Here is a 144,179-nt window from a genome sequence, read left to right as displayed (position 1 = left end):
CGGCGAAATTTTTTTTGTTTAATATAGAATATTGCACCAATATTTCAAAACAAATGTATCTCTAAGCTGAAAAAATGATCAAAATACATACAAAAAGCTGTTTTTATTGTATATTTAGCGATTTAAATTCCAGAGAACAGACACTACTACTTTAATAGACACAGATCTTCAGTGGTTAATATAATTGTTCACCCCCTACAGCACAAAAACCTTCCAAACCCAATTAGAACCAGTTAAAAGAGCCCCGACACGAAAGAAAAATGCAATTTAGCGAATTAAGAGGAAAAAGTCCAAGGAAATCCATTCGGGTCCATAAAAATTAGTCTCCGCTCGAGTGGGGTTGAATATTTAAGGTTTCCTCCCGTTAATCCCGGTATAATAACGACCTGGAACCTTCAAAATATGTTTTAGATTTTATCTCTTTTATATTTAAACGGCATTTTAAATTAGTAAATGTAAATTAATCGAACAAGTCTATGGAGAAACAAGAAAAATATACGCTGAACCGTGATGAAGATTTTTTTCCTGGCGAAACTAATTTAAGCGAGCGACAAATTGAATTTGCGCTTAAAATCATTTCAGGGCTTGTAGTAAATGATTATGGAAATTCTGCTGTTACCGCTGCTCTTGAAACCATTTAGGGCGACGATTACAACTGAAAGCAACTGCTCTTTATAAATACATGCACGCCTAGAAGTTCCCTTTTAGAATTCATTAAAAACATCAAAAGAGCAAAGAGCACTTTACATTTATCTGACATAAAATTTATTAAAAATTATAAATAGATAAACAGATAACCACAGATCGTACCAATTAATCAGTAATGTCATAGATATACTATTTAGTATATAGTATAGTCTCTAGTATCTAGTATTAAGTATTTATTGACTTTTTCTTCAAATACCGCCGATTTTGAGCGATTTCGTCTTTCAAAAGGTCTTAAAAAGGGTGTATGCTATGAAGTAGTCGCCGTTGATGGTCCTTCCTTTTTCAAGGTAGTCAATGAAAATTATTCCATGCACATCCCAAAATACAGACGTCAAAACACTGCCAGCCGACTGTTGCGTTTTCCCACGCTTTGGAGCGGGTTCATCGTGTGCAGTCCACTCGAATGACTGTCTATTGGATTTCGAAATCAAATGATGGAGCCATGTTTCATCCATTGTCACATATCGACGCAAAAACTCGGGTTTATTACTCTTGATCATCTTCAAACACTTCTCCAAATCATCAACTCGTCGTCGAGGCACCCACTTTGTACAGAGCTTTCTCATACCCAAATATTCATGAATGATATGATGTTCACGTTCAGTTGATTAAAGTGTCTGATATTTCATTCAATTTCAATTTACGCTCATTGAAAATCATTTTGTGGATTTTTTTAATGTTTTTGTCGGTAACAACCCCTTTTGGGCATCCACTGCGTTCACCATCTTCGGTGCTCATTTCACCACGTCTAAACTTAGCATACCATCCCTTGAATGGTTAATTTTCCTGGAGCAGTGTCCGGAAACTCGGCATCAAGCCAAGTTTTTGCTTCAACTGTATATTTTCCCTTCAAAAAGCAATATTTTATCAACACGCGAAATTCCCTTTTATACATCTTTTTCACAATAACAAAAGTTGCTTCACTGAAAATGCCATAATTTACAAAGTAATGCTCTAACAGCTGTCAATTTACACACGCATCTTTTGAGGGTTAGAACTAACTAATAAACATACGGATTTAATTATAGTAGCGCTATCTATGTGTCAGGCCGGGGACTTTTCAATTAAAACCTGTTAATATAAACAGAATAAATTATCCTCATAAATTATCCTAATATTTCTATTGGGACTCAAGTTAAAATGCTTTGATATATATTTTCGCCTATTATACAAAAAATTTTATATGAAAACCCTTTTATTCATTCATTCTTTCATTTTAAAATACTTTTAAAAAATTTAAAAAAATAGGAAAAAATCAAACAATATGTACTTAATTAACAATATATAAACACTACATTAATAAACCCTAATTATAGTTCTTGTATCTTATTCGTATATTTGAAGAGTATAATATATACCTTGAAATTCGCAAATTAACACAAAATCTCACTTGAAACTCAAAGTGAAATTTAACATTCATGCCTATATTCTTTTAATATTTCATATAGTGTATAAAATATTCTTTTTTAACGTAGGGTAGGTACTCAAGTTTTAAGAATATGCCTTACAGAACACACATCCTGTATTTTTTACCCCATTTACCTATGCTTCAAGACTTGTAGTATCACTTCTTTGTTTTGTACTGGGGAATTCAACTGGTGTACTTGTTGAATATTATGTAAATCTTTACGATTCAATAAATCTAGTCTTTTTAAATCGCCCGTGCTTAAGTTGCTCGAGTTTCAACCAATATAGCATCCAGTGGAATTTCAGCAGCTAATTTGGCAGCAATCATACTTCTATCTGATTCACCCTCACCTTTGATGCACTCTTATAAATTCCTGATCGACTACTCTAAAATCTAGAAGTCTCCAACCTTAAAAATCTTCAATCGGGCCAAACTTCAATGTTTCTTGTCCAATTTTAATGCTAAATGATCAACCTCAAGATATCAATAGAGGACCTCAAGTCATATCTATCCATACTTTTACTTTCGCAGAGTCAACTATGCCTAAAATATAATGAGTTTACTATAGATCTGAATCCAATTTGCAAAATAGAAATTGAATGGATACGCATCTGGATGGAATATTCTCAGAATGTCTGTTCAGATTAAAAAGTGTTATAATAGTTTTTTTTAATATTCACAAATCGATTATGTATTCGTTACTGCCTATCAATTATATTCAAAATATGAACAGTACAAGAACAAATAAACTAAAAACAACAAAATTATCAGCCTTACCAAACAGAGCTCCTACAAGTATCAGGCTCAGATCGAAAGCGGCTGTTGAAGTTCGTTGGTTTCTACCTCCTGATTTCTTGTAAATAGCAACATCGCAAAATCACGCAGAAACTACCGAAGTTTACCGAAAACCTGTTAGGATTCTCCAGAAATAGAAATTCTCCAACTACTGTTTCAACATATCTGTTGTAAAAGAATAACTAGTGTTAGGAACCATCAACTGAAAAAAGCGATTTAAGAACTGCGTTCTCTCCTAGACACAACCTCCTTCCTTACACAGAATATACGTTAAACAGTAAATTTAAGAAGACAAACAAAGACCCTCAAAATTCCTCAAGATTTAATGATTCAATTCATTGAACAATTAATAATATAAAAATATAAAATTGATTTCGAAAAAATTATTGCAATTAATATAAATGGCCTATTTCTGTCACTTTGAAAATGGTTACTTGGTCAGCAAAATGTATATACAAGATACCCTTGCTTCATGAAATAATTAAACTATTTGTTTTAAAGCCATGTATAGTATAATAAATGATCCATAATCCACTACATATCAAGTTAGCTTTGATGAAACATCTTGTCAAAGCATTACACAGAAAGAAAATTATTTTAAATACATTTGTAAGACATTTCCAAAACTGATTTAAAAAGAATTCTGGAAGTGAAGCTTGAAGTTTCAAGTTTTCTATTGGTTGTAGAACACTTTCCAGATTACCATAAAGTACCAGATCATAATTTTTTTTTAACAATCTTGAAAATCTTGAAAACTTTAAGATCAAATATAGATGAGACAGATTTCCTGAGACTCTGGGATATTATAGTGAGGAAAAATAAGAAACGCTTACAAAGCATGTTTTTCTAAAGTATAACATGAGTTTTACTACTTCCATGCACATTAATAAAACACTAAGACAAAATTATCAGCTTAGTATTAATATCTAATAGTTAAATTTTTGTTTTTTGTTTTCAGGGATGTAGCAGAAACGTTTTGTGGAATATTATGAGTGAACTGCAGTCAACTATTGAGTTTTCTGTAGAACTATACAAATTCTATAATGTTGACCTGTTCCAAAGAGGGTTAGTATCATTCGCTATTGACCCTTCGTTTTATTACAGCGTTTTGGCGTTTCAGCATGTATCAAATCCGATGCTCACTTAGAGTGGCCGCCAAACTGGGGGCGGAAGTGGAAGTGGCGACGCCAGAAGTGACTACCGGCCTGGGATCCGCCATCGTTTTGGGCAACTATGGCGCCTGCAGGCCCTTTCAGATTCTCTATCGGAACGAGGAAGTAGCCTTGAAGGATGTGGTGCTGTTTAGGTAATTTATATCTGATAAAGTATTACGTCATACGTCAATATTATTTCTTCTTTTCTATTGCCTTCTGTCTGTATCAACAGTGAGGCACAAGTTATAACATAATTTTCAATAATATCTATGTTACTAAATATATACTAAATATTAGATTGCTTTGTAGACAAATATAATATAATCTTAAATAATAATATTTTTTTATTATTTAATTATTACATTATTACTAGTCATTTCCGATTAACCTACTTAAATCTAGGTATATAACTAGGAGGACCCATCGGCCCTATCTTAGTCTCTGGCGAAATTATGTTTATACATGTTACTGCTGAATTTTATATTATATGCACCTCACTACACAATACTATACAAGATCAGATAGTTTGATTCTTTTGAGTATGTGTCCTGTTCTGGTGATATCCAAAAGTTGCAATACTTCAATATTCTCATGAGAATGGAGACTTCCTTCATGCCCCTTTACAATTTTCTTGACTGACTATGGATATTTGAATGTCTCAATATATGGTAATCAGTCCTATAGGATTTGGGTGGGCCCACAATACCCCTCAGGGCTTTGATACAAAAAATTTGTATTTTATTTATGTTACTCTTTGCAGAACATCTCCATAATTGAACTCCATATGAACATTTCAATATTTGCTTATATAATATCAATTTATTATGTACTGATAATTGTGATTTTCTTCCAATTAGCCAATACATTTTCCTATATTTCAATTCCAGTTCTTTTCTTCTCTTCTTTATATGTTCCTTCAAACGAAGTTTTGCATCAAGATTCATTCCGAGATATTTAGCGTTGTTGCTATATGTTATTGGTGCTTGTGGAGTCTGTTTATAGGTGAACTGCACATGTACAGATTTACTTTCATTAATTCTTATTTTCCAAGCTTGTGTCCAATTATTTATATTGTCACTTGCCTATTGTAATTATTGTGAGGCTTCTTCACTATTGTCTCCGACAGCTATAATCTCAGTATCATCAGCAAATATAGCCATCGTAATATTCTCCATTTGTGGTATATTACAAGTATAGAGTAGATAATGTATTGGCCCCAGTACATTTCCTTGTGGTCCTTAAGGTAACATTTTCTGTAGTTTATGAAAAAGCCCTTTATGCTAAACCTTATCGAAGGCTTGTACTATATCTAAGAATATAGCTGAGCAAACTTTTTTACTTTCGTAGGTTTTTCCAATAACATCTGTTAGTCTGTGAACCTGGTCAATTGTTGAATGCTTGTTAATAAACCCAAACCGGTGTCTTGGTATTAGGTTTTTTCTCTCTATAATCGGTTTTCTTCTTTTCAACAAGAGTTTTTCAAAAACCTTAGATATTATTGGCAGCAGTGATTCTGGTATAATTATAATTTCGGCCATCTTCCAAATGCCTGGGACATGTTTTAATCTAAATGATGTATTGATCATGTTGGTGAGCCTTATAATTCCCTTTCTTGGTAGTTTTTGCAGTAATTCTCCTATTAGTAAATCGTAGCCTGGTGATTTATTTGGTCGATTGGACTTCGGAGTGAAATGATGGAGCCATATTTCATTCTTTGTCACATATCGGTGGAAAAACTTGGGTTTATTACGCTTAATCATCTTCAAACACTGCTCCGAATCACCAGTTTGTCATTGTTTTTTGTCAAAACTGAGCTCGCTCGGCATCCAGTTTGCACAGAGCTTTTTCATACCCAAATATTAGTTAACGATACGATGTACACGTTCGTGATATCTTTAGAGTGTCTGCTATTTCATTCAATTTCAATTTACGGTCATTAAAAACTATTTTGTGGATTTTTTAAATGTTTTCGTCGGTAACAACTTGTTTAGGGCGTCCACTGCGTTCACCGTCTTCGGTGCTCCTTTCGCATGTCTAAACTTAGCATACCAATCCTTGATGGTTGATTTTCCTGGGGCAGTATCCGGAAACTCGGCATCAAGCCAAGATTTTGCTCAAACTGTATTTTTTTTCTTCAAAAAGCAATATTTCATCAACACGCGAAATTCCTTTTTATCCATTATTTCAGAATAACAAAAGTTGCTTTACTCAAAATGCTATAATTCACAAACTAATGCTCCGACCGCTGTCAAATTTATACACGCATCTTTCAAGTGTTAGGGCTAAATAAAAATCATATGGATTTAATTCTAGTAGCGCCATCTATGTGCCAGGCCGATAACTTTTCAATTGACCTGTTACACTCCGGATTATTTACGCGAAAGCAGTATAGCCAACATGCAACAAGATGTACTATATTGCATGGTGTTCAAATTATTTTGTCCATACTTTGTATATACTGACTTTGTTTTTTAAACTTTGACTTTGTTAAATTTTAAATAACTTATTTAAATGATTATCTAAGTGTCCCTTAGATAATAGTTATCATAAGTGTTAATTACTGAGTACTGGTAAATTATTAAACCTTTATGGGTAGTAAAAAAAATGTTTTTCATGCTTTCCTAACCGTATTTAACGGAGTGATGTCCTAAATTTCTAAAAATGAGCAATACACCTTCTCAATATTTTTCTTGCAATAAAAGTATACAACTAACTCCTAAATAATATATTGTAAATACTTCTTCAATATAATACTTCTTCAATTCGTAATGTTTAAACAGAACATGACGACTTCATTTAAATTTAGCCACACCAGCTGAAAGAGAGCCGCAACAAAACACAGGACAGGGAGATTTTTTAAAGAGCAAATGCGAGCGTTATAAATCAGACCTGACGCGGTAATAGACCGGCTGTTTAATGAAAGAGAGATGGCCGCCAGATTCCGGAAAGGTTTTCGGAAATTCCGAGCGGTATTAGCGTGGCGGTCGCGCCATATTTGCAATAAGGCGGGATTAATTGAGATATCAGGAGTCGCAGGAAGCGTGTTTGTTCGTCGGCAATATTGCGACGGATGAAAAATACGTCCGGAAGGTGTCTATGACGACCGTGAGGGTGTTGATTTAACATGCGATTGATTCGATATTTTAAGCTGCAGATATTACACATTCTTGCATTCCATTAAATGTTATTTAAACGATTTTTTCTCTTTAAAGTTTAAACATATATATATGTTGAAAATTTCCATTAATTTAATGTAATTAGACCTTTTTAGATTTAGACATCTTATCTTTCAGATGCCATATGCTGGTGGATGCAAATAATCTGCGCGAGTCTCTGGACAGGGCAGAATTCTCCATCATCCTGGATTTATGGTTCAGTGATTCGTCACCGGCTACTATGACGTTAGTGTCCTCCAGGACATTGCAGCTGAATTTCTCTCCAGTGGAGGGTCTCCACTATCATCTGCCGGTGGTCTTTGACTATTTCCATCTCTCTGCCGTGTCCGTAACAATCCATGCTGCACTTACCGCCCTACATCAGCCATCGATGAAGTAAGTTATTGTAAATGAAGACATACCAGTGATGTTCATCACATCTTATTTCCCTCTATTCTTAGTTATTCTAATCAATACCACATAGCTTAAAATTAATCATATAAATGACCTACAAAAGGAGAACAAAAAACCAGCTGAAAGAATTTTGTTTATTTATTGGACATTTTATTAGATAAAGAAAGCAAAAGATTATCAATTTTAATAACTTTAGTTTAATATACTCTGACAAATCTGTGGCTATAAATATTGCCAGAATACTATTCAAGCATCCTATGCTTTATCTGCTTCTGTTTTTAGACAATACTGATTAACACGATATTTTTTCCATTTTTAGAAAAGGCATTTTACGATATATGCAAAGTTGGTATGTATAAACAACATTAGACTACCGAAACAAACCATAGGGTGTAATTATACATATAGTATATCCAATAAAACAGCCAATGCACGTTATCAAATTAAATGACGTCAGCACGTCGCAATATTGCCTCATCAACTTTAAATTTTGATTTTATAATATATAGAATGCTTTAAAGAATTTTGAAGACAACAGGGTCTACCAGTACCAACACAAATCGAATTTTATAGAATGGTCACTTTTTAACTAAAAGACTTTAGCCAAAAGAACAAGCAGAAGAAATGCGCTCGAAGCGAACGAATTTACATTTTTACAAACTGCATATGGCATAAATTCGACGTCATCTATGACGTGTATCGGCCGTTTTATTGGAAGGACTATATTGCATGTGCGTCTGTATATATTTTAGTGCACCAAAATCATCAAAATCGTGGAGCAAAATCCGCACGAGTCACTGTTCCACATTAAACAATCCCGTCCTTCAAGTGAGCAGTCAAAAGTCTTATAATAAGATAAACGAATCTTCCCAAATATATTTAGAAGCGTACAACGTTCTTTTAGATGCCAGCAATAATCTGAAAACGACCATCAAAGAATACAAATATCTCTTGCTGCAACGCGAAGAGATCGTCTCGGATAACTACGATACTCTTATCGTTAAGTACAACGACTACGATAGCACGAAGGTAAGCGAGTTATAAATCATCCACTATCGGTCCTATCCGGCGACAATTTCGTTTCAGTTATTGAAAAGAAATCCCTATAAGCCCACTTCCAATCTACAGGAGCTGTGCGCGGATAACATCAAGTCGTGGAATTATTTTCTGTTAACGTTCAGTTGCAAAATCGCGATTCAGCAATTCCTGAGCAAGAAACACCATCATCTCAGGGTGCGTAGGTTTGCGGAACTATTTTTTCTGGTGTATAATCCGAGAAAATCCGCCGTCGATTGTTACGAGACTAAATATCATAAATATTTGGTTATATCTGAGCTACTCAAAAGGTTAGTATAATGTAAATTGTGTTCTAATTGGCGTGATTGAAGTTGCGAAAATGGAACAAGTTTTAACTAATAAGAAAATCAGCTTTAACTAAAACAAATGCAATAATTTCATTGCGACTTCTTCATTTCGGATATACATTCTCTTGAGCTATTTGATATGTCAAAAGAAGACTTATATTTGAAAAATTCGAAACATATTGAAAAAAAGCCGTCTACATATCATCACGTGTTATATTATCATCATCATCATCTATCCATACTCTATATCGCAACCAATACACTGTTATTGGTGTCGCAGGACTTCGAAATATTCTTGATTAAATCTTTCCACAGTTGGCGAATGACCCTAACTGTTCTGGCCTCGGACAATATTAGTCTTCTTTACTTTGGATCACTTTTTATGATCTTGATTTATTTTTATTAAAAAGGGTGATTTCACCACATTTTATTCGTCATATCAAATTCATTGTAATCTACGTCTCTAAATTTGTTCTTCAGCTGTGCACTGATTGTCGCTTTTCAAACGAATGAAATCATTCCTAAAATGCTTTCGAAGACAAACATGTAAAATTTGCCTTAATTGTCGCAACTCAAGAACTTCAAGCTTACAGATGTCGTAATGTAACAGGATAAACATCCGAAAGAAGCGGATTTCAGACTTAATTGTAAGGTTTCGTCTTTTTCAGGCATACCATTTTAGAGAAGCAAAACCTCCTAAAACTTCTTTCTTCTCTATTACTGATGTACTTACTCTAACTAGATCCTGTTGAGATGTATAGTAGAAGGTGATTTTCAGTCAGTTTTCAATACTCATACATTTTTTAAATGTAAACTTGATTTATCAACTTCAACTTCCAATAATAGTCAATAATTCTTCCAGTCGATATTGCAGTCCGTACGGTAATTTTAGGAAAATGAAATCCTGCTTTTCGCTGAACTCCTGATGCTCGCGTTTCGGATTTATCCACTTTAATAGCTTCAATAAGCTTCATCGGAAAACAACATATCGGCATACCTTAAAAACGCTCAATTGCTTGCTAGTTAAACCTCTGACTGGCTTAAGGGACTTCAGTTCTTATACTAATTTAATTGAAAATTTTATCCCCAATGTTATAATAACTTTTGAAAGAATTCGACAACGACAACGTAAAGACTATGTTTCTATCAAACATAATTTAAATCTACAGTTACAGTCTCGTCTAAGAGAGATAGATCACTTTTCAGTCAATAAGTTGTTAAATTGTTTTTTATGTTTATTGATTTCCTCTTAGCCAAATATTGTTCTCTTTTAGATCAAAATATATGCAACTGTTGCCGCCCTTACCTGTCCATTGCAGTTTTCTGGACGGTGATAGTACCTCTATGCCCATTATTTTCGAAGATCAATATCAGTATCCTTTTGGTTATGATAAAAGAACGTATGAACAATGTTCAGCACCAAAACTAGCAGGTAACGACAAGTAATATCATTTAAATCAAATTCATTTGAATCCAAACAATATCTTCTATCAAAAAGTTTATATTAACGAGTATCTGGGAATTGAAATCAGTATATAAATCATTTATCTGAATCTGGAAAATTTCTATAAAATTATCCATATAGTAAATTTAGCAAATATACTTGTTTTCATTCTTTGTTAACTATGAATGTAAAATTTAGGTGGCCTTTAAAATTGGTCCATAAGATTTCTGTGTAAATTTCATTAGTATATTTTATTAATAAACAGTATAGCTTCCATAAAGCAGCTAACCCTATTGAAAATAAATATTTAGAATTTCGGATTGTATTTAAAATTCAATACAATAAATAAAGTTTTATTTGGTCCTGAAGAAAAAATTAAAAATTAAATATTTAAAAAATATTAATAAATATGAAAGCTATAAAATAAAGGGACATATTATGAATATAACTGATCTCGCGAAAAAAACATTCTGTCCATATTCTCTCCAATAAAATCCTTTCTATATTCTGTCAAACTGTAGTTAGATTTAATTGATATTGAACCAGGACATTCGTTGAAGAGATAGTTCACAAAAGTTGGCAAATCCAAACAAAATTCGTTATTAGATGGACATCCTACTGCATGAACTAACTATGATTATTAGTAAACATATCTGGTTTAATCTGAAAGAGACCTATTGTCCGCAAGCAGTATTGAAGGGCATTGTTGTGTATGTAAATAGAACATTCTAATGATGAGAATGAGATCTGTGTTGAGATCTGAGAGTGGTTTATGTAAGGAGGGCAGGATAGATGCTCCCTATTTGACCAGAGCATCAGCATTCATGTTACCTGATGTGGAAAAGAATCCATACTGGAGAATCTTTGAATATCAAGGAAAAGACAGAATGTTTAGAAATTGAGACAGTTAAGGCTGGATGTTTTGAGGAAACACTGTAATGAGTGTCTATCATTGGAAAGAGTTACATATTAAAGTACTATTAAAATAGCGTATAAACCTGTAAACAGTATCAAATCATGGTCAGGCAGTTTAGAAAGAAATGCTACTCTGGTTACTGAAACACTAGAGCCAATGCCGTTTGCAGATTCGAAGCCATTTGTAAACATAAGGTTGTAGTCTATAATAGAATAGAACTCTTGGATTAGATAGGCAATGATGTGTCGATTGGTAACTCGAAAAATGTACATGGTGGAAAATTTAAAACTGACAAGACACAGGAAACTGTCTATGATAAACGAAGTTCCAGTTATAGAATAGAGTTTAGCATTTGGTTGATACTCGTTATGAGAGCTCCAATAAAAGGAAAAATGAAAGAGTGGATGGTAATTTCACCTAACAGACTTATAGTGGAGATACTACACATTATTTTATTAAAGATAGATTTAATGTATTTATTATAACAACAGAAGTAATCAGTTAGATACACTACAAACTATCACTAAACTGATATTAAAACATATCTGTGGTACTATAGGTAATATAGGTAATAATGTATGTTAAAAGAACACTACAAAGCTATATTACTTCATTTATTTTTGTAATTTCTTTTGCATAGACCTCACATAATGCTGACTTTCAACAACAATATTTAAAATGGGATTAGAATCTTAAAAATTAATTATTTTTATAGAAAGTCCTATAGAAAACAACTCTAGATAGTTGCTTAGGTAATATAACTAAATTCAGATTTTATGAAATAACGTAAGAACAATAGCGATTAAATATACTTTAACTTCTTGCATCTGAAATCAATATTATACTTCTAAAACAACATCAAAAATTCTTCAAAGGGCCTTGAACTACAAGCAGTTAACTACTTCATTTAATATCATATTATCTACCTCCAAATTACTATTACTCTTTTATTTTTAGGCCCTACAAACGTTAAAAGATCAAAAACCAGCGAGAACACAAGCTGTTCTTGCGGAATCAATATTTGGGAGCCGCAGAAGCAATACCAAAGAACAAGCGACTTCTACAAGTGGGACGACTGCTTCAGCAACACCGTGCCGACGCGCCACAGTAAATCGCTGGATCACCTTCAGGTCGTGTCCGCTAACAGTTTCCACATATCGATGTCCAACATCCAGAATGCCAACTCGGTGTCCAAACCTCACCATTCCGATTTGGAATCGGGCCGATTCTACAAGACGCAGATGCTGAAGAACGTCGCCAGCGAATACAGCTTGAAGCAACATCGGAAGAACGCGCTGGAGGGCGAGTTCGACGGGCAGAGGGTGTGCGAGTGTCCGATTAATAATTTCCGTTCTCTCAACATCAGACACAGTAAAAAGTACAAGAAAAGTGGCGATAAAATGCCGAAAAAGGACGATTCGGTCGAAATTAACGGTAAACAGGGTATCATGGTGAAATCGGCGAGTCAGACTGACGGCGAGACTGGATCGAACATTCTCCGTTCGACTTCGATGCAGATCTTCTCGCCCAAGAGGAAAACCAGCGACGATAAGCGGTTCAATTCTCTGATAAATCAAAAAACTCGTAATCAAACTAGGAAAAATGAAAATCTCGTAGAACTAGTGAACGGCACTAAAGTGACAAACAATCAAAGTCGAAAATCAAAAATGTTCGATATAGGTTCGACCAGTAGTTCAACCGAAAGCTTATCGCACGATTTGTTTCGTAAAGCGGACTCGTCGGACGACAGTCAAGCTTTGAACGGTACCATCCGGAAAGTGCGCAGTACCTCGTGTTTGACGGAAGAATTGTTTCCTCTGTTGGTTTCTTCTGGAACGGAATCCTTGCCCAATATAAGCCCGAAGTTGGAGGAGAAATTTGATTATACAAGGACCAAGTATTACAGCAGTGGTTCATCGTCAACAAGTGAACAAAGCGGCTGGATTACCTCCAGGTAAAAAATAATGTTAATCACTGTAAACAAATTAGAGAGCATTATAGAGCCTATTTAATAATACGGTCGTTATTCAAGAAAAAATATAGATTAGTTTAAATTTCCATCATAGGTACCTGTAGAGAAGAGATGTGATGTGTGAAGAGATTTAATGTGAAAGCATTTGTTTGGTTATCTTATGGCAAATATATATTGGCCTATAAATTGATTTTTTTTATTGGTGCATTATTGTGAAAAACTGGTACAATGCATTTATGTACGAGGGTGGTACAAATGTGATCGAGACAAATACTCACATAAAAAATTTACAAACGTTTACAATTTTTCTAAGTACTGTATTTTTCCCGTCACTAATTACGCAGTTTGTCCATCTTTCCGAAATTTTTTTGATGTTGTTGTTTCTTGAATCTTTGACCTCCGAGGACTTCTTTCAGTGGTCCAAACACGTAGCAATCGCAGGATGATACATACGGACTGTAAGGGGGAGGGCGTTCCAGTACCTCCTAACCTAATTCCGATATTATAGGGAGCGTGAGACGCGCGGTATGAGGGCGCGCGTTATCCTGGAGAGGAATCGCACTTAGTCTGAGAAAGCTCCTCCGTTTCGAGAAATAAGTGGGTTTCACGTGTGTTTTTAGAAGGTTAGAGTAGTATGCAACATTAATAGTACGTTGGGTGCGCAGGAAATCGACGTACAGCACGCCCACACCGTACACAGAACCTTACCCGCGGACCTGGTTGTCTTCGCTTTGACTGGCGCCCCTTCCTCCTTCTTTAGACAACATCTTGCTTTCGGAGTGTAATAATGTACCCATGTCTCGTCTGTAGTTAAGACTCGCGTTAAGAAACCGTCCCCTCCGCCTCGTATCATGTCAGCAAGCGGCAACGAACTTTCAACCACGTAAATTTTTGCTCGAAGTTCAATAGTTTAGTTTTTAGTATTGCCCATCGATAGGCGCTATTTTTTCCTTTCTTCAGTCAATTTACGGATTCCAAAAGATCTTCATAATAAGTGCTCAGATAGATCATGACTCATATATTAGAAGAAATAATAATCAGAGGGCAAAGTCTAATAATAATCAGTCTGGGGAATAGGATGTATAAAGTAGTACCTCCCATTTTAATGTTACCAAGTATATTTTCACCGGTTTCTCAGCATGTAGTCGAGCGCTATCATGCTGAAGAATAGCATTTTTATGTCTTTGTTCATATTCTAGCCCCTTTTCACTTAATGCTTTGAAATTCTGGTTATCGAAATTATTTACACACATTATTCACATGTGAAAATCGATGGTGTATAATACCTTACACGTCACTCGATTACATTTAACCACCTTTTCCTTCAAATTGAATTAACAAAGTAGTACTTCCCGCAAATGCTATATCCTCGCTACAAATTCAGACCTTCTCAATGCAATGCAATATATTTTTGTTCACACTTCGACGAAAGTAATAGGTGCAATATGAAGGCTGTCAGTGAGCTTACCACTTCCACAGCGCTACTGTACTTCCTTTACCTAACCTCATATCCTGTCCATTTTCCCGTCGACCACAAGTATCAGTTTAAGTCAAAATAAACCAGTTTTTCTTCAACCAGTGTTTTTAGTTCACGTGCAAAGTCCTTCCAAAAATAGTAGTGAGTGTTCGGACAAACAATCGCACAGGCAACTACACATTCCGACCGACCAGACGAACATTCATACAATACCAATCCTGTATAGTTCTTGAATTACTGTTTAAATTTTCATTTAAAAAAACGCACAGTCTGTTTGTTCTTATATTATTACTGGTCGTTGCCGATTAACACAAAAATTATTTTTACAATATCGTATATCTAGGGCCTATCGGTCTTACCTTAGTCTCTAATAATGTTTATGTATTGATATACAAGGGTTGGTCAAATTATTTATATTGTCACTTTCCTGTTGTAATTTTCGTGTGGCATCTTCACTATCATCTCCGACAGCAAGAATTCCCTTTGTGGTATATAACCTGTGTACACTTCCTTGTGGTACATATGCTGTAACTTCCTTTATAAATAAAACATAAAACTCCAAACTTAAAAGAACACATTATACTGAACTGAACATAAAACAATACATAATGGTATAATTGTTAATGAGAAATATAGAAATATAAAGACAAATTTAAAAGAAATATTGTAAAACAAACTGTAATATCAATTATATGTCGTTATAATTTTTTGTTAGTATATTTTATATATCCTTCTAATGTATTTACTTATTATTTCAGAAGCAGTTCGATTGCTTCGAGTACTGATATAACAAATCCTGCCACAAGTGCTCTAGAATCAAAACTAGATAAATTACAAAAAGAACTAATCAACCTGTCCGCTGAAACTCGAAGATTAAACAAAAGCAATGGTGGAAATAAGAGGGAGGACAACAGAATTAAGTTGAGATCGAAAATATATTTAGAGAACTCATCTAAAATAGAAACGGGTAAAGATAAGGAACAAAAAATCGATATATCATTATATAAAGGTAAGTTATTAGTCACATCTTACCTTAAAAGGTTTAATAGAATCGAAATTATATCATTTTGTTTTAAACCAATTAGTCAAAAAGTAAAATAGTAGCGAATCTGAAATTTTACAATAAAGTTTTATATACTAAATCAAGATTTTACTGAACTAATCGATACTTTATATAATTTTGTTTTAAACAAATCAATCAGTGTCGAATTTAAAAATTTTTATTATAATGTTTGGTATATTAAATTTAGGTTTTTACAGCATTTGATCAAGGATGTAATTAGTAACCTAAATTGTATTAAGATAATTCGAACGATAATATTTATTTGAAAAGTAAAAATGTTTGTGAATACTTTTATGTGTTAATTAGAATAATAAATTACTAGATTGCCTTTTGAAATATTAGAAATTGTTTGTTATTTTCAATATTCTCATAAATCGTTTATCAAAATAATTAAAACAATAATATTTATTTGAAAAGTACTAGATTGCCTATTTAAATCTTCCATTTTTATCGCATCTTCAGACCGAGGTATGATATTTTCTGGAACCAGGGGTGACCGTCAAGTATCTGTGTCGGAGTTTTATAGGTCCAGCTCCATTGTTGAGTCCTTGATTGAGGGTTTGGTATTTTCTCTTTTGATGTTGAGAATTCCATAATTCTGTAAAAACCTTTTGTTTTCTGGGGAATACCATACTATTTACAAAGGCGAATTCACATTGTTGTTATCGCTATAAATCTCCTGATCTCATTCGCTTGGTCCAGTAATTATCCGTAATATAGGTTTGTTAAATATCTTAATTTAACCCCATATTTTCAACTCAATGCTCCAAAGTATAGCTTTTTGATTTTAAGTATAATCTGCTCAGGCACTTTCTAACGCTTTACTCTCTTCAATTTTCTGACCAAGATCTAGAAGCTGGAGCATCTCAGCATTGATATGCTGATGGGGACTCTATTCATGTATTTGGGATAGTCCTGGATAACGTTATCGACAGTTTCTACCTTCACATCGTTATGAAGATTGTCATTACGAATGTACCACGGAGTATCAAAAATGCCTTATAGTACCTTATTTTGAAATTTTTGTATGATATTTCTATTGCTTTGATTGAACCAACCCCAGAATTGAACACCATACTGATTTCAAGACTTGTTGGTAAAGTTAAAGCTTATTATATACTGACAGGGCAGAATACTATTTTGAACATATTCAGTACATTTTCTGTACTACAGCTTGAGTTCTTCATATTTTTTTCTTAGCATGTGGCTTCCACCTGAGCCATGCCAAGATATTTGCTGATTTATACATACTAGCCGATGCTTGATTATTTTGTTGTTGAAATCAATATGGACTAATTTATTTTTATTCATTTTTATGCACTATTTTGCAGCGTTGTAGTCCAGCAATACCTGTTTGTAACTTTTCAGTTCATTCAGTATTGTTATAGGATGGCTAGAATTGCAGTGTCATTTGAAAATGTAGCAGCAACATTTTCATTGAATATAGTCAAATCCCGAGTATACAGCAGATAAAGGATTTGACCCAATACACTTCTCTGTTGTTACTTGTATTTTCCCCAATCAAAAGTTCCCCAAGTCTCTGATACTCTGAGCTATCGGTCAGCTATATATGCCAAATCCTCATGTCAAACCATTATTGGAAGTTTGAGCAACATCTAAAAATATTGCAGAACAAATTTTATTTTCTTCTAATGACTTTAATATGATATTGGTGATTATATGGACTTGATCAATCGTGGAATGTTGTTTCCTAAAACCAAATTGATGATCCGGAATCAGATAATATTCCTCAGTGATTGCTTTTATCTATTTCAATAGAAATTTTTGGAGTAACTTGGACATAATTTATTTAACGTCATGGGATTGAAACAAGGTGGTCTGCAAATCTTGTAGACTGTTCCTGATTTTATCTTGGCCAGCTCCCATCCACATTTTTTATCGGAGTCGTTTGTATGGTAGGTCCTTCTAAGTTTCTGGTAGCTTTCTAAGTACACCCAGAAATTCACTCATGTGTCATGTTTTAGTTGTTTTATTTCGTATATCAGTTGAGATGTACAGTTTAGTTTTATTCTGATAAGTCCTGGAATAATGCAATTTCCTCCTCGCTTCGTTTTTATTTCTGGGGTATTTTGCCACTCTGAGTGCTGAATATCCTCGATCAACTTCTCCGCCTCAAAATTCAGTTCATCCTCAGTGTGCATCCAGCCTCCCAAGTTGATTTTTTCTTCTAATGCCACTCCAAAGCCTATCCAATCCGTTCTTCTATTAACGGTTCTTCGTTGGTTACATAGCGATAAGCATTGGTAATTAATTGAAGAATTTTGTTTCGAGATTGTTTATGCTTTGATTGCTTTGATGTTTTGTCCCATATTTAAACCACGTATGTAAAGAGGCTTTTAATAACAGAGCTTTTAATAAACGAATTAACTAACCAGTTTTTGATTTTGAGTCCAATCTGCTCTGCTTTTATTTAACGTGATGTAATTTTTCATATATAGAACATATTCATACATTATTGCAGGCTGTGAATTTAATCAAACCCCCGTGAGCGTTTATGATGACGACATCGCGTTACCCCCTCCGAAACAATTCCGAGATTTGGCCTCTCCTTCCAGTTCGATTACGACTAATGGTAAGCCAGTCGTAATTTCAATAAACGCAGTACAAACCCAACCTTTTCAGATAATGACGAAGTCGACGATGCTGCGGAGGTACCGGAAGAAGAAATCAACGCCGTAGATAATCTACTTTATCACGTGATTGATACACAAACGACACTGGAGCCACAATCGAGTCAATTCAGGTTGAAGAATAACGGCGAGACTGAACATGAAGGTATTTTCTTCAGTTTCATCAAACAGTTTGAGGATATATTATTTCGGCTTTATGGTTTATCAACAACGCTTCGAAAGAAAGGTTTTAACTGTCTGTAGTTAGTGGTAATGGTTTAATTTTTCGCTGTATTTGTTTTTAATCCAAATAGGATCATTAACATTTCGCAAATCGTTTGCTTTTTCATTCTGAGTTGGAATAATTAAGGATCGATTTTATTTATGTATTCGTCTTCTAGACTATTATCTGTATATCTTCCTTCTGATTTTATTATTCTCAATATTCAATTTTTTATTTTTCTCGCTGATCTTGTCCGGCCTTTCATTATTTCGTTTTTATTCCCCCCTTATCTCTTGTTATAATTCCTTTTGAAATATTTCTCCTCTATCTAGTCTAGTCTAGTCCTCTATAAAGCCTATCTCCGACCTGTGGGCTTGTTTTAGATTTTGCTCTCTTCCTAAATGCGCTCTGTCGTTCTGTGGTTGATTTTCTCAATTAAGCTTCATCTATGATTCTTTACTATTCATTTCTCGAACGATTATACCACCACGGTATTATGCGTCAATCTGGCAACGCGTTTCTCAAGACGTGCCGCAGCACTTAAAATTTTCTAGCGATCCTTGCATATAGCTTATTTAACTCGATACTACTGTTACCTATATCTACAATTAACAGGTCATTTGAAAAGTCCCCGGCGTGACACATAGATGACGCTATTAGAATTAAATCCATATGTTTTTTAGTTAGCTCTAATCCTCAAAAGATGAGTGTATAAATTTGACAGCTGTCGGATCATTAGTTTGTGAAACAACTTTTGTTATTGTGAAAAAAAAATGGACAAAAAGGAATTTCGCGTGTTGATCAAATATTGGTTTTTGAAGGGAAAATATAGTTGTAGCAAGAACTTGGCTTGATGCCGAGTTTCCGGACACTGTCCCAGGAAAATCAAACATCAAGGATTAGTATCACCAAATGAACACCGAAGATGGTGAACGCAGTGGACGCCCAAAAGTGGTTGTTACCGACGAAAACATTAAAAAAATTCACAAAAGGATTTTGAATGACCGTAAAATGAAATTGAATAAAATAGCAGACACTCTAAAGATCAGCTGAACGTGTACGTCATATAATTCACGAATATTTAGGTATGAGAAAGCTCTGTGCAAAAACGTGGGCGCCCGCGAGCTCACGTTTGACCAAAAACAACGACGAGTTGATGATTCAGAGCAGTTTTTAAAGATGATTAAGCGAAATATACCATATATAAGTTTTTGCGTCGGTATCACTCAGAAGTCCAATCGACAGTCATCCCCCTTTCCAAAGCGTGGGAAAACGCAACAGTCGGCTGGTAAGGTTATGGCGTCTGTATTTTGGGATGCGCATGGAATAATTTTCATTGACTACCTTGAAAAAGGAAGGACCAACAACAGCGACTATTACATAGCGTTACTGGACCGTTTGAAGGACGAAATCGAAGAAAAACGGCCGCATTTGAAGAAAAAGAATGTGCTGCTTCTCTAAGACAATGCACCATGTAACAAGTCAGTGAAAACTATAGCAAAAATCCATGAATTCACCTCATCCACAGTATTCTCCAGAGATCTGGCTCTCAGCGACTATTTCCTGTTCTCAAATCTCAAAAGAATGCTCGCTGGGAAGAAATGTTCGTCGAATGAAAAGGTGATCGCCAAAACTAAGGCCTATTTTGAAGCAAATGACAAATCGTACTACAAAAATGGTATCGAAAAGGAGGGTCGCTATAATGAGTGTATTACCCTTAAAGGGAATAATATTGAATAAAAAAAACTAATTTTGCCAAAAAAATGTGTTTTACTATGGTAGGCGGGGGACCCTTCAATTGACCTGATCAATGGCCAACCTATAAGTTTAAATATATATTTTAGTATTTTTAACTTGTTTTAATACTTAGTACCACATTGTACCACATTATGGTGTTTAGTGTCTATTTTTTCTTATTCTATATATACATTTCGTCCACTTTTCCTCTAATTTCTGCTTAGATTTTGCTCGACTGGAGTCTGCCTTCTTCTTGAATTGAAGTTGAATCATGTTTGAAATCTTTTCTTATTTCTTTACTTCTCATCCTGTCTATCTTCTCTCATCCTGTCGTCTGATACACCCCTTACTCTTGTGAAATGTTTCATTTCTACAGCGTGTATCTCACTTTCATCTTTCTTTGACAGTGCCCACGTCTCACAACCGAATAATAGGTTTGGTCTGTAAATTATTTTGTACCCTTCCATTTTAGTTTACTTGATATTAATGAATTTGCTATTTATATCGAAGTACAAATTCATGGGTTTTTCGAATTATGGCATTCAATTCTGTTCTAGACATTTTTTCAAATATTTATGTCTACAAAACCATCTATATATTAATATATTGATTTAAACAAGCTTCATATAATAAAAACATCGCTTCAGATTTCAACTTTTACAAAGGCAACAACGAGTCCTTAAAGACGTTCCTAAAAGCAAAGAAAGAATTCAAAAGTCAATTAAATTTCCAAGGACTCCTTTATTCTGATCTCAATACATACGCCTCCACAGTGCCCTACTTCCATATCGCTGACGAGTTTCGGATATTTTCACCAGGTTTGTCGTAATTTAGCGAACTAGCCTAGATATTTTGTAAGTTGTGTTATGTTTACAGAGGGAATGCATTTGGTCATCTGCGTCCATGGCCTCGATGGTAATTCCGCCGATCTAAGGTTGGTGAAGACTTATCTGGAAATGGGTCTTCCTGGAGCCTATCTCGATTTTTTAATGTCTGAGAGAAATCAGGGTGACACCTTTAGTGACTTTGATACTATGACTGATCGGTAAGAAATCATTGTGTAAAGTAGACGTGTTTTAATCGCCTCTAACAGTTTAGTTAGTGAAATTCTACACTATTTGGACTCCAGCAGTATTCGGCCGACTCGTGTTAGTTTCGTCGGTCACTCGTTGGGCAACATAATCATACGGTCTGCTTTAACCAGACCTCAAATGAAGTTTCTTCTTCCAAGACTGCATACTTTTTTATCACTTTCTGGACCACATTTAGGAACTTTATACAACAGTAGCGGATTAGTTAATATGGGTAAGTAGATAACGGAGGGTGTTTCGATAAGGGCGGATCGATGTTGGCGTACCATTCTTACGCTTTTACCATCGTTTTCATAGACTTGTGGCATCATTCATTTTCAAGATGACAATGTGAAAGAACATTACAAGCGCTATAATATTAAAAATAACCCTCAGATCATCGTTATGATTTTGACATATGTCGCAATTAAAAGGAAAAAATAATTACTGAATACTATTATACAACAAGAACAGCGATTGAAACAGTCGATAGTAAACAGTAGTTAGTTACTAAACAGTCGATAGTCAATTTCAGTCGAAAGTTTCCAACTCTAGAATATATATAGTCTATTCAAAGTTGTTTTGTACATACGTCGTCAAGATGTTTAATGTGTTGCCTGTAGCAATTTATAAATTCGTTTCAGAATCAGGCATTATTTTCCTTCTCATTTTATTGTAATTAAAAAGAGACACAATGCTGCCTGATTAGTTCCAACACGTAAACGAATGAGCCTGTCAAAGTCATAATCGGATAAGAGGTTATAATTAACTGTAGTTTTTAGTTGTACTATAATGTTAAAATAAATTATATTTGACAACATTTTTGGTCAATCATTACAATTTATTTAGATTGGAATTCTGTTGTATGTCAAAGCCAAACTGAACTGAAACTCAGAGTTGGTGCGGCAACTTTGCGACGTTCCGACGTCACAAATTTAGATGACGTATGTACAAAATAACTTTGAATAGACTATAGGTTTAGTTTAGAGAGATTAGAGAGAGACAGAAATTACCAAATCAGGATCTCTCGGTAGCAATTTTTGGACTAATTGAATTTTGTACGGGAACATTTTCAAAATTCGCCTTAAACGGTGTGCAGAAATGTGTCACTAGGAACCACGTCTCCGAATTGATGTTTCTGGCGACTCTGCAACACCATCACGCCCCAAAGCCATATTTTCGGCGTTACGAGACATCCGTTGTCTCCTAGAACGAGGCCTATCTGCTGTCGTACCGTATTATCGAATATTCACATGTAAACGATGAAATGTAGTTTTACGAGGTACTGGACGATTAGAATATTTTTAACGCAATTTCCACTGAGTGCATAATAAATATAGTCACTATTTCTGCTCATTCTTGTGGCGTATATTTATCCATAATAAAATTTAGATGTCTACAAAAGACAATAGCGAAACTAAGCTAAACGTCATATAATCAAGATGGCACATAATCAAGACATTCGTAATGATAATCTGCATAAAGACCTGAATGTAGAAACTATTTCAATATAAAAACAAACACTACCTTCAACAAGTCATCATCAAAAACATACCTCCTGTTATCGACCCGCCCTCTTTGGAACGCTCTACGTACAAGGGGTAGAATAGAAGTATACATAGATATATTGTATAAAATCGTTGCATTTTTTTATACAGGTATGTGGTTTATGCAAAAATGGAAAAAATCTGGGTCTTTACTACAATTATGTCTGAAAGACTCTCATGATCCACAACAATCATTTCTATATCGCCTTAGTCAAAGAAGTACTTTACATCATTTCAAAAATATTCTACTTTGTGGATCCGGACAAGATAGGTACCACCAAGGTGTTTAATCCAGCCTTCAACCGCTCATTCCCGTTCCTCTTGTTGCAGATACGTTCCATTGCATTCAGCTAGGATAGAGCTTTGTAAAGAGTCGTTGAAAGACACATCAGAGCAGGGTACCATTTATCGGAAAATGGTCCACAACATTATGCAACCGATAATAGCACAGAAGGATCTGAAGTTGGTACGATACGACATTCACCATGCCTTACCAAATACTGCGAATGCTCTGATAGGACGAGCTGCTCACATCGCAGTTCTAGACTCAGAGATTTTTATCGAAAAGTTCATGGTCGTAGTCGGCATTAAGTACTTCCGTTAGTCTCGTGTTTTCTTTTGTAAGCGTTTTTTCTATATTTTAAATAAAACATCTTTGAAAACTCCATTAGTTTTATTAAGTACATCTTTATTAATTATATCCTTAAATATATTCATACCTCCTAGTGCTATTTTACGAGGCCTACCCTAAACGTTAGTAATTCGGTAATTGTAGTTTTCTATAATAAAAGCCCAGAAAAAAAATTGTATATCCTGTATAATACTTTAAACAATAACAATTGTTTTGCTGTGTGATAACAGACTATTAGCGTAAGATAGTTACAGAAATCTATATTGTACTGTAAATCAAAGCATAAAATTTACGTGCCGCCCTCTCCGTTCGTTTGAACACCTACTACAACATATTGTAGAAATATGTAACGCTGTACAGAAACCTGTCATAGCAACCTTGATAGACCCTTGATATAGAAATCTATAACGAAATATGATAGACAATTGTATAAATAAATAGCTAAATAAATTACAGACATCTGTATTAAAATATATTATAAAAGTACATCAGTATAGTTATCTGTAATATGGCGCGCAATATAGTTTTTAAAATTACCAAACATTTTCAAATCTTAAAATTTAGAAAATTCTGTTCTGTATATTTGATTTAAATAAGAAACATTATTACATTTTTTTCATATTTTGAAAGTTATTTTCTAATTTATAAGGAGAATATCTTCGAAATTTGGTGTTCTATTAAGTGTGAAGTCATAAGATATGTAATAATTAAGTGATTAGATTAAGAACAATAAATATAAAATTACTCCTTATTCTATGAACAATCGACTGAACTAGTCAACCAAAAGTAGTCACCTGACAGTAGCGAAATTGAATTACCAAATATTCAGTGGTTTCCAATGCTCATTAAAAGTATTACCCAGTCCCAAATGAAATATTTGAAGAGATATTTTATGCACTAGGCACCTAAGTTTAATGCGTATATTATAAGAATATATGAGACATATATTTTCAGTCCAGCAAAGTTAACTAAAACTTTACAAAGCAAGATATTTAAATTTTTATTAGTTTTCTGTTGAATTTTTCTTTTCTTTTTTTTTTCGTTATTATTATTATTTTCTGAGAGGCAATGTAATTAAAATTATTTATTTAATGTGTTCTGTTTTATTTATATATATTAGTAGAAATCCATAGCTCCTATATAATTAATATATTCTCATATAGTCATATAATGTTTAATGGTAGTCATTGATCACTATAGTGACCCAAAAGTGACTCTAAGCCCTATACAGTGTTACTTTACATTATTCAAAATGATGAATTGAGAATTAAATTTACAAAAATAAAAACCATTTTAAATTCATATGTTTATTATTGCCACTAAAACAATAAATATATGGTGATATTTCATATATGGGTACATATGAACTAGTATTAAAATTAGAAAATAAAAAATAAAAACAAAAATATCTATAACACATGGAAGGTAACATGTCCTGCACAAAGGGCTACATGGAATATCAAAATTGAACAACACTTAGAAGAGTTTTCTTGGATTTATCATCAAATCGAATAGACTCCTTTAGTCATCTGTTATTAGTGAACCTGTTAAAACACCTCTGATTTTTCAACAATCCATTTTCCAATGATCCTTCTGTTATGTTTGTTGGGATGCTAGGCCCTGGATCCTATAACTAAATAATTTAAAATACTGATTTGGTTGGTGCATTACTGTTGTATTACATCAGAATTTTCATCAGATGGGTCATCACTAGAGTTCGTTATAAGTAGAAGTTTATTTTCTTCTGCTTCAATATCTATAATACCACCTTTACTTTTCTGATAACTAAACAACTTTTGCATATTTTCTTGTAACAATTTTAATTCATGGGTCAATTCAAACTTTTGAGCATTTTCTAATTCCTTTGGTGGCAGAGATGATCTTAATTCATGTACATCACAAGAAATAGGTTCTCTGCAAACAGGGCATGTAGCCTAAAATAAAATATTATGAATTAATAGCTGAAATAATCAATTTAGTAACTAACCTGAAATCCCTCAGTACTTCTTTTCCAAGCTGGTAGTTTTTCCTGTTCCTCATGGTAATGCTTTTCAGTTACTATCAAATGTTTAGCCAAGCAATAATTGTGAAAATAATGAAAACATTGTGTTTTGGTAAAACAATCACCTTCAGAAAACCCATATAAACATACAGCACACTGGCAAGTGGGTAAATTACTTTCAGTTAAATTCTCTCTTATTAACTACAAAGTTAACAAATAATCAAATTATTTTAATACATAAAACATTTATTACCTCTATCAATTCATATATTACAGCTTGTCCTATATATTCTTCACACTTCTTGTCAATTTCTCTATATAAATGATCCACTGTTGAATCATCTAATCCCCGTGGACTTTTTAATTTAATCAAGGGTTTACAATCTGGATAGTTTTCTGGAAGCTGCACTTCCAAAGTTACACACACATACTGTTTTTCCACTTCATTGGCTGTGGAAGGAAATATTGTGGACTTGACTAGTTCGGCACAACCTCTGCACAAAAAGTTTATTTTTCAATTTATTTGTATAAACAAAACCGTTTTATTTTACTTACTGATCATTGTATATAATTGAAATATCATCCATTAGTATTGCTTCAAGAGCTTCTAACTCTTCTTGAACCCTATAATTTATTTCAAATTGGTTAGATTTTAACTAGAAACGGAACAAAATAAACATTTTACCGTTCGTTTTGAGACATGGCACCTACAGACTAGGATCGATCAATAAAATAATTTATTTTATAAAAATAAAACCATTTTTGCAGTAAGAAACTGCTATTATTTCTGTCAAATTCCTCTTCGTCAAATGACCTATTCTAGACATTATTTTAACCAAAGTCGCGTAGTTTTTTCAGTTGGTAGCTTGAATAATACCTGACCTATCTATGTCCTTAAATTATGTGACAGTTTAGAAGCAGAAACTGCCGGATATTTAGGTAGCTTAAAGTTGATGTTTTACCGTTAAATAAGGTTTTGCTAAGTTGTTTACAAGTAATAAGTAACATGACTGAAGGCGATAAATCAATTGATTTAAATCATTTGATTCCAATTCCTTTAATCACTAAAAGGACTAGAACCAATTCAACGTAAGTTACTGTAGAGAAGATAAATTCAAATTCAATATTTTTCAATTTAAGATGTGAGCGTATATTAAAAACGAAGAATCTATATGGAGAAGTGAAGCTGTTTTGCAGAGAAAAAGGTCATGGGTTTATATCCCCTGAAGATGGGAGTGACGATCTGTTTGTCCACATCTCTGAGTAAGTTAATGCTATGTGTTTATTAATATGAGTTTCATAACCTTGAACTAATATTTTCATATAATGCGGTATTTTTTTATCTGGCACACATGTGATGCTATGCACAATTAGATCTATATTTTTGGAAGTATTTTAAGTTTTATTTTTAAATCTATATATATATATATATATATATATATATATATTAGTTGACTTACTCTTAGACTTTTGTTACTTTGCAGCATAGAAGATGAATTCATACCAGTGCCTGGGGATAGAGTAATGTACCAACTATGCCCAATTCCACCAAAATATGAAAAATTTCAAGCTGTACATGTACACATAGTGGATCTCAAACCAGGAATACACAAAAGATGGGAGCAGAACTAATTTAAACAATCAGTATCATATTTTCAAGTTTTTATGTACCAGTTATTTCCTATTAATTTATCCTATAGATATATTAATGGTAGATTAATATTGGTAGTTAAATGTGAAAATATCAGCTTCCCTCCATCTGAAAAAGTATAAATCAAGGCTTAATTTTTTTAAAGGGTCTTGTATCTAGTATTTTTAATGTATTAGATAACTTTATTTGCATTTATGTTATTGGCATTTTTTAAATTTAGAAATATAAAATTGCTTGCAGTAGTTTTTTTTTACTGATTGATTAAATATTTTGAGTGTTTACTTCAGTTTAATTTGGAAACAGTGTTGTGAAAGCATCTGTTATAATTTATTTCCAGAAAAATGATGTGATGATATAAATGTTTTAAATAAATTGCATTTACTATCATAAAATATAGTTGCAATTTTAACATATATATGGATAACTTTATATTGAATAAAGTATATTATCTGTAAATTCTTAAATATATATGGGATGTGTATAAAACAAATAAATATTGTCTGTTAAAATGAGTTTTATTTAAAAAATGTCAAATATAAAATTTTCAAGCTTACATATCTACAATAAAAATATAGAAAATCTATAAATTGTGGACGGATACATTTCAGATCAGTAATTGCTTTTAATATACTTAAGCATGTGGAATATTTAAATTATAACATTGAATATATATTATACTTCTTGTTCATAAGCCTTATGATGCCAAACTTCCCTCTCAGGCAAGGCCGTATGCCTTACCTTGCAGAATTTTGGGCCCCATTTCAATAGTGTCATAATGGCTCCTAATACTAATATTAGAGTGACAAAAGCAGTTACCGGCCAGTATACATGAAACATTTTGTATTGTTATTAGATTTCACTTTCTCTTTGAGTTCTAAGCTCTAAAAATTCACTTCTCTCACTGTGCTCAATTTCTTGGGGATGGTCATACACCACTTGGTTAACAGAAGAAATTTCTTGCAGTTCAACAGAGTAATCCAATGGTGTCTGGTTATGAGGTGTGGCTGTCCAAAGAGACACAATCCAGCGATTGCCTGAAAAATTAAATAAAAAAAAATTAAGTAATGTAGGTATATAAACATAATATAGTCACTACAGTTACACACCAGTATGTTTATCCTGCCAATATGCTGAATACTTAGAACAACAGCCCAAAACAATATTTAGTATAAATAGAGAAAATCCTATGATACTGCAAATTGTTATTACTATGTAAAATGGTGTGAAATCACCAACGTGACTGTATTTATCGACTGAAGCTTCAGCTACTGGTTCATATAAAGTATTTGGCTGTATTGATTGATGTGTCGAATATGGGTCTTGATTGTAAGGGTTTGGGATGAAATTATAATCTCGATCGTAGGGTCTCCCTAAATCTGAAGACATTTCACTTCATAGAAAACGTTAAGTGTTTACTGAAAAATAATAATTTTTATATTACAGGAATATTTGACATACTATACTGGCTTCATGTTAATTAAATATAGAAGTACATAATAGTATAATTTAAATTTATATTACCTTTTCAACAAATTTGCCCTACACAGGTGTGGCGAGTACTCCTAAATTAAAACAGGTACCGTAAACAACTAAAAGTCGTTAATTGTCAATTTAAAATGATAATCGACATACCATTTAAGCTGTATCTTTTCTTACACTCTATTTTTTAAGTTTATAGAAACTTACGTTTGTCGATTCTTAAATACGCTTAGGCAGCCAACATTACGTATTGTATAAAAGGTTTTCCTATTTTTTTTGTTTACCGATTAGTTTTTACCCCAATTTTTATATAAAAATTAGGTAATTATAATATTTAAATTTACCAATACTGAACCATTTCTTATTAAAATTCCTTAACAGTTTTTAACTGTTCATTCACATATATTATTAATTTTATAAATAAAAATGAGTGATAGTAGATTTCTGGTTAGTGGTTGGGATGATGATTTAAATGATGTAGATACTAGCAGGAATCCTAAAGGTATTTAATGTATATGAATCTAACATTAAATGTATAGTGTTTAGTATATTGTAGAGAAAAACGAAAATGCTATATTGAAGGCTGCTGAAAATGGTGATCTAGACACTGTTAAAGCTGTTTTGGAGGAAGATATAACTCTTATTAATACAGTTGATAAGGATAAATACACTCCTTTACATAGAGCTTGTTATGGTAATCATTTGCATGTGGTACAATATCTTGTTGAAAAAGGAGCAGATATATCAGCGAAGACTGAAATGCAGTGGGAACCATTGCATTCTTGTTGTCAATGGAATAGTGTTGAGTGTGCTGCTTATCTTATTCAGTGTGGAGCCAATGTAAATGCACCTTCTGAAGGAGGTTGATCTTTTTACCTTAAAAGAAAAAGTTAACTTGTTTTTTAAATAACTATTTAATAGGTCAAACACCACTCCATATAGCTGCAGCACATGGAGTTTGTTATAACACTGTACAGTTACTCCTGATGCACCCATATATCAATGCTAATTTAAAAAACAACAGTGGTGAAACAGCGGCAGATATAGCACGAAGAAGCTCTCAGTACTACAATATCTTTAATATTGTTGATCCCCTGTTGGATTATAAAAATATAAGGTAAGTATAAGAATAGTATCCAATTGTGTTTTAACTTTATGGTTTTGTAGGCTTCTAGAGAAAACAAAGAAGGCATAAATTATACTTTTTTTAATAGCATATAAGTTAAATTATATTGATTTTGGTACTAAATACATTTTTGAATTATGATTTGTTTAAATATCCTTTCACTATTTAAATTTGTATGTTAATAAATGGGGATTGATTGTATGAAAAAATTAATCCATCATGAAATTTAGCACAATCAGATATTTTTTGAATGGTGTGTATTAAGTATCTATCAATTATCTTTACACTATTGCTATGCTAATAAATGTGATAAATATGAATTTAGAGAGGTTATAGTTGTGCATTTCTATTATATCATAAAATAATTTGGTAATATTGATAAAATGATAAATTTAACAATTTATAATACTAATTACTTTATAATGTACTGTTTTAATAATAAATACTCTTTTATACTAAATGAATTAAATATTAATCATTAATTTTTATCTATAATATATAAACTATTTTAGTTTTATATGTAAATATTTAATATGTTAGAATAATTCATCCTGGTAGAATATTATATTTGGCCCCCAAAAGATATATATATATATATATATATATATATATATATATATATATATATATATATATATATATATATATTTTGGAATTATTTGTTTTTATTTTTAAATCTCCATATTTAATTTTATGTATTAATAACTGTTAGTTGGGATACCTTTGATTACAATACAATATTTTGTTAAATAAACATTTTTTGCGTTTAATATGAACCATTGCATGTACAAACTTAGTATGCTTCTTTTAGACTCATTATTATATAGTCTGATGATTAACCAAGAAAACATGTTCCATCATATAATAATAACGATTATCATAGGTTATTTGCGACAAATTATAACACAAATTTTCTGTTCGAATTGGAATTTCGAACTGAAAAGCATTTAGAAATATTTTTTGTTAAAACATAATATTCTTTGGACATTTCAAGTCAATTTATTCAATACTTTTTGAATTTTGTGGACATAAACATGTAAAAGCTGATTTTTCAGATGGGACAGATATCTCTATGATTATTATTTGTATTTTAATGTGAATCACACTGTAGTTGATTTAATGTTTCCCTTAGAACGGCTGCACAGCAAGACGTGATATGTTAGTGAAGTGTAGAAATGCTGAGGTGGGACCGCATCAAGGACGGAATGGTACAAATAGCGACTGGAGTCAGATGCACCAGATCGTTCGCTTGCTATCATCATGTCCCTCTTGATACCGTGGGCGGCCTATTATAATAAATAGGATATGGGTAAAGAGCGAGAACGAAGGTTTTACGATACCGTTGATTTTATTGGAATTCGGTTAACGACCAATATTTTAACATAAATTCATGGCTTCTCCGCAAAAACAGCCGTATCGAATTCATTACATATCGGCTGCAATTTACAGTATTATTTTCATTTAGAATATCGCCACGTTTACTTAACCTTTCGGATATAAAAAATATTTCGATGTTGTAACTTTTTATATTTGATGATATCACTGCTATTGTGAACAGATCTACAAGATATTTTCGCTAATAAACATTTGTTATCTCATAACGATGACAACTATAAAGGTAGTACTGTTGTTTTTCAAATCGTAAGTTCCTATACTTGTACTTCTTGATGTTGTGGATATTTAGCACCGAATATAATAGGATGTTGATACACAAAAATAAGAAATATTGCCTTCGAGGTCAAAATATGTAAGGTGACAAACATCTTTTAGGAAGTAATTAATATTTTGCTAATATACCTGTTTGATTTATGACTTTACTGTCTCATATAATGATTAAATTTTTTATGAAAATTTATGTTGTAAAATAGAAGAATTCAGAATTTTGTTTTTCAATAGAACTATTTTTTTATATATATTTTAAAGCCTTCTTTTACCAACTATGGGTTTATCTGTACTGGGCCTAAATTTTAACGTGGGCTCCGAACCAAGGTCCTCAGCATTAAGCCTACCGACTGGCGAGTGACCAACTTTAGAAATCATCCCAGAAGACATCCGGTCTTACCCAGCCTGGTTACTAACGTGACTGGGATCATTTTCCTTGTCGGATTTTACACTTTTGCTTAGAACATTCACAAATTTTAAACAATCACAAATATAAATTTACGACCATGTCCTACTGTCGTAACAGTAGGAGGACCGTCCCATCGCCTTTACCACTGCGCCACCAAGCCGACAATAGAACTATTACGCAGCCGATTTGTCACAATACTCTGACACCTGTCAAATAATAATTGTTTGTTTTTTTTTATCCAAAAACCCTATATACCAGGGAAAATTAATGTTTTGTTATTATTATTTTTAAATTATTTAATATTTTCGGACGAAACGCCAATAATAAAAATTCATTTTCAAATTATGGGTATGTAAAGTATTGTTATATAATTTTCATTATATATTTATATAAGGATTAAGATGACAGATAAAGTAACTAGTAGCACAAGTTTTTGTAACTAGTAGTACTTTGAAGTAACTAACTAGTAGTATTATAAAAATAAATAGTATCACTACATATTTTCATATATACTGATACACAAAATTTATTGAAGGAAGCATTGTAAATTTCAATAATCATTAACTTTTTTTTTCATCATATTAGTCAACTAGATTTAATGGTGCTTCTCAAGAATAATCGATCACTTATTGGCCGAAGGGTTATGTTTGTTTAAATCGGAATTCCTAACGCATTATGACATCAAGCTCGAATTCATTACTATTCACGCGTAACACGCTGATTGTAATTTAACTGACGGAAGTGCCTTGATTAGAACAAATTTTGTAACTATATTAACCTTGTATGTATTTTTGTCGATCATTTTACATCTCCTGAATGATAACCATAGTGATTCAATCGATATTTATTGTTTAAAGTGACGCGAGCCTGTCATAGTGGATAAAATATTATTTGGAATGAATTCATCAAACACGAGTTGCATGTTTAACCGTTGAATAGATTACATTTTATGGAAACATTGTTTATGTAATAGTTTAGGTTTTTTTCCATTCCAGAAGGTCTCTTTCGTTATATTTTACTTTGTAGATGCCGAAAATGGAATAATATAGATCAGGTACATCGCAAATTGTCCGGCGTTTATATTGATGCATGTTTTTGATATAAAACTCGAATCATAAATTCAGATATCAATATAGAGAAAAAAGGGGAGACAAATTTGCAGCCAAATTAACTTTAATGTTTAATGTATTGCCTGCCGTAATTTGTAAATTCATTTCAGAATCAGACAATATTTTCCTTCTCATATTACTCTAGTTAAAAAGAGTTACAATACTGTTTGATTAGTTCGAACACGTTGGAAACGAATGAGCTTGTTAAAGTCGTCCAGATGTCAGACATATGCAATATTCTTGAAAGCAAAAGTGGTAAGAGGTTATAACTCTAACCTATAAACTGTTGTGGCTGTGTAATTAACTGTAGTTTATAGATGTACTATAATTTTACGTTAAAATAAATTATATTTGATAACATTTTTGTTCAATTATTTTATTTAGGTTAGAATTTTGTTGTATGCCAATAGCAAACTAAACTAAAACTCGGAGTTGGGGCGACAAAATTGCAACGTTTTGATGTTACAAATTTAAATGACGTGTGTCCAAAATAACTCTGAACAGACTGTAGGTGTGTTATGTTTAGTGTCTATTCTCTCATTCTTCATGCACAAATCTCGTCTATTTTTTTGTCTCTCAGTCTTTTTACTTCTGCTGAGGTTCTTCCTTTCTTCTTTCTCTTCTTCATCTTTGCTTCCTTTATTTTCTTTGCCACTCTCCTTTCTATATACTCTTCTACTGATTCAACATTGGGGTCTTTTCTTATTAATTTCCTTCTTATCCTATTTATTTTTGCTACACCTTTGCCTCTTTTAAGATATTTTAGTTCTGCTTCTTGAAACTTATTTTCATCTCTAATTAAAAGGCCAGTCTCACAACCGAATGATAGGGTTGGTCTGTAAATTGCGAAATACAGATTTATAGTATTTTCGGGACTTTTCTGGTTATTTCTTTCGATCTCTATAGTCAGATACTTAATTTGGATATTTATTACTTCAGGCTCTACCATCACCATGATTTTCGTTTTGATTCATTCATATTTTTGATATTTTTGTTATTTTTGTACACTTCTCACTCATTTTTGTACATTGTCAGACACAAAACAGACAGCAGAAGAAGACAAAAAATCTCAGGTCATTAGCAGGTGATGAATCTTTTTAAAAAGGAATTACAGTATACAGAAAATTCAACGAAGTAATGGTTTTAACGCAATGGTAAAAAGACGAAATGGAGTGGTTTTGTTTAAAATCAATTAATTCATAAATGTGACAAAGGCGGTATTAATTGAAGATTTTTCAATTTTAATAAGAAAGAAGATATTTTTATGTAGTACATAGGTTGAAATGTCCCGGGACTAACACATAGATCACGCTAGTTTTATTGCATTCACCGCTTTTTCAATTAGTACAAACCTTCAAAAGAAAGCTTTTAAAATTTTGTATTGTTCTACTTATAAGTTTGTGAGTTATTATAAAAAGAGTGACGCTACTTTTGTTATTTAAGAAAAACCCAGACATTTGGAAGATGGCGGAAATTATAATGGTCCCAAAACCTGGGAAGTCAGCAAACGAAATAAAAGCCTGTAGACCTATGTCACTGCTACCAGTAATATTTAAGGTTTTTGAAAAACTTCTGTGGAAAAGAATAAAACCGATCATAGAGAGAAAAAATCTAATACCAACACATCAGTTTGGGTTTATTAACAAGCACTCAACAATTGACCAGGTCCACAGAATAACAGATGTTATTGAAAAAGCCTACGAAAGTAAAAAAGTATGCTCAGCTATATGTTTAGATGTAGCACAAGCTTTCGATAAGATTTGGCACGAAGGCCTTATTCATAAACTACAGAAAATGCTACCAAAACAACACACAGAACTATTAAAATCATACATTACAACCAGAGTGTTTAGACTCGAACAAGAATAAGCTTACTCTACAATAAAAGAATCTAAAGCAGGTGTACCACAAGGAAGTGTACTGGGACCAATGCTTTTTCTTCTCTACACTTGTGATATACCACAAACGGAAAATATTACGATGATTACATTTGCTGATGATACTGTGATTATAGCTGTCGGAGACAATAGTGAAGAAGTCTCACGAAAATTACAACATTAATGAAAGTAAATCTGTATATGTGCAGTTCACCTATAAACAGATCGCTGGAAGGAACATATAAAGAAGAAAAGAAAAGAACTGGAACAGCAGTGATATGTATAAACATTATTTCATCAGAGACTGAGATAGGGCCGATGGGTCCCCCTAGTTATATACCTAGATTTAAGTTATCATAAAGACAAATTGTAGGTTAGACGGAAACGACTAGTAGCAATATATTAATTAAATAATACAAAAAAAATTTAAGAAAATGAAATAGATCAAAAACAATTTCGTGTTTTAATTTTACATTGCTTCTTGATGCAAAAATGCCGGTCAAGCGAAGTAATGGCTTGAAAAATGCGATAAGGTCTTCGCTTGATCAGAAAAAACAAGGAAACGTTGGTTTGTTGACTTCAAATGCGGTCGTAGAAACACATGATTGATGAAACAGATTGAAACAACAGATGATGCAGAAAGTAGGGGACGTCCAACTGAGGTGGTAATACCAGAAAACATAAAAAATCCATAAAATCATTTTGAATGATCGAAAAATGAAATTGAATGGGTTAGCTAACATGGTAAAGATATAAAAAAATCTTGTTAGTTTTATAACGCATGAGCATTTGACCATGAGAAAGCTTTGTTCAAAGTGGATTCCGCGTTTTCTTGCTGTCGACCAAAAGAAGAACGTGTTGATGATTCTGAGCAGTGTTTGGCCATGTTTGAACGTAACAAACCGGAAGTTTCGCGTCGATATTTGACAATGGATGAAACATGGATCCATCACTTCACTCCGGAATCAAAACGATCGTCCTCTGAGCGAACAGCAACTAACTGAAAGGTAAATCGTTCTACAAAAGTGGTATTGGAATGTTAGAGCGTCGCTGGAATGATTGTGTGACTCTTGTTGGAGATTACGTTGAATAAAGCCAATTTTAAACAAAAAGAACGCGTTTTCTGTGTTGCGCCCGGGTCACTTCAACCCATGCGTTAATCGAACCATTATTCGATTAAGTAAACCGATTATTTTAATTACTGAAAACTATCCAATAACATTAACATCCCATATTAGTGTAAATTTTAATTAGTTTTGAAATTATACTATGTTCGATTTATGTGAAACCACGGCTATTCAAATTTATTTTGTATATACGTCATCTAAATTTGTGACGTCAAAACGACGCAATGTTGCCGCATCATCTCTGAGTTTTAGTTCAGTTTGGCTTTTCAGTTTTACGGTCAAAAGGGGACCTTCATTATCTGGTTCCTTTTCAAGACAACTTATTAAAGCCGTAATAATTTTGTGACCCTGACGATTTATTGTTTTCAGCATTTTAAAACAAAGTGATATGATATAATAGGGAGCGATTTAAAATGTATCATAATAATCAAAACTGTAAAATAACGTTTGCCGGTTTATAATCTATAGAAATTATAACTAATATTTAAAAAAAATTTGCGTACGTTTGACAACCGGACAACTTTGGCAGGCTAGTTCAATTTCACGTTCGAACTTATCAGACAACATTATGTTTCCTTTTAACTAGAATAAAATGAGAAATAAACTTTGATTAGACTATAGTCTATTATGCATACATTTATATACGTCATGTCATCTAAATTTGTGACGTCAAAACGACGCAATGTTGCCGCATCATCTCTGAGTTTTAATTCAGTTTGGCTTTTCAGTTTTACGGCCAAAAGGGGACCTTCATTATCTGGTTCCTTTTCAAGACAACTTATTAAAGCCGTAATAATTTTGTGACCCTGACGATTTATTGTTTTCAGCATTTTAAAACAAAGTGATATGATATAATAGGGAGCGATTTAAAATTTATCATAATAATCAAAACTGTAAAATAACGTTTGCCGGTTTATAACCTATAGAAATTATAACTAATATTTAAAAAAAATTTGCGTACGTTTGACAACCGGACAACTTTGGCAGGCTAGTTCAATTTCACGTTCGAACTTATCAGACAACATTATGTTTTCTTTTAACTAGAATAAAATGAGAAATAAACTTTGATTAGACCATAGTCTATTATGCATACATTTATATACGTCATGTCATCTAAATTTGTGACATCAAAACGTCGCAATGTTGCTGCATCAACTGTGAGTTGTGAGAAAATGTTATCAAATATAATTTATTTTAACATTATAGTACATCTAAAAACTATAGTTAATTATACAGCCACAATAGTTTATAGGTTAGAGTTATAACCTCTTATCACTATTGCTTTCAAGAATTTTCCATACGTCTGGCAACCGGACTACTTTCACAGGCTCATTCGTTTACGTGTTCAAACTATCCAGACAGCATTGTGTCTCTTTTTAATTAGAATAAAATGGGAAGGAAAATATTGTCTGATTCTAAAGCGAATATACAAATTCCGACAGGCAATACATTAAACATCTTTATGACGTATGTACAAAAAAATGTTGAATAGACTATATGTTAATTGAATAACCTAACAGACAATATTATTGGTAAATTCCATCCAGTAAGAGATATGGACAAGTTATGGGACAATCGGTAATAGGTTTCGGCGATCTTATGGCATCCCGCGAATGATGTATCTCTAGACGAAATATGATAATTTCCTCGCATTCTTCGCGAAAGAGATTGTGTTTGGAACGTCACATCCTTGAGTCGTCGACCGACCCATTGTTATTACCATAAAATCCTAATTGTTTGCGATTTATCCAAGTGTTAAGTGGACGGCGTTTTGTCTTCTGCGAGATTCAATTTACGTGTTGTTTCATTTTTTTCGAGTTAGTTCGTTGTTTTTTTTTTTGTTTCGCATCTACTAATCTGACAATCTACATATTTCGTTCAGGTATTTTTTTTTATCAATGGTTAACTCTGTTTTTTTCTGCATCTATTGTTTAATTTGTTGATGTTGTCTGTTCAGTTGAGCTCGAACAACAAATTTATTTTTTAAATAAAATGACATTAATTGATGTGTATTATAGTTATTTTATAAAAAATAAATAGATTAAATTATTTTGGTTACGTGAAGAGGATTTTAACCACAAAACACAGAGTATATAGAAGGGAATCCGCAACATATTAATCATAGAAAATATTGGATTTGTTTTGCCACCAGAGGGCATGATGATCGCCAAATATTAATACCGGGAAATTTAAAATATAATAAAATTATAAACCCAATAATGTAATAAAATACATTTTATTTAAGATGTTTAACGTTTTAAGTAAATCTTTCGAAAATAAATGAAAGAATCTATACAACAAATATGAAAAATTTTAGTTTATACAGTTTATTTAGACTTTTCTATTTTTAATTACACTTTGTTTTAATAGGTGGGTTATGCTGCTGGGATCTCCTAAGCTTTTTTGTTGCTTTCCACAACGAATAGTCTGTAGCCTCAGTTAATGTCAAGTTTTCTAAGTATTCTTGAATGCCTTGGCGAACGCGCGTTCAATTTGGATAAGTTCTTTCAGAAAAAAAAATATTTTAAGATCGTTTATTTTTTAATATTTTTTTGAAATATACTTTGATAAATATATCTAGAACTAGGTTTAGATGTAGAACTGAAAAATATTCCATCATTGCCTCTTGCAATTGTATCGAGGTCTCTAATCCTCCATAATTATTATAAGCAACACTTAATTATTTCTAAATACAATATTTTATTGAGGATGTTTTACACAATTAATTTTTAATTATTTGCTTGTATAACATATTGCTAAGGTGTGATCTTATGTTAACTTTTGTACATCATCTTAGTATTAAATCACCTAAAGATATCGCTTCATTTACTAATAATTTAAAATATGTCCTAATCTTTGTTAGGTTATATCTATCATACCGACGAATTTGAACAAATTTGGTATAATTTGTCACTAGTATTGAACTGAATAATTAAACACGTTATGTTACTTCAGTTCAATTTGGAAACCCTTAAGACATTATGTTTGTACTCACTTGTTCTATTTGTAAATTCCCACCTTACTGATTTCCATCTTCTGATGATACCAAACTTATAACCATATTTTCATTTCCAGTTGGTAATGCAAAATAATATAAAATGATTGGTATCTAATTATATGATGAGTACGATACTGGAAAACAATGTATTCTATACGAGTCACTATAACTTAGAGCACAACATAGGTGTATAATCAAAATTTTAATAAATATTACTGCTCCATAGAATCCTCTTTCAACAAAATATATCTGTATACCATGGAGTATTTCTGCGTTTGAATAAACACCATTTAAAGGTTTATTAAGGAGATAAAAATCGTATTGAAAGTTTTAAATGCTATAAGAATATCAGATTCAAAAACTATCTTTATATTACTTCAAAAGTCTTCTTATTATCTTAAGAATGGTAACTACCCTGGTAGATCGATAAGGCGTAGAAGAACGAAATCATGGCTGTCTAAACTTACTATAGTGGGATAAAAACATGTTCTAAAAATAAATAAAAACTATGCAAATCAAAGCTAGCATTAATTAATGCTTATAAAAATTAGATTGTGTACTAACAGAGTAGTTAAGAACATGTACAATCTTGAATGACAATCTACTTGAAGAGGTTTGAGAAATACGTTTTAACACCAAAAAGAGATGAAAAGATGAACAAATAATGATATTATATTCTAATATAGAATCAAACAATCATTTGCAATAAAAGCTATTGGAGTATTAGAGTACTTTTTACACTAGTATCAACTTCTTAAAACATACTCGCTTATTAAAATGAAATAACCGTTTGAAACAAGTGAATTAATGTGTTCGACCACATGTAAAGTATTAAAATATGATAAATTGCATGAAAAATAAATCACAAATATAGAAATGATACTGGAAACTGAAAAGAACTGCAATACTAGTGCTTGAAATCCTTGAACGATTTACATGAATTGTTGTGAATGTATTAAGATAGCTGCAATGTAGACATTAAAATAATTTTACAGGACAGTTTGGTATTATCCGTCTTAGTAATACATATAACAGGTCAATAGAAAAGTCCTCGGCCTACCATAGTAAAACACCTTTTTTTGGCAAAATAATTTTTTTTATTCAACATAATTCACTTCAAGGGTGCTACACTGATAATAGCGACGCTGCAACATTTCGATACCATTTTTGTAATACGATTTATCCCTTGCTTCAAAATTGGCCTCAGTTTCGGCGATGATCTCTTTATTCGACGAAAATTTCTTCTCAGCGAGCTTGAGATCTGAGAAAAGAAAATAGTCGCTGGTCCACATGTGGAGAATACGGTGGATGAAGAAGCAATTCGAAGCCCAATTCACGTATTTTTGCCATCGTTTTCACTGACTTGTGAGACGGTGCATTGTCTTGGTGAAGCAGCACATTCTTTTTCTTCAATTGCGGCCGTTTTTCGGCGATTTCATCCTTCAAACGGTCCAATAATGCTATGTAATAGTTACTGTTGATGGTCCTTCCTTTTTCAAGGTAGTCCATGAAAATTATTCCATAAACATCCCAAAATACAGACGCCATAACCTTGCCAGCCGACTCTTGCGTTTTCCCACGCTTTGGAGCGGGTTCATCGTGTGCAGTCCACTCGGATGACTGTCGATTGCACTTCGGGGTGAAATGGTTGAGCCATGTTTCATCCATTGTCACATATCGACTCAAAATCTTGGGTTTATTATGCTTGATCATCTTCAAACAATGCTCCGAATCATCAACTCGTCGTTGTTTTTGGTCAAAAGTGAGCTCGCGCTGGGTACCGCGCACAGAGCTTTCCCAACAACAGTAACAACCTCTTTTGGGCGTCCACTGCGTTCACCACTAAACTTATCATACCAATACTTGATGGTTGATTTTCCTGGAGCAGTGTCCGGAAACTCGGCATCAAGCCGGACTTTTGCTTCAACTGTATTTTTTCCCTTCAAGAAGCAATATTTTATCAACACTCAAAATTCCTTTTTATCCATTTTTTTTTCACAATAACAAAAGTTGCTTCAATCAAAATGCTATAATTCACAAACTAATGATCCGACAGCTGTCAAATTTATACACGCATCATTTGAGGGTTAGGGCTAACTAAAAACATATGGATTTAATTCTAGTAACGCCATCTATGTGTCAGGCCGGGGACTTTCGATTTGACCTGTTATTATTCATAATATACGGCAATATTTGTATTAGGAAATATATAGGAACAATATAGCAATATTGGTGCAAACTTAGCAATATGAAACGTTAGGGTCACCTTTCAGTTTATTTTTTATAGATTTGCGCAGCAGAAGTATATTATTAACCAATCAGACGTTAAATGAAGACACGGGAAATTATTTCTGATAATACAAATATGGAAAGGCACAAAGCAACAAGACTACAAAGATTATTTCCTTGTAAATCACCAGAAAATAAAGTACACTCATGGGGATATTTTCTGTTTAAAGAGCCATAGGCAGAAATAGAAACCCTTGATCATTGCAACTTATTAACTAAGCTAATACGAACTAACGAAATTTGCACCATTTTATTTTCTGCTCGATTCATTGTGACCTTCCATGCTTCTTTTGTAAATATTATTTAAATTTGATAGCTTGCTATCTCGGTACAGTTTAACAATACAGTACATAATACGGTTAGTAAATTTTATTACTTTTAATTATCATTTAGGTGTATCCACTACCATAAATCTTCAGGAGTATTGTTCAATTCCGTTTGCAAAATCTCATAAACATTTTCCTCAGAGCTGAAATAAAAACACACGGTGGGCAAGCGAGAGGGACAGAGGGGTGGGGGGTAGAGAGGCCGCAGACACAGGACAGGATATTTCCTTGCATCAGTTAGTGCCGCGCACCTATTGTTTTTCACTAATTTATTCTTCTTTTATTTAAAATTGCGAACCTTGGAATGTTTTGTAATAGATGCCACGCGAATACTATTCGGCTACAATTAGTTTGTGTTTAGAATGGCGGCCGGAGCTGATGCTAAACTGATGAGATCGGGATGGTATTTACGAAAATGATCACCGAAGAAATTATAGATTACCCGCGGACTGTCTCGTCACGTGTTTTATGACTTTTTTGGGGTTTCCTGCCTCATCATCTTCTTTAATTTTATTAGCCTTTAAAATGTGTATATTTTACGGTATATACAAATAGTATTCTTGTTTTTTCCTATCGAATTTGAAATGGCACATTCACTAATTACATTATTATTATAAACGGTCTACCAAAGTAAATGAGATATTTTGTAATAATATAGTCTCTTGTTTCGGTTATTAATATTATATCTCTATATCATTTGATTGAATGCCACTTTATTTATTTTTGTGAAGTTATTTGGAGTCAAAAACCAATAAGTCCACAAATATGTTTGTTTCGAAACATATTATTGTTTTATTAATTGCCTCTTATATTAAATATTTTCTAAATTAGTATAATCTGAATTTATGAATTATTTTATTATCACTCTTCTGTTGTGGTTGCATTAATACACAAGAAGGCGAGTACGGGATTAATATATCAGTATGTATTTCCCAAATTAAAATAAAGCTAAACTAATTAAGCTAAAGTTAAAAATACACTTATACACCAAATAAGTTCGTGTGATTTGGTTTGTTTCAATCTTTTGATTTCTTACGTGTTGTCCGGTAGCAGTATTCCTTCCACGTTGCTGTGATTTAGCGATCATATTTCATGTTTGAAGGCGACATCTTGGATCACTTTTGATTTCGAGGTCGTCGTGCAGCTCTTCGTTGATTACATAGTGATAAGCATTGGTGATAATTATTCGTATAACTTTGTTTTAGGTGCATTGGATTACTAGATGGTTTATATTTGTAACCTATATGTTCAAATTGGCATTATTGTTTCATTGATATACAAATGTCTTTGATTTTAGGTCAAATTGAGAGTATCTTCGAACTAACAAGTTGAGTTTCTTGACTTTTTGTCTCATTTGTTCTGCTTTTTATCTAACATGATGTTTCCAATTTTACCTACTATAGAAATATATGTCAAGGTATATAATTGATTCTGCTTGAAGAATCGGGCATTAATCAAGTGATATAATCAGGGTTCTGTTTTTTCTATAAATGTTTTAACAGCAGTTTTTCAAATAATTTTGATATCGCAGGTAACAGCGAAATATGCATGTGAGATTCAACTTGTTATACCGGTTTCTCAGGTTTTTTAAGCATAATTATTCGAGCAACCTTACGACATTCCGGAACATGCTTCAGCCTTAGACAGACATTGATGTCAATATGATGATTGCTTTTTGTGGCAGTTGTTTTTATGATTGAGGTTGTTGTCAATGTCTGTGGCAACTTCCATTGGAGAAATCAGATTTATAGCTACATCGGGCTGATAAACAGAATTTATTTGTATTGTAGATTCTATGTCATGCAGTTGGAATGCGTTAGCTAAATGTTCTGCGAATAATTCAGCATTTTCATTGTTCAGTTCAGTTTCAAATCCATTTGGTTTCCAGGTCATCGTGCAGTTCTTCGTTGGTTACGTAGCAATAGGTATTGGTAATTAATCGAACAATTTTATTTTGACAGCGATGGATGGCTAGTTGATTTGAATTTTTAGTGCAGCCCCATATTTGCACCCCATAGGTCCAAATTGGCTTTATGATTGTGTGATAAATCAATCTCTTTGATTTTAGGTCAAGTTGAGATTATCTTCCGACTAACCAGTATAGTTGTTTTATTTTAGTTCTAATGTGCTTTGCTTTTTGTCTGATGACGATAATGATTATTTATATAGAATGGGTATGAGAAATGTTGACAAAAAATCACATGTTTGCTAGCAAAATCGTGAAGAACATGGTGTATGAAGGATTATGTTTAAATATTATTTAGTAAAGCTGGAAGAATTTATGTTTGTTAATGTATATATTGCTTTATTATTTTACACATTATAATTAGCAGTATCTGAAGTATTTTTCTATATATTATTTCTTCTCTGATTTGCAAGATCAATTTCTCAAGACTTATTCTAAGTTATTAGCAGCATTGTTGCTATATGGAATAATAGTACTATTTATTGTTATAGTTGTTTTTGCAGTATGACTATAGCATATAATGTTATTTTCCAGATTTTTTATAATAAGTCAGAGTGATTTAAATTTGATAAACGATATGGATATTGAAACAAAGCTTACTTTAATTTACTACTTTCTCAGTTGTGTGTATTAGTACTGTGTGTTTTGTTCGTGGTGAATTGTTTCAAATAATTTGTTTTAAATATGTTTATTTTTTTAATCAATTAGGAGATAATTCATGAACAATTATTATTCCAAAATGAATTATGATTCATCACACCAAAAAATCATAAATAATGGTGAACTGGTATACGATTTATTTTACGAATCATACTAGAATATTTCCAATGTTCCATTGAAAGATGAAATATCAAAATGAGTTGCATTCATTGTTCTTTTTTTGGTGGACAGATGGTGCTTCACGGGCTTATCGGAAAACAGTATATATAATTTAAAATTAGAACCCTATTTCTTATAGATATCAACAGTCACGTAGACAAATAACCTGACGACGAATAACACTTCACTCCAAGATATAACATATTTTAATACGCACAATGTCTTTCTTTTTCCTGTCCTTTCGTTGATACGGTCAAACTAGAATATTATCAGAGATTTTATGTTCATGTAACATTATGTAAAACCGATATAAACTTATACCAGTTTTATTACGATCAAACTTAAATAAACTCCTGCTTTCACGGTCCGTCGAAGTCACTTTTCGAATGGGACGTTAAAAAGTTCCGCGAAGGGAAATTTATTTAAAATTATATAAGAAGAAATCACCAAGGATGGCGTGGAATTTCAACAATTTCAGCTGTACGGTGGTATATTGTAAAAAATCTTGTTGTTTATGGTTAATCTTGATTTATCTATTGTTGAAATGAGATACTTGTTTTTCTTGTAAATGTGCTAAAATATGTGGTTAAATCGTCAAAATTTGATGTAGATAATTTTTTTTATTTAAAAGGCACATTGCATGCATATTATAGTTAGTTACTAATTACAATTATCCAGAAATTTGTACTTCATATTGATCTTAAAATCCAATAACTAATATTTCAAACCCGAATTTCAATAGTATTTAATCAAACAGCACACCACTGGTGCACTCAACATAAAAAGTTTTGTACATAACGGGTCAATTGAAAAGTCCTTGAAAAGGCATGACTTTATTCCTGGAGCTGAGTTAGTGTCTTTAGCCACTCTATAGAAATAAATTAAATATTTGTATTTTATGTAATTTAATTTTTTTAGAATCTAGCCTGAAAAAAGATGTAGAAAGAAGCATTATCTACACAAATACCTTCGGTTAGGATAAACTACCTCAGGTAGACAGAAGAAGAAATTGATAAATTGTCGATTGTGAACAAGTATTCGGTTCGAATAGAATAGAAATTAATAATTTCGTAACTGAATGAAATTGTTTTGTTGTGGGCTTATGGCCCAATGTTGACAATTACCAACACAAAGTGATAAGAGTAAAATCAACAAAGTGAGTATATGGGGTATAATATAAGATAATTGTAGAAAATCATATTGTATAGTGTAAAAGACGTATGTACATAAATTTGTCTGAAATTGTTCAGAATATATATGCATTTAGTTGAAATGTATGAGGAGAGAATGAATGGTAACTTCTTTTAAACATATGACAAATGAATTAGGGAGAATTTACGGATTAAATTTAAAGGAAAAGAAACTAAATATGGTGTATATGGGAAATACGGTGATATCAAACTGACTTAACAAGAAGACACTGCAACGAAGGAAACAATAATTCAACCTAAAAATGTAAATATGCTCTCTAGTGAATATAAATTATATTGCTTGGATATTCAATTATTAATTAGGTAGATTAGACCTCCAGGGGATACAACTATATAAAAATAGCGTCTAAAATTCTACCTCATCGGTGGTGTGAAAAAGAGTTCAATGTAAATATAATAAGATAATTCTATCCAATATGTTAAAGGACTGTGGCTTTTTAATTAACTGTAGTTTAAGTTCTTTAACAATATGTTGTCTTGATGTACTACAATGTTAAAACGAATTATGTTTTATAACGTTGTTTTTGTTTCATTATTTTATTTATATTAATATTTTTTTCATCAGAGTCCAAATGAATCAAAACTTTAACGTCGCTGTTTTATTGGAAGGACTACAGATTTTTTTTTAGAGTAGAGTGCATAAAATCACGAAGATATCTTCAAATTATAGTATTAGTTATATCACAACTATTAACATTGTAGGCTATTTAATAAAAAATAGAAACCTAGAAGAAAGAATGTTAGGAATATCCTTTAAAAAATCCATGGTCAGCTGAGAGCATATTTTATTTTCGTTAACGAGATTGATGACTGTTTAGTTTTTGGGGATTTAAGGTTTGCTATTGTCGGTAACCGTTACTGTTGCATCATAGTGATTATGCAGATTGATTGATTTTAACCTAATTGAGTCATTGTGATTTGATGCATCCCACGCGGCCATTGAGACGTGTGATGGTCAATTTGCAGATCGTATAGCATGCACGCCACTCAGCAAGAAGGTAGTCTAAAAAGTTCATGGCCTGTGGGTTACTTGCTGTTTGTTTTCAATTTTACACGAAAGCTACACGTATTATTATGTAATGGAAACATTTAAATACCGGGGATTCTTCATTGTTAACCTATTAACTGCTCAATGCATTCTTTGGTCTAATATAAAATTAATGTTTTTGTTATATTAATATTTAAGATTTTATAGATATACTTTATGGGCAATTTTGGAGAATTATTTCGCGATGTCCAATTTCCAGAATATCTAGATTTATTACTTGTTTTAATCGCTATACTGAGAGCTAGGAGGCATTTTATTGGTTCATTCCTATGGTGCGTTTGTTTTTATTTTGTGCATCATTTTCCATGTACAGAAATAAGAAATATAGATTAAATGTACTTAGAATGCGATCCCCATGTATAAACATGTGTTGAGGACGCACAAAGCGGGTTTGTTTACTACAGGGGAAAATAAAAATGGATTAAAGAATATTTTTGATATAACAGGAGAGAATAAAAAATAAAAATTTTGTAAAATATTTTATTTAAATATTAGTTTAAATTTGTATAAAATATTTACAAAATACATAAAAAAACAATATCCAATAAGACAACTAATAACTTATTTTCTAATTGTACATTGTTATTGTCTTAAATATTATAAAATAAGATAATGTAAAATAAAAAAAAAACAAGTAATTTTATTTCTCTAAAATTTACCTAAATATACAATATTTGAATTTATTGAATAAAATAAATACATGATACAACTTCGATTACGAAACCTCCTTTTCTGTTATATATATATATATATATATATATATATATGTATATATATATATATATATATATATATATATATATATATATTATTTTATAGGTACTTAATTGTATACTATCCATATTATTTGCAACCATTCAAAATATTCCTTTTTGCCCTTTGCAATCCGTTTAATTTTTTTAATCCATTAGAACACCTAATTATTAGTTTTATTTTTATATTGCCTTTGCTCAGGATGTTGTATACAATTAATCTTTTTAAAAAAGCTTTTAGAAGCATAAAGTGACAACATCTGGGTCAGAATCTCCAATAAATTTGGTTTTGTACATATTTTTGCCAATAAATGAAAAAAGAGATAGCTTTCCATACAAACTAATTAAAATAGGTTCCTGGTAACTTCCTGGTTCCTGGTTAAATAACATTTATGTAAAAATATATATAATAATGCTTATTTGCAATATTACCTGTATATGTGGTAATTCTTAGTCTTTTTGGCGTTATTCTGTCTAGTTCTTATCAACATGGAGTTGAAGGTACAGAACAAATGATCTATTTCAAAAGCATCTGCTTAAAAGCATGGGCTGTAACATCAATCATATCATTTTCGAACAGTATTCTAATGGCTAATGACTAGTTAATGGGAATAATCTGTAAATATACATATACTATATTTTTCAATTAAACTACCGATGTATATTTTAAGGAAAGAGTTACTAATAAAATTACACTTAGGAATTACATCTTGGTTAAACAACTATACCACAGACATATCATTATCACATATATATCGAAGCCAGCTTTCTCGTGTAAAATTGTATTATATTTTAAGAATACAACAAATTAAAATAAGTTATCCTACTAGGTCAATTAATGAATGTTATTTAAATATTAACAATGTTATCGTGGAAAGCCTTTAGTCTTTCCAATTTTTGCTACTTCTCAATATGTAACAGATTACTTAAGTAGTCTTTGAATTGGCAGACGTATACAAGTTACAATATTTTAGTTAAACATTTTTTTTTTATTTTCAGGACAATGGTTAATCGATATGACCCTGTTTTGAATACTGAATATTATTTTTTGTTAATGTACTCTACAGATAACAATTACTATTGACTGATATGTCTAATCTAACTGTCATATTGCCAAGATCTCTCCTGTCATTAAGGATAAACGATTAAAATATTAAATAAAAAATAGTAAAAGAACCAAATAGGTGCAAAATATAGCCTAGAAAGAGACATTGGAATGTCAAAGTATTGCATTTGAAGGAAAAATTGATGTATTGGAAGAAGATTAAGTCCTAATTACAAATTAATAAGGGATCCAGTCTCCAAATATTTTGGGTTTATTAGTAAAACTGGATATTTATTAAGTGATGTACTGATTTATGTGTTATAGTTGGCGAATTGTGGAAATTATATGATATAACGTAGTATTTTCTTCGTCATAACAGAGATCTATGCTCTGTAATGGCACGTAGTTCGATATTGTCACCTGTTGGAGTCATATATTTTTGAAGAAGCCTCGCTTGAAGGGGCTGAAGTTAATCCGGGTAGTAGTATCTTGGGGTCACTCCTGTATCTGCTTTACACTGTTGATATCCCAACAACAAAATAAACAGTACGTGAAAGCTTTGGCAACGATACAGTTGTCATGGAAAAATATATATTTCTACTTAAAACAGTAGAAACGGTACAAGCGGCAGTCAACAAGATTTACTAATGAACTAGAGACCAGAAAACACAGCACAGAAAATTCAAGCACAATCAGGCAAATACTTCGACATTTATCTCGATGGTAAGTTAAGTTGTAAACATCATGTTCGACAAAAGTAGAGCAGATCAGACTCAAAATAAAGAAATTCCAATGATTAGTCAGAAGATACTCTCAACTTGACCTGAATTCAAAGAGATTGGGTTATCAATAAATCATAAAGCCAATTTGGATCTAATATGGGGTTGCACTAAAACATTAAACCAATTAGTAGTCGAACGCTGTTAAACGAAAGTTCTATGATTAATTAACAATTCTTATCGCTACGTAACCCACGATGCACCATGACTTCGAAATAAAATAGATTGACAAAGTTATCCAAGATTTTGCCTTGAAACATGAAATAATGTTGTTAAATAGCAGAAACGTGGAAGCAATGCAGCTACTGGAGCCAAACTACACGAACTGGTATAGTGTATATGTATTAAACTCAACATTACCTTAAGTAGATTAGTATTATTTGAATTTGGGAAACACATACTGATGTATTAATCCCATAGTCGCTTCGCTTGTATATTAATGCAAGTACAACAGAACAGTAGTAACAAATTAATTTGTACATTAAGATTGCGCTAAGGGTATCTAATATAAGACGTAATTATTAAAAAAGTAGTCCGATTTCATTTTAGTTTCGTAAATACATACTGATGTATTTATTCCACATTAGTCGTGCTTGTAAAAAGATGTAACTATCACGGAATAAGAATAATATTGTTTTTGTAAATTTAGATTGTACATTAGAAGTATATCTAGGTAGCATATAATAAAATAATCACAATGTATCTCTGTCACTACCTTCGGTTGTGGTTATGAGTTGAGTGCAGCTACGAGTATTTTAGATAAAGCCCATTTTAGGTTAATAGATCCAGTTGTTAAAAATCCAAGATGTTGGCGCGACTCATATTCCATGTGACATGAAAACAATATGCGTTTTTAAGCAATGTTTTCGAATAAGTTCTAAATCATCTCATCTCCATTCCATACGAAAGCATATTTTCTTCATACCGTTACATACTAATAACCGAGGTAACAATAAAACAAGATTGATGATGGCACTTTGGTAGTCAATATGTCACAGGAGTTGTAAAAGACGCATTAATTGAAATAGAAAAAATCGATTCGGTTGCATAACCTTTAGAAAATTATAGTTCCAGTTGGGGAATTATTAAATAACAATGATCACGTTGCTCAGTACTCCGAGCGAACGTTATTCTTCGCTTTTCTGGGAATATGAGAATTGCGACTATTGTTAGAACGTCGCACAGTAAATCTTTTGAATGCAGTTAAAAAGCAGAAATATTTAATGTCATCGTAATAAATTTTGCATAATATTTTGTCATGATTGATTTTTTTCCTCATTTATTTTAAGAGGTACTACGTGTTTGTTAGTTTATCCGTGTCGATTCGTTTATAGATTTGGTAATATTGATGTTATAAGGATGTGATGGAAAATTTTCCCTGTATCCGTTATGTATGAGAAACAAAAATTCCTATTAGTTATATGGGGAATACTCAAAAATTTTTTAGTTATTAATTTTTGCCATAAAAATTATACTATAGGTTATTAGTTTTTAAAATTAATATGTTGTTTAATGAAAGTGTGGGTAAATCTGCGCTGAAATGTAATTATTGGGAATATAAGGATTTAAAAAATATATTTATCACATTATTACTAGCCGTTGCCGACTAACCCACAATTTGTCTTTAGAATATGCTAAATCTAGGTATATATTTGTCTCTTGTATATGTATCCATTGGCTTTAACTTGTGGTCTTTAGCCTGTTAAATGCATCTCACTAGATTAAACTACATAAGATCAAATTGGTGGGATTCTTTTGCGTCTGCGTCCTGCTCTAATATTATTCCAATTATAACATGATCGTCAACAATGAGTAACATCATTATGTCTCCCTATGATTCTTTTTGATTTCCCGAGTGACAGTCGGTATCTGAAGGGTACTTGTCATGCTTCTCAGGACTTTGTTCTGGATTTTTTTTATATTTTCATTGCTTTTTGCAGAACATTCTCATAATTGAATTTCGTAGGTCCAATGGGTTTTAATACTTACCTCTTTAATAGTAATTTATAGTGATGTAATTTCTTTATTATTGACCAATAGGTTTTTCTATATGTTAACTTCATTTCTTTTTTCTTCTTGTGTTAACATGTAGCGAATATTTGCATCAAGTATCAATTCGAGATACTTAGCGGTATTGCTCTATCGTGTGGTCTGATTATAGATGTAATTACAGATTACTGTATAGTAATCAAAAGGCTCTACGTTGGATTCGACAGAACTCAAAGTGTGGAAGAGTATCATGCAAGATGAAGACTGTGCGTCCTTTACCTGCCATTTCTACCAATTGACTCAGTAGGTACCTCCAGTAATAGTTTCTTATGGTTTTACCAGATTGTAATATATTACACCTTGCTGATTTCACTCTATGTACAACAAGCTTTTATGACAGTTGATATTTCGCTTTCACTTTTCTCTGTTTTTTATCGCCAGAGATAACACACTAGAGAAAATTATTCAAAATTGCATTTTCAGTCAATAATTCTTATGATAGTTACTTTCTCTAATATGGAGCTTTGTCACTGCATGTGAATATATGAAATAGTTGATTTGCTGACCACTAACTCTCTTGTTGAGCTAGATTTTCGTTCCATAAGTTTTGAAATTGGAAAAATTTTAATATATGTAGAGAAATGGGAAAATTATCGATTTTAACAGTCCAAGCAACCTAAATATATCGTTGATAAAAATATATACAAGCACAATAGTATCTCCTCTCAATTATTGGAAAATTCAACAAGTCGAATTCCAGTCGAACATGGTTTTGATACAGATGTTGAGCTTTTGAGTATTCTTCACTATATATTTCATACTGTCTAATACTGGCAAGTGTTAAAATTTGGTACAACAGTGGGCGATACCAAAAACATCAGAGTTTTGGTTGATAAAAATTGTAAATAATGGTTGTACAAACTTTTAACGTTTCAGAATTATCTGAGAAAACCTTTTAAAGTAAAAATTGATAAATACAAATAAAGTAATTGTAAACAACCTTCATGTTTTGGAATAGCATAGGTATGGTAGTGAAAACATTAATAGAAAAAAGAAAATATATACTATTCGCAGTTAATAATTTTATGACAATTTTATATTGTATTCGATTTATATCTGACATTAATATGGGTTGCGCATTAATTTTAATCGCTTTTTAATGGGTGTTGCCTCACGACATTCCTTCTAGTGGAAGTTTGATATTTAAGAAAATGATGCATCAAGGGCTAGTTAGTACAATTGCACGAAAACGTAATAATATAATATTCACTATCTCTTATTTATATTTAAATTACTATTTGATTGTACTTTTACTTGAAATTAGTTTTATAATTTTATACTTAAAAATAGATCGAATTTTGAAATATTGGGAACTTTGTTAATAAGCATAGGGTTATTCACTTTAAAGAGCACGTTCATGTACTTAATTTACAAGGATATTTAGGAAGAATAAAGAAAGATAAGGGGTATAAAGGTGAATATAAATAGAAATGATATTGAAAGAAGCTGACATTGTATAAACCAAGTTTTGTTAAATGTTAAATTTAAGGGTATTTGTCAATTTGTCAAAAAATTCCAGAAGAAAATGATCGAATCTTTCATGCAGAATATACTTTGTAGTGTTTGCTATGACCTTATTGACTGTTATTGACTGTTTTAGCCGCCTGTTATTGTATGGCGTCATTACTGTAGAGGTTTTGAAAAACTTTGTTCCTCTTGATAATGAAAAACCGATTATAGAGGGGGAAAACCTAATACCTACACATTAGTTTGGGTTTGGTTTGGTTTGGTAATAAACATTCGACAATTGACCAAGTGTAGAATAACAATCTAATTGATCTAATTGAAAAAGCCTATAAAGGCAAAAACGTATTTTCTTTTATGCTATATTCTTAGATGTAGCGCAAGCCTTTGATTGATGGCATGATAGTCTGGTTCATAAGTTAAAGAAAATGTTACAAATTGAGCTATTGGAGTCTTATATTACATCAAAAATGTTTAAAGTCAAACGAGAGGAAGCTTACTCTATACAATAAAAGAAGCTAAAACAGGTGTATCGCTAGAAAGTGTATTGCGGCTAATTTTTTATCTACTCTATACGTGTGATATACCACGAATGGATGAGTATTACGATGGCTACATTTGGTGATGATACTGCGATTCTTGCTATGAGAGAGACTCTCTTGCTTGCAGAGACAATAGTCATACGAAAATTACGACTAGTAAGTGACAAAATAAATAATTGGGTCTAAACTGGGAGAACAGAACTTACCAGAAAAAAATTTGTTCATGTGCAGTTCACACATAATCAAACCAATAACAATAAACAATACATAATTCCATATAGTAACAACGCTAAATATCTTGGAATGAATATTGATGCTAAACTTCACCGGAAGGACGATATACAAAGAAAAAAATAACTAGACAATAACATTAATTTGCTATTATACAAGCAAGTATAGGAACTTATATGTATATACGTAATTCAATTATGAGGATATTTCGCAAAAACTAATATGGATACAATACATTGCACCAAGATACTATAGGGTTGATTACTTACACCAAGACCTTCAGATACCGACTATGACCTAGGAAATCAAGAAAATTGCAAGAAGACATGCGAACAGACTCCATAACACCAGAACAGGACACAGACTCATATTAATTAAACCATTTGATCTTGTGTGGTGTAATGTTGTAAGGTACATTTAATAGAAAAACAACAATGTTAGCACATACAAATTATTACATTAGGGACTAAGATAGTCATAAGTTATTGTAAAAACAATTTCTAGGTTAGTTAGCAACGACTAGTAGCAATGTAATAGATAAATGAAAATTTGTTCTAAAATCTGGAATTCTGGATTTTTTTTGTTAGCTTAAATTAAACTTCTAACATAAATAATAAGGCAGAAACGATTGCTTGTTCCAAACACTACCAAGCGATTTGGAAAGAATCAGTTCCATTTTTTAAAATTAATCATTTTAACTTTTTCTTAGAAATATAGTCCGTTATTTTTTATTGTACCTTTCCTACCTCTGGTTGGTAGGTGATAGTAATTATATATTTCGTATGAACTGTGATCCTAATATATTTATATATATATATATATATATATATATATATATATATATATATATATATATTGTACAAGTAATAAAACTGATAGAACCACAGCAACTTAAGTGGCTCAAATGGCATATTGGACACAAACAATTATGGTGACTGTTTTGACTATCCGATTTATTACCTCACAAAGATTTGTTATCATATAAACACATTTTGAAGCCACTGTTGAAGCCCGTTAATTGAAGATACAATTGTTGATATTTGATTAGCATAGTTGCAAAAACTATGTTGTGTTTTAATGGATTACATCTATCAAACGCTAATTAAGTCAGGGTCTGAAATTTTAGATCTGGAGTATAAGGAAAATATTAAACAAAAATTACGAGATAGTGAATAACTAGTTGTATTGACATTGACATGGCGCAAAAAATTCAACAATTTAAATAACTGAGTTTTAACTGATTCGTTTGGAATTAAAGGTAAAAATGTAATCTGTATGAAATATGATCCTGAAAATATAATTAATTAATTTTTCATTCCATTGTATTTCAAAAAGCGAGTAATTCAAAATAATTAAATTTACGATGCTTATTTCGTTCTTATGATGAATTAATAACCGTAATTAGTATTTAATTATGTTTACCGACATTGAACACGGTAGGTAATGGGAATGATTTATTTTTTCTTAAGTTTATCTCCGATGGTTATTAATTATTATTTCTCAATAATCGTCCTCTGTCTCGGACTATTCGAAATCCATTTTAATTTGCAGAAATTCTCGGTAATTTTCGCCCATAAATCTTAGGAACGGAAACGAGATGGTATTTTGATAATGGTGCTATCGTTGCGATGCCATCATTAGAAGTAAATTTTCACATAATATCGTAGAAATATCAAGGGTATACGTAAAGATACATTGTAGCTGTTCACGAAGAAGCTCTTAAATAATTCAATCAAGCCGAATTATTATAATTACATTTAGATTTACTAATGGCCATGGATATACCGTTAAGTACTGTTGCGATCAAAAAATAGAAAGACTTTTGATATAGCAAATACTTAATTTTTTTTCCAAACTTATTTCTTTGTCTTCAGATTTATTCGGCTGGGCTGATTCTGTCAGTTTTGCATGCAAAGGCTATTGAACGTAAATAATTGTTCATTGTTAGAGATGTCCACAGCTGTAGTCTTGCTTTTGCTTTAAATACAATTCAATAAGCAAATAAGTTATATAGTCCGTTCACTGAGACAGACAGTCATTCAAATCATGTAAATTGATGACGTCAGAACTTCGCAAAATTGTCGCATTAACTCCGAGTTTTAGTTTATTTTCGCCCTGCCATAACAAAATTCTTATCTAAATAAAATAATGAATCAAAAATATTATCAAGTATAATTCATTTAAACGTCATAATACATCTAATTCAAAAATTATCGGAAAACTTAAAATTACAATTAATTATACAGTTATAAAACTTTGTAGGTTAAAGTTGTGTTTTATTATATATACATATTATATTTATTATATAGCTCATATACACACCTTATATGGGGTAGAGTTCTAGGCGCTAGTTCTAGTTTATTTTATTTAGTGATAACCCTTAGAGGTTTAATGCACCTAAATAACAATTTTATATCCAAGTAATATATTCTACTTTCATTACAGAGCTTGTTTACCTTTTACGTTTGATTACGCGATTTGAAATTTATCAAAACAAGCAAAACATTAAAACAACGTCTGCCGGTTTATAACCTGTAGTTATTTTAGCTGATTCGGTTACATTTTCGAACGTATCGAACCGAATTGTATCTCTTTTTAACTACAATAAAATGAGAAGGAAAATATTGTCTGATTCTAAAATGAATTTCCAATTTGCGGTTGGCAATGCATTAAACATCTTGATGACATGAGTTCCCTGAATTATTTTGAATAGACTATATATATTTTTCTTTGAGATTATATTATAGATCAACTTATTACATTAAGATGTGACAGGTTGAAGGAGAAACCCAATGTCGCAGACAACAGTTGTTTTGACATGCTTTTGAAATAGTAGGTGGATGAAGTCATCGCATTTCCATCAAGAAATCGATCATTCGGATGAAAGCTTTTAGACTACAAAAAGATATGGATTAAACTCATAGGGAGAGATCTAAAGTATAGTAGAGATCGAGGTTGATAATGATTTTCTAATATGAACAAGATGAAAAACAGTCTTAAAAGTATAGATAGATTTGATTTGGCCAGTATGTTGTAAAATGTAATTTACAAACAAATACCATTAGCTTTCAAATCCAACACGTGGATACTGTCAGAGAAAGATAAAAGTAAGATATAAGCAGTAGAAATGAAATACCTCAGAAGAATCAAGGGAATAACAAAGATAGATAGGATGAGGATGAGACTGAATCATATTGAAAGGAGACAGATCAGTTGGTGGGAAATCACAGCATATGGGGAATGCAGGATAGGTTGAATATGGGAAATACATTGAAGAAGTATAAGACAGTAGCCTAAATGAGCTTGGGAAGAATGTATCAGTCGAATACTTTAGAAGAGACTTTGAGGAATGCTTAGCAGAGGCAGAAAATATAATTTTTATTATAATTAGTCAATATCCAGAAGCTATAAAAAGTATCAGAGTAATATATTTATAGAGATAATAACTGAACATCAACATTAATTAACTGTAATTTGCTAGTCATAACGATTTCTTAATAGTAACTTAATAGATAATTTATACAAATCCTTACAGAATTTATATTAAATTTTAGATTTATAGATATATGAGAGATGACAGAGATTTATAGATAATGTTATATTTTAAAATTATTACTGCAATATATGAAAACATATTTTTTTGAAAAATGCGTATAAGTTTATCTTTAATGTCATCTGTATAAATGTTTATATTCGCTACTATCTTTCAGCGTCTTGAAATTGTCTCAAATTATTTATTATTGTCTTAACTACCGAAAATATAAAAATCTTACAGAATCATAATCGCAAACCATCAGTTAGAATTCAAAAACAAACATAATACAATAGATCAAGTTCACAGATTTGATATGCAAATCGTCAAAAATCTCAATGTTAAAAAATATTGTTATGCAATAATCCTTGTAATATTGTACAGAAACCGAATTAAATTCCATTTATTTACAAAGCTCAAATTACTAATTAAGATTTTAATTGGCTTATATTTCACCGGTAAAAGAAAGATTTTGAGGGCAAAAATCAGTCTATGTCAGTCAATATAATTTTCATTTAATACTTTCCCGTCATTCCAACAGAATCGAACAACTTCTTTTCAAGCTAATCGCTTTTTTATACATCTTTGAATTGCCATGATGCCAGATAGATCAGAAAAATACAATACATTTATGCATCCTTGTTACTGATATTTGTTATCAACGTTATTCGGTAATTGTGTTCAAAGCTTTAGAGACATATTTAAGTCATCAAGTAGTAAGAAATATATATTCCATATCAAATTTATATCAAGCTAGATTTTTAGGTAATATTAACTATTCAAAATATTTCTCATAATATCTACATAGTTTTTATTTCATGTAATATTTGTTGTGTTAAAAGAATATGTATTTACATGCTTCAAAAATAATTCTTCTAACATTAAGTAATTGTTGAATATACTGAAAATATTCAGCCCTTTTTGTAGAATTAGAATATAGGTATACTTTAATTATACATGTTATTATTGCAGAAGCAAATATATATAAAATAACCATAATATATATTTCTCATTGACATTTAAAAACATATTAAATTAATGTTCAGCTTAATCTAGTGAGGCTTTATAGCACTAACGTTTCAAATTAATTCTGGTATAAACAGAATATTTTGTATATTTATCTAAACTGTTCTTCTTCTATAATATCAACTACAAATATATATTATCAATCCTTTATAATATTTAATGTCACAAAGCTACTTACATCTATTTAATGAATTGAAAAATAATCAATTTATTGGAAAAAAATTGTTAAACATCGAACTGACTGGTTCTAATTTTGTATAAAAAGCAACAAACCAACAGTTAAGATGTTACAAAAGTCTTAAATTTAACTATAATTGGATTTTATAAGATTAACTTTTAGGAAAATATGTTATTAAGGTGTAATAGACAAATACATAACGTAATAGTATGCAAATAATGGTAAAATTCTCTAACTGAGTAAATTTGTATGTAAAAAACGTTAAATTTTTGTAACAGTTTCTCCTAGAACTATGTTTAACATCATAAAACAAAGAATGGAATAAAACACATGAATTTTTAAAAATCTATGATTCAAAATGCAGCTGCTTATACTGTTAAATATCATTAATAGTCAAAGTACGAATTCAAAGTATGAACTGTCTCAACACTATTTCTATTATCAGATTTGCAACCCTATGATTTCTGGATTTTCTAGACTCTTAGGAAAATATTTCGCGAAAAATTTGTCTAATTTGTTTAGGTAATGTCTCAAATTCATAATCACTTACCTAAAAAAATTATAGGGAGTGTTGAAGGCATTAAGATGAAAAATATATTTATTTTAAATAGATTTATCTTGGAGATATCAACAGTCACTTAGATAGAAAACTTTTTTTATATAGTAGTGTATGGTTTATCCATAATTGGAGTGAGCATACGTCATCTCAATTTATGACGTTAGAACGGTGCAATGTTGCCACATTCACTTTCAGTTTTTTTATTTTGTCTTTGACCTATAACAAAATTCTAATCCCGATAAATTAATGAGACAAAAATGTTGTCAAATATAATTTTCAAATATACAACCGTAATAATTTATAGGTTAGAGTTATAACCTCATCACTATTGTTTTAAAAAATTTTGCATACTTTTGACAACCGGACGACTTTGACAGGCTCACTCGTTTAGATGTTCGAACTTGTCAGACTGATTCTAAAACGAATTTACAAATTGCGACAGGCAATACATTAATAAACATTTTGGTGACGTATTTGCACAGCAACTGTGGATTGACTATGCATTTCAAAGTTACATTGTATTCTTTATTGCTGTTTTAATCAAATTTGTCATCAAAGAACTACCATCCACTAATATGAGTTCTGTCTACTATACCATCGCTGCTACTATACCAATTATTTAGAAATGTTATTTAATGTCAATGTTAATATTCAATATTTTTTTATTGTTAGTATTTTTTTGGTATTAAATTATAATTGAATACTTAAATTTGTACATCTATTTACAGGTATGGAGTTACACCAACGACATTAATACGAAAAAATATCAGATAATAGAGGAGATTAAAAGCCTTCGTAGAGAAAATGCAGATGTTCTTCAGCTACACTAGAGCATGTTTGATGTTTGTTCATTAACATCAGTTTTAATACATAATTAATTTAAAGTTGTATAAACATTTAGAAATATAAAAATAAAAGAGTAAATTTATATTTAAAAACATAAGTTCACACTTATTCCTAAAGCTATACCTACCAGTATATAATAAAATATTTCTTAATTGAAAGAAATAACATTAGTAGGAAGACGAACGTGATGAAAGACGAGATAATTCTCGTGTGAATATTTTAATTGATAATTTGGATCTTAAAAAAGTATGTTTATGTTCATTAGCACAGTGAGAATCAAATATTGAGTTATGAGGTGTTCCTTTGTACGCAGACGCACGGTGTCTAATTGCCGCTATTCGGCTGATTACTCGTAACCCAATTTGATCGCTATTGTTTATTTAATGCAACCCGCATTCGGGAGAGGATGTTTCGATTTGCAATTGAGAAGAGTTGTGAAATGACGAATAAAGTTATGTCGGTATTCGTTACGCAAATATGCGAACGTTTAATTTCTGTTTTTGCTGTCGTGTACCAGTTTAATGGTTTGTTATTGTTAAGATATTGTTAGCTAAGTTTTATTGAGTTGACAAGTAAATAATTTTGATATGTCTACACGCAAAGAATAAATTTTAATTGGATATATATATTTTCCTATATGTACTATGTCATACTACTGTACTATATGTACTATATGTACTATGTAGTACTATATATATTCTTCTGTCATATAACTTTCAGTTACATGATTCTATATTTATGGAACTCCTTTGTGCCATTGCTATACGTACTTAATTGGTTTGCCTGGCTGAAGAACAAACATCAATCGATCGCTGACTTTCTCGAAAAGTTGACGAACGTTATAAAGACGGTGCGTTTGTGTTAGTTCGAAGATTAAGTCTAGAGTAGTAGTAGGTGGATGAAGTCATCGTATTTCTATCAAGAAATCGATCTTTCGGATGAAAGCTTTTAGACTACAAGAAGATATGGATTAAACTCATAGAGAGCGATCTAAATTATAGTAGATTAGAGATCGAGGTTGATAATCCTTTGTGCCATTGCTATACGTACTTAATTGGTTTGCCTGGCTGAAGAACAAACATCAATCGATCGCTGACTTTCTCGAAAAGTTGACGAACGTTATAAAGACGGTGCGTTTGTGTTAGTTCGAAGATTAAGTCTAGAGTAGTAGTAGGTGGATGAAGTCATCGTATTTCTATCAAGAAATCGATCTTTCGGATGAAAGCTTTTAGACTACAAGAAGATATGGATTAAACTCATAGAGAGCGATCTAAATTATAGTAGATTAGAGATCGAGGTTGATAATCCTTTGTGCCATTGCTATACGTACTTAATTGGTTTGCCTGGCTGAAGAACAAACATCAATCGATCGCTGACTTTCTCGAAAAGTTGACGAACGTTATAAAGACGGTGCGTTTGTGTTAGTTCGAAGATTAAGTCTAGAGTAGTAGTAGGTGGATGAAGTCATCGTATTTCTATCAAGAAATCGATCTTTCGGATGAAAGCTTTTAGACTACAAGAAGATATGGATTAAACTCATAGAGAGCGATCTAAATTATAGTAGATTAGAGATCGAGGTTGATAATCCTTTGTGCCATTGCTATACGTACTTAATTGGTTTGCCTGGCTGAAGAACAAACATCAATCGATCGCTGTCTTTCTCGAAAAGTTGACGAACGTTATAAAGACGGTGCGTTTGTGTTAGTTCGAAGATTAAGTCTAGAGTAGTAGTAGGTGGATGAAGTCATCGTATTTCTATCAAGAAATCGATCTTTCGGATGAAAGCTTTTAGACTACAAGAAGATATGGATTAAACTCATGGAGAGCGATCTAAATTATAGTAGATTAGAGATCGAGGTTGATAATCCTTTGTGCCATTGCTATACGTACTTAATTGGTTTGCCTGGCTGAAGAACAAACATCAACCGATCGCTGACTTTCTCGAAAAGTTGACGAATGTTATAAAGACGGTGCGTTTGTGTTAGTTCGAAGATTAAGTCTAGAGTATCGATTTGTGCTCGCTGTTGAAAGAATTGCTATTTCTTTCTGTAAAATAAAATAGTTTTACCAGTTTTTTAAAAGTCTTACTTTGAAAAAAAAAAATTTATTCAAAGTATTGGCCATTTGATTCTATACATTTTGCCCATTATGCATCATGCCCAATTGCCTGAAAATTTACGGATACCATCCCAAAAAACCGTTTGTCCTTAGAGCGAGACCTTTTATCAAGCCATTTTATGACTTTCTGTATAGTCTTGATAGTTGGTTGGTAGTGAAATGGCGCGTTATCTTGTTGTAAACTCACTTTACGGTGTCTTTGGGTTCATTCGGGACCTTTGCGATCAATACATAGCTAAAATTGATAATTTTTTGTCGATAGTAATCACTATTAACTGTTTCGCCAGGTTTCAACAGAAACGATAAAAAGACAGAAAAGTTTTTACACAATAAATGAATCATGATGAACACACAATGTTACATATATTTTTAGGGGTATAGGGGATTTATTGCATAACATATCATAAGTATATTTCATTAAGTTTTTGTATATCTTGAAAAAAAAATGTAGAACATAATATCCAATACATCTATTGTGATAAAAATGTTATCGAAATAATGCTAAAAATTTTAGATCTATAGAGAGTACTGCAGACTTACGAAAATATATAGAGACTAGCTGGCCCAACAGACGTTATACTATTCCAGCAATCGCTTTTTGTTTGGATGGAATAATTTATATTCATAAGATAGTCACAATAACATGGAATTAGTGATTTTGTTTTTATATATTTTTATAATCGAAAATTGTTTAAAATATTTAAAAAATCTGAGGACCCGTCGTGAATTTAAACTATTCTCGAATCTATAAACACAGGAGTTCAGTGCCATACATAAGGATAGAAGAGTTGGTCAATTAGTCACTCATCTTATTTTGCAAACATTTCCAACCTGTAACATACTAGCGAGTAGCGATTCGACCAATTCTGATTAAGTTTAACATACAAATTCATATAGTAAGATTGTTGATTCACCATGAACCCATGTGCCCAGTTCATGCACATTGTTTCTTAAATTTATTTATTAAAACTGGAGTACCACTAACAATAGACTTTAATCTACTAACAAATAATTACAACTAAGCTATTTCCCACTGAACCACTTAGAGTTCAAACATTTGCAAGATCAGAAGGTTTCTTCCGCTTGAGAGGCCTAATGACATTATGCACACTTAGAAGTCGTGTTGACGTAATTTTTGATGGGAATCGTCAAATCTTCTGGAAGTGTCCGTGATTATATCTATTTCTAAGTTTATAAATTAATTATTTTCGCATACGACATATTCAGCAGACTTAGCCTCATTCGATAACATTTTTTTCCATAAATTGAAAATACTTAGTAGTTGATAAACGGTTTAGAATATTGGAGAATTTCAAATTCGATATTTCCTGAGGGATAGGGCAATATCATTCAAAACAATGTAACAATATTTCCAGGTTTAATTTCGTTTTTACGTAAAATAAATTTGCCAATACATCTGAAAAAATTACTTCATACGCTTTATAACTTTTATCATTGGTGTACAACCAAAACTGGCCTCATTAAATTAAAATTACGATAAAAAATGGCACTGAATTTGAATCCGAATACGCATATTTCGGAAACTATAAGAGATACCTTGGAATGCTTGCGAGATTCGTAATTAGCGGATCTTAACATTATTTAAATATATTTTACCATTAGTTTTTCATAAAATATTCTTTCATAAATTAAATATATTTTTCATTAAAAGTAAATCTATTTTCGACGCTTATCTATAATCATATCGCGTCGATGAAATCTTATGATGACTTCAAAAGAAACTAAATTTATGAAACTATCATTCACAATAAGCTTCAGCACCTTCAGAACCTCTGAATCATTTGGACATTGAGTCGTTTGCTCAGCCCCACAGCTGAATTCCGTAGCCCCATGCTAGTCTCAGTATCAGCTGATATACAATAAGCTTGTTGTAAGTTGATAGCTCAAAATATCGTCCAAACAACAAATACATATTCCTGAACTTGACGTTGAGTTCATTCTTCTTTCTATTCTTCTATTTGGAATCCAGCTTTATACCTTGCTATGTTGGCGTATGGAATTTCTTACTCATTATATTCAAAGTAATTGCACTAAAGGTTCATTAACAAATTTTCCATGAGTACATGTCCATGACGTACATAAAATGTAAATATAGTCAATTCAAGACAGTAATAACACTCGTATCCAGTATATGTCTGTCAAAAGTTGTAAATTCATTTTACAGTCAGACAATATTTTGCTTCTCATTTTATTCTATTTAAAAAGAGATAAAATGCTGTTAGAGAAGTTCGAACATGTAACTGAAAGAGGCTGTAAAACTCTTTAAAATATTATAATTACGGGTTATAAACCAGCAAACGTTGTTTTAACACTTTAATAAATTTGAAATAGCCGCGGATTTTATTGAAAATATTTTTTGCGCGTTGCAGCTGAACTGAATATTAGTACGGACACGGTCACTAAAATATCACAAAATATAAAAAACAATATATCCTTTAATTCACCAAATAAAACCGTGTTTATACGAAACAGGTGACGAATCAATGGCAACATTGCTACGTTTTGACAGGTGACGTGTGTCACTACTGTTTTGAATAGACTATATATGCAAAAAATTATGTATTATTTGGTGTTATCAACAGTCACGCAAGTAAACAACTTTGCTCATACGGTGGTCTCTATTTACAAATTTACATTTTATTATATTTACAACAGGTGAACTGAATAGAGAGTTTATAAATATAAAAATTTAAAAATGTTGAAACATGATAGCAATAATTATTATATTTCAGATAACAATTATAAAGACATATACGTAACGCAATCATGATATACTACGTTGCATTTTAGCGTGTTTCAGTTGAGTAATTCTGTTAAACGACAATAATAACCAGTCTTGCGCAACTACCGAAATATGTTCATCAGTCAATAATTATCCAATTAGAAGATGGTTCAATGTTACGGTAGCTAATGCGTAAAAATTACCCTTTTTCATACGCTGGAAGGGTACAAAAGAGTCGAAAAAATGTGTGCATTATCTGAAATGTCAAGGAGGCATTTAACTGGCGTGCCGTTTCTTCGGGTCTTAACCCAAAGTCGTTGCCTGTGGCGCGGTTTTTTGTATTAGCGCTTCTTAATTAGTGAAAATAAAATTTATTACATATTGTGTGCTATTAAAACATTCTTGGAATGAATTGTTGAGGATAACAGGTGATTGATTTGTTATAGTATTATAATGAACTCATCAGAGGTAAACAGAATTTTGTAAGGAATTTTCTCTTCGTGCTCTCGCTTTGGGAATAAATGTATTCAGAAAATCTTTAACATAGCGCAAGTTTATATTACTATAGTGTTGGCCATAACCCGGAAATATTGTCGACCAGTCATAATAATAATTAATAAAGATTGTTATTTCAAAGGTAACTGGCAATTATGTTTGTTAATTGCTTTAAATCAAATTTAGATATTAACATAGTGGTGAAATATGAACACAGCTAAATTACTGCGTATTTTTAAATGAACATAAAATTTTATTTAATATAAAACATTATATTTAGGAATACTTTTGCGTGATTATGTACATGTACATTTGCTTTGGTCCTTTGTTTTGAAAATAGCAAAACTTGGATGTATAATCCTTCCTACCAATGCTTTCAATGGCTGGAAATTACAAGTTTATAAGGCATCCATAGACATAGTCATGGAACAGGGCTTCAAAATTTCGTCAAAAATTTTCCCTGAGCTTTCTTCCACACTAGTATCAACAATTGTATATCTGAGTAACCTATTTAACTTTCATTAGAGAGCATATTTATGTTTTAACTTTAGTTTTTGTTTCTTTCGATGCAATGTATCTATCTATCTCTTTAGTTTGTCCTGTTAGTATCTGTATACATCCTTCTTGATAAAACTATATGTAATCACTGCATTCTGCTTAATGCATTTACCCTCTCTGCAAAAAGGTTAGTGTTACTTCTCTCCTCCTACATGTTAATCAAACGTTCTTGTATATTCTTAACAATAACACATATGCTCATAAAGCTTTCACACTCTATAATACAATTCCCTACAACTAAGGTATATTAATTGTATACTGTCCTTGGTTATCGTCAGCATTGAATCATAAACCAACATTCATATGGTTTTATTCAATCACTGTCACTCTCAGAAACACTAATCAAATGAATAACTAAAACTTGCTCAAGATTCTACCATGTGTCAATTTCTTCTTCAATGTGTCCGATCGAGCTCAGACAAACTGAAGTTGCTATTTTCAACAACGCCTCTTTCCATAAATCCACACAGTTCTGGTTTGAATATCCTTCTCAACCTGAACATCTATTGTAATAATTCTTGGATTAAAAATGCAGTGATAGGGAGAAAGACATAATACTCTGTGACCATAACAGTCAGTAATCTGATCTACTATGTATACTTTCTCAGGCTTATTTCTAAAAAAGTAAATTACATAAAATGAAATTAAATATTTCATTTATATTTATCAAGTAACAATTTGAAATAGTTCATTCTTTAACATGATTTCCTCGAAACTTATTTTATGTGCTTTAAGCCATTTCTTAATTGCAGCCTTTTTTGATGAACTTGTTGGGATTTTCTCCACCAGTGTACTGATAGTTTCTCCAAGTTCTTAAAAAGCTGATTCTCAAACTACTGCAAAGACATGTTATGGTTCATTTCTTCATGGTAGTCACCCTAGAACTTAGAGAAACACTAATTCTGCACCAGGAATTAAACCATTCCTGTTTATAGTATGAAGAGTTATGTGTCTGCAATGAATAAATGTTATGACTAACAAAACCTAATCGATAGTTATTTCAACATTTATCTATTTCGATCAACTTTTGTTGTTTTTACTCTATATTTTTTATTATCTTGCCATGAGCAACCCAATGTACCATTCTGAAATATTCATGTCTCATTTAGATACATAAATTGATATATTTCTTCCTTGATTTTGTTATATGTTTTTCAAAATTGTATTCTTTTAAAAGCAGTCTCTGAATGTCATCTCTCAAATAGCTGTATATCTTTTGGATTTTTACGGATACTTTCCAGACTAACAATTTTCTCTGAAATAATTGTATTAAATAATGTTTCTATTGAAACAACTACTTACTGTTTTATACAATTCGTATATTTGATGTCTGAAACACCAAACTGATCTTGATTCGTCACCTGTTTCGCATAAACACGGTTTCTTTTTGGCGAATTTAAGGTTATATTGTTTTTTATTTTTTGATATATTTTAGTGACTATGTCCGTACTAATAAAAAGTGCAGCTGCAAGGCGCGAAAAATATTTTCAATACAAAACTGCCGCGATTTCAAATTTATTTAAACAAAGACTTGAAACAACATTTGCCGGTTTATAACCCGTAATTATAATATTTTGAAGAATTTTCAGGCAAACGGGCAACTTTTGCAGGCTCATACCGTTATATGTTCTTAGAACTTCTCTAACAGTATTCTATCTCTTTTTAAATAGAATAAAATGACAAGGATAATATTGTCTGTAAAACGGATTTACAACTGTAGACAGACACATATTGAGACTCGTGTCACTGCTATTTTGAATTGACTATACAAATTATGTCTTTAATTGCTCTGTTCGATTATTAACACAGCACTTATTTTAATATACGAAAAAAAAATGAATCAAGATTTTAAAAAGGCATGCGAAGAGATTCTATTGAAATAATGTTCCTTGAGTTGATAAAAACCATTTTAGAAAACTAATAATCTCATATCTCCCCTATTATCATTCCTATTGTCATTTGGCAATCACATTACCAGAAATGTAAAGCTTCATCAAGGCCATCTTTTCGCATTTTTTCATATTACGTTATTGTAGTCACATCTATATCGTAAAGATTTATATCGTTCAAATGAAATTTATCAATTTAAAAACGACGTTCTGGTTATAAATCATTCTAGACCTTGTGACGTACGCTGATGTTATACTTATGTCGGAATAATGTCATCTTTCGATTTTATCTGTCACGTTTTCTGCAGCAATACTGACGTCAAAGACTCGCAAACTTTTTGAATTGTTTTTGAAATGAATAATTGTTGTAAATACAGACGTTCCTAACGTTTAGTTGACCATAATATACCACTAATTTACTTTAAATATACGTATTTAATAATTGGTTTGAAAGCTACTATACTCACCCAAACTCTTGACTCACTGGAATCTTAATTAAGGCCTACTACAGTTATTGAAACATAACTAAAAGAGAGCTTAGGCTGAAGAATAACATCGATCAATGGTCGATTTTTTCCAAAAACCGATGAATGTTATGAAGATGATGTATTAGTATCGTTTTGTTCTCGCTGTCGAAGAAATCGCTACTTTTTTCCATAAAATAAAATAGTTTCGAAATAAAAGCTTTTGCTAGCTTAAACCCTACACATTTTATAACTGGCACCCTCGGTAGAATTCTAGAGAAATTATAATTAACCTCAATCACATTGCTTATCAGGAAAATAAGAAAGGTTGATTGAAAATTGTTAATCGTTCTTCAGTCTTCAATCTAAGGAGCATTCTTCACTGTATTAAGATGAATGAAAAGGTTTCTATAGGTTGATTAAGTTGCGAAACTAATCAGAGAGATATATAGGATGATATAGTCAGAATTAAGAAGAGTTACTTTAAGGGGTCAGAACAATGGATTAATATTTTCTAGCAGCGTAATCTAGTACAGTTATTGCATCACTAAAACTAAAAGAGAGCTTTGAAAGAAGATTTCATAAGTTTTATACTGTTACAAAATGCGTTCGTTGCCAGGAATCATCATAATAGATATGAGGCAAAACATTCATTATATTTTAAATCGTATTTTAGTGCTTAATTAAAAAAAAACATAAAATAATGCTTATAACTAACAATAGTAACAGCGTTAGTAAAGAAGTTCACGATTTTATTATTCTTCTCGAAGAGGAATACTGATCCACCACAGACTTTCAGCTTTCCATGTTATAAAAGCAAAAACGTACCATCCTTGAAGGCTATCGAAATACAAAAAGTTGCCCATACAGTATGACAGTAGTTTGTGTTCATCGGGACCTGTAGAAAGAATGTTTTCTTTAGCAGGCTTCATTAATTCTCGAACAAGAGGTTGCTTGTCTGACAGTACAATTAAAATAGAGTATTTATAAAAGCAAACTGCTCTGTTAAGGATTTATAGGTTGATTAGTTCCATACTATTTGTCTAAACTAACACCCGACTGTATATTTAACCGACTTCGAAAAAGGAGAAGGTTCTATATTCGGTTGTATATTTTTTTTTGTAATTTGTATTTGGCACTTTAACCAAAAATAGCTAAAATACACGTCTTAAAAATATTTTGTATATTATTTGTATTTTCTATAGATGCGAAATGGTATTTTGAAATTTGTATTTGATTTGAAACAGATTATGTATTTTGTTCAGCTCTATTGGCCACTTTTTAACCGACTTCGAGGAAGGAAGAGGTTCGACAATTAATTTTTTAAAAGTATATTCGCCGATTTTTCCGTCAATTATCGACCGATTTGCAACAGTATTTTTCTATTCGAAAGAGTGCACTTCCGAGATGGTTCCATTGGAACCAAATCAGGATCTGCTACAGGAAGGGGGGGAAAATCGAGGGAAATCCTCAAATTGCAAAGGTACGTACAAAGTGTTCACATATTTTTTAACTAAAATAATCAAATATTTATATATAATGTTATTGCTGAGTTCATGTGACGTAAGATCGGAAGTTGTTTAGTGTAAAAGCCATTGTTTGCTTTTCAAGCCCTAAATATGTCATATGAGAAGCCGTAGAAACATTATAAGCAAATGCTTCTATGGTGTAACGGTTAGAGCATTCAGCTCATATTCGGAAGTGGCGGGTTCGATTCCCGGCGGGTACAACAACTTTTTGTTGTTCTAGTTTTGGTTAGAACATTTCACAAATCTCTCAGCCTAAGTAGAGGACCCCGGGGCCTGAAGCGTTCCTTATTTTCAAGTAGTGTTCCTTTATTCCTATTTTTCCTAATACGGGCTGTATTTTCACTTGGGCTATCCATTGTAATACTTGAAAAAATAATTGCCTAATTTATTGAGGAAATATATAACACTAAAAAATTTTTACTTTTTTTTACTTTAAAAAATAAATAAGGAAATTATTAAAAGGTAAAAAACAAACTTAAATTTTTAACACAAAATATAAAATATACACATAATTTAGCTTAATACCTAATTAAACCTATTTATCTATTTACAATATTATTTTAACTACTACCAATTGATCAGTTTGAAATCGGTGCCGAACCTAAGTAATACAAAAATAATAATATAATTTTATGACATATACACAAAATTAAATTAGGAACAAAAGAATCTATTTTGTTGCTCGTACCGACTTCAAAGTTTCATGTTGTATATATTATAAAAATTTAGACACTTTCAAGTTGAGTATTATACATTATCCGCCATACTCACCGTACATTGCTCCTTCTGATTATTGGTTATTCTTCAATTCATCAATTTACAGAAATGGTAATTGTATTCGAAAGTTGCCTGGAAGGCGGGAAAAGTAGCAATTAGCAATAGACAATGCTTTCATTAATCTGTTCCTTTATTTAGCTCCGAAAGAAATAGTATTTCTGAACACAAACGGATCGAACCAATTTGTGTTCTTAACAATGTAAAAGTTCAGACGAAACAGCTATAAGAATGTTCAGATTGTAAAAAATAGACCAAATTAAGAGTCCAACGAACTGAAACAATAAGTGATAAAATTGACAATGCACTGACATTCGATATGGAACGTATCCACTTTTTTCTTGTCAGTGTTGTCGTAATCCCCAACGCGCATTGGTAACGATCCCGGTGTAAGATTAATAGAACAAGATAGTTAACAAAATCAGGCTGAAATCAGATGGAGATAGTCATTTATATATTGATGGGTGACTCATTAAAATATCTTAATTGAAATAGTTTTTTTCGTGTGTTCTCTCCTATTATGTAACGTTGGGCTACTAATGGCCGAAATAATCAGTGAACAATACGACTGATTTCACTCACTAGGATCAGCTTTGTAAGCGTCATTGATAAAAAATAACGATCTTTCAATAGGCTTTGTTAGAGGCTTTTTAATATTGCCAAATTAACATGATATTATTAATAATATACTAGGATAAGAAAAAATATACGGATAATGAGCCCGAGAACAAAAAATTAGAAATCTAATTCGGACTTGTCTTTCTACGCGAACTTTATTTGAAATGTCGTTTAAAAAACTGACGTTCTCTACATCATAAAATTAAATTAGCCTTCTCATGCAGCAAATTAAGTGAACGGCGAGCACCAAAGGTTTAATAACTTCTGGGCTTTAATTTTACGTGGCAATTAATACAAAGTTGAGGAATGTCGAAAAAAAGTCGTTAGCTATTCATACCCGATCTTGCGTCTTCCTTTTTCAGTCTAACAAAAAGTTTTATGTTCAGTTCATAATACAAGTACCAAAATTATTAATATGACAACGCCAAATATATACTTTTTAATTAGACAGGCGTTAGGTTGGTATAAGAGAGTTAATTACATAGTCAAAAATGTAATAATTACAGCAGATGTTTTCTATCAAGTATTAAGAAGGTAATTTATGAAAATTATATGAAATAGATTATAAAAGCTAGTGAAGCGACAAGTTACAAATAATAATTGGACTCTCATCCAGCCCGCAGATGTACAATTTCTATAATCATCTATCTTGACTTAGTTTACAACTCATAATATTTGTTTAAGGAATCTTGATCAAGATTGTTTAGCAAATTTGTTTGGATCTATTAAAACTCATGGTATATTGAAGTTTCAGGAGTCTTCATCAAAATTATTAAATTACATATTGGTTTAAGGAATATTGATCAGCATTATTATTAGGAAATTTGTCTGGATCTAATACAGCTCATGGTATATTGGTTTAACGAATCTTGATCAACACTATTGTTAGGAAAGTTATCTGGATCTATTAAAGCTCATGGTATATTGGCTTAAAGAATCTTGATCAAGATTATTATTAGGAAATTTGTTTGGATCTATTAAAGCTCATGGTATATTGGCTTAAGGAATCTTGATCAAGATTATTATTAGGAAATTTGTTTGGATCTATTAAAGCTCATGGTATATTGACTTAAGGAATCTTGATCAACATTTTTATTAGGAAATTTGTCTGGATCTAATACAGCTCATGGTATATTGGTTTAAGAAATCTTGGTCAACACTATTATTAGGAAATTTGTCTGTATCAATTAAAGCTCATGGTATATTGGCTTAAAGAATCTTGATCCACACTATTATTAGGAAAATTGTCTGGATCTATTAAAGCTCATGGTATATTGGCTTAAAGAATCTTGATCAAGATTATTATTAGGAAATTTGTTTGGATTTATTAAAGCTCATGGTATATTGGCTTAAAGAATCTTGATCAAGATTATTATTAGGAAATTTGTTTGGATCAATTAAAGCTCATGGTATATTGGCTTAAAGAATCTTGATCCACACTATTATTAGGAAATTTGTCTGGATCTATTAAAGCTCATGGTATATTGGCTTAAAGAATCTTGATCAAGATTATTATTAGGAAATTTGTTTGGATCTATTAAAGCTTCTTGATCAAGATTATTATTAGGAAATTTGTTTGGATTTAAATTTGTCTAGATCTATTAAAGCTTACGCTATATTGGTTCAAGGAATCTTTGATCAAGTTTAACGAGAGCTCAAATCAACTAATCACCACTTGAGCCGATATTTTCAATTTTAGAGGACTTTGCTTTGTGCTTTGGTATTTCAGGCTATTTGGAAAAACTTTTAAAAGAAAATCAGCATGTAACCTTTGTCTACATTCTTTATTAAGTAGTTTCACAGATCAAGAACTCGAAAGTGATTTTATAGAATTAATGCAGCAGCTCAGTCCCCAGTTAAAATCTCCATCAATGTTGTTTTATTATATTGCTTGTAGATCTTTAACCTATCTATTTTAATTCCTAGATTTAGATATAGTAATAACACCTCAGTTATTTGGACAGATTGAAAATTAACAATTTTAATTGTTCAATCAATAATTTATGGTTCAAATGAGTAAATTAAATATCAAGAGGGAAATACTTAATGTTTGTTTTCAGTATAACAAAACTAAATATGTATATGTCGCAGAAAACGATCTCAGCGCCCCCAATGATTGGACCTGCCCAAGAATCTTCTATAGGGTATTCACTCCCCTGGCCTATAAATAATTTGGCTATCTATGTATAGGACAAGAATCTTATTGTGTGATAATATAACAATATATTCTTTTAAAATTGTTACACGAGTAGTACGAGTAGCATGAGTTACATATGAAGAGATTCCATCGATGTTAAAGAAACTTAGATATCCTTAGTATAAAACATCATACATTATATAATGTTATTGTTATTTTAAACTGTTTGCCAAATGAGTCCATGATATAGCAACTACTGTGGTAATATTTTTCTCAAATTAGGAAATGTTCTATTTAAAAAGTGTGAAAATCTGATATGCGCAACACTTCACATTACGAAAATTAACATTTTTAAAACAATATTTCGAATTATCTTTGTGTGCCAACGGTTTCTTTTAATATAACCTTAACAGGCTACTTAATATATAACAATTCCGTGCGGCCCGTAAGATCTCACTCCGTGTGAACGAAATAAATATTACCTTTTGTGCGATAGTAATCTTTACTCATCATACCGCAAAATGTTGGCAATACCTACTCCATCATCGTCTACATCAAACGACCGAAGAAAAAAAAACTCAACACGAAAAAGAATTTCCTTTTCGGCAGCAAGGTCCAGTTAGCCACGATAACAAAACAAACTGACTTCTTGGTCTTTTGTTGTTTTTTTTTTCGCACAACCTTCGATGAGACGCCCAAAAAATATATATATGGTAAATTCCGATGAAAATCATCGATGAAAAGTTGCGTAAAAAATTAGATCCGGTGGGTGCGAGATAGATATTATTAAGTAAGTAATAAAAACACATCTTTCGGAATGTTCGAGTAAGGAGCGCGTGGGTTTTATTGTTTAGGATGATCTTGGACGATGGTATTTAATAGACGACGGTTGTAAAGCAGGATCTGCCATTGCGGCTCGCAAATATTATGGTTAAATTATAGATCTGGACCTGTAATGGCATTTTGTCGTTGTACTTTCTCAAAGTATTCGATACAGGGTCACCAATTTAATAAATATATCATCAAAATATATTATAGATACCAACAATAATCATTAAATTTTCAACATTTCAAATCTTGAACTATTAATTAATTTTGAGGGACTCCTTATAGATGATGTAACTAATGCTATATCTCATCACATATTTCTGTAACTATATTCATTATATTCAAAGTTATATCATTAGGTTTATTTATAATAATGATCTGTGTTTTTGTTGAGCGTAGCTTTTTAGTAAGTTTGAGTGTTTATTTCTTATGATGTCGAATTATGAGTCAAGAAGTTGAATTAATTCAACTAAGTGCTGAAGATTATCTATCGGGAGGTTTCGGCATTTTAAATACATTTAATATCATATATTCATATGGAAATTATAATCAGCTTGATAATATGAATTTAGAATGTCAAGCAGAGGAATGAACAGTGAGTTAAAAGCTATTTTGGACCACTAGGTGTGTTAGGTTTAACGTAGGTTCTCTTTTGGTATTTGTCTCTGTCTGTGGTCAATAATTTGCTTCGGTTGGGGTTTTTGCTCTCTTCTAAAGAATATTTTTGATACATTCATTTTCCAAGGTCCATTTAGGTCTCTTTCTGGCTTTTCCTGTCTCAGTCCTCGCTTCCCCTGTTACCTTTACATTGTATCCTCTACTATATACTATTCTTCTATTATATGCCTTTTGGTTTCTATTATATTATATTTTTATATCTAAATGTTGAAATGAGTTTGCTTGTTCAATTTTTTACTTCCTCAACTCGGATATGCATTACTTCAGGCTCTGCAATCACTGTGACTTTCGTATTGCTTTTACTTATTCTGTATTCTCTCAGAGTCCTATTCCAACTCTTTAAAATTTTTAGTAGGTGTTTTCAGTTGTTATTATTACATCACCCGCAAAAGCTACTAATAAAATTTCTATATTTTCAATATTTTTATAACATATATGTAGTGCTGTTTTGTTTATTTAACATTTGTTCATCAATTAATATTATAAACATAGTAGGGTTTAAATTTCCGTCCAGTCTTATTTTTGATTTCGTTATGAAAGTTTCTGATTTCATGTTATCTGCAATTATTGACAGGCAAATGGTTTTTGTTTGAAAAAATTTAAAATAATTAATTAAAATTACAACAGCATCGTAAAATATTTGAATCTAAATCATGTGTTTATAAATGTAATGAAATAGTGGATTAGAGATCACTCCCCATTACATCTATTGGATAGAGAAATGGGAGACTATTTTTTACAATTACAAAAGTCAGACAAACAAAGAATCCACATTTCCATCGCTAATCTTTACTTCTTTCCATCTCTATGGTAATTCTTAAATTAGATAAGTCTTCTTTTAAGAATATCAAGAAGATCTCCCTTTCGTACATCTCCACAAAATGAGAAGTGCCGCTGAGTCATACCATGTGGCATAGATTAGGCAATAACCATATATAACAATTAACACAGAAAATAACGCAGGATATCCATCCCACTACTTCTGTAAAAATTTTTAATATAAAAATAATATTAAATAATAGCATCAACTTCAACATCTTTATCTTATCAGGAATGTACATTTTGTGTGGCAATTTAAATACTGCTATTACAAATTATATGTTAAATATCTAAGGTTATAGTGATATTAATGGAATATACAGTATACGAACGGAGATGTAGACAAATACATATATACAAAAAGTTAACTTCTTAAGGTAAGTGTTTGGGATTGATCACAATTATAGTACAGAATCTCCTATGATTTTTTGTTGGAGATTATCCGATCAAATTATTAGCAAAATAAACATAAAACGAATCATTTTTTGCAATATTTAACAGTATTTATAATTTATCTAATTCTAGTTCTATGATTTATATTTTTACATGGGTATTAAATTAACATGAAAATAAGTATGAGGGGTGCAAATAAGAACTCCAGTATCAAGTTTAATTTCAATTTTTCAGTATGTAACATTGCTAAATATAATATGTTAGTATCGTGTTAGTGATAACGTACTATACTGAGAAAATCTGGACGAAAATTCAAAACATTTTTATAGACTTTTGTACTTTTTTAATCTAGGTCTCCAATTTTCTTTTCAAGCTTAGAAAATACTGTAGATCCCAATAGCGCTTTTCTTTGGAGAATCTAATTTACTATTTTCATAGGCCCTGCCTTTTGTTACTTTCAGATCACTTTTCAATTCTGGCCATTAATTGCTTTTTCGAATATCTCCCTCCTATCCCCCTCTTGTCTCTCATCAATCTCTCTATTTCCATGTTCCATTTCCAGATCTCTTCATCTATTATTAATTTCCGATTAACACTTTTACATTTCCATTTACAGTCGTTATATTTTTGTAGCTTTCTTATTTTTGCCTCCCTTCTTTAGCTCAATTTCTATTTTTCCCTTGTGTTTGATCTTATTATGTGAACATATCATCATTAATGTATATTTTTTCCTTTCAAAACTAGTTCAATGCTTTTATTTTTATTCCTGATGATCCGCTTTTTTTAGTATTCTCCAACTTTATTGTGATTTAAAAATAAGAAAACACAAAGGGTTACTAGATTTCACAGCCTTGGGAAAACTTTCTTCTTTGATTTGTGGAATTAGCATTTTCTTGATATAAATTTAATCTCTTCAATCAAATCAAAATAATATTCTTGGAATGGCTTAGATCGGTGGGGTTTATCATGTTGTTTATTAACATTGCATTAACTACAGAACTATCTGATGCGATATAATATAAGTTACCCCATCTATTAAAGATCCTTCAAATTTAATTCGCATTTCTTTATAGTTATTATATATATTGTTGAATAACATTATATATAGTTGCAAAATAATGTATTAATTGAACGAAACATCAATGAAAGAAAAAAGTAGCATGAGAAAGGGATTTCAAAAATTTGTTTAACAGATATTCTTTTGAAACGCGCACAGTCGTTGTGTAATTTATCAACGTCACAACAGACGAGATCTAATACGGACAAATCTCAAAAACACGACCTGACCGAGTAACGATCAACCCGATTGCGCGACACTTTCCCCCTAATTTCCCCCTGGTGCGCTCCAAGCGCGTCACCAGCATCCCCGAGTCTGTTACATTATTACATATTATCGTCCCCTTCTCCATAGTTCATCTCCCGGCCTCACGCGTAGTATAAAAGTACGAGATATTTTAATGGTACCATCTTTATTTGCAGTGGCCAGTGTCGGATCAAGGGGGGATTTATTCTATTTATTTGTATCGGTGGTTTCAGTTATACCTTCCCAGTAAATTGGTTTTCGGGTTTGATAAAATTTTGTGCATTTTCTTTGACTCTGTGAACTGTGCCCATTGGATATAATGATCAGGGTGAGTAAACAAATAATAGTTTATCATGATTATTTGCATTATAGGTCTGAACATATTTCCTATAATAGCAATTTCAAAACAACATAATATATAATTCAGAATAATGTTTAGTGAAATAATTACTGTGTTTAAAATAATTGACATAATAAAGTGAACATAAAAAATTACTGTAATTATAATTAATATTCCTTTTTTAAATTGATACATTGTTATTTAGCATTGTTGACTATCTCAATATAAAAATTGAGCAAAAACGACTTTTTCATTTAAAAATGTTTACTGCTGATTTCAGTGATTTATTTATTATTTATTATTTTCAGTGATTATTTTAGTTATGCTTTCTTAATTTGATATATTAGTATTTAGCATTATTGTTTATGTCAAATTAATAATATTGACTAAGAATGCCCCCTTCATTTAAAATATAACACTTTTATGGTGTATAATATATGTTCTTTGCTATAGAAAATATAAATAATATATAAAATAGTACATACTATACATAATGGTATTTTCGTAATGCTATTAAAATCCTATCTAATTGTCTATTGTTACTAAGGGATATCTGACTTATGAATCTAGAAATACCAAATTATATTTTAAATGAATGGAAATTAGTAATAAGCATTAACTTTTTACGACCTTCTATCCTAAACATGACAATATTAAATAATTTTAATGCATTCCTTGTTGTGAGTGATGTTTTAAAAAAAAAGCTATTAACTATAATTTAAACAACTAAATATTTCATTACATATCTTGTTCATCGATTAGATGTAATTAAATGCACTGACTGTAAGAGGTATTTTAGTCTTAATAAGTTTATAATGTCCAACTTTAATTTATTAAATGTGTTTATTGCAATCTTGTTTCACGTACAAATATATATATATATATATATATATATATATATATATATATATATATATATATATATATATATATATATATATATGTACTAACACTACTAATTAAACTACTAATTAAATTTTGAAATACAAACTTATACAAAATATAAAGAATGTGGTCGAAATAATCTTTAACAACTTGCCAAGTCTCTTTTCGAAAGTAAAATATAAACCTAGACCTAGAAATGTTCTTTTTTTAATCAGGTGATAAAAAGATGATATACTGTTCAAGGTAGCCATGATGATCATTGAACGTTCGTATCATCGTTAGGTGAATTACGCTTGTCTTCTCTACACAGTAACCAATCATGGGTAATAACATTGGTTGTAGTGCCAAGATATTTGCTAATAACAATGCCCTCAAACCTAAACATGTATTTATTAGAAAACAATACAATTTTCAAAAGAAGAAAATCTAAATAGGTCTCTGTGCTATTTATTGATAATGTAAAATGTATCAAATATGCGATATACAAATATAATTATAACCTAGGAATGATTAAAAAAAGACATAAAATGAGATGATATGCAGATCTAGGTAGCTGATATTTGAATAAAAACATTAGCATCATCAATTAATAGTTATCAGCAGTCTCTTATGAATAATTATCGTACAATTTAATTACCATTGAGTATTGAAAAAAAGGTAATTCTTATAAGCGATATAAAAGAAATAACATTTATATGTATACAAATATTTAAAGGAAATACAGAAAAAACAAACCAAAACATGGTTTGATTCTTAAATATTTATAAATTTTTTCACTAAAAAGTTAAAATGTAAAGACAAAATATAGTAAAGTGAATTTGATAACCACTTGTCATTAATTTCGTTTATAAAAAAACATTTTTTTCATACTTAGAAGGTCTTTTTCTTTTGGAATGAAGACACTTTTAGGAATTAACAACGACACATTTTTCTGATTCTCCTGATTTCTCCTTCCTACTAATTATGATAACATAAATAATAGAAATATAAGTATAATTATTATCAAATTATATTTGAACTACAAAAAAAATATATTGAAAACACAACTTTACATAGATAAAACTAATGGTACATGATTAGATGCGGTCTTAGGATTTCTAGTTGAATAATTTGAATAGTCGCTAAAATTTACTTGCAAAACATCATCGTCATCTTTTCAAAGTCTTTAGCTCCGTTAACATATTCCAGACCAATGATTTAATAAAGTTCTTCCTTTTATAAAATTTATGTGTCTGATTTATACATGAGTATCGGAGCTAAGTTTTGACAATGCATATTTTTCTGTTCGAACTTTATTAAAAGGAAAGGGCCATTGTAATTAACATACTACTATGAGAACGTTTTGTTACAATATATTGTTATTATTCAATGAAAATCAAATAATTGTTAATAATGAAAATATAAATATATTTAATTATAGATATAAACAAAATAATAGTTTTTTTAAATAAAATATAATGTAAAATATACATAGAATAGATATAGCTTTATTTCTTAGATACATTTTAAAAACCAAAACAAATATTTTCAGTCTTGAGCTTCGTTAATACGTCCAAGAGTAATGAAATAATTGCTATTGCTTATTTTAATTGTACTATTTATCTGACGGGATATATTTAGGAGTAAAAATCAAAGTTATGCTTTGGCTTGAATATAATACCAATATCATTATTATAGCACATTGATGAATAAAACACCATAATTATAAAAATAAAACGTTTTATTTATTTTGTCCGAATTAATTTCAGCCCCCTTAAAAGCATAACCCCCTTTGGTCACAACACATTGATATCAACGTTTCTTTGATGTCAACCGTATCAACCTTCCTCAGCGGACTCGAAATGATGACCTCCAAGTGGTTCTAGGTTCAAGAGCTTAGCCAGAAGTCTAATGGAGCTAAATCGTACGAATATGGCGATGAGCTAAAGTTTTGTTGAAAGGGTCGCTAATAATTAATGGTTTGGATGAATATTCATCATTATGATGGAAAAACTAGGATTTATCGGTCTTTAATCTAGTCTTTTGAAACAATACCTTATTATAACGTATTACAGAATATTAGTATAATAGCTCAAAATTTATTTCATCCTCCTCAAAAATATACTCTTTGTACATTTACGTCATGTTATTTCAAAGTCCAGAGCATTAGCTTTCCTCAACGGACTCGAAATGATCAGACGGAGCTTAATCATGCGAATAAAGCAATGAGTTAAATTTTTGGTACTAGATTCATAAAGAATTAATGGTGTGGGTAAATACTCATCGTTATGATGGGTAAACTAAGACTTACGGTCTTTAATCTGGTCTTTTGAGTTAAGAACTTTGTATTACATTAGAATAATATTTCTAGTTAATAATTTTGCCGGGCAAAAGGAAAATTAATGAGCTTAATGGAAAATATTATCACGTAAATATTTGATAACATTATATTAAGTAATTCTATATGAAGAAATGAAGATATTTTTTAATAGACTGATGATACCTCGAGAATCCTCAGCCTTGTCCAAAATCTATCGCAGAACAACCTTCATGTCAATGAACAAGGTTCATCGATACCACTATAATTATGCTATCAATCCTTTCACGAGTATGAAATGCGTATGCCCATATTTTGACAGGACGACTGATTCCATCTCAAGTTCGAACACCATTAATCATCGTTGGGTAACAGCATCGTCATCGTATACCCCGCACCGTTTCTGTATCGATCATAGAACGCTTCCTAATGAGACTAAAGGTCGCGACCTCTGCCGGTCGTTATTTTCTCCGCGTCGATTTACTCAACACCCCGAAAAGCCGGGTGTCATTTTCTCTTTCGACGACGCCACATCGAGGAAGACGGTTTTACGTAATCCCCGCGTTTTTTTCCTTCTTCTCTCCTCGCTTATTTCGGCTTACCTGACATCTTTCATTTCGAAAATAATCAATACCGCGACGCTTTTTAATTAACATAACAATGTAGAACGGTCGATGTAACGTTTAGCTTTTTTTAAATTTCTTTTTCTATTTGCCAAGCAACCGGGCGAAATTCGTCCACTCTTGACCCTGCTTCTTGAAGGATCGTAGATTCGTACAGTTCCTTTATTTTGCAACTATTATTGGATTGTTATTGCGTAAGTGGGGTATATTAATAGAAAATTATTTTTGAGATGTTTACGGCGATCCTAAAAATTTGAGTACTATTGTTATTGAAATTTTTTTATTTGATCTTTCTATTATTATTTTCTAGTTAGAATTTCGGTAACTTTATTTGGCCTTCTATTATTACTCTTTATTGGATCTGTTTAAGAATTAAGAATAAGATGATATATATATATATATATATATATATATAGAGTATCTCAACCGGACCTACTCTTTAACGTGGGCTCCGAATTACAGTCCTCGGCATTAAGCTTACCAACTCATCAGTGACCAACTTAGAGATCATACCAAAAGATATCCGATTTTACCCAGCCTGGTTACTGGCGTGACTAGGATGGTTATTCCTTATCAAATTTTGCACTGTTACCTATAAAGACATTTACATTCACTATCACAAATATAAAGTAGAGTAGGAGGACCGTCCTATCATATTTCGTAATATTTTTCATAATCCTAATACACACTTTCCAACCATCTTATTCTACTGACTTCTAGTTAGCTTTTAGCTGACTATTCCCTAAAACCTATTTCAAGATTTCGTTCATTTTGGTTGATTCAAGATGTGCGAGTTATGGGAGATTATAAGAAGGCTATAGGACCTAATAGTATATATTATTATACAAGCTATAATATAACAGGAGAATTGTTGATGTTTAAAAGAAAGTCATTACCTTACCTTACAAAGATCCAATATCAATTAAATTCTCATAAAATAATTTTAATAATTTATTTAATTAAAGTTACTTGTTTTAATTTTTATGTAGCTTAACATTATACGAAAGTCAAGACAAAACTGTCATATCAGTCTACAGTTTATATTAATTCCTTCCGTCAGTCTACATGCAGTCATCACTGGGAATCTCGAGTGAAAGTCAGCTAAAAGTTTTACAGACATTTCTTTCTACATGATAGACCACTGCAATATTTTCACAGATAGGCATATATAAAGAATAGAGAGGATAGCTAGATTTGCTCTCGAGAGACTCCCAGAAGAGCATAAATAGCATGTAAATTGTTTCTCCTATATCGTCCAGGGCAACATACCGTGAATAACAGAAACCTTGAATGACAAGACACTGTTTTTTTTTTATTTTGCTAAAGTATACGAAGTATTGAAAACTTACGGTAATGAATTCAATATTTTAGACGTTGTTATTTCCATAAGCTTGATAAGGGAGGTCCAGGCTAAGAGAAAACGTTTCAAAATAAGTACATGATGACTAAAATCAATCACCAACTTGAAATGTGTGCATTTGAATCGAGCATCGAAAACGCGACTATTATGCAACGACACTATACTGAAAAATTAGCCAATTTTAAATAGTATCAATGAACACGTCGTTTCCCCAACGTAGAATTTGTTTTTTTTTGCGGAAGCAGGAATTTTTCCTAATTTAAAATGTAAATTAACAAGAAATGCTCGTCATTGACGGTATATATAGAATTTTAGTTTTCATTATGATCAGGCTAAGTAAATTAATTACAGCCGGCTTGGTTGCCGCAGTGGTAAAGGCCGTCCACCTACTGTTGCGATAGTCGCGGGTTCGAATTCTGCTGGGGCATGGTAGTAAATTTATGTTTGTGATTGTCCTAGGCAAGAGTGTAAAATACGACACAAACGACATATATATATATATATATATATATATAATAAAAAATTAAGACTATTAAATGAATTAGTGATTTCCTGTTTGATCTAAATCAGTCCCTATCCGGTTTTTATTTTACCTAGTTATGCACTCTCCTTTTCTTGATTAATTTCTTATCTACACCTATTCCTATCTCCAACCGAGCAGGTTTAACTGCATCACTTGTATTTTGGTCTTTTTTCTCTATTCTACTAGAATTTACCTTGTTTTTAGGTATCTTTCTGGTAGCTTCTTATCATCTGCCCTAACACACATTAAAATTAGTTGTTTTATTTTTTAAAAATTATACCTGCTTCTATCATTTTCTGTATTTAATAGCTATTTTCTTGCGCTTATTATTTCCAGTTCTTACTATTTTTGTATCTATTTTCACCCGCTATTATAGTGTTCGCCGGTCTCTTAATAATTCTCCTGGCACATTTCTAACTATATATTTACTAGGTTATCTAAATATGCGATAATAAACAGTTATCCAATTTTTAATATTATTATCTTATTATTTACCTTCTTTGTTTTACAACCTATGCATCGAACGCATTTGTTGAAAAAGTATGACCGAAACACTATCTCTTTTATTTTATTCTTTAATTATAAATTCGCTTTCTATTCTTTTTCGTGTTGTTACCTAGTCCCTTTTGTGTTGTTGTTTTGGTGTTAGTTATAAAATTATTTAAACAAATTAAAATTTCTTTGCTAAAATATAACTTAAATCTTAGTAAAATATTAGATTATTAAAAAAAACATTAGAGGTTTTAGTTTTTCTTGTATCCAGTTGCACCCATACAAGAATTTAGAAACATAAGAGGCGATCTTTTACATAATAAGACCGAGCTGCACTTTTCCTGCTGATGTCTAATTTAAGACCTGCTATTAGAAGGAACGAATGAACAATTAATGCTCAAACGAAAGGATAAGTTTGCAACGTATATCTTTGGCCATGAACTATATTATGATGAAAATTACCAACCGTTTTTTCTCTCATTACAATAGGCGTAGCGTGTGAACAGTATTTTATTTATATGTTGTTCAGGTTTCGTTGTTTAGGATTTTTTGGTTATAATCATTTAAATTTAACAATAATTATATTAATAATTTTTGACTTTCAATATCAATGAAATTGTCTTTGTTGTTATTTTTATTTTTAAAGATTATATACATTGTTATTATTCATAGTTAATGACTACTTTTCCCTATCTTTTTGTAAATAATAGATTTCTAACCATTAAATAGATCTATGATAACATGGTTTTGTATTTTTTGTATATTAATATTATTTATAAATGAGATATAATAATACTGCAATTTTATGTTACAATTAAGTCAATGTTTGTTAAAGATTCTTGTATACTGACTGAAATATTGCATTTTCTACATTATATAGTCTTAACATTATAATTAAATTAATTAATGTCTACAATTTCATTGATATCAAAATTATTTGATTCTGATTTCAGAGCCGGCCATTAGATAACGATTATTCAATAATAATTAAAAATATTATAATATCGTAAGATTACTATAAAATACTTACTATTAGTGGTGACTTAATGGAGTATCCTCATGACTTCACAGTGTTACTGAAACATAAATATAGCGACGTTTGTTGATTATTAGGAAGTTACGAAAATATAAAAAATGGTTTAATGAAAATACAAACAGTTTTTTTCTAAGTATAACTGGGTAATTTTATAATGGACAATAATTAATAAACAGCAATTTATTAACAATATCCTATATTCATATATTACCCTATTAATTTGATATAAGTTATAGGATATATTTAAACATTTTAAGTTTCTTATCGTCTTACTAACTGCATTAAAAATTATCATCACAATTTATTCTTTTTATAAATATTTGTGTAGTCTTGTATTTATCCATATTTGTTGTTATATAAGTAGTATTTTGTTTTTAAAAAGTTATTGTAAAAATATTAATATGTAACTCATGAAAAAAATAGGATTATGAAGCATTGAGAAACGATTGTTAATTTGGAAAATAACCTTTCACATACAAAGGGTGTGCATTTGTGGCAAGGGAGCATTAGACGCTACTCTTTTATGTCGAAAAAAGGTCTTGTGAAGTTATCTAAGAAATTGTATGTATTCTCCAAGATCTGATGATGATAATTTAAGTACTGCTCAGCTAGAACATCTGACATCGATAACTAATTATAGGTACTGCTGTGGTAAATAAGGAGTATATTTCTATTTTTATTATCACTGTTCTTTCAATATCGACTCAGGCGTATAAAATATGCTCGATGTACTAAGTGATTTAATTGATTTTTATCAACCATATTGAGATTGTCAATATTAAATTGCTGAAATGCAGTATCTACAACAGCATTTGGTGAATTTTAAGATGAATTCATCAATAATAAACAATAATAAACAAACAACAATATTGCAATGAATCAATATATTTGCGGCCTTTTACAAACCCAACATTATTCGTCGACATATTCTTCCTTCGTTCCGTAATGAAGGATCGCCGGCTTGGTTGGCGCAATGGCAAAGGCGACAGAACGGTCCATCTACTGTCGCGATAGTCGCGGGTTCCAATCCTGCTAGTACATGGTCGTAAATTTATGTTTGTGAATGTTTAATATTTGTGATTGTCCTAGATAAGAGTGCAAAATTCGACAAGGAAAATGATCCCAGTCACGCCATTAACCAGGCTGGGTAAGACCGGATGTCTTCTGGGATGATTTCTTAGTTGGTCACTTTGAGGAGTAGGTCCAGTCTAGATAAATCCTCTTTGGTAAAAAGGAGACTTTAAAAAATATAAAAAATGTAATTAGGGATCATTCTTCATCATGCACATATTTCACGCATCATCTGAAACAACTACCAATTTGACAGGCCAAAAGGCGGAATTGATGGGTCATCCCTTGTAGAGCCCTGATGTTACATCAACTTACGTTTTGAAATCTTGCATGCCAAGAATAAATTGCATGGCTAACGTTTTATAGTGCCTCAAGATGCCGTTGGTGCATTGAAAGCCCATTTCTTGGAGGTATCTCAATCAGAGTGGAAGTAGTGTTACAAAGATTGGTTCAAGATTATGCAAAATGTTTATTAATCATCATGGAGATTACTTATTCTCGTTCTCGTATACGAAAAAGTAAATAGCAACCCTCATCTAACGTAAGAATTTTATATAAAGTTAAAACACTATAATATTTTAAGATAATTACAAATTGTACTTTGTTTGATGATGGCTATAGATCTCCACGAACATAATAAAGTGCCAAACCACACACTCAACGGGAAAACATTAAAAATTACTAAAGAATTTATGATCGTACATCCAACAGTCAACGTTAATATCGCAAACATTCATTTATTTATAATTCGCGTTAATTAACCATAAATCTCGATGCCGAACAAATTAAAAGCGACTCTTGAATTCTTAAAATTTATCTTCCGAGGCGCCATAGCCCGCGGCGGTACGGTACGGTCGCTTTCGGTCTCGTTGGAATTGATTCTCTTCGCCTCGAAATCCGTTTCAGTTTTATTTCCTGCCTTTTTACGACCTTTTTTTGCCTCTTTCTCTCGTATTCGCCGATAATCGAACCGTGTGTCGTTACGTAACGGCCAGATTTATGATGGCGACTACGTGCCGTATCCACTTTATTAGTCCAAATATTATCTAAGTGTTTGTCAAATGTTTCCTCAATGGTCGAATAAAATTCCTTTCGTAAACAATATTTACTTTGTATAATTTGCCACTTGGTTACCATTCGATTTAAATCATATTTGTGTTTTGTTGTTAATGTTGGCAAGAGTCCAAATCAGCAGCTCGTTTCTAAAATTTGTTCTAGTTTTCGAAATATTCAGTAAATTCATTATTTGACCGTTTTTGCCCATTAACGGCCACTTACTGAATTAAAAAGTATAAATCAGAAATGGACAGAGGTTGAATTCTTAGTATTGTCTTTCGATTTTCGCTTGATATTAGTATAAAGAACAAGAACTAAGATTTTTATGAGAACTTATATCAATCTTGTAGTTAGAGAGAAAAAAACTTAATACGAACTCACCAGTTTTTGTTTATTAACAAGCATTCAACAATTGACCAGGTCCACAGTATAACAGATGTTATTGAAAAAGCGTACGAATGAAGGTCGAAGCGTTTGGAATGAAGGTCTTGTTCATGAACTACCGAAAATGTTACCAAAACAACATACCGAACTAATAAAATCGTACATTACAGCCAGAGAATTTAGAGTCAAACAAGAAAAAGCTTACTATACAATAAAAGAAGCTAAAGCAAGTGCACCACAAGGAGGTGTACTGAGGCCAATACTTTATCAACTCTACACATGTGATATACCACAAATAGAGCATATTACGATCTCTACATTTGTTGATGATAGAGCGATTATAGCTGTCAGAGGCAATAGTGAATAAGCCTCACGAAAATTACAACAGGCAAGTGACAATATAAATATTTGGACACAAACTTGGAAATTAAAATTTAACGAAAGTAAATCTGTGCATGTGCAGTTCACCTACAATCAGACCATACAAGCACCAATGACATTAAATAGTACTATCATTCCATATAACAACAACGCTAAATATCTCGGAATGAATCTTGATGCAAAATTTCGCTGGAAGGAACATATAAAGAAGAAAAGAAAAGAACTGGAATTTAAATATAGAAAAATGTAGTAAATGGGCATACGGAGTTCAAATAAATAAATTTTTTTTCAAATTTCAATAAAAATTTTTCAGAACAAAGTCCTGAGAGGTATTGTGATATACCCACACCCAGTCAAGAAATCAAGAGAATTGTAAAGGGACATGAGGAAAGACTCCATTCTCATGAAAATATTGAGGTATTCTTAATTTTTGATACCACCAGAACAAGATACAGACTCAAAAGAATAAAACTATCTGATCTTGTGTAGTGTTGTGTAGTGAGGTACATATAATAAAAAATACAGCTGTGACATGTATAAAAATTATTTCACCAGAAACTGAGATAGGGCCGATGGGTCCTCCAGTTATATACCTAGATTGAAGCTATCATAAAGACAAATTGTAGGTTAGTCGGAAACGACTAGTAATAATGTAATAAAAACAAAAATAAAATTCTTCCAGTAATTCCTTTTTTTATTATTGCGTTTGACCCCCATCATCAATTAATATTTCGAAATTGGATACAATTAATTTATTTCTCAACCTTTAGATTGCCATAGATTTTCAATTCATGCTTATTGTGTTTGATTTTGGTCAAAATTGTACGTATTGTGTCGTAGAATACCTTAGTTTGTACTACATGAGCAATCGGAATGGATGAATTTTATTTTATATGAAGTAGAGTTGCCTTCAGTACATAGAACCTACTCAACTGGAAACAAACGCCATTCATTTCCAGTAAATGGTTTATTCATAATATTATATAAACTTTTGATATCATTGCTGTATATAGCGAGTTTGTGTTTTAGGGTCAAAATGTTTCCGCTCCTGCAGACGTGATGCAAGCCACTCTGATTTTTGTTATGATAAATTCAAATCACGAGTTAAATCACTCTTTCACTTTGCGAAGTATGAATGGGTTTCTTCCATAACGAAACCCCTTTCATTGTTAGCTGGTGATGAGAACGAAGTTCTTAAGGCATTATTTGTTGGAGAAATATTGCCAATGGATACCACCACCCGTACGTGGAACTGGCCTCGGAACTGATGTTATGTTAGAATATATACTGTAATATTTTTTAACGACATTCATCGAGCAAAATAAGCAATCAACTATCACAGACAATGAAAAGTATAAAACTTCACTATGTACAGTACTTTTGTCCGTATTATATAACTATTTTTACGGCAAGTATTACACAGCATTTACTACAGCAAAACTAGAGTACAAATACGTATGTTTGAAAACATCTGTAATGATTTTTCCATAATTTGTATACAACATCCACATAATTAACAAATATACTTTAAATTTACCTTGCAATGTAATCTCTGCATTTTTACACAACTTCGAAGTACAATCACATCACAAAAATAAGTTCCAAATGATGTTTAATGCAAATTCGTCAGCTGAGAGCCGTTACAAAGAACATCGTATATTGGTGAAAAATCATTCACTAACAAAGAAAATTTAAATTCAACATTTCTATAATTTTGATAATTATGCTTGTACCTGATAATTGCGTTATAATTCTATAAATATTTCCGCTGATAGATCAATATCCAACAAGTCATATTTAGATGTGGATATAAATAACATTTTTAGTGTTCTAAAATGAAGTTATATAGTCTATCTAATACAATAGCTATTTTAACACGTTGCAATGTTACGGAATTAACTTAATTTTGGTTTACAACGTTTTCTGACTTTTTCAAGAATGTTAGTATCAACACAAATCAAATTTTATGCCTATTTTTAATGTAAAATGAAGAGGAAAAATCCGAATTAACTATTTTAATTAAAGGACTATAATTAGATGATTGTTTAGGATTTCCAATTAAATCTGTTCATTCATTATTTTGGCGTCAAAATGTGTAGAATAGTTATTCAGTTTCTTCTTTGCACTGTGTTGTATTTTTATACCAGACATTTTTTTTCACACCAAGAATTGCTTCAATCATTTTAAGACACCCCCAAAATATTTTATTATTATTCCACCACATAGACAATTTTGTGAATTTGGGAATTTTATGTGATATAGTTTGTTTGTGATTTATTTTGAATTATTTTTTCAGAAAAAACATCAGGAGAAAAAAAACTGATAATAAGAATTAACAAGCCCTAAAGAATATATACATATATCACTAATTATTAAGTTGTGACTTATCAGGAATAATTAAGATATTTAATGGAATATTAAAGATTCTTCAGACTAAATTTTCTGAAACTTTGTTATGCAATATACACTCTAATATAATGAAATAATCACGTTACTCTATTCATCTAAACATTCCTCAAATATTTTCTTAATTACTAAACGTAGTTTCTCTTTTGTAAGATAAAATTTACTCCCAATCCTGGGTGATTAATCTAATATTCTTGATACGTTCTTCACCATTGTCCTAATCGAAATTTCCTATAACCTAGCCTTGCTCTAGACGGAATATTAATAATAAATAATACACGCACACGTGTACACACACAATAAAAAAACGTAATTACAAAGATAGAATAGACTTCCTATATAATTAGGCGTATACCCACTTAACTTTTACTTTTTTTTAATCGGCGTTTTCGACGATTATGCGTTTCAAACTTGCAGATGATCTGAAATGATAAATGGAATTTAAATCGGGGTAATACGGAGGCAGTAAAATCGGCTATGCTTATCTGAGAAAGCTTTATTAGAGATAGCCTTAATTTTTTTCGCGCATTGTGAAAGGTATACGGTTGGCATTTTTCCTTTACGGTGTCATTAAAATGTTGTTAAACGGTATAGCGTCACGCATATTTTGCATTAAAGGAAAAAAATGGGATGTGTACGTAAGATACCTGAGAGAATATCTGGCCGCCATTTTTTCTTCTCGCGTTTCGAAAGACGTTTTAACTATATAGAAGAGACTTTCCAGTTACTTGCCTACTCGACTGTTGATATCTCCAAAATATAGTTGTCGCAATAATAGGCATAATAATATTACATAAAATTAGGTTAACAAGTTTTGGAATCAGTTTTATTGCGTATTTACTAACTTAACTAATGAGATTATAATTTTTTTAGCTTTAGATACAATTAGATTTTTAAAAATAACTTCGATGAATGAAAAATGGAAAACGAACTTACCGAATCGTTGAATGCTGACCGTGTAAAAGTTTTTTAGCCTTTAAATGCACTCTCACATTAAAATGTTTCTTCTGGATTGTGTTGTATTGAAAAAGATCACGTAATTATAATTAATTAAAATGCTGTTTGCTTGTAATTGGTCGGAATTGGACCTATGAAGGAGTTAATCTAAGAGAGTGTTAGATGTTATTGTAGCAATTATATCCTTCTTTTAACTTTTTTTTCAAATTTCCTATTAAATTCAAATTTATCAATTATACATTCCTTTCATATTGATATAATTTTTGTTAGATTCAGTTTGGCCCCAGCGATTTAATGAATTTAATAACAAGTGTATTGTTCTTCTATATTAATATATTCTGGTATTAACTGTATACATTACGTGCTTGTAAATATTTTGATCAGCGATCTACTGGTGAATATGCGAAATATCATTATAAACAACTGTTAAACACTCTAACCTAACTGTTTTTTTAATTAATCTCCTAGGACGTCAACAATCTGCCCGTGGGCAATAAGTGTTATTGTATGATTTCAGTTATAAAATATAATATAACTATCCTGACATGTAGTAGGTCACTTCAGTAAGTGATCTACTGTACAACTTATAATCTAAATCTTATTCTAGATACTATTCTAACTTATTTTAAAGTGTATCCTAACTTGTTCTAAAAACTATTCTAGCTTATTCTAGAGATTATTAAATCTCACTCTATGTGTCTAATAATCAGTTCGTATAACAGTTTGCGTTTGATGCTACGCACTTCACTATTACCGCACACATTTAACTGTTTGGCGAGTGCATTGGGATGTACTAATAGTCTTTCAGAATACTTAGCACTAACACTCCGAATCATACTCATTATGGGTTCTATGGGGATATCGCACTGAATCAGTTTGTTGGACACGTAATATGGGGCATTGACGATGAATCGCACAGTTCAATACCACAGGTCCTAAGTACTAAATTATACAGCAAAACCTTGTTATCTAATGATAATTTAGATTTACGCCCTATCGGCCAGTACATTTGGTTTAGTTTAAGCTCAAGCTGTTTGCGTTTTGTAATTATATATTTTTTTCATGTCAAACGTCGATCAAAATGCATTCCCAGATATATAACGTTAACTGCTTGTGGAAGTTCATGATTATTTAATCTTACCGAGGGACATGTTCTTCTAAAAATGGGTGAATGTTACATGGGTAGATTTCGTCTCACATGCTTTGATACGTTACGTTTTCAATCACAATTCGACTTTGTTAAGATGAAGTTGGAGGTTTCTTGTGGATGATATTGGATCCTCGTGTGATAATAAAACCGCTGTATATTTTGATTTATATCAAAAACTATTGAACATAAATAAATAGTATCATGCATGTTTTTGCGCTCATTTTTCTTTTCACGTAAGTAGTATTTCTTTTTCCGTCATTTTCAGTTTTACATTCTTGAATTGTAGAAAATATTTTCGTTTTGATACTGACTAAACAAGTTTGCTACTACTTTATTAATATAATAATGTAGTATAGAGTACTTACCATACAGATTAGTATTTTAAAACCATATTGGCACATTCAAAAACCAAACCAATTTAAATGTATGTTAAAAACGCCAAATAGATGAATTTTGTTATCTTATGCATTAAATATTTATATCTGCATAAATTTACATTGTGTTGATATGAGTCACTTAAATTTTTGTTCGCATTTTTTTTTTCAAAAATCTTCCAACGAATGTGATAACCTTGATTGGTATTATCATATTCATCTAAAAAACAGATATTTTGAATAATCCTCGACCCATAACAATAGATCTTGATTATGTCGCAAGCCGAAACGAAATATGTTTAACATTTCACACCTTTACCCGCTTGTGCATCACTTAACCTCCACGGCCATCCTTGATATTATTCGGAATTCCGAATTAATGCAATAATATGAAAAGATCAGATCGGCTGGGCTCATCAGGAGTGCGATCATCGCCCGCGGCGGCAAATGAAGCAGAATAAACTGCATATCCTCTCCGAAACATGCTTAAATAATTATGTGGTGGGCGTTTCTGTCGCACGAATAGGTTAAGGTTGGTATACAATGAACGGAAGGAAGGGTACTTTCTATGATGGGCTGTGTTTCACCTGTAATTTACGGAGTGGTCTATTCATGCTTCAACAACGGACGGTCTAATATTCGGTATTAATAGTTATGTGTTAAATTATGTAGAATTTTGTAATTTAAATGACACCGTATGATACTGAAAACGTTGTTTTCAAAGATGTCAAAAATAAAAAATCATCATCTAGCACTCAATCTAGCACCTTTTGAATATTTTGATATTAAGTTGAGGACCAGGATAACCCACAGAATTATTGAGAGAAAATAAAGTTAATTTTTGCTGTACGTATGGATTTAAGTTTTTTTTTTTTGATAATTTTTACTAACGAGGGACTATCTGGACTGGACTTACTGTTTAATGTGGGGTTCTAACTACAGTTTTCGGCATTAAGCCTACCGATTGGGCAATGGCCAATTTAGAGGCCATCTCGGCTTGCTTACTGGCGTGACTGGGATGGTTATTTCTTGTTGGATTTCCACTATAGCCTATAAAGACATTTACAATTAGACAATTAGACTTGGAGATACTGATATAAATTACATATTTGAATTTTAATCTCTAAGTCTTCTTTCCTTTTTATATTTATTTTTTTATGGGACACTATCCACATTATATGTAGCCATGTAATTTTTTAAAATTTTACATTTAATTATTATTTTCATGTTATATTGCCTCGCTCAGGATGTTTTATACAATTTTCAGTATTAGTTTTGTAGATATATTTGACATAAAAATGTCTAAACTTTTTTTGCACAAACGCATTGAAATATCCTGCTGGTATTATTGAGTAACATTTGAGTAACACAATATAGTAATAATAGCAGAATAATAAAATGATATACAACAGTTCTTGATTGCGATTATAACACATAGAGACTTAGTTTTTTTGATGCTGTATTGCCTGATTCCCATCTGCATGAATCTGAAAGTATAGATTTGTCTATTTCAAAAAAAATCGTTTGGAAAGACCCTTAAAAATCTTCGATTTTCAAACGAATCAATTTACTTTTTTTTGAACAAAAAATGTGTGCTTACTTCTTCTTAGTTCTTAGTTCTTTTTGAAGATTCTAATTAGGACTTGCAGCCATATAAAGAAAGTGATTTCCGGAAGCTTAATGTAGGAGCTCATAGGGTATTCCCTTAAATGTATCAATAATTTACTTTAGAAAAACATTTTTTGTCGCTAGAGCAGACTTCTTTTGTATATAATTTATTTCATTCGATCCCTCACATCTTAGAAAACAACACTGTAGTTATACAAATCATTTTACCTTAAATTATATAAAACTAACTAAACCTATACATAGAGGTGAAAATAAAAAATGTAATCTAAGAGTACAACATTTAAAATCTTGGTAGTTAGTTGGTTCAAAATGGTAAATGCTCACTTCTTTCCACTTCACATTATAGTTTTTAATTTATAGAGATGTGAGAGCTCTAGAAATTAAATAAAATGAACAGAAATATATCCATTTTACTGACAGCATGTTGTATTTGACTTGAATATTCCTAGAAAAACCCTAATCATTGTACAAGTACAAATATGTTAAAATCTGCAATCTCAAATCTCAATCTCAATCATCAAAGGACTTCATTGGCATGTTAGTTTTTGGAGATACTCGACACTAGCTGACCGAAGGTATACGATGGGAATAGTAGTGTAATGAAGAGTTTATAATATTAATAATAACACTTTTGAATTACAGAAAAACTCTAACATACCCATGTCAATGTACAATCCTAATAAATATTCAAAATTAAACATATTTTCGAGATACCATCACTCATAATCATAGGCATCGAATTTTATAGTAATAACATTTAATTAGAGGCATATAAACTTTTATAATTCGGTAGTAATAAAACGATATAATATGTAAATGTTCTGTCAAGGGTGGATGATTAATCGCTATGTTAAAACGTCCGTAAAAATAATAAATACCATAAATCTTATTAAGCAGGCGTACATTTAACAGTTAAGCATTATTAACCCATTTAATTGGGTATTATTGAAATGGATTGCGTGTATAATTTAATTCTCCTGTTATTATAATACATTGCATCGTTTAAGTGCGTTAAATACCGTCAATTGTCCGTATAATTAAATATTAAAGATAAACAGCTTTGTATTTTTGAAATAAAACATTTACAAACTCAGCACTCAGAGCATGACTTGAGGCTTTCTCACATCATCTCTTTTATGTTACAACTGATTCTTATTGAAGCTTCTAACATATAAATAACAATATGTTTATTCAAAGATTAGACCTGAAGACACATTAATTAATGACATAAACCTTTAGTTACTGCTTAGACCTTTTGCTTAGTGTGAATTTTGGGCTGCAAATTTCGATATTGTTTAAGTAATTGTAAATTCTACCAACTGATGAGTGATCAACATAGATACAAACGTGGAAGGTGCTTGATTTTCGAGATTAAGCAGATAACAATTTGGAAGGCAACCTATGTAGGTAGGCAGGGAGAACTGACTTTCATTGAACTGAAATGTGGGGTCAAAAGAGAGGAAAGAGATAAAGAGTTCCAAATATACTGTGCTATTTTACAAAACATCATTTGGAAAAAGTTTTACGTTTCCTATTATTTTAAATGAAGAACACTGCTAAAAATTATGAATATTATGAAATTTTAACAATCAACAAACAATTAAAAATGATTTAATAATATATAACAATTAAATTGAAGTCTTGAAGTTCTATTCAAAAACCGTGTGTTATAATTTATCGAATATCTGACCAGCTGATCATAAATAAAGTAAATTTTTATGCAAATTGAGATATCCTCCATTTAACAAGCTATAGTCACTGAGGGGATAAGTGTTGTGTGCGTAAAGTAAAATGGTTGCAAAAGCTTGTAGAATTTACATCGACAGATTCGTTATTTATTATCAGAAGCAAACACGCAAAATAAAATATTGTCAATAACATGTAATATATGTAATATTTATATCAGATGCCTATTTCTCGATATAAAATCACCGATTAATCAAGAAGATTGCAGCAAATTGTTACAGCTCAGTTTATACGATTTCCTGGATATATATCAATGTTAATATTCCTTTTATTAATATTCATGAGTTGAGTGTTTATCACCACGTAAAAAATTATTCTTTTTTAATTGAAAAACAACGATAAGGAATATTTATTTATTTACGAACTATCTAGTAAAATGGTTAAACATTATTTCATTTCAAGGTACTTGATATCAAGTGACGTTTCATGTTTTATTGATGATTTATATACATGTATGTCTTATATCATCTTTATAATTGACAACATCGTTTTTAAATAAAAAAAAACCCTTTCCAAACCGCTGTATTTCTGGGCTCTGCCCTCCTTTTGTTATTTATGACTGAGAGTACTTTCAATCAATATAAGGCACCAACCATGATAGATATAGTATAGGCAAGAGTGTGAATGACTTAGATGGATGTCAAGACTGTTAGGAAGCTGTTAGGTCTCATGGCAGAAAACGGCTTGCAAGAACACTTCGTTGTTTAAAAATTGTTCATATATTAACCCAAATAAGCCAATAATATATGTTTTTTTATAATATCTCTATCAGATACGCTTAGTACAATCTTAATTTACAATTAATTTATTACTACTTTCCCTATGTACTTGGATTAATTAACAAGAAAGACGATTGCGAGAAAATACATCAGTATGTATCCCTCAATTATAAAATTATAATTATTTATTAATTATTAACTTATAGCTATAGTTTACACTAAATGTATACACTTCATATCAGTTGTTGTCATACTAGTTGATTTGAATTTTTAGTTTAACCCCATATTTGCACCCCATAGGTAAGAATATGTGGATGACACACCTATTACTACACTACACTATTAACTAACACACATATTTATTGAATCTGCTATTAAAACGTGTTAAACTAAATTCAATTAAAAATACCAGATTTTCAATTTGGATTTTGAAAACGCTTCTCAATAATTTACCAGGCCCATAGACCAACAGCGGTTGAAAAATAAAAGCCCTGCGATATTCCTAAGCATCTTACAAGCTCTTGACCGAGTATGGCATTTAGGACTAATCAACAAGAACAAATTATTACTGCGGAACTATAGTCCATTGAGGGCGTTGTCATTTAAGATCTTTGCAGAAGAATATCTGTAGTTTAGCATAAATGGATTTTCTCAACATTAAACCTAATTCGGCCGGAGTCCCGCAGTATAATATCTTGCTATCATTCCTGTATTTTTTCTACACTGCTGATATTCTCATGACAAAAGAAAAAGTTCTTGGAATATTTGCCGACCACAGAGTCATTATAGCAAAAGCTCTAAGGCTATATATATCTGCTTAGAGCTTCAGAAAAAGTAGCATACTGAGAAATAAAGTTTAATGACTAAAAAATTATCCATGTTAATTTTGCATTCCGGCTAAATGAATATAATTATATCACCTCTCGTAGGTATGTTAAATTGGAAACATCACGTCAGACAAAAAGCAGTGCAGATCAAACTCAAAATCAAGTAACTGTGCTGGTTAATTCTGAAATAAAGTCTGTTTGGACTTATGAGCTTGCACTAAAACATAAAACCAACCAGTAACTCAACAATTCTAAAACTGTTCATTAATTAATTACCAATTCATTTTGCTCCTTAAAATCAGATAAGAATTGCACGATGACGTGCCGTATTTACAAAGTTATCTAATATTTCGCGCTAAAACATGAAATATGGTCACCAACTCATAGCAACGTGGAAGCAATACAGTTATTGGATAACGCATAACAAATCAGAATATTGAAGCAAACCAAACTACATGAAGTTTTATAGTGTACAAATATTTACTCTTAGCATTAGCTTGAGTAATCTAATTTAATTTAAGAAATACATACTGATGTATTGATGTATGTACTTGTCTTGCTCGTATATTGATGCAAGTACGACCTAACAATGGTAATAAATTAATTTCATCAATTTAGATTATACTAAGCATATCTAATGTACGATAATAACACAAAACATTTATTATAAAAAGTAATTTACCACCATTGATAATTTATAGTTAGAAATAGATAGTTAGAAAAATGTATTTTCGTTGTCACTAATTGTCATTTAACGTGTCAAGTAGCGACGATGAAACAAATTCGTTCATTTATTTAATTTTTACCTAACATGCAATATTCATATTTATATTTTTTGGTACTTATTACAAGAAATATTATTTTCTTTTATCGAAGAATTTTTTTATAATGATTCTGATGAATTTCATCATAACTGATGAAATAAGTGATAAAAAGAATTTTTTAACAAGGATTCAAAGCAATTGAATTATCATATCTGTTGTTTAAAGCAGTAAAGTTAGTAAAGATAAAGTTTGGAATTAATAATGCTTTAAATGAATTAACATTAAAAACGTGTTAACCACGGGTATATTCTATATTCCATATTATAATATTTTCATAAACTTGGACTCGTTGTAATTTACCGAATGAACTGTACTTGGATCTTCCTCTAGAAAATAAAATCATAAAGACACAAAACATGACTTAATTCTGTAATCTTTCTAACTATGAATAGAAGAGACTGGTTACTTGCTGATGCTAACGTGGATCCCCTCTTACATTGGGTACTTGGAAATGAATAGGCAGATGCCGCGGTTAAGTCTGTCATCCATACCAAACTCCATACATATCTTCACGACCTTTACCAGAGATGCAGTGTAAAAACTCTGGGTCTTAGAGGATAGATCAAATAAACTCTTTGAAATAAAAATCACTTTTTTAGTCTCCTTCCTGATTCTTCTACATAATTTCACGCAGTGAAAATCAATCCGCCGAGACTGGGACACTGTTATTTCTCGCAGAGCCACATGCTGTCCTCAAGCACTGCAACGAGCTGTGAATTCCGTGACCAAACCCAATCGCTGGTTTTTACCTTTTGAACTACTCTCGTTGCTTTTCTGCTATTAGAGCAAGATTCGGGATGAATAATTAGTTGGCGTCCCTTAACTCTCAACAAATATTTAGCTGTTGACACTCATTTTATACACATACACAAACGCATATACACATTTTGTTATATATTTACATTAATTTATTATATAAATTTTATTTATACATATAAACACGTGTAAGCCTACAATTTATTCGTATGGAATGTCCTATTTTAAGCGCAAAAGCACAATTGATCGTACAACATCGTTGAAAGCAACAAAAAAAAGAACCGCAAATACAATTATTTTATATAAAATTAGCATAAAATTTTGAACTTCAACTAATTTTTTCTAGTTTTCTGGGCTTCTAGCGTGTATAGTTTTGAAATTCGAGACCCCTAAGTTTTTTCCAAACTCCTAAACGACTATACTGGTTGTCAATATCAAGCAACAGGTGGCCCCTCAATTATTTTACTAAACACAGTCAGACCTAAAAATAACTAATTCTTTGGCAAGCCTTAAAACCTATATATTTACCAACATGCATATTTAATTAAATTAATTTAATTGTTCCATTCTTAAGTAGAATACGACCATAAAAGGCGATATCGAATCATTATCATTATAAGCGCTATTATAGGCGTAATCGCCTTGCAATCGACACATCATAAATAGGCAACGAGAGAATCAAAACATCTTAGATCACATTTTAATGTTATTTTTAGAATCAAGTCCATCCATAAAAAAAACGAATCTGAATCTTTGAATAGCTGAATGAAAATCGCATCCACTCCCATGTCGATCGCATTTTTTAATCTGTGCGATGGCTAGATTTCACAATCATACACTTACATCTAGTAAGTGCCCTCGTACCCATAATAATGTGCAACGAAATTGCAAAACCGTCGTGTGAGAGTGTACTCGAAAACATCACGGAATTGAAACTAAACAGAAATATTATTCTCACATCTTCTAGACAAAAGTATGAGGAAGATTTTAATTTGAAACATATTTTTAAAATATGATAATCAAAAAGGTTGCATAACACTGATTATATTTGTAAAATTTAGCAACAATATACTATAAAGAAAATAAAATATGTAATTAATGTTTCAATAAATACCATTATAGGAAAAAATTTATAATTTACCTAATATATCATAAGTTTTTTTTGTTCTGGCCAAAAACCAGTCGGTGAAATGCATGACGTATACCTGGTCGCGGAGACTTGCCCTGGAGTGACAAGTTGGACGGGATTATGTGGGACTGCCTCTGGGCTTACCAATACACTAAACCGAAACCGACTCACAGTTGACCACTGTGGATCGGAACTGCTACTGCATTAAATTTAGGGATATGGAACCCGCTGATCGGGCAGCCGTTATTGGGTACAAGGACCCGGCGATTCTATTGATTCTCGAACTTGGGTTAACACACGACTGGATACTGTCATATGGTGGCAAAAGTTATGGCTGCAGCGACGGATGAGGTCATTTCAGCCTGGAAAAGGGGGAAAGGTTAGCGATGACGCGGTGCTAAGCTCCCAACATGTTGACCAGCTCGCGAACAAGCGCGTTTTCAGAAGAATTTGTGCTGAGTTGTTGTTTGTGAGATGATTGAGATATGAAGTGCTTGATTTTTGGAGTGTCAGTTTCCCTATGAATTTGATTATTTCTGATAAATCATGGAGCCTTTAAGATTCTCCTGAGGAGCTTATTTTGGAAAACTTGAAGCCGTTTGACCTGGTTGGGTGGAAGAATGCATAGAAAGGAGACAACTCTTAGAGCCATCTTGTATCTTCTTGAAATTTCTATTAATCAAAAGACTAATTACAAAAATGTTTTTGCAAGATGATCATATGCAATATATATCTAAAATTTTCAATTCTTTGTGTTAGCGTTTGGCTTATTAACATTTACATTGTATCTTAAAGCAATACATCTCAAACAATTATTAGCAGATACTAAAAAAAACAAAAATATTATTTTATACGTTGTAATTCAATATTTAATTAATTGGACATAAATGTTTCAATAATTCCCATTTATTCATTTCGTTTCAAAATACAATCCCAAAACAGAACACCAATGGATAATAAATAACACTTAAAAACTGAAAATAATTAATAACAGTACATAATAACTCTTTGCACGACCTTACAAGATAATATATTCCAGTTACATAAAAAGGTCTGAAATATATTAAAAGCATTACGACTTAGGTAATGCTAGTGTACATCGCTAGAAAAACTACGGACCACGTGAGATTTCAAAACTTTCGATTGCACTTTATTTATACGAATCGGCCTACGACGGCCGCCATCTTTTTTACTCTGCACATGAGGTAATTGATATTGCTGCAAGGGATCGCCTTAATTGAGAAAAAACGCACATTCTACAGGATATATCATAATTTTTGCATAATGTATAACTGATTCATTGGCTTGAGATTCTAACCAGATTTACCATATCGGGTCATGCAAAGAGATTCTAATAATAATAAATAATAAAATGAATGTATTTTAATATACACAGCTAGTTAGGAAGATGAATGCTACAGTTGTTCCCACGTTATTATATCACACGTCTTCCGTAATAAGTGGTTTGTTTATTGAATTTTTTATATTTCTATGATCTATAAATATTCTGATTGGTTTTTTTTTCCTTTTACATAAACTAAACATATTTTAAAACAAATATTTTGTTATATAAGTTTGTTATGATTTGATGCTCACTTTTCCAAACTAGAATAATTGCTTTTTAAGTGAGCGCACCTTAACAGTATATAGAATCCGTCATATTCGTCTAACTTAACTCCGTTGGAATTTTCTTGTCTTCAATTAATTAATTATCAATTCATATTTTATCCTATGTTATCACTTATATTTATTCTTAATTCTTGACTGATTCAGGGAGGCTAATAATTGCAATAATATTGATAATGCGATGAATATAACTTGTCAAAGCGAAATTTTATGTAGCAACTATGGAATAAAATACTACTAAATATCAAATTATGGATATTTCCTGTGCTCTTACTTTATTTTCATCTTGGTTAGTATAATTTTCCGTATGTTGCGTAAGGTTTGGAGAAAGTATTCTTCCATAAATGTCTTATGGTCAGTTATTATGTTCTCTTTTTTATCTTTTATATGCCTATCATTGTTTGGTTTAACTCTCTTACAAGTTCTTAACAAGTATTACAATTTTGTAAAAATGCTTTAGGCTTTCTATCTGTCCCCATCTTAGCTTGAAAAGTCCCCAACCGGACACACAGATGGCGCTACTAGAATAAAAACATGTGTTTTTTAGTCAGCACTAACCCTCAAAAGATGCGTGTATAAATTTAACAGTTGTCGGATCATTAGCTTCTGAATTATAGCATTTTGAGTAAAGCAACTTTTGTTATTGTGAAAGAAATGGATAAAAAGGAATTTCGCGTGTTGATAAAATATTACTTTTTGAAGGAAAATAATACAGTTGAAGCAAAAACTTGGCTTGATGCCGAGTTTCCGGACACTGCCTCAGTAAAATCAACCATCAAGCATTGGTATGCTAAGTTTAGACGTGATGAAATGAGCACCGAAGACGGTGAACACAGTGGACGCCCAAAAGAGGTTGTTACCGAAGAAAACATTTAAAAAATCCACAAAATGATTTTGAATGGTCGTAAATTGAAACTGAATGAAATAGCTGGCACTCTAAAGATATCAAGTGAATGTGTACATCAAATCATTAACGTATATTTGGTTATGAGAAAGCTCTATGCAAAGTAGGTGTCGTAACAACAATGACGAGTTGATGATTTGGAGCAGTGTTTGAAGATAATTAAGCGTAACAAACCCGAGTCTTTGCATCTATATGTGACAATGGATGAAACATGGCTGTATCATTTCACTCTGAAGTCCAATCGACAGTCATCCGAGTGGACTGTACACGGTGAACCCGCCCCAAAGCGTGGGAAAATGCAACAGTCGGCTGACAAGGTTATGGCGTCTGTATTTTGGGATACGCCTAGAATAATTTTCACTGACTACCTTAAAAAAGGAAGTACCATCAACAGAGACTATTGTATAGCGTTATTGGACCGTTTGAAGGGCGAAATCGCCACCGGTATATATTCCTTTTTTATTAGTTCGGATTAGACAGTAACAAATTATTGGTCTTTGAATGATGTAGCTTGAGTTTAAGTATGAGTCGGTGTGTAGGCCACAGAAACCCTAGAATACCACTGAGACTGTCGCTGTTGGAACTACATACCGCGGATTATGTGTTGGTAGGGATTTTATCGGGGGATTGAAGTGTTATAAGGACCCAAACGAGAACATCAGACTGAGGATGTCTGTGAAGACACAAGCGTAATACCTGTCTCTAGATGGATGTTTATCTTCCGCATGGCCTAGTGACCAAGTACTTACTTAGATTGAAAGATATGAAGTTAGTCAAGCTGTTGTCGGGAACATATTTGTATTAAACTTGGGACCCGTATAGGCTTACTAATCTAGCCAGCATCTTATGCAGACTAGCCTTCAGGAGTAGTGAGAATAGCTTGCTATTTCCACTTCACGCCCTTTTCCTATGAAATATTATTTTACAAAGGTTTGTTTTTCAAGTAGTACAAACTGTATTATTAAATTTAAGTTAGGACAGGACCGTAGTGTCATAGAATAAAGAGTATTATATAATGTCTCCATGAATCACAGAGACAACTATATGTACTACTCCATGCCGTCTCCATACCGAGATGAGAGATGAAACAATTTAAGTATTCAAGGAAAGATCTACCATCCGCCTACCAAATTATAGCCATATTCGAAGTTTGCTATTAATATTTCGAGTCTTAGCAATACTAAATGCTGTTAGACTCCATTTGACGTTTCCGATTTGAACTCCAATTGATTTTCAAAACCTTAACCTTCTTCAGAACGTTTTGTCATTTGTACAAAATTTGTGTAGTTTACAGTGACTTGGAAATATTGTTTCAATAAAAAAATGGAGTAAACTCGCGAACATTCTCGTGGAATGACCTTTTACAACTTTCGATCGGCTTATTGATCAACTTACATCGACTCTTAGTGATAAAGAATAGAATTAGTTTAATCATGGAAGCAGTTCTCCACAGGAAAATCATGAATTGTACCAGAAAACATTAATGCTGTGAGCGAAATTGATTGCAAAGAAATTATCAAGACATTCAATTACAAATGACGAATCTATGCGTATGAGTCTCAAACAAAACACTGTATGGGTATTCCAAGTCGAGCCAAATCCTACAAAAATTATTCGTGTGCGAAGTTATTCGAGTGAAATGATCGCCTGTTTCTTCAGAATAACTGGGCATATCGCAACCATCTAGAGCAGCAAAAAACGATTAATTCCAAATGGTACAGAGTTGTTTGTTTATCAGAAACTGGCTGACACAACCACTTATTTATCAACCGCATATCAAGAATAAATTGCTTAGCCAACGTATTCTGGCCCCTGAAGAAGCCGTCAGTCCATTCAAAAACCTTGTTTTAGAGATACCCTCAAACTGAGTGACACAAGTTTTACAAAGATTGGTTCAAACGCATGTAAAACTATATTGATTTTTTTGATTTTCTCAAAATATAAATAGCAACACTCGTCAACATCAAGCAATATTATAATATATCTCCTTTGATATAACAAGTTCCCTTATATTTTTGTTGATATAAAATAGTGTAACTGAAGTGAAATTATACTTCAATCATGAAACAAATCAAAACTTATATAAATGTCATTTACATTCCATCCAAAAATTTTTAAAAAATCTTCAAAATTGATAAAATCATTTGCATACGTCCGATACCGGTAACGTTTCTCGATAAAAACAGCAGGAATTCCAGTAAGTAAGCGTAGTGAAATTATATCTCACTAAAATGAAACAGGTTTTTTTATAAGTTCTTGGCGATTAATTTTGTCGATTATCATGGATTATTTTTCATGTGCACTAGATCAGTTCCGAGATTTTCGCACCTGTTCCTTCTCATTTGTTAAATACTTTCATTATATTTTTAATGATGCAGTGATTTCACTAATTGCTTGCATCTCCATATTTATAAACGTCTTCTCTTGGAGATAGATAACTCAAAATTGACATTAATGTTTTCAATGAAAGCTATTTTGTTAGATGTCAGGTGATATTTAATTTAGTTTGTTATTTAATTATAATCCTCCCCCAAGCTTAGTATATTTGTTTAGGCTAGTTTTAGGCAGTTTAGGCCAAATGTTACCATAGGATATGATTACAAAAAACTGGCTGCAACCAAACCAAATCAAAGAAATATTTTTATAAAATTATATTATTTATCATGTTAATAATTATTAATGATTATCTCTACTAAATAAATCCTATAATATCCCTATGACTCAAGAGAAGCCTTATAAATACTTAAAATATATAAATTGTCTTAAACCTTTGGTATGATCTTTAATAATATATATTTCAACATATCCAAGAGATAACAAAATAGGAAGGATAAAACCTGGGAGTGAAAATAATAGAAAAAATGAAATTATTAGGAACTCCAAACTCAAACACAATAATAGACTGCAAAATAAGAAATCAATAATAAGAAAAAATAGACAAATTTAAATATCTCTTATCAGGTATCAGGAAATATAAATATCATTCAATAAAGAGAAAAAAGAACATACATAACGCTTTAAAGATACCAAAAATAATGTGTAGGAAATTGGAGAAGAAAATAAAAGGAGAAAAAATATATGATAAGAAAATTAAAGCAATAGAAAGTCATTTGTTAGGATATGTATCGATGAGCGAACAATATAGTACATATATAATCATAAGATAGATGAGAACATGAAAATAAAAAAAGGAAGATCAAGATCGAGATAGAGGAATTTATGTCAAATAATAAAATAGGAACTGGACATAGACTAGTCCGGTCCAAAAGATTTATTCATATAGTGTTAAGTCAATCATTAATTCATTTATAATAATATGTACTTAAAAAGCAATATATTCTACACAGATTATTCTGAGGATTCTTCTTCTCTTTCGTTAATTTCTTACCAATAATTTACTAGCAGTAACAGGTATATAGCTAATTACATAATAATTGTTATTGTGGTTTAATATAATTCTAAATTATGTAAATGTAAATCTTTTTTAGTACATAATAACTACAATAATAAAAACCGTGCTTTATTACTAATGGAATTATTTATATATTTTCATTACAATTTTGATATTTAATACATATTTATATGTTACATCTTCATATTTTTATGACTTCATATGATTATAAATTTTATGAATATAATGTATAGTGAATTGGAGAAGAGATAGAGAAGAGAAGAAAATAGAGGATCATTTGTATAGGACATATATTGAGAGGTGGACAAGATATTAGAAATATAATCACAGAATAGATGGTAGTACGAAAAAGAAAAAAGGAATATCAAGGGATCAAAATGACTAGAGAAAGTTCAATGTGGTTTATTTTAACTAAAAAAGGGAAGAATTAAAAAAGAAAATAAGTTTTCGGTAGAAAAACGTGAAGAAGGATGTATCGAATAATAAAAGAGGAATTGGACGTCAACCTTATAGTATTAAGCCACTCCTTCATTCACTTGTAACAATATGTACTTAAGAAGTGTTGTGTTCTGCAGAGATTTTTATGAAAACAGTATTTTCTAACTAGTATATGCAAAACTAATGTTGTTTCTATTCATTTAATTCAATTGACATGTAATTTACTCATAATAGCAGGTAAATAGTTAATTACATAATAATTGCTATTGTGGTTTACTATAATTTTAAATTATGTTTTTTTTATACAGAGTAATTACAATAATAAAAACCGTGCGTTATTACTAATGAGATTATTTATATATTTTTATTACATTTTTGATATTTAATACATATATAATACGGACATATTTAGGTCACCATTATGTTACAAGTCCATATGTTTACGACATAAAAAAGCAATAAATAACTTAATGTCTCTTTGATTGTTTTACGCTAGCTGTAAATCTCATAATCACTTTAATAATTAGTGACATTGTTTTAAAAATAATTAAATGCATATATGTATTTTTACAGGTACTAGTGATATTATGCTATCTCATAGCAATATCCTACGCTGCGATAGCTCCGGGTGAAAATGCATATTTACCGCCCAAGGAAGGCTACACATATCCAAGACCCACAGTACCGTTCCCTGCTCCTGGTCCCAGTTTCCCACCGGCTCCGACTACACCACGTCCAGCACCTCCCAGACCGACTTACGGACCCCCAGCTTCCGTGCCAACTCGTCCCCCACAAGCCACTGTTCCGCCTCCCTACCAACCATCGCCCAGCCCTTATAGACCCAGCGGACCCGTGACTCCCTTCAAGCCAACGCCAACCCCACCAAGGCCGTACATCCCCCCTAGGACTCAACCACCCTACAAGCCTCAGCCGACCACTCCTCCATTTAGACCCACTGGGCCACCAGTTACACCACCACCATACAGACCACCATGTAAGTATTGATGAAAATTAAACTATATAAATAAAAATGAATAACCGATGTGCAACATATAATCTGAAAAGGCTTTATTCATCAACGTAATCTCCACCATGAGCCACATAATCATTTCAGTGCCGCTCTAAAATTTCGATAATATTTTTGTAGAATGATTTATCTTTTGAGTCAAAATTGGCCTGCCACCAGTTACTGTCCACTCAAATGACAATCGTTTTGATTCCGGAGTGAAGTTTTTTTATTATTATTTAATTATTACATTCTTACTAGTCGTTTCCAAATAACCTACAATTTGTCTTTATAATAACTTAAATCTAGGTATATAACTAGGAGGACCCATCGGTCCTATCTCAGTCTCTGCTGAAATAATGTTTATACATATCACTGCTGTATTTTTTATTATATGCACCTCACTACACAACTCTACACAAGATCAGATGGTTTTATCCTTTTGAGTATGTGTCCTGTTCGTGTGGTATCCAAAAGCTACAATACTTCAATATTCTCATGAGAATGGAGCCTTTCCTCATGCCCCCTGCAAGTCTCTTGATTTCTTTACTGATAGTGGATATCTGAAGGTTTCGATGTAGGTAATCAGTCCTATAATATTTGTATGCGCCTAGAATACCTCTCAGGACTTAGTTCTGAATAATTTATATTTTATTTATGTTACTCTTTGCAGAACATCCCCATAATTGAACTCCGTATGTCCATATAGGTTTCAGTATTTGCTTATATAATAGCATTTTATTATGTACTGATAACTGTGATTTTCTTCCAATTAGTCAGTACATTTTCCTATATTTCAATTCAAGTTCTTTTCTTCTTTATATGTTCCTTCCAGTGAAGTTTTGCATCAAGTTTCATTCCGAGATATTTAGTGTTGTTGCTATATGGAATGATAGTATTATTTAATGTTATTGGTGCTTATACGGTCTGATTGTAGGTGAACTGCACACGCAAAGATTTACTTTCAATAATATTTATTTCCCAAGTTTGTGTCTAATTATTTATATTATCACTTGCCTTTTGCAATTTTCGTGAGACACTATTATCTCCGACTGCTATAATCGCAGTATCATCAGCAAACATAGCCATCGTAATATTCTCTATTTGTGATATATCACAAGTGTAGAGTATATAAAGCATTGGTTCCAATACACTTCCTTGTAATACACCTGCTTTAGCTTCTTTTATTCTAGAGTAAGCTTCTTCTTGCTTGACTCTAAACATTCTGGTTGTTATGTATGATTATAATAGTTCGGTGTGTTGTTTTGGTAGCATTTTCTCTAGTTTATGAACAAGGCCTTCATGCCAAACCTTATCGAAGGCTTGTGCTACATCAAAGTATATAGCTGAGCATACTTTTTTACTTTCGTAGGCTTTTTTAAAAACGTCTGTTATTCCGTGGACCTGGTCAATTGCTGAATGCTTGTTAATAAACTCAAACTGGTGTCTTGGTATTAAGTTTTTTCTCTCTACTGGAGTGAAGTGATATATGTTTCATCGATTGTCTGGTTTGTTATATTTAAACATCAACACGTTTCTGTTTGTTTGTTTTTAATCCATTGTTCTGAAAAGAAAACAGAATTACTGTCACTCTTAGCACAATATCTCACAAAATTATGAGTAGAATAACATAAAAATTTAACAGCTTTCTTTTCAGGGTTACTACTAATTCAAAAAGTAGTGAATGCATTAAAACTAGAGCCACCTATGGGTTAGGTCCGGGGACTTTTCAGTCCATGTGTTATGTACGGGCATAACTTCAGAATCACTGCACTAAATTGTAGGACTCCTTTTCTGTTGTATATATTATTGTCGGGATAATGTTTGTACAATTTATACATACTTAGTTTTTACCATATAAATATATCACGGCATGAAAAGAGTATCACTGAAAACAATTGACAGATTGCCGTTTCTTTTTAAACTAGTTTAAATTAATAGATTCAGCTAAGAACACGAAAGAATGGAATATATTTACAAGTATAGTAACAAATAAATAATTAAAACAGGCTACTTTAAAATATTATCAAAGTCGCACTGATGAATATGGACAAGCTTTTAGAAGATATATACTATAATCATCATGATGTATGTATAGAACTTCTTAGAAAATATAGTTAAAGTTATCCTAAACTACATAGAAAAATCATTTGTTATCTGTTGTTTGGTATCTCATATCCTTTAACGATTAGTTCTACTCTACATCCTTCTTTATCATTCTAAGATGATTCTGTTTAATTAAGTATAGTAAATAGATTAATTCGATAAAATTTTACTTTGATTATTCATCCATGATTATATAGAACCAAAACACTGCAAAAATAGCTGACAAAATGGATTTGGATATATGTTTTTTCATGGCTAGCGATCTTACGCATTATACATTTAGTATATAGTTCCTACTGAATTATGCCTAGTTGATATATGATCCCATAAAATCCTTTTCTATATTTTGAAATATATTTATAAAAAATTAATACCGTTTTAAGAAAAATAAAACAGAAAGCTATTATCTATTATCCTAAAGCAAAACTTATCGAACAATCTACTATTATAACATAACGCAAAGAAGCTGTTGTATAATTCATATTTTATTGTCGTGTACTAATATTTACTTCTAGAATTGCTGAATAACGGTGACTATAATATGGAGTGAAACTTGGCTTTGATGCTGTCTAAACAGATTATAAAAAAGGTTAAGGCCAGAGCGTGACGCTCGTTTCCAATTATTGTAATTAGAGAGGATGACCGATTTTGTAGAAGCTTTGTAAATGCAGTAGCTTTACGTTTAAATAAAAATACGATTATTTTTCTTGTTTTAGCCACACGTCCACCAGGTTATCTTCCACCCCACCCGCCAACTTACAAACCGCCTACTTTCCCCACGTATCGTCCATCAGGTCCCCCACCAACCTACAGGCCACCATCTTCTCCATCTTTTCCACCTTCACAGCCTAGTTACAGACCTCCGACAAACAGGCCAGTTCCCCCACCATCTAAACCTACATATGGACCACCACCTACGTTCAGGCCTAACCCGCCGTCACCTCCAAGACCAACTTATGGACCACCGTCTGGTAGTATAACATAAAGTTAACTTAAGAAATATTTGAACACTTGTATTTGTAACAGGTCCCAAGCCAACAGAAGGAAATCCGTTCAACAGTTTTGGCGAAGTAAGATTATTATATTAATTGTTTCTAGTTTTTGATATCGAAAACATAATTTCACAAAGTGCATCATTATACCACATTTTTCACTAAATTCTCAAGAAGCACCTTTAGAAATTTCAATCGGTATAAGAATTAAAGCCCTAGTGGCCCTTCATTTTTAAATCAAGCTACTGATCAAGTTTACTATTTTCATCTTAATGTATAGTCAACTATTAATTGATTCGTCTAACATTAGTGTATGATAACCTTACTATTTTATATATGAAAAAAAGAAAATATATAAAATAAATAAAGAAAAACTTTTAGGAATAGATAGTAGTTCCCATGTATATTGGTAATTAATAGACATTTCTTCTATAAAAAACTTACTTTGTACATAAATCGACTATATGGAGACTTTGCTTTGAAACACCTTGTAATTCAGTTTGGTTGAAACATCAATACACATATTCCAACTTTTTCTGTTGATTATAACAATCCCTTTAATTATTATCCTACATAGTCTTTCTTTATAATGGCTATGTAACGATGTCATCTAACCTATTGTAATCTCAAAGCACTTCTGCGGGATTGCAGGAACAACATGAAGGACTCTGTCGAAAATATCCGCTTGTGGTTGAGAGTAAACTAAAATGGTCCTTAACTAGTAGCGTCAGCCAGCATCTGTGTAGATGGTTGTGCATCTACCGTACAATTTTCATCTACATCTTTAAAAAACCTCTAGTACAATAAAATGTCATTTCATAAACAACAATGGCAATAATAAATTTTTTCAAATTAGCTTTTAATATATAGTCATCATTATCTAGCATTAAAAGTTTATATCATTATTCTTATTAAATTTTAGAACGATCATCTGTTGGTACCTCATAAACCTGGTAATCCCTTCGATTTCAACTATGCAGTGAAAGATGAATTTGGTAACGATTACTCTCATAACGCTATCAACGATGGAGACACCACCAACGGAGAATATAGAGTCCAACTGCCCGATGGTCGTACTCAAGTAGTTAAATACGTCGCTAATTGGGCCAGTGGTTTTCACGCAAAGGTTAATCATCATTACTCCTAAACAATACCTTTAAATCAAACAAGTTTTATTTTATTCTCAGATAAGCTACGAAGGTCAGCCTAACTATAAGCCTCAACCAATCCCATCAATACCCAAACAGCCAACAGTACCATCTCAGGGTAACGGACAACGGTATACACCTGATGGAGGTTACAAATACTAAAGAACCCGAGAGGAAATAATAAAAAGAAACAGTGTGAATTTTATTTACAATTAGGAATAGTGTTATTGGTAAAAAATGGTCTTCCTACCAGTTAGGAAGTAAGCGAACAGAAGCTATAAAGATGTCTGTACGTATGTAAGAGAATTTTGTATATATGTTCTAAAACAGATGTGTTCTCATATACAAAAGCTCATTATCTACAAATAGAAACCATGTATTATTTAGGCTGTATATAAATTGAAACCCCATTTCATAAAATGTATCTATGCTCGTGTATTCGTTGTAAATAAAGATAATATATTTTTATATTAAAAACTTGTCCGTTAAATTAATTTATATGATTCAGTTTTTATAATGCCATTTATTAAATAAAACATTATAAAACACTTTATTGTTCATTTTTCTAGGTTAAATAAACCATATTGTTATAAAATGTATATTGACATATATTTATAGGTCGATGCTGAATAATGTAAAGAATTAATATATAAAATTGACATTTCAAATAAAAATCAGCTTGTATTAAAACAGGTGGTTTCACGTGTGATAAATTCTTTATAGTGACAGAAAATTATTTTTATTTGTTAAATATATAAGTTATATTATTACATTATGTAGTGAAATATGCTCATAATAACACTAATTCTGTTGAAATTTGAGAAGACTATTACTCTATTATTATTGTATGAATAAAACTACTGCAGAAGGTTATCTCATTCATGTTCATACCTGTGACTAACAGGTCAATTGAAAGGTCCCCGGCCTTTCATAGTAAAACACATTTTTTTTCGCAAAATTATTTTTTTTATTCAATATAATTCCCTTCATGGGTGATATACTGATTATAGCGACCCTCCAGCTTTTCAGTACCATTTTTGTAGTACAATTTGTCCTTTGCTTCAAAATAGGCCTCAGTTTCGGCAATCACCTCTTCATTTGGCGAACATTTCTTCCCAGCGAGCATTCTTTTGAAATCTGAGAACAGGAAATAGTCGCTGAGGGCCGGATGGAGAATATGAGGAAGCAATTCGAAGGCCAATTCATCGTTTTTGCCATCGTTTTCACTGACGTGTGACACGGTGCATTGTCTTTCTTTTCCTTTAAATGATTTCGATTTTCGATTTTTTAGATTTCGTCCTCCAAACGGTCCAATAACGCTATGTAGCAGTCGCTGTTGATGGTCCTTCCTTTTTCAAGGTAGTCAATGAAAAATATTCCATGCGCATTCCAAAACATAGACGCCAAACCCTTGCCAGTCGACTGTCGCGTTTTCCCACGCTTTGGAGCGGGTTCATCATGAGCATTCCACTCGGATGACTGTCGATTGGACTTCGGAGTGAAATGATGGAGCCATGTTTCATCCATTGTTACTTATCGACGTAAAAATTCTGGTTTATTACGCTTGATCATCTTCAAACACTGCTCCGAATCATCAACTCATCGTTGTTTTTGGTCAAAAGTTAGCTCCGCGGCACCCACTTTCTCATACCCAAATATTCGTCAATGATATGATGTACACATTGATTTGATATTTTTAGAATGTCTGCTATTTCATTCAATTTCTATTTACGATCATTCAAAATCATTTTGTGGATTTTTTTAATGTATTCGTCGGTAACAACCTCTTTTGGGCGTCCACGGAGTTCACCGTCTTCGGTGCTCATTTCACCACGTCTAAACTTAGCATACCAATCGTTGATGGTTGATTTTCCTGGGGCATCCGGAAACTTGGCATCAAGCCAAGTTTTTGCTTCAACTGTTTTTTTTTCCTTCAAAAAGCAATATTTTATCTACAAGCGAAATTCCTTTTTATCCATTTTTTGTTCACAATAATAAAAGTTGCTTCACTCAAAATACTATAATTCACAAACTAACAATCCGATAGCTGTCAAATTTATACACGCATCTTTTGAGGGTTAGGGCTAACTAAAAAACGTATGGATTTAATTCTAGTAGGGCCACCTATGGGTCAGGCCGGGGACTTCATTTCTTCCTCAATTATCCTGTTATATAAATTCGTAAATTTGTTGAACATCAAGTTGAGTAATCTAGTTTATTTGTCAAAAATATTTTAAACATAAAGAGAATATAATAGTCTTAAGAGAGCGAAAAACTAATACACCAGTCTTATAGAAGCAAGTGTAAAATAACATCGACACTATCTCTGTATATTTGTATTGAGTGATATAAATTGCTTTAACATATTTTAAATCCCCTTAGTTTATGTTGCTGATCCTTTATTACCTTTTCAACCTCCAAGAAAGTCTGCTGTTGTAAACTAATTGTGATACTTTAACACATTTTCATTTCAAATCATCTAATACATTCACTATTTCATGGCGCGAATATAGATTCCTTTAAAATATTTGAAACATTTTGTGTAAGATAATACTTCTTTTAATAAAAATATTTCAAATATGCTGAATGTTGAAGATATAATAAATTATTTAAGATAAAGTTTCTCTGGTCTGAATGTATCTGACTTACTGAACTACATTGAACCGATTGTTCGTCACTTCAATTCAACTATAAAATTATACAAGAATATCTGATTATTTTAGATTTAGAAAAGAAAATTAAAATATATGAAACCATTGTACGTACTTTTGACATCTGAAGTTTTCCCTCGATTTGCCCCCTTCCCCCGTCAAATCCTGACTTGATTTCAATGGGGTTAACTCCTAAGTGTGCTACTGCGAAGTAAAAGAGAATTTTGAATCGGCCACTAATTAATCGAGAAATCGGTGAACATCTCCTCCTTATTGATGAAAATGATGGAAATGATATAAGATAACCATAAAATATAGTTAATATAGTTCATTAGTTCAAATTAGCTGTCAGGCAAAAATATACATAATCTGAATTTGAACCAAACATAGATATGATAACTATAAATATACTGATGTATTGCAAAACATGTTACATCTGAGAGCATTGGCATGTGTCAAGTAGCTATGTTACAGATTATGGATAAGTACATTATGCCAGAAGCCAACTAGTCACTTTTAAATACTCAGAAATAATGCTAGGAGAAATCAATAAGGAGACCAATATAGAAACTGAAATAATTCTATCTGTTTAATTTGTTTAATCGTTTTTAATAATATGAATCATAAACTATTAGTGAAATAGATAAGTTAGTTAAAAATATAAATAACAAAAGAAACACGAAATTAATATCCAGCAAATCTGTAAATGATAAATAATAGATTGGGTACAAATTTTGTTTAATTTTTTATATCATTTATTATTAAATTATTTACATAAATTTCAAACAGTCATTTTAATCGATGTTATTTTGCCATTTTCTTCGTTAAAACAATAATTTTTATTGCAGGATTTCTGGGATTTCTCTGGAAAACCAAATCATGTAATTTTTACAACCCTCTATTCAAGCCAGCCTTACCAGTATAACCGTATTACAGTTTTACAGATTGGGACAAATTTAGTCTAAACAAAGTCTCTAAATTGAATTGACAATATAAGCATTATAAAACCGCTGCATGATAATCATATCTTTCTTTAGACAAATGTTATAGAGAAAGTGCTAACAAAATGTGCTTTTGTGCTTCAAAAACTTATTTAACTTCTTCACTATCTAGCAAATATTATTAACCAAAAATTCCTGATTTTGATCTTTATTTAGTAAGCAGTAAACTATACATAATTGAATATATGTCAACATTATATACAAATATAGATAAATATTATGGTAAGAACATACTATTATTAAAAGTAAATCTCGCAAAAGAACATTAATTTTCCTTCTTTGTTTTTAAACTGAAACCTTTATAAGTGTTTTTAATTATATATCCCAAGAACTACACATTTTCCTTAAATTCTGTAACATTAGCTACATTTTCACCATATAGCTTTACGTTTTTTGCTCGAAGTTATTTAGAATTCTTAAAACAATATACTATATATTACATCGCATGTAATCATTAATTTCGCAAAGTTATTTTATAATAACGATGAGAAGATTCTTCAAAGAAATTCTTTTATGTAAATATCGTTTCGTAAATACTTATTTTAAGCTAAAATAATAATAACACAACGGCAGACCGCAAATTATAGTAATTGGTGATACAGGGAAAGCAATTTCTACATCTGTGCGAGAGAAAACTTCCATGAATGCGCCGGTTGCAAAAGGATGCACTGAATAAAACAAGCAGCAGGTTATACTTACAAAATTATAAAATTTATTACAAAATTAATTACACGGGAAAAGGAAATTTTATATACAAAAGGTTCGAGGAGGTTGGAGACCAGGTACGTTTTCTAAATCAATCCCGAAATATATGTACGAAATAACGTATGTGTACAAAGCTCTGATGATGTGATTCACTCGAATCAGTTAGGAACACCATATTGGCTATTTGGACTTGGGTAGTTGTATCCCCCATTATCTGAAACAAAAAAATAAATAAGAATAAACAATAATATATTTAGGTTTAATATTTTTTATTTTAACATGACATAAAGACATTCCTGAATGAAGAAAGGCAATGTCTGACTTCACCACAACACATAAAATATGAAAGTGGAAAAACATCACCAAATAAGGCTGCTATATTGCCTACAGTTTCTACATATATATGTATGTATCTTGAACACAAACTGCTAATTGACATATATTACAACTCCATTTTATCTAAACATATTGCATCAAAGCGAATTTTCATTCAGACATTTACTAATATTAATCAAATTTAGATCCCATTGATTATTTATCATTTTCCTATTTATTCTGAAATACACTGAAATTTATTGTTTATGTACAGAAGCAGGACACAAGTGTTATAGAGTGTATTCTTTTCAAAAAGATTCTACTCTCTCTAAAGATTTTATACAAGTCCTAATAGTAATTTAAATAGTGAAACTTTAATTAAAGTCTATATCAATAACTGAATTTTATATGTATATTCATAGCACCTTTGACTTAACCTAATAAAAAGGAAATTATAGCTACAAGTCCAACAGATGAATCAATAGTTCAGACCATATTAGTGAGTACAAATCTAATCCTTTTCTCATATAAAGTAAATTGAGAAATTATAATTGACCTGTGTTGCTCTTCAGATTCTCGTGAAATATCTTGAATGGGACTTGTTAGATATATTTTTATTATTCTGGTGTTGTTATTATGTTATGTTATATAAATGTTATTTAGCGGAGTCTCATTATGAATTTATTTTAATGCATTAGTGAATGATAGATTCACTATAGAGACTATAAACTAGATTTTGTTATTAGTTATCAAAATTATATAGAACACTTATTTTAACTAAAATTCTTAATCATATTTACGCTAATTAAATATAATTAACTGTTTGGAGTATTCTCAACAGGACGTTGCAGTAAGAAAAATAATAAAGTGTTGTTTCATTTAGTGAATGAGAAAAATAAATAAAAACACTTTACATATATTGTCATATTAAATGTGAAAATAGAAAAGATTTCATTAATATTGAATGAAGGGGATATATTGAATTTTAATAATAACACATTATTATATATAATGTCTTCAAATATAATACTTTTAGTATATTCCGATTTAAATCATATTATTGTTTTTTTTTCATATTTGTTAAATAATTAACAAGTGTAATTGTTTGATTCAACTAATATTTACGTAAAATATTAAATTAAAATCCTTTTCTGTTTTCCCTTTGGATTTGCAGAGGCCCAAAACTTGGTTACAACTTTGTATATCGCAGATCGTATCTTTATATTTTGTTGCAAAATTTCATATTGTAAAATTTCAAATATGTCAATAATTTTGTTTGATTTGAAGTCTCTGTTGTTTGATTTGAAGTATTGATTGCTTGTAATAATATATGGTAAGCGTGACATGAAGTCAGAATTTTGGTGTAAGTAATTTTAGAAGATTAAGAAAAAGACTTGAATATAGAACAAATCGAGCAGATAATAGATTAAACTCAAATTAAACGAAAAAACTATTTTTGTTAACAAAACGCGAATAAACGATTATATTGTTGATATTTGATTATAATGATTATAAGCGAATGTATTAATTTATATAAATGCATTTTAACAATTGAATTTAACTAATTTGTCCTTCCAATATATAAGAAATGCATCATTCGAAAAGATGAAAATAATAATTAAACAAATCAATAAATATTCGGAAATTCGGAACTATAACATCGCAAATTACCACTAAACTCACTGTATATTTGCAATAGCCATAAAATAATAGTTATGTTATTGCTAAAGGTTAAATAAATTAATCAAAATCTACAATCCTGTGTTAATTACTACCGGTTAATAGAAATATTAAGAAAATACTACATTTTTCAAGCACCAAAACGTTTAAAATAAGAAGGGAGTATTTTCCTTTTTGTATAAGCTAAAAAAACAATATTTAGAATGTATGTTGATGGGAAAATGAATTTAAATTATTACAACGTCAAGCCTCTTAAAAATTATTTGATAGATAATCTGGACTGTAAATATTAATGGATACTGAAACAAATGACACTAATTAACACTAATTAACCTATGCTTACCATTGGGTGGTCCGTATGCCTGTTGGCCTCCATTATTCTGATTCTGTGGATATGTTGCTTGTCCTTCGTATTTCACATCAGCATGAAAACCAGTAGCCCAATCTGCCCAGTAAGTCACGATTTGCGTCCTACCATCAGGCAGAGCCACTCTATATTCGCCTCTGACTTGATTACCGTCGCTAGATTCCTTTTGATGGAAATTCGAACCAGTGTAGTCGTCTTTAACTCTATAACCAAACTCATAGGATTGTGGCTAAAATAAAGAAAATGTTAAAAAAAGTTTTGGAGTAAAAGAAAAAGTAATACCTCGGCAGATTCATGACCATGACCGCCACTATAGTTCTCTTCAGAGCTACCGTAATGGTCACCGGGTCCACTAGGTCCACTAGGCCCACTGGGGCCACTAGGTGGTACTCCGTAGCTAGGACTTGGTACGCCATAAGAAGAAGGTGGCTCAGATCGGACAGTGATAAGCATCGACACCCATAATATTGAAATTATCTAGAAATATTTTAACTATTTTTAAAATCAAATATTATAAAAGAAATGACGTACAAAAATGTTATTATTAACAACACTAGCAATATATTATTGTGAAAATGATAATTGCGATATTGAATGAAACACAACTTGCGACTATTCATAGAAACAATTTGTTTTAACATACTCTTCCTATAATGAAAAGTGATCTGATGGACATTATGAAACGTATTGGATCGGAAAAATGCGCGATTGTCATTTTTATTGACTTTAGCTCTCAAACATTATTTAACTTCTTCGAGCATCTGCGATAGTTCCATTAGCTGTGTGAGTGTGAAATGATTTGTCATATACATTTCAAACATAAGCCGTCGATTACCAATAGAGAATTACTCTCCATTACTTTTTAACAACGTAGTGGATGCAATAAGCGAAAAGTTTTTAAAAGCATAGCGTTCGATATAATAATACAAAGTTCTTAGCCAGTATGATCTTCGCTGATGATAGAGATAAAGTACAAGTGCAAGAGCACAAGTACTTGGGATCAGAAATATAGGAGAAGAAAATGGGATCCACCTCTGAAGTAGTAATCCGAATGGACAAGGCTGCTTTTAATTCTCTGAAATAAGACGTATGGAAGAAAGCAAATATTATAATCAAAACTATTATGCGTCTTTTTCACGTGCTTATTTTGCCAAACCTAAGGCAAATTCTGCTCCGATATCGTATTAGGAATGAAGTTATTCGTTCAAAATGATATAATCAGTGCACTGTTGAACAATACATTCACAAAAGTAAATAATAATGGTTTAGACATATATATTGAATGTCATGGACTAAGATCATGGAATACTGTGACGAGATTTCGTGAAGTATATTCGAAGTCCTGCAGCACCAACAGCAACGTATTGTTGCAAAGTAGACTTTTCTCGAGCACTGACTGAAGATTGACAGTGATAAGGATAAGTACCAGCTTAATAATTACAATTAAATATATAACGAAAGATAACACTTTTATTTAAAGGAAATATGTAAAATCCTTATATATAGACTAGGTTCTTATATATAGCAAGAGAAGCAAGCATACTAGTTTATTAGAAGTATATATTATAAAAATTGATTAATAATGATAAGCTTGTTAACCAAAACATAAGATTAAATTATCGTAAATAATCACTCATCTAAATAAGCATTTGCAAACCTAATTAAAACCAATAAAATATCTTTTTATTCCAAATACAAGAAAAAAATAGAATTTATCAAATATCAATTATGTTAATTTGAAATTAGTTGAGGAATTAAAATTTAATTTAACATCAAAAATGCTACAAGATAATCTATCTAAAACTCGATAACTCTAAGATTCTCTATCGCCACTTACTTGTTTCATTTTAGATCTAAGCAATTCCACAACCCTTTTAATAAATTTATTGAGAGCACTAAGTCAGTTTTGAACGAAAATAAACGTTTTCTGACCCAAAACCTGACTACCGATGCACCGAATGGCGTACGACTTTCTGTGAGAATGCAAAAAATATCTGGTTTATATACGTTCTTAGATATTTGGTAATCTATTGTGTGATCTCGATGAGGTAAGGCCTACTCCAATTCGATCCCACGCACACCGGACGATTTTTTTACCCCCACCGCCCTTAAAATTCGCGATGATGATGTTACTCGAAATTTCACAAATCCCTCGCCTGGGCCTTTTTGATTCATCTAGTTCTTGCGGCATACGCAAGGTTTCTTCTTGCACGCGCATCATTATCGAGGAAAATGTAACGAAACCGTAACAGTGCGATGTTTTTTAAGTGTTTACTTTTACTGTTTACCCGCTTATTTGCTTCGTTTTACTTCGGGTACGTGTCGAAGCATAGAACCATTAATTGGCAAATTAACGAGCATAGTTGTTAAGTTAATTACTATATATTTATACCCTGTTGTTAATTGTTTAATTTAGCAGAGCTTCATATAATGGTTTCAATTTTATCCTAATTATTCTATTAATAGTTTAGTGTCATATAATAAGTAATTTAATGTTATATAGACTATAAATTCACAAACAATTGCTCTGACATACTGTGAATATACCAATACTACCAGTACAGTGTGAGTATACCTGTATATAGTAGTGAATATACTAATTGACAGAGAGATAGGCAATTGGTTGTTAAAAACAGGCCTTATAAAAAATTTTGAAATATGATATATTGCATTGCATATGTAATGATTTTTAGTAATGAAGCATGGTAGTTTAGTTTTAGTAATGCTGGTATGGTAGGCATTAAGATGATTAATTCATGTCAGTTCTTTTATAATATCTTTATTAGATAAGCTTACTACAATTTTTCACGTTAGTATGATTTAGTAATTTTCTTTCGCGTTTCAAGGCGAAATCTTGGATAACTTCGCAAATCCATTTGATTTCCAGGTCACCGTGCAATTCCTCGTTGATTACGTAGCGATATATATTGGTCGAAGAACCTTGTTTTGACAGCGTTGTATGACTAACTGATTTGAACTTTTAGGGCAACCCCATATTGGCACCCCATAGGTCCAAATTGCCTTTATAATTGTCTTATAGATCAAACTCTTTGATTTTAGATCAAGTTGAGAGTATCTTCCGACTAACCAGTATAGTTGTTTTATTTTGGTTGTAATGTTTTTTAGTTTTTGTCTAACGTGATGTTTCCAATTTAATCTACCATCAAGATGGATTCCAAGTAATTTAACTGATTCTACTTGAGGAATCGGGCATCCATTGAGTGATATAATTAAGTTTTTATTATTTCGCCGCAATGCAAAGTTAACGTGGACAGATTTGGAGCTATTAAGTTGAATTTTCCAATATTTCGTCCATTTGTAGATTTTGTTGACTACCACTTATTCATGTCAGTGAAGAGGAATTACCAATTTTATACGAAATTGTTTGGTTAAATCCTTAATACCTATACTAATACCTAATACTTAATGACTACTCTTGGAAGAAAGATTTCCTAGTTATGTAGAACAGTCTGTTATGAGAAAAGGTCATGTCAGAATTCATATCACTAAAAACCTCATCAAATTCTGCCAATATTGTCCTGGATTAATTTATGGTACCCAAAAACCATAAAACCGAGTTTTTACAGCGTGTAAACAGCAGTGGATAGTTATATGACATAAAGAACCATAATAATTGTTTTATACATATATAGCTATTAGTGATTAAGAAATATGAAGATAAACACATTTTAAGATAACCACTTGGCCGTATATCAATCTTTAGAATTGGTTTAGATCTAGATACTGACTTCTTTTTACATTGAAAATAATATGTTGTATGTTCTAACGGCAACAAATCAATCTCAGATATAGTGACTGATATGAAATTAATAATGGAATTGATAAAAATACCGCAATATGGAATGTGAAATAATCAAAGCTTCAACAACTGATATAGCTAGTAAATAATAAAACACAAATTATTATAGAGTAATAAAGTAAACCAGATAATAGATAATATATCTAAAATATACTATTTGCATACACGATATTTAATTTACAAGCTGGGATTGATTTTTTAAAAGTCGTTTCAAGTATTTTTTCTAAATTCTACTAACCAATTATAGATATCCATGTCTAAGTCTGCATAAAGATGGTTCCTATGAAACTTAAAAAAGGTTACCTTATTATCGATCCATATATATATTTTCCATAATAACATTTAAAAGTTTATCAAAAATAAAAGATATTCTAATAGAATCACTTCCCAGTAAAACATTGAATAACCATAAAGTTATATATAATTAAGATATAATTAACAATATTAACCAAAACAAGTGTTAATTACAAGACATCATTTAGTTTGTATCCAGTATCCTTGTCTTATCCTTTGTCACAATTGAGATGCTTTTTCCTTAACATTTTTTTTAATTTACATTGTTTATCATAACCTAAATATTTTAAAAAATATTTTAAAGTCTCCTTTTACCAACTATGGGTTTATCAGGACTGGACCTACTGTTTAACATGGGCTCCGAACCGCGGTCCTCGGCATTAAGCCTACCGACTAGCCAGTGATCACCTTAGAAACCATCCCAGGAGACATCCTTTGTTACCCAGGCATGGTACCTGGCGTGGCAGGGATAGTTATTCCTTGTCGGATTTTCCACTGTTACCTATAAAAACATTTACAATTAGAGTCACAAACCCAAAGTGCATTCATGCCCCCGCAGTAATAGAACCATACTGTCACCTTAACCACTGTGCCAACGAAGCCAGCTTACCTAAACCTTTACCTAATACTCAAATAAGACTTGTTTTGGTGTTTTTAATAACAATCTTAAATAATTGTTTCCAGTGATACTTTTTTAAATTGTTATCATAACAAAAATACAATACAAATCATATGTTTTAAAAAAAGATGGAAAGGAAGATACAACGCAGTAATTCTTCAACTGAATATATATATATATATATATATATATATATATATATATATATATATATATATATATATATAAGAAAATCATATTGAATTAGCATAAAATAATTTAGGGCCTTTCGTGTTTTTCAAAACTAATTTATTGAAAAAAATTTAAAACATTAATTGATAATATAGTGTGCCATTTTAATTCATGACCTTTTATCTCTCTTCTGTTAGATAACTGCATACTGTTCTTATCTGTAGCGTTTATAATTAAACTTCATCGGTTTTTATTAAACTTTGTAACGAAAACGAGTAATCAAATTCTGACAATGGCATTCACTTAAACAATCATCGCTATAAACAATAATTTTTGATTGACCTGAGCTCTATTCATCCCTTTACAAATGTGTAAAATAAAAAGACCACGAAAATTACTTTTGGAAGTATCAAATTTTTCTCCGCGAGAATGTAATAACTTTTGACCGAGTGAAGGAATATTGTTACATTTATCTGCAGAATATTCTTGAATTGTTGCCTTTCAAACACTTAATAGTATAGATTCATTGAATAAGCATTACATAGGATATACAAGTGTAGAGCCACATATTAAAAGGAAACCAAAATAATGTTTTTCCAGCTTTATATATGAACTCCTAGCGCACCTAGTCTATTCACCAAATATTGCCGATTATTGTAATAATTAATGTAAGACAAGAGTGTAAAATCCATTAAGATAGAGCAATAACAATTATGCTGATAAGACTGGATATCTTCTGGAATGGTCTCTAAATCAGTTCATCAATCAGTTACTCACAAATCAGTAGGTTTAATACCGTCAATATAAAGGAAATCCTAAAATATTATTTAAAGAAATATTGAAAACACAAACATTTTCATAATAAAATCTAGAATTTATAAGATAAAAGGAACACTTCTAATTCGCAAACCAATTAATATATAATTTTCATTGTTATTTTTATATTTAACTGTTAAAATGTAATATCATTCCGAGTCAGAGTGGATCGCTCTTGTTGTCCAGAATCGACAAATTGATTAACTCAGCTGTTTAGAGCTGTTCAACGAACATAAAAATAAAGGATGAATATCTACATCGATCAACAGCTACATCCTTCAACCACAAAAATTTGCTAGATGTGCTACAATATCATATATAAAACAATCAACAACAGATCTTCCGTATGAAAAATATTTTTAAAAACCGTTGAAATAAATATGTAACTCTTAAAAGGGGTACTTTGAGGAAGGAATGAAATAGAATATCTAAGAAATATACTTTGCTTAGTTAAACTGGAAACTTATTGAGCAGTATCTTATATGGCTCCAATAGTTTACCTTTAATAAGTATTAATTTACAATATCACTCGCTGGTATTTAAATTGTTTAAACAAGAAACACGACATCAAAGTCCATACTAATATACTCAAACCTATGTAGGGAACGGTGTTGGTACTCCCTAATCTCACAGTCAAAAGATATTCGTTAAAGGTTTTGAGATTTTGGAGAAACGCCAATATAATCTAAATAGAAATTAAATTTATTAAAATCAAACCTATTTGGCATATCACTTTCCAGGTTTTCCAATTATTTAACGGATAATATAAAAGTGTTCTTATCAAGCACAAGCACAAGTCCCTATCGTGACAAGCACTTGCTTAAATAAATGGCATATCTTCAGGATCATAGCTCTCGCCCTGAAACTGTTTTAATCAATGAGCCCGACTCCAATCCGGAAGCCAGTAATTCAAATATTCAGAAATTGTGAAAGGATTGAATATTATATGTTGGTTATTAATTATTTTTCTGAACATTAAAATTATTATGTATTCTTTCTCTAAATATAAACATTACGATTTCGTGTTCTTAAGTATTCAATTAAATTGAATAATATTTTACTATTAAGTAACATAAATATTTTCCCATTTTGCTTCGACAGATATCATCACGCAGAAATGACGTTAGAGATCTGTAAGTTAGTAGCGCAATAAACGACCAGAACAGTCTACTTTCGACGAGCTTTTACGCTAAACCCCGTTGATTTGATTAAAACGTTCCGCATCTCCCGCAACCTCATGCCACCATGTCGTAACGGTTAAAGATCGGCAGATCAGAGATACCCTCAGCGGCCGAACAAGAAGGAAATATATGGTTTAGTTGGTACGGTGCTTTAAAATTACAACACACATTGTGTTTTTTCCTTGTTACCAATTAAGAAATTAAGCGGCGGACAAAAAAATCTCGCATTGTTTGCCGTTACAGAATATAATTTTCTGCTAAGCTAATTTGAGGAGTAATTAATATCTTTAAGGGGAAGTGACTAGTAAATTGCCGCTCATGTGGTTATGTGGTTAGATGATGGAATATTATTATATCAGAGACGTATCATCATGTATCATATATAACATATACATATTTTAGATAGAAGAGAGGTGCCAAAAAGTTCATGAAACATAATGGCATATATATCCCTGATTAATACATTATATATATATATATATATATATATATATATATATATATATATATATATATATATATATATTAAAGATTTCTTTTGATTTTAAGAAACCCCATAAGAAAAAGTCTGGTGCTGTTAAATCCGGAGATCTGACTGGCCATGCTAAATCGCCACTTTCCGAAATTAGTCTTCGTGGAAAAACGTCTTTCAATAATTTAATTCTTGAACGAGCTGTGTGTGCTGTGGCCCCATCTTGCTGAAACTACAAGTCCTCTAGTCCTTGCTCTTCCATTTCAGGCACGAGAAAATTTTAAAGCATGCCTTGGACATATCGTTCAGCAGTAACAGAAACTGTAACACCTTGGTCATTTTCAAAAAAACAGGGACCAATGATGTTTCCAGCATGAATATCATACCATACATTTATTTTTAGTGGATGCAATGATGTTTCATGAATTAATTGAGGATTCTGCGTTCCCCAAAAACCAACTGTTCTGTTTATTGACATAGCCACCGAGAAGAAAATGGGCTTCATCGCTCATTATCTATTTAGACGAAGAATCTTCAATTTCAATAGATTTCCTTAGAATTACATTACTGTACTCAACTCGTTAATCAATTTTGTACGTATTGTATTTGTATTTCCGTAGCAATTTTTGGACTAATTGGATTTTGTACGTCAAATCACTTTTCAAAATTCGCAGTAAACTGTGTGCAGAAATGTGTAATTGGGAATCATGTCTCCTAATTGATGTTTCTCGAGACTCTGCAACACTATCGCGCACCAGAGCCACATTTTCAGCGTTACGAGACATAGAATTTATTACTGGGGACTAGCAATATATTACTAAAAAAACCAAAACAAAAATATTAAGAAAAAATATCTCAACTATGCCCAGGGATAAGACAAGGATACTAGATAGAGTTAGACCAAGCTTGAAAGCTTCTTGAAAGCTTGACTTCTTCGGGCTAACACTATTGTTGCACACATATTTACACTATGTATCAGGCTTTTAACTATATATTATGAAGACTTTGTGAGTAACAACTAGGGTCCCTAATATCAGGACATCTAATATATCAACACACATATGAGAATAAAATATAAAAATAATTACTCGATAGTAAAACTACCAATGTACGTAATCAAAATTTAGAACGTCAAGACCTCCCATGTTACCGCATTAAATTTTACTATTGGTTTATAACTTTTGTCGGTTTATAACCTCTACTTATTATCAAAAAAGTTTTGAAGAATTTTTCAGATATATGACAACATGGCCCATCAGTACCAACGTAAATCAAGTTTAACAGACTATATATAGATTCTGTAACACACATGAGACAGTAGCTCTTTTTAACTAGTGTAAAATCAGAAGGAAAAATCCGATCCGAGACTAAAACAACTTTTATATTTTTACAAACTGCAATTGGCACTATTTTCCATCTGCTAGCTTTCGGGTGAACATATGACGTGTATAGGCTGTTTTATTGAATGCACTATTTGCACATTGCGATGGCAAACTGCTACGTGTTTATTTGTTTTACACATTGTGGAAAGTACTTAAAACTAAATGAAAATAATCTAAGCACGCCACTGTAATCATCCTGATTTAAATCTTTATTACAAAACAATCCGTTTAAACTCATTTTTCTTATTGTAGCTAATAACGGGCAATTGATGTATCGATAATAATGAAACGGATCACTCGAACTTTTCTCACGGTCATCTCTTGTAACCATTAAGGTAATTGAGCGTTTCATAGTTCATTTTACGGTCAGTTCAATCGATGGTCTTGGCGCAACTCTGGTACAAACTCGTCTATTAAAAAAACGAACGCGAAAAACTGTGCGAGAAAATTCGCCCGACGAACAAAGCGTCTTTAATTAATTCTATTTTTATAACATTTCCTCACAATTGGTCTCGATTAAATTTCTTAATAGATTAGGAAAACGGCAAACCGTATGAATGAAAGATTCTCACTGCGGAAGGAAAACAATCTTGTGAATTGCCACAATTACGGTGGCGTTTAACCAAAATGAAATCAGAGTTATAAGAATGAAATCAAGTTATATTTCAAAAGGTAGACAACTAATTATACGCAATATAAATTAAATCAGGAATTATTGTATTTGGTGAATGCGCCGGTTACAATATTATATGGATCTACATTTCACGTATTAATTATAGTGTTAAACTAAACAATATTCAATGATGTTTTATATCTAGACGCCATAAATGTGGATTACCTCTTCGCCTATCTGATAAAAACGTATTAATGATAGTTTAAGTTAATATTAATTATCTTCTTGAAAAATTGTTAACAGTATTCAGTGCTCAGTAAACTTGAAATTACTTAGTAAAACTGTCCATAACTCTAAACCCCTTCCAAGCTTGGGATGTGTGCTATTATATATAAACAAGGATCTAAAATCTGACAAAGAATAATTATTTCATACAGGCTACTCAAAAGATTAGTTAAGGCTGCCTACCATAGTAAAACACTTTTTTTTGACAAAATTAGTTTTTTTTTATTCAACATAATTCCCTTCAAGAGTGATACACTGATTATAGCGACCTTCCAACTTTTCAATACCATTTTTGTTGTACGATTTGTCCTTTGCTTCAAAATAGGCCTCAGTTTCGTCGATCACCTTTTCATTCGACGAAAATTTCTTCCCATCGAGCATTCTTTTGAAATCTGAGAACAGGAAATAGTCAGATCTGGAGAATACGGTGGATGAGAAAACATTTCGAAGCCCAATTCATGGGCACGATGATACGATGGATTTTTGACACGGTGCATTATCTTGGTGATTTTCTTCAAATGCGGCCGTGTTTCGGCGGTTTTGTCCTTCAAAACGTCCAATAACGCTATGTAATAGTCGCTGTTGATGGTCCTTCCTTTTTCAAGCTAGTTAATGAAAATTATTCCATGTGCATCCCAAAATACAAACGCCATAAACTTGCCAGCCGACTGTTGCGTTTTCCCGCGCTTTGGAGCGGGTTCATCGTGTGCAGTTCACTCGGATGACTATTGACTGGACTTTAGAGCGAATTGATGGAGCCATGTTTCATACATTGTTACATATCGACGCAAAAACTCCGGTTTATTACGCTTGATCATTTTCAAACACGGCTCCGAATCATTAACTCGTCGTTGTTTTTGGTCAAAAGTGAGCTTTCTCATACCAAAATATTCGTAAATGATATGATGTGCACGTTCAGCTGATATCCTTGACTGTCTGCTACCTCTTTCAGTTTAAATATACGGTCATTCAAAATCATTTCGTGGATTTTTTTAACTAAAACTTATGGACTTAATTTTAGTAGCCCCATCTATGTGCCAGGGCGGGGACTTTTCAATTGACCTATTATGGTAGGTTCAGCAACGTGTAAGATATAACGTGCTGCGAAAATGAAAATGAAAATGAAATTCTTGTTGTCACTGTCAATCGACGTCAATTGAACAAATTATATGACATATTATTACAAAAAAAGAACGTCAATAGCGAGAAAGTACAGTGCATAAGCGTTCCTGGAAATCATTATCCTTATTTCGACACAGTAACGCCAGAAAATAATTTGCTTCAAACATTTTGATTAATAAATATTCTGCCATTTTTTTTTCAGTAAATGCTTAAAAGACATTGAGCCCAAGTAAACTAATGATCAAAATACATGCAAACACCTAATAACTTACAGTTTTACATTATCTTTAAACCATGACTCAAAGGCATAGCTAATCTGTACATCTTCGGTAACGTAAGCACAACAGAGGTATAGAAAGCTTCGGATAAATCACATACGCTCGAAAATGAATGAACGACCTCTCATGGTTTTCAATTGCAAGTAGTAGTAGAAACAATATATAACATTTCCTTTTTCGTTTTATTAATTTTCATGGCATGTAACCAATTAACAGATTTCGTAACGTTTTATTGGCAATAACTATAACGCTAGTATGAATTAAAATTTCGCTGAAAGCGAGATGGGCGTAGTTTTTATAAATAAACTAACGAAAGTTTTTTGCCAGTTAAGATCGCTTTTCTTGACCTACTACAAGTATCCGACAGGCCGGAAATTAATTTTTAGTCGGCTGATTTACAACATAAAGCCAATGCGTTTTGAAAAATACTTTTAGATATAATTTGTTAAGCAATGACCAGTATTGGTTCATTTTTATTAGTTATTTTGTCATCTTTCGTAGACCTAATTAATGATAACATACATAATCTCATAAAAATTTCATCTTAATTTATTTCTTGCTCAACCATATTGTAAAACCAGAACGAGAATTTTTAGAACGGCAATCACTACTGGTTATTAACATAACTGTACTCACCTTTTAGTAATTTCTTCACAATATTGCATGTGACCTATTCAATGTCAATATAAAAGAAAATATTTTACGCCTCACAAAACAATAAAAAGCATAACAAGACAAGAAGAAAAATATTTATCAGTTTGAATCCTGACGGTAATAAAAAATGTTTTTATTACCGCGATGAACATATGTAGTATCGTTTGTTTCAAAACAATTTCAATCAAGTATTCCTTACATAATTTTTATACGGGTTTTTTCATACATGCCGAAGGAACTGGTTGTAGAATTATTGCAAAAAAGAGAAAGATATAAGATTTTTTAACACTCCAATAAAATACCAGTATATATGTATGCTATAATTGTAATCTAAACGATGTCTCAATAAGATTTAATTTTGGGGCAGTGAATTGTGGGGAACTTAAAAAAATTGTTTTACAGCTTAGGTTTAGTAAAAATGGAGAACTATATGATAACAATATTTTAGAAATTTCAATTTTTTGAATACCATTCACAACTTCCTCAAATGTGAGAAGAACGATTGAAAAATTCAGGATGATTGAATCATTTGATGGTGAAAGTTCAGAAACATCAATTTGTTATCACGGACAAGAAGTGCAAATTTCAAGAAGATTAACGAGAAGGAAAATTAACGCTGCACTATCAAGTTCCAGCCACATTTTTATATAATGTTGGAAATAAAATAACTGCCTTCTTTATTTAGTTCTAATCCTAAAACATACATTTTGGGATGTATTTATATAACATTAATTATAATTGATAATGAGTGTAATACGCTGTGATGTAATTTAAGGTTTTGTTCTATATTGAAGAAACTGTTTAATAGTGTATAAATGAAACTGCTTTTAAAGCCCATTTGTCTCTATTTAGTAACGTTAGTGATTTACGATATGGGGTGAATTCATCTCCTAAACGCCTTTTGTACTAAGAATATTATATTTTCAAGATCCAATATTATATTTTTCAACAACGTTGGCTCCATCAACTGATTTCACTACTCAATAAACCATTAAACACCCATAAATCCTTAAAAAACTTATATAGCCCTAGTGTTTTCCTTTCAGTGTTTGAAAAAATGGTGTTCTATGTTACAAATAGGAATTTCTAGAGTAGTAGATAATATTTCAGCGGTATAAAGTTAGATTAGGATGAGAAAAGTTATAAATTTGATTACATTCAATATTTGAAATTTACCTTACCAGGATATTGATAAATATTCAGACAATAATGTTAAATCTCAATCATCTGAGTTAAGCCAGTAATTTTAATGATGTTCACGTTACTTTCCTATTAGTAACCATTACATATTAGAAAACATATTGGTGATAATAGTCCAAAAAATATAAGGAACTACTTTTTGTTATGCAGCTCTTTAATCGATGTAAGTCAATTTTTCATATATTGTTATAACATAGGATTTAAATGGTGTAAACATAATCTACGAAGAAGTCCAATACACATTTTAAAATAAAATCAAGGAAGATGTCTGTATCTAGATGAAACTTGGATATTTCAAAAATAACATTGGGCTACCTAGGCAAGAACTAATAAAAAAAGACAACAAAAGTTGATGCAAAATGGAAAGAGTTTAAAGGTAACTATTTTTTAATAGTTCATTGCAAATATATTGATCTTGATGCTGTAAATAGGAATGGTTTGATTCCTAAGTCCAAGCACGAATACCATGGAGAAATGAACCATAACTCTGGCTTAAAAATCAGCCTTTCAGAAATGTCCGGCGGAAAATATTCCAACAAGTGGATTGATAAAGGCTGTACTTAAGTAATGGCTTATAAAACATGAATTGAGTTTTGGAGATGCTATGTTAAAGATTAAACTATTTCAAATTGTTAGTCGGTAAATATAACTAAAATCTTTAATTTGCATTTTATGTAATTTACTTGGTCACAAAGTATTATGGCTTCCTCTCTATCACTGCATATTCAAATTGATATGGGGTGTGGCAAACAATTATTACTATGAACATGCAGGTCGAGAAGGATATATAAACAAGAACTGCTTGGGTATGCAGAAAAAAGTATTGTATACAATAAACCCATTAGTTTGAATGAAATTCATCAGACACGCAGGAAAAGAAATTGACAAATAGAGTCGACATCGAAATTAGAAACTAAAAGCTTTAGCTATTAACTTGAACAGTTACTCGGAAAGTCACAGTGACTGAATGAAGCTTTCGAGATATGAAAGATATCCAATGCTGACATTTACCAAGACAGGGTAATGAGAGTCGGAATAACTAAATATATATATATATATATATATATATATATATATATATATATATATATATATATATATATATATATGATTAATAGGGGATAATTGCAGAAAATCTGTGTGCCTAGATACACATGTAATTGTTCAGAATTATATGAGCATTGAATTATAGCACAATTGATAAAGAAAAGATAAATACCAAGTGTTTTGCTTACAGTATATGCTATACATAATTGTACCAAGAAAAATATGCACAGTTACTAACAAAAGAAACCAAGGAGAAATATAGTGATGTGAAAACTTGGAAAAAAATAGCAACAAACGAAAGAAGAACTAAACATAAAAATATAAATATGCTTATTAATGAAAGTAAAATACATCACTTGGATATATAATAATTATTTAAGTGGATTAGGCCTCCAGAGGATACTACAATTTTTTTATTATTTAATTAATATATTGTTACTAGTCATTTCCGTCTAACATACAATTTGTCTTTATGGTAACTTAAATCTAGGTATATAACTAGGAGGACCCAACGGCCCTATCTCAGTCTCTGGTGAAATAATGTTTATACATGTTGCTACTGAATTTTTAATATATGCACCTCACTACATAAGATCAGATGGTTTGATTTTTTGAGTCTGTGTCCTGTTCTGGTGGTATCCAATATTTGTAATATTTCAATATACGTCTGAGAATGGAGTCTTTCCTCATGCCCCTTTGCAATTCTCTTGATTTCTTGACTGACTGTGGGTATCTGAAGGTCTCGATGTAGATAATCAGTCCTATAGTATTTGGGTGCACCTACAATACCTCTCAGGACTTGTTCTCAGGGACAGTTCTGAAAAATGTGTATTTTATTTATGTTACTCCTTGCAGAACGTCCCCATAATTGAACTCTGTATGTCCATATAGGTTTCAATATTTGCTTATATAATACCAATTTATTATGTATTGATAATTGTGATTTTCTTCCAATTAGCCAGTACATTTTCCTATATTTCAATTCCAGTTCTTTACTTTTCTTCTTTATATATTCCTTCCAGCGAAGTTTTGCATCGAGATTCATTCCGAGATATTTAGCGTTGTTGCTATATGAAATTATAGTATTATTTAACGCCATGGGTGCTTGTACCGTCTGTTTATAGGTGAACTGCACTTGTACAGATTTACTTTCATTAATTCTTATTTTCCAAGCTTGTGTCCAATTTTTTATATTTTCACTTGCCTCTTGTAATTTTCGTGAGACTTCTTCACTATTGTCTCCGACAGCTATAATCGCAGTATCATCAACAAATGTATCCATCGTAATATTTTCCGTTTGTGGTATATCACAAGTGTAGAATAGACAAAGCATTGGTCCCAGTACACTTCCCAGTACACTTCCTACCTGCTTCAGATTATTTTACTGTAGAGTAAGCTTCTTCTTGTTTGACTCATACTACTACATAAAAACGCACTTTAAACTCTACTTAGTGGTAATATGCAAAAGTTTAATGTAAGTATAATAAAACAACGCTAACCTACAAACTATTATGGCTGTATATTAAACTGTAGTTTAAGTTCTTTGATAATAAATGCATTAGATGTTCTATAAAGCTAAAATAAACTATATGTGGTAACATTACTTTTATTTACATTAGGATTTTGTTATTGGTCAAAGTAAAAATAAATTAAAACTCAAAATTGATGCGGTAACAGATTTTTTAACGTATATATATATATATATATATATATATATATATATATATATATTATGTTTTAAAATAAGTATTGTATAAAGTAAAGTACAGTAGAGCAAAAACTAAAAAACATAGAACATTTAATTCAAACTTTCCAATATTTTCCAACTATAATATATAAATAGGCATGCCATTACAAAAATGCCATTAACAAACACTAGGACATCTAATAACATTTTAAGGATTGTCAGTATTTTTGAATAACTAATAACTAGTAAATAACTTTTAGGTTAACCCCCGTAGTAGCAAGATATTTTAAGTCGACGACCTGTCAATCTATTTAATTCATTTGTTCCATGTTCAACAAGCACACGGGATCATAAAAAACATTATTCTTTTCCCATTTAGGAAGCTGTTATTATTTACTAACGACCTAAGGCTTTTACTTTTTTACAATGCTATAATTTGAATACACAAATTGAAACCGATCGGGACCACGCCTTCCGCATTACCAAACATCGAGTTGCGACACTTTTTGTTGACGCCAAAGAACGAACAGCGCCGAAACGCCGTAAAATCGTCGTAATATCTCAGTCAGTTGATCGTACGGAAAACTTCAGTCTACAATATCGAGTGATTTATTTTTTGGGGCGAATTTCGTAAAAAAAAAATAATTTATACGTCCGCTGCTCCCATACGTTTGAAATATGTGTAGAAAGTTTCGTGGTCAGCTGACAGATTCGGAATCGGTCGTAATCTAATCTGTTATACATATTATCTATGAGATATGGCGAAAGATAAACTCTAAACAAATGATAAACTACTCTAACTGTCAGAAGCTAATAACTTCCGTTTATCTGTATTATATTACAATTAGGTTGTATTTCCTAGAAATATCAAATACACTTACTTTTAAATAGCAGTTTCTGGTTCCAATACAATACGATTTCTTATATATAAGGTTGTAACCAACATCTCTATCTATAGAGGAAAAAAGGATTTTATTTAAATATTAGTTAGCATTTCAGTGAAACATTTTTAAAACATAAAAACCCTTATCTTAAATTATCTTAATTAGATATGAAACATTTTTCATTTACTCAATAATATAATTTTAAATAAGAATATACAGAAATGTTCATTCTTTATGTTATGATATTAAATATAGCGCATTTAAATAAAATAGTGTGTAAAATAGCTCTTTCAAATTCTATAGACTTCTTCTTTTCTCACCAATAAAAATAAATAATACAAAATAGTTATTTTTCTTATTACAATGTTCAGTTAAGAAAATTCCACAACATTTTATTAGATGTAAGAATACTGATTAATTTATTTATATCAAGTGTCTATATTTTGGTGGATAGTAAAAAGTCAAGATATACTATTCACTTATCACTATTTAATTAATATATTTCTGACACTGTTAAAGTTATGCATTTACGTAACATAACATAATAGCAAGAGTAGAATAATAGAAAAATATGTAACAAATCTTGCTTCCAACATAACCACATATACACTTAGTTTTCGGTCTTTTTGAGTTGTATTGTCTAACGTAGGCAGATATCTATGAAGCTGAAGTCTTTTACATGTTTTAATTTTCAGTTTTCAAACCTTCACTTCATTCACTTCCTTTGCAAAAGCATTAAATTTTAATTTACTTCTAAAACTCCCTGAATATTCAAATAATCTGTGAACATACACATATTATGTATTTAAATTCAATAAGTAATTAAAATTAAATTATTAAATTATTGGCAACTGCATCTTGGATAAGCATTGGCCATATTTGGCTATATCTGGATCTGGTTTGTAATGCAAAGAAAAACCTTCTTGTACGGAAGGTTGATGTAGGAGCTTATTATGAGGACTCCCTTAATTTTATTATTTTTTGTTTTCAAAAACCAGATTTGGGCTAGAACAGAATCCTATTGAAAATAATTCATTCTATTCGAACCTTCAAAACCCTCACTTTTGTTTGTTTTTACATTTAAATAAATACTTTTTACCTTAAATGCTATAAAAATGTCAGAACTCCAAATGTATTTAAAGGGATACATGAAAATACAAATAAAAATAAATATAACCTAAGATTTGCTATACAATTTCAGATCAAGGCGTATGAGCAAAGAAAATATATTTATCAGTTTTGTTTTATACCTCCGGCCCTCTACTGACCCAGAAATACAGAGAGAACATCGTTACTATAGGGCCATTTAATATTATATTTATATTTCATGCTGTACAAATGATTATTTCCTTAAAATAATTAAATCACTATCACTGATTTTTTTGGATAAGATAAAAAGAGAAGATAAACCCATGAAATCACCCTTAAAGTTTATGTTATGTGTTGGTGAGACACCATGCTCTGTTTTACTAATTCTATTTATAAAATATATTAAATTTAAAGTAGTAAAATACCAAAGATCGGCATATGAGACTCAAAAAAGTCCAAGTCCAATTCAAAATATTATGTAGTCAGCAGATAAGAGTAAATCCATCATGTAATCTCATTTTTAAATATATATTATAACGATTTTTAACGTCAATAACTATGAATATGACACTACATTATATTTTCAATCAATAAAAATAAATACACGAAATTAAATACAAAGAGAAAAGGCAAAAATGTAGAGGTTATGGGTATGTATGTGTAACTTCACTGGGGAAAAATAATGGATTTAACAAACGGCTTAAACAATTATTACAATTATTACGGCAGCCACTATATTTACCAAATTTAACCTCCAGTAACCAATTTTTTATTTTACTAAAACTATTTGAAAAACAATAGGGTTTGGATAATGCCAAATATTCTTCATGTCCAAGATTTACCGGAATTTTACTATTTAAATGCGTTAATGTAAAAATTGAGCAATAGGTTGGAAAATTACATAAAACTATAGAGAAATTGTGTTAAGAAATGTATCTAAAATAATGTGATTTTCAATCCTTCAAATCCATTAATTTATAAGAAGATATCGAAGATTAATGTAACATTTTAATGTAATTGTATAAAAAAGTTGGTTTCCTAAAAAAATATGGTTAACGAGTGGTAACATATTCTAGATTATACATTTTTAAAGGTAAAGATAGAAAAAGAAATATTGAACTTCGATTTCAAACGTGTCAAATATAATTTTTTTTATAATATCTTTATTAGATACGCTTGTACAACCTTAATTATAAATTAATTACTACGTTTCATTTGTACTTGGATTAATTTACAAGCAAGACGAGTGCGAGAAAATACATCAATATATATTCCTCAATTATAAAATTATAATAACTTATAGCTGTAGTTTACACTAAAGGTATACACTTTATATAAGTTCGTATGGTTTTGTTCGCTTCAATCTTCTGACATCCTGCGCGCTGTCCAGCAGTTGTATTGCTTCAACTTCACAACTTCACAACAGGACAACTTCGCAAATCCATTTGATTTGTTATCGTGCAATTCTTCGTTGGTTACTTAGCGATAGGCATTGGTAATCAATCGAAGAACCTTGTTTTAACGTATCAAATATGATGATCAAATGTGATTTATTTAAATTTGACGCCAATAACAATGCCGTTTCTAAATTGGTTACGAACAGTGGGTGGTTTCATGAAAAGGGAAACTACATACACCACCACTATCTATATATAAACCCAAGATCGAAACCATGATGTAATATGTATCTGATTGGTTTTTTTGCAGGTACGAGCAAAGTCATCGGCTCCCCATCACAACACAAAACCAGTCCCGCTTGTCAATCATCGGAAACAATAAATTCAACCGAAAAAAAATCAATGTTTTCTATCGGGTAAGCGTAAACTCAGAACCAGGACCTAGATTAAAGTGATAGCTCTCGAAACCGAACCTCCGCACAATCTATTCTCTTTGTCCTTTCTCCGAACGAATTGGTACCGCTTACGAAAAAACAACTGGGGCCGGCGTGTAAAAATTTAACACCAACTGGTCGATGTACGTAAACGTCAATAGTTCATTAAAAGCGACTATTTTAACTGTTATACAATATGATTTATTATTGTAATTGCACAATTAGTTACACGTTATATGGTATATTTACTCATTCATATACGAGGGTTTGTAGAATGGGTTCATAGGGTAAGGTTTGGGTCGGTTAACCGCGCCCAAATCATTTGTTATTGGTGAATTTCTAACAAATGGTATATAGTTAATTCGAAATTGTATCTTCCAAGATTAGAAAACCTAACACGTCTTCGGTGCTCATTTCACCACGTCTAAACTTAGCATTCCAATTCCAGTTCCTGGGGCAGTATCCAGCAACTCGGCATCAAGCCAAGTTTTTGCTTCAACTGTATTTTTCCCTTCAAAAAGCAATATTGTATCAACACGCAAAATTCCTTTTTATCAATTTTTTTCACAATAACAAAAGTTGTTTCACTTAAAATGCTATAGTTCACAAACTAATGGCCTGACAGCTGTTAAACTTATACACGTATCTTTTGAGTTTTAGGGCTAACTAACAAATATATGGATTTAATTCTATTAGCGCCATCTATGTGTCAGGCCGGGGACTTTTCAAATTGAACTGTTGTTGTTTTGTGTGGAAGTTTATATTTCTTCTTGTAAGCGGATTAGTATAAAACCAGGACATAAAACATATAAATTAGTTAATCACAAGGCACCTACAACTTCATCTCAACAAAATCCCCTTGTAGTTTAAATTATCAAGGCGAATGAAACAAAATCTAAAAACTACTATTTTAACTGTTATACAATATGATTTATTACTGCGCTTGAACAATTAGTTACACATTATATAGTATATTTTTACTCTTGCATCTATGAGGGTTTGTTGTTGAATGTTCTTCTTGTATGCGGATTAGTAGAAAACCTGAACATAAAACATATAAATTATTCAATCACAAGGCACCTACAACTACATCTCAACAAAATCCCCTTGTGGTTGAAAATATGACGTATCAAAGCCAATAAAACAAAATCTAAAAGCGACTTTTTAACTGTTATAGAATATGGTATATTAATGTACTTGCACAATTAGTTACGCACTATCTGCTATTTTTACTCATTCTTATATGAGGGTTTACGGAACGATATAGATTTAAAGAGATATAATTTTTCAACAGATCACAACTAAAGCAGGATCCTAAAAAGTTGATCACAAGAAGGTCCAATGAAGATGAAATCTGTAACGATTCGAAAATGTCGCCTAGTTTTAATCAGTAAACGTAGCTCCCAAAATTTGTGGCATAACGCCTTGTGACCACTTATTCAGATCGCTTGACCACACGAAAAATGAGAATAAGTTGTATAGAATATTGAAGTTAGAAAATAGTTTGATTAATATATATTGTAATTTGTAATGTGTATCTGAGTATATACTGAATAAACGAAATAAAATACCAAATTATCCCAAAAGAAGGCAAAAAAAGCAAATGGTCTAAAAACATTATCAAGGCAATCACTTTGCAAATAAGTATAGAGAGAGTTTCTATCTCAGTACTAGTGATAGTGTAAGTTCAAGTAAAAATAAAATTAAATGCCAACAAGATTTCTCCAGGGATGATGTTTGTGTGGCCATATCCAGCGAAAGTCTCAACGCCACAATTTGAAGATTATCGCTAAAACAATCCCATCATGGACAAAAAAATGCTAAATATTATCCTACATTGCTACTGGATGGGATATTAAATAGAAGCTCCAGCTAGTCTTAATAAAGGAATTAATGATAAGCTGGACATAATTGTTATAGATCAACATTTTCTTTCTGAGCCTAATTGCAGCCAATAAGACAAAAATCACTCTTTAAATGGTTTATTATACGAGTATGCATCTGAAATTGCAGACTGACCTATAAATAACCGAAACTAATTAGTTTGAGATACTGTAACTGTGAACTTGTTTATTTCTAAGCAGTAATTAAGCCAGGTTGGTGGCGCAGTGGTAAAGGCGATGGGACGGTCCTCCTACTGTTGCGATAGCCGCCGGTTCGAATCCTGCTGGGGCATGGTTGTAAATTAATTTATGTTTGTAATTGTTTAATATTTGTGAATGTTCTAGGCAAGAATGTAAAATCCGACAAGGAAAATGATCCCAGTCATGCCAGTAACCAGGCTGGGTAGACCGGATGTCTTCTGGGATGATTTCTAAAGTTGGTCACTCGCCAGGCTTAATGTTGAGGACCGTGGCTCGCAACCCACATTAAACTTTAGGACCAGTCCAAATAAACCCATAGTTGGTAAAAGTAGACCTTAAAATATATAATAATAATTATATACATTGTTACTAGTCGTTGCCGACTAAAGCAGTAATTAATTGGCTAATTTGACTGATATTCAAATGGTTTGGTCCTTTTGAGTCTGCGTCCGGTTTTGGAGACTTCGAAATTAACATGAGAGTGAAGTCTCTCCTCATGTCTCTTTGCAATATATAATAATAAAAAGCAGTAATTAATTGGCTAATTTGACTGATATTTTTTGGAGACTTTAAAAATTTCGTTTTTGTTAAAACTGGTAGATAGTTATTCAAAATATAAACATTTCACTAAACATCTCAGTTCATTAGTTTTTATAAAGGTATATCCTTCTCATTATACATTCCATAGATTGACCTTTTTATCTGATTTCAATAAAAGAATCAATATTAAAATATATTTAAAAGGCCCATTTTAAGATATTAAAGTACATAAGATATCCAACAAATTTAAATATAATAGAATAGGAAATTGGTATCCCAAATTATAAAAACAAACAAAACAAAAAATTTCCGAAAAGTGGACATCTATCAAAAGAAGCAGAAATAAAAATATAAACAACGTAATAACACCAATAATAATGAATAGTGTAGACACAAGGATAAAACAACTTTTGAAGAAAAAGTAAGAATAGATTAAAGAGAAATATTCAGAACTATACCAGGACCATCAAAAATATCATAAAGACAGTATGTATAAATACAAATGTACAATGAATTGGAGATGAAAATTAAACAGCAACGAATAAAGTGGAAGAATAATTAATTACATAATACGAAAAAAGAAAGAATAAAAAGAAGAAGGATCGAGAAAAGATCGAAATAGTTAAATGAACTAAACACTATTTGTTGAAAATAGGAATGGCAGATAATAATATAATAAAAAAGTTAAAGATAGTACAGAACATAAACGTCAGATAAGAAAATGGAAACTGGACAGAGTCTAGTGCACTCTAAAGAAACTAGAACCGTTTTTAAGAAGGAACGAATTCATTAATATGTTCATGTGAACGATTCATTATCTCTGAATTTTTAAATATGAACTCATTTTGTAATTTGAACACCCGGTATATCGATGTGGATTTCTTTTTCTAGCCAAAGTCAAAGTGAAAAACTTTTACATCACCTTGCTACGTGAAAAGTGCACAACAAAAGGCATTTCATTAAAGCAAAAGCCGCGTACACTTTTCACATAAGGATTTATGGGCAATGGCCACTTTATAGGCAGAAAAATAATCAAAAGAGATCTAGAATACGCCGTGGGCCACCCGAGGCGGTGCCTTACAGAATCGCTCGTTCACGTTTACTTTACTAACTTAGACTTTCACTCTTAAAAACTTGCTTTTATTTCTACTTTGTTTCGCTACTTCGAATAAATGAATAAAAGGCGGGCCCACTAAACGGAGATATTTTAATTGGACCATCGATTATCGATTAGTTCGGTTTTGATTGTTTGAAAATGTGAGCCTACTCGAAAATGTGTATGATTTACGATTGTTAAAATGCAGGCGTCAGTCATTCATTATAGTTTTGACATTCAACTGAAAATAGTTGAATGAAACGTCAAGATGTATCTAGATACCGGTTCGTATACAAGCCTCAAACACTTCTACATTAAAACACATGGACTGAAAAGTCCCTGCCCTAAGGCATAAGACATAGATGACACTAATTTTATTTCGCTATAACCTTCAAAAGAAAGCTGTTAAAATTTCATGATATTCGACTCATAAGTTTGTGAGTTATTGTGCTAAGAGTGACACTACTGTTGGTATTTTCAAAACAATGGATCTAAAAAAACTTCGTGTTTTAATTTTACACTGCTTCTTGATGGAAAAATACCGTTCAAGCGAAGAAATATGCTGGCTTCAAAGTGGTCGTAGAGACACCGATGATGCAGAACGCAGTGGACGAGTCCAAATGAGGTGATAATACCAGAAAACATCAAAAACATCCACAAAATTGTTTTGAGTGATCGAAAAGTGAAGTTGCGTGAGTTAGCTAACATCGCAAAGATATCAAAAGAACGTGTTGGTTTTATTGGACTATGAGAAAGCTCTATTCAAAGTGTTTGCCGCATTTGCTCACTGTTCAACCAAAAACAAGAACGATTTTTGGCAGTATAATAAAATTTGTTGAAATATATAGTCAAGATAAATTTTTGGATAATTTTGATCCCGAAAGGAGATATATACTTCATTATTATTTTATGTTATGTACAATCATACACTTGTTAGATTCATGGATAATATTCTCAAGCCGAAATGTTCAAATTTTGTTACAAGTGATTTTTAATAAATGAATAGTAACATATTTTACATAAATCATTTTTGAGTTAAATATTTTGAACATCATTAAAAAATGTTTTCATCTAAGAAATTCAAATGTAATCAGGTAGATCAAATAGAGCGATAACTGGCAATGGACAAAACTTTAAACAGTAATATTAAACAGGTTTTTCATACTAGATCATTGAAACATAGTAGTTTTTAGATACTAGAAAATATAAATATAATTATACAAAAGTATCAAATATATCTCTTCCAATATTAATCCCATTATTTTATTATATTAGTTATAACTAGAGATACTAATAGTAATTAAACTGTTCTTTTTTGACATTTTCATTTAAATTACGATTTTTTACGTAACTGTTATGTAATGGTTATGTTGATACTTCATAAACTGCTTTATCCTTTTAAAATGCAATAAACCTTCTGAAATTATATAGATCAATCTATTTTATTACCTATCTTTATATCATTCTCTCTCTTCATCATATAACTTCCTATACTCGCTCATTTAAACTGTTATTGATTGACTAAAAACTTTCTCTTTCTTTTTTGATACCGATTGCTTTAATTTTAACCATCTTTAATAGTATATATATATATATATATATATATATATATATATATATATATATATATATAAATGTACTTATCAAGAGATGAACAGTTTAGCGATAAAAGAACGCAGGTTGACGTTGAATTACTAGTCGTTCCCGGTTACTTCAAGAATTTCTTGACATAGTTGAGTGGAGTTCGGACCGGCCATTAAAATTTCCACCAAAAGTGGATTGAAAGTATTAAAAATAATACCCCAGCCATGAACTATTAGCATTAAGAAACATCTACGCTTTGACTTAGGCTTTACCTAGAACGTAAATTTCTGGCACAGCCATCGCATATCAGGACATAAGGTCACTAAAGGCGAACTGAAGTTGATGTGAACTAATATAGTCTACTGATATTTGGACAGAAGCTTGCAGTTCAGGGTGTACCAAAGTTCAGTTCAGTTCGAGGTGTGTACAAAGAAAATAGACACACCTAAGAATCATGAGAATAATTTTATGAAACAATTTTTTAAATTTTTTTGCTTTAACATATTTTAAAACTGTTTGCTAAATCATTTTTTAAAACATTTTTTACATTATTAACTTGATTACAAAGTGTAGTTAACATGTATTACACACAGATAGACAGGATAATAAACCAATCGATATTTAATCGATAGATCATTAAACTAAATCAGCAGGATGCAGTGAAATTTTACGTGCCGAACTGCATCGGAGAACCCGGACTCCTGGACGCTCCTAGGTTTCAAGATCGTACTTTCTTCCTTCGACGAAATCTAGCCTTCCAGCGACCTTGAAATGATCGGTTATTATTTTAGATGCGGCGGCTGATTAATGGCGTGATGGAGCTTAAAATTCATCGACCGTGTTGAATAAAAACACAAACACGACAATAACTTTCATATATTTGCTTTTATTTGGTGCAGAGATACAATTATTGTTGAATTTTAATAATTTTTTTCAGAATTATTTATATTTGGAATTAA

The 144,179-nt window shown here is 31.4% G+C and overlaps 7 protein-coding genes across 9 annotated transcripts in view; 4 read left to right on the top strand and 3 right to left on the bottom strand.

Moving 5' to 3' along the window:
- LOC143199176 (protein FAM135A) overlaps nucleotides 1-23,739 on the top strand; it is a 41,901-nt gene extending 18,162 nt beyond the window's left edge. For both annotated transcript variants that reach the window (XM_076408998.1, XM_076408999.1), the window contains exons 2-17: nucleotides 3,870-3,976; nucleotides 4,032-4,217; nucleotides 7,359-7,616; nucleotides 7,954-7,983; nucleotides 8,387-8,663; nucleotides 8,721-8,980; nucleotides 10,273-10,430; nucleotides 12,316-13,312; nucleotides 15,566-15,816; nucleotides 18,353-18,463; nucleotides 18,514-18,666; nucleotides 21,108-21,278; nucleotides 21,337-21,505; nucleotides 21,554-21,765; nucleotides 23,189-23,348; nucleotides 23,408-23,739. In XM_076408998.1, the coding sequence (XP_076265113.1) occupies nucleotides 3,900-3,976; nucleotides 4,032-4,217; nucleotides 7,359-7,616; nucleotides 7,954-7,983; nucleotides 8,387-8,663; nucleotides 8,721-8,980; nucleotides 10,273-10,430; nucleotides 12,316-13,312; nucleotides 15,566-15,816; nucleotides 18,353-18,463; nucleotides 18,514-18,666; nucleotides 21,108-21,278; nucleotides 21,337-21,505; nucleotides 21,554-21,765; nucleotides 23,189-23,348; nucleotides 23,408-23,681 (3,744 nt within the window). In that variant the 5' untranslated portion in view covers nucleotides 3,870-3,899 and the 3' untranslated portion in view covers nucleotides 23,682-23,739. The remainder of the gene's footprint in view (nucleotides 1-3,869; nucleotides 3,977-4,031; nucleotides 4,218-7,358; nucleotides 7,617-7,953; nucleotides 7,984-8,386; nucleotides 8,664-8,720; nucleotides 8,981-10,272; nucleotides 10,431-12,315; nucleotides 13,313-15,565; nucleotides 15,817-18,352; nucleotides 18,464-18,513; nucleotides 18,667-21,107; nucleotides 21,279-21,336; nucleotides 21,506-21,553; nucleotides 21,766-23,188; nucleotides 23,349-23,407) is intronic.
- A 1,260-nt stretch (nucleotides 23,740-24,999) lies between these two features.
- Nucleotides 25,000-26,528, bottom strand: LOC143198676 (E3 ubiquitin-protein ligase RNF25). Of its 2 annotated transcripts, none has more exons than XM_076408032.1 (6): nucleotides 26,396-26,528; nucleotides 26,266-26,334; nucleotides 25,964-26,204; nucleotides 25,696-25,911; nucleotides 25,391-25,642; nucleotides 25,000-25,335 (listed from the first exon to the last, which is right to left on the bottom strand). In XM_076408032.1, the coding sequence occupies exons 1-6, from the start codon at nucleotides 26,410-26,412 to the stop codon at nucleotides 25,234-25,236; spliced, it is 897 nt and encodes a 298-aa protein (XP_076264147.1). In that variant the 5' UTR covers nucleotides 26,413-26,528; the 3' UTR covers nucleotides 25,000-25,233. The 2 variants fall into 2 exon arrangements, with proteins under 2 accessions (XP_076264147.1, XP_076264148.1); XM_076408033.1 differs by having other exon boundaries at nucleotides 25,201-25,341; nucleotides 26,396-26,525.
- An 80-nt stretch (nucleotides 26,529-26,608) lies between these two features.
- LOC143198679 (cold shock domain-containing protein CG9705) lies at nucleotides 26,609-27,870 on the top strand. Its single transcript, XM_076408037.1, has 3 exons — nucleotides 26,609-26,799; nucleotides 26,851-26,973; nucleotides 27,195-27,870. Exons 1-3 carry the CDS (start codon nucleotides 26,717-26,719, stop codon nucleotides 27,340-27,342), a joined length of 354 nt encoding a protein of 117 aa, XP_076264152.1. The 5' UTR covers nucleotides 26,609-26,716; the 3' UTR covers nucleotides 27,343-27,870.
- wrm1 (wurmchen 1 transmembrane protein) lies at nucleotides 27,858-29,012 on the bottom strand. Its single transcript, XM_076408035.1, has 3 exons — nucleotides 28,883-29,012; nucleotides 28,468-28,776; nucleotides 27,858-28,395 (listed from the first exon to the last, which is right to left on the bottom strand). Exons 2-3 carry the CDS (start codon nucleotides 28,745-28,747, stop codon nucleotides 28,211-28,213), a joined length of 465 nt encoding a protein of 154 aa, XP_076264150.1. The 5' UTR covers nucleotides 28,748-28,776; nucleotides 28,883-29,012; the 3' UTR covers nucleotides 27,858-28,210.
- A 117-nt stretch (nucleotides 29,013-29,129) lies between these two features.
- LOC143198677 (ankyrin repeat domain-containing protein 49) lies at nucleotides 29,130-30,107 on the top strand. The gene is made up of 4 exons (XM_076408034.1): nucleotides 29,130-29,342; nucleotides 29,397-29,702; nucleotides 29,762-29,957; nucleotides 30,008-30,107. The coding sequence occupies exons 1-4, from the start codon at nucleotides 29,267-29,269 to the stop codon at nucleotides 30,033-30,035; spliced, it is 606 nt and encodes a 201-aa protein (XP_076264149.1). The 5' UTR covers nucleotides 29,130-29,266; the 3' UTR covers nucleotides 30,036-30,107.
- Nucleotides 30,108-77,318: 47,211 nt separating this feature from the next.
- LOC143199107 (uncharacterized) lies at nucleotides 77,319-112,300 on the top strand. The gene is made up of 6 exons (XM_076408855.1): nucleotides 77,319-77,484; nucleotides 107,074-107,494; nucleotides 110,329-110,583; nucleotides 110,639-110,682; nucleotides 111,527-111,730; nucleotides 111,792-112,300. Exons 1-6 carry the CDS (start codon nucleotides 77,476-77,478, stop codon nucleotides 111,912-111,914), a joined length of 1,056 nt encoding a protein of 351 aa, XP_076264970.1. The 5' UTR covers nucleotides 77,319-77,475; the 3' UTR covers nucleotides 111,915-112,300.
- Nucleotides 112,301-116,093: 3,793 nt separating this feature from the next.
- On the bottom strand, nucleotides 116,094-120,460 carry LOC143198925 (uncharacterized). The gene is made up of 4 exons (XM_076408550.1): nucleotides 120,309-120,460; nucleotides 118,754-118,948; nucleotides 118,448-118,700; nucleotides 116,094-116,323 (listed from the first exon to the last, which is right to left on the bottom strand). Exons 1-4 carry the CDS (start codon nucleotides 120,315-120,317, stop codon nucleotides 116,268-116,270), a joined length of 513 nt encoding a protein of 170 aa, XP_076264665.1. The 5' UTR covers nucleotides 120,318-120,460; the 3' UTR covers nucleotides 116,094-116,267.
- Between the last annotated feature and the right edge of the window lie 23,719 nt (nucleotides 120,461-144,179).

This window comes from Rhynchophorus ferrugineus, unplaced genomic scaffold, assembly GCF_030347505.1.
Source record: "Rhynchophorus ferrugineus isolate W39M unplaced genomic scaffold, kcgeb_rfMv2 rfM6, whole genome shotgun sequence".
In the NCBI taxonomy this organism is placed as follows: domain Eukaryota; kingdom Metazoa; phylum Arthropoda; class Insecta; order Coleoptera; family Curculionidae; genus Rhynchophorus; species Rhynchophorus ferrugineus.
Note: the sequence above shows the minus strand (reverse complement) of the source record. Positions and strands in the feature narration are given on the sequence as shown.

What these genes read in the sequence shown, in the direction of transcription:
- LOC143198676 (XM_076408032.1), bottom strand. An exon ending in TAATATATGAATTGATAGAG is followed by an intron (nt 25,912 to 25,963) that starts GTAATAAATGTT and finishes TTAACTTTGTAG; the next exon opens with TTAATAAGAGAGAATTTAAC. An exon ending in GAAGTACTGAGGGATTTCAG is followed by an intron (nt 25,643 to 25,695) that starts GTTAGTTACTAA and finishes ATTTTATTTTAG; the next exon opens with GCTACATGCCCTGTTTGCAG.
- wrm1 (XM_076408035.1), bottom strand. Translation starts at nt 28,747, where the DNA reads ATGTCTTCAGATTTAGGGAGACCCTACGATCGAGATTATAATTTCATC. An exon ending in TTGGCAGGATAAACATACTG is followed by an intron (nt 28,396 to 28,467) that starts GTGTGTAACTGT and finishes TTAATTTTTCAG; the next exon opens with GCAATCGCTGGATTGTGTCT.
- LOC143199107 (XM_076408855.1), top strand. An exon ending in ACCACCATACAGACCACCAT is followed by an intron (nt 107,495 to 110,328) that starts GTAAGTATTGAT and finishes TTCTTGTTTTAG; the next exon opens with CCACACGTCCACCAGGTTAT. An exon ending in CCAGTGGTTTTCACGCAAAG is followed by an intron (nt 111,731 to 111,791) that starts GTTAATCATCAT and finishes TTTTATTCTCAG; the next exon opens with ATAAGCTACGAAGGTCAGCC.
- LOC143198677 (XM_076408034.1), top strand. Translation starts at nt 29,267, where the DNA reads ATGAGTGATAGTAGATTTCTGGTTAGTGGTTGGGATGATGATTTAAAT. An exon ending in TACTAGCAGGAATCCTAAAG is followed by an intron (nt 29,343 to 29,396) that starts GTATTTAATGTA and finishes AGTATATTGTAG; the next exon opens with AGAAAAACGAAAATGCTATA. An exon ending in AAATGCACCTTCTGAAGGAG is followed by an intron (nt 29,703 to 29,761) that starts GTTGATCTTTTT and finishes ACTATTTAATAG; the next exon opens with GTCAAACACCACTCCATATA.
- LOC143198679 (XM_076408037.1), top strand. Translation starts at nt 26,717, where the DNA reads ATGACTGAAGGCGATAAATCAATTGATTTAAATCATTTGATTCCAATT. An exon ending in AGGACTAGAACCAATTCAAC is followed by an intron (nt 26,800 to 26,850) that starts GTAAGTTACTGT and finishes TTTCAATTTAAG; the next exon opens with ATGTGAGCGTATATTAAAAA. An exon ending in CTGTTTGTCCACATCTCTGA is followed by an intron (nt 26,974 to 27,194) that starts GTAAGTTAATGC and finishes GTTACTTTGCAG; the next exon opens with CATAGAAGATGAATTCATAC.
- LOC143198925 (XM_076408550.1), bottom strand. An exon ending in ATGGTCATGAATCTGCCGAG is followed by an intron (nt 118,701 to 118,753) that starts GTATTACTTTTT and finishes TCTTTATTTTAG; the next exon opens with CCACAATCCTATGAGTTTGG. An exon ending in GGCATACGGACCACCCAATG is followed by an intron (nt 116,324 to 118,447) that starts GTAAGCATAGGT and finishes TTTTTGTTTCAG; the next exon opens with ATAATGGGGGATACAACTAC.